This window comes from Alligator mississippiensis, chromosome 6, assembly GCF_030867095.1.
Source record: "Alligator mississippiensis isolate rAllMis1 chromosome 6, rAllMis1, whole genome shotgun sequence".
Taxonomy (NCBI): Eukaryota; Metazoa; Chordata; order Crocodylia; family Alligatoridae; genus Alligator; species Alligator mississippiensis.
In genome coordinates, this window is record NC_081829.1 from 19,285,444 (window position 1) to 19,419,174 (window position 133,731).

A 133,731-nucleotide genomic window follows, 5' to 3' on the forward strand; every position below is an offset into this window, starting at 1 on the left:
GTAGAGCACATGCCCCAGCAGATAAAGCCAAAAGATCAGTTTTAAGGGCTCAATCCCCAGTGCTAAAATCACTGGTATCTATACAGTTGGTTTCTTTGAAAGCATGTTGAGACCCTCAATGCAACTAATACTGAGGGAGGAATATAGAATCTTGAATTCAACTCTGGATAGGAAAGAGAAGGAAAAAACAGATTTTTCCAAAGCTTTGTTCTATAAAGTCATTCATTTTTCATTCTGATTTCATCCATACACTGTTCTCCCCACTTGGAAATTCACTCAGCAGCAGAGGGACATGGAGGACAGCTGTGTGCTCCCAAATGAATATGGCTCCACTGCACAGTAGGTCCTGGGAAGCTGTGGAGGAGGACCCTGACCTCTTTTTCCTTGTAGAGCTGGCTCCACATAAAACACACGGCAGGAGGCTGATTGTATGGCCACACACAGCCAAAGCCCCAAGTTCCAGGTAATGGAAGCTTATGGGAAATATTCCCTCTATTTTAATTGGAAAGGGGAGTCCCTGTAACAAAAGAGCTGCAAAAATTCCCCAAGTCCTGGCTGTAAACTGTCTGGTGGATTCCTTTCACCTCAATCCCAGAGTAGTCCCCAGCAGAAAGACCACTCCTGCCCTGCACGGTGGTGTGTGTGAATTTCACACCTGGTGGCAACCAGTCCACATAGCTCGTATGTCTCTGTCTGCCCTGGTATGATATCCATCACCTGCATGTCTCCATGCTACCGTGTCTTGTCTGTATCTCGTCAAATACGCAATCATGTATACAGCACATGTGACAAATATCCCCAAGCGTCCTGTTCCTTAGACTAGGCTGGATCAAACCCACTGCACATTTCCTATGTCTGTTCCCAGCGACGATGTGTGTTTAATGTGTAGACTGTATCTACAGGCTGGCTGAAATATACATGAACTGAATTGCAAAACATTTCTGCTGTGTTCTCAATTGTCAAATCTTTTTAGATTCCTGTGGAGGGATGGTACTGCCCTTGTGATACAAGCATCATGGGAAGAGGGCTTTATTTTCTAGCAGAGGATGTTTTACAAAGCAGTATTCCACCTGGTGGCATTTAGCTTGTAGTACGTGATTTTTCAGTGATGGCCATCCATCAAGCCAGTTAATCCCCAGTTGGGTGGTTCAAAACAAGACTGCTCTAATGAGATGCCATCACCACTGTTGTTTTTGTTACAGGAGAACTCATCAAGATCAGGTGCACTATGAACATCTATAATCCCTGCCCCAAAGACCAGGGTGGTAGAAAAAGTATTATTCTCACCTCACAAATGGGGCATAGAGATTAGGCACAGACACAGAGATTAGTTTCATAGTGAGGGTGACACAAGAAGTCTGTAGCACAGCTGGGAACCAAACAGATCTCTGAAACCCAGGCCAGTGTCTCAGCCAAAAGAACATCCTTTTGCTCGGTAGCTGATCTCTGCATAGAAGGCCCTGTTTCGGTATCCTTCTTTCAGAGGCAGAAAGCTGTATCTGTCAGACTCACTCCATCTGGGAATCTCACTTCAGCTCCTGGACGAAAAGCCACTGGCATCTGCACTTGTGAGTCCCTCTTTATCCTATCAAAGCAGTTCTTGAACTAACCACAAGATGTCACCAGTACATTCACAAATAATAGTAGGGAGGCCAGAGGAGCAGTTATATCAGAAGGCTTTGAAAGGCTTTCTAGAGGAAGTCGGTATCATCATCCCCATTTTACCAGTGGGTAAACTGAAGCACAGAGCAGCAAAGAAGTCAGTGGCAAACCAAGTCACTGGCAGAGACAGGAATCCTGGGCTCCAGGATTCAACATGAAAACTATATCCGTTAAGCCAGTGGTACACAATTTTTTGGCTCCGTAGGCTGGATGCATGGCACAGGGCTGGTCCACAGACTGGATCCTGTATGACTGGACCAGGCCCTCCGTGCCTCAGCCTGGCTCCACATGCCCAGATCAGGCCTTGCATATCCAGATCAGGCCCTGTGCAGTCTCAGCCTGGCCCCATGTACTGGGACGTGCTCCCAGCCCCACACACCCAACATAGTTTACAGGGCCTTGCTGTCTACCCCATGGGCTCCCCACAGGCCCGGACATTTAGCAGCAGGGAAGCGGCAGCTAACGCTGGTGCCACCCGCCATGCCACCAAATTTTTGGACCCATGAGGAGCCCAGCAGGCTGGATGACTAGACTTTGAGGAGTGGAAGTTGAGCACCCCTGGTCTAGGCAACACTAAAACTCAGGCACTATAGCTATTAATATTATTGGTTCTTTTTAATGATCCTACTGCTATAGAGGCCAGCACCACTTTAATGAAGGTTAGGATGTGGAGGAAGGGGTGGGGGGCCACAAGCACAGCCTGGCCCAGCCCCATGCTGGGAAGAGCCCGACACATCCCCAGGCCCAGCCCGCAGCGGCAGCCCATCCCGCCCTGCACTCAGATCCAGGGGCACCCCCCCCCCCCCCCCCCCGTGTACTCTGAGGGTGTGTGCATCAGCAGGAGCTGCCCCCCACCCCAGATAAGCCGCTCGCAGCTCCATCCCATGCTCCACCCCAGCTCACTCCCTCCCTCTTCACAGGGGCCTCAATCTGCCCCTCTGACCCCCACCCCTTTTCCCACACCAGACTTACCAGCCTGATGCTGGTCTCCAAGCTGCCCAGCTACATATCAGAATTGGATCGGTATCAGTCCATATGGTTCCTTAAAAATAGGCCATTGGTATTGGCTAAAAAATTCTCTATCAGTGCCCCCCTAGCCAACTGGAAGCAACAGACAGAAGTACATGGGCATCTAGGGTGGGGATAATGTGCAGTTGGTCTGTGGTTCATCTGTACTGGGCAGAGGCTTCCCTCCCCTTCAGTCCATCTCACAACAGACACCATAGCACCCCCCCCCACCCATCCCCACCCCACACATAGCCAGTCTGGGCACAGAGATGGCTTCTTCTTCCTGCTGCCCTCAAGGCTCTCTGGGATTTGCAGTCCAGCAGCAGGGCCCTGCAGGGTTGCTCATCACTTCCTCTTCTTGCTTCCAGGTGCCTCTGGGATTTGTAAGTCCACGGTCATAGTCAGCAGGACTCCACAAGGTTGCTCCCCTTCTGTCGCACACTCGTATTGCATTTTCAGTGCACACAATGAATTACATTACACATGCGTACATTCCACCCGTAACGACTATACAATCACTTAAAATGAAAAAAAAAAAAAAGCTTTGGGGATAAGCTCAATACATTTATGGCCTGTTTAAATACTATTAGTAGCTGACAAGGAGAAGTCAGCATCATGTGACCAGTCAGCTGCCATGAGCAGGTGCTGCAGAGACCTTCCTTCAGGCAACTCATACAAAGACTACAAGTCAGGGAGGAAATTAAGCATGTCCTTCACATTATGGACTCACCCCTCCTCATTGAAAGAAGGTTGCAGTGAGAAGGAGAAAGGTAGGTATCAGCAGACAGGTATTTTGCTGGATATAATTCTTCCTGTCTCAGTCCTAAGGTCTTATGTGAGGATAATTAAATAAATGTGTAAGCTTTAGCCAGACTGAGCCAGAGCTTCTGCTGTTGTAAATTGATGCAGCTGCATTCAAAGTCAATGCCAAATCACAAGCCCTAAAGATCTGTCCCCTGTTCTTTGTGGTAGTAGGTCAAATGCCCAGGTACTATTAATAGGCAACCAGCAGTGCCTCTTCAATTGGCAGATATCACATCCCATTGTAGGTGACATCTGAACCCTGTAAGTATAAAGGGTGTGGCAAGCCAATGGTGAGCTGCTATGGTAGAAAAAGAAAGGTATTTAATTACACTGATACAATAATACAGTCGCAGTAGGCTTAAGGTCAACAAGCAAAGCCATCGATCATTTTGGCACGCCATAACTGCACAGCAACACGTGACATCTATCCACAAGCTGGCTTCTGCTCCCAGGGCTGTAGAGATCTACAGAGCAGGCCACAGGGGATAGGATAACCTTTAGTGGTCCTAGTTTTTTGGTGGAAGATCCTTAATGAAGAACAATTAAAATATTCATGCACAATACCCAAGCCCCAAAGACTCCATGAAGACAACAGTCATCTCTCAGCCTATATGCCCAGATCTTGCTCTAGGAGCCAAAAGACAGTAGCCTAACCAGCATCGTGTCAGGGCAATGTGCCAGGCTGGAAAGCTTCTGAAGTCAAACATGCTTGCTCCACTCTCTAAGAGATGATGACACATCTTCTAGAATAGATGATGAATGTGGTTGTATGTGAGGGGAAGATGATGAATGTGGTTGTATGTGAGGGGAAGTACCCTGAGTTCTATATTTTTTACCATAAGAGTTCTACTGAAGACTAACTGTGACTTAGCAAAAAGAGCTCCTCTCTGTCCTGTAAGAAAAAGCGTCAAAAAGCTGACAATGGCACATTCACCAGCTCTGATCTTTTCGTCTTCAGACTTGTGCAGAGGGAAGGCATGAGAACAATTTAACACATGGGAGAGAGACAAAACCTGCATCAGAATAACACAACACAAACCAGAACAAGCAAAAGGATCGATATCCTAAATATGACCATCCTCATTCTTGCAGTGACCCCAAACAGCTGATGTATGAGCTAGTAATTAGAGATAAACTGTATTCCCTTGTGTTCAGCACTTCTAGATTGGCTGACACTTCACTAGCTTCTCCCTCAGTGCTGTTGTGCCTTTTAGAAGTCAGTCTAGTGCTGGAAGAATTTGCCAGATTCACAGCTCTGAAGGGTGAAGACTTCTAGTCACAGAAGGAAGAGGTTTGGAAGGGACATATCTGAAAGCAGAAGGGAGTCTGTCTGGTCTCCCTGCCTCTCCCGTTGTTGACCTGCTGAGATGGCTGAAAAATGCCATTTGTGGAAATGGGTTTTGCAATGTTGGACATTTGAGCTACAAAAACTTGCAGGTGGACCCAGTCCAGGCCTGAAATTCCAGGTGTTTGTTCAAAGCGGTGTTTTCATGTCCCTCCTGGGGTTTGTCTATGTACCAGGTGAGTGCTCCGAGTTCACTGGTGCCTCTGGCTAAAGGAGTTGGGGGTAAACATTTTCAAAGGCACCCAAGCCCTGTTCATTTGCAGTGGGACTTGGGCTTTGAAGTCACTTCTGAAGATGCAAATTGGTCTCCCAAGTGACATAGGTAGATAAGTGATGTCATACACCCTTTATTTCGAGTAGGAGAGGCTCACACTTTACATTTAGACCCGACATTCAAGCCCCGTTAATGAACTCTCCAAAGGGCTGCTAATTTAAGACCCAAGATTTTGGTTCTCAGTCCACTTTACAAAAACAAATCAGAGACCATTACTTTCTAACACACATGCTACCATCTGGCCATCAGACAAGAGGAACTCTCCACAGCTACTCACCTGGGCTGAATTTGAATGAGTAACATTGACCTGGCAGGTTACTAGCGTCCAACACATTCAGTAAGTCCATTTATAACATCTTTTGTTATTCTATTTACCACTCAACCCCTAGGAGACCTTCTAACACTGTCCATGTCCTGAGCACAAGAAGCAAGTTTGCGTTTCTTGTAGCTTTATCACAGGATATGTCACTGAGACAGCCTGAGGTGATGTGACAAGTACAGCATGCAAGTGGAAAGAAGCAAAGGACCCTGCTCTTGATTTCAGGTCGTCTTTCCATGGCAGTTGAAACTAGTGCAGTCCACAGATAGAAGAGGAAATATATTGTCCCCATTAGAAGACACCTGTCAATTATATCCAAAACGGTGATCCAACAGCTTGGAAAAGCACTCAGGGGTCTTTCCATGCTGTAAACTTAGTATGTGCCTGTCATAGGAAAGATGTGGAATTTTCCTCCAAAATCATCCCACCAGGGGTCCTAATTTCCCTATCTGACATGAAGTACCATCCATCATGGCATGGACTTATTAGTCAGAATCTTATGGATCTAGGAGTACCAGCTAAGAGGAGTTATGCAATTTCCCCCCATTCAGAGCCTTGCAGAATGCAGCAATGGGTGGACAAATGAGTTAATGTAACTAGGGTTGTTGTGGAAGGTCTAGGGCCATTACAAGCATAGGTCCTGCTCCACGTGTCTGGTGGTGGAGCAAATCTACTGGCATGAGGCAAACCCTCTAAAGCTTCACCCGAGAAAACCCTTGGGAAAGGACACAGTGGTTTAACCAAGGTGTGACGCAGGGCAGGGAAGAGCTGAGCTGTTCTCATTCCCACTCTGAATTATAATGCTGCTTTCCCTGTCCCAGCTTACTGCCTCCCTTAGCCTAATAAAATGTCTCACTTATTAGAGAGGGGCTCTGCAATTCTACACTAGTGCCGTATAACAGCTGTGGGCCAGCTGTGCAAGCTGGTGGGTGCAAAAGACATGACAAGACTGAGGGCTGCAGACCAGAGATCCCCCTAACTCTTCCCCACCCCCTATAATTGATCTTACATGCTGTTTGCTGCTATCACATTGTTTTTTCTGCTAATGCTTTACACCCCTTCCCCCACCCTGTGCTCTGTGTCAGTTTTCAGTTTTTGGATCAGGAAGCATCTATCTGTTGCTCTGGGTTTGTACAGGTCCAAGTACAATAAGTCTGTAATAAGCATGACTAATAATAACCATTTCAGCTTTACCCCAGTGTTCAGGATTTGGCCTTCCAAGTGGATCAAAGTAAAAGAGCTTTTTCTGAAAGCCTGCAGCTGGGGCTTTGATCCTGGATTTGGACACCTTGTGCCAGGGTTAATCTGGACTTCGTTCCTAAAAGTGAAGGTTGTATGAGCAATAACCCTGCGTGGTTTATCAACATACACACCCAGGGCAAGAGATGAACTCAGGGACTGATATCTGTAGAGAGAAAACAAGGGACTATATTGACTGTTGAAATTCTAAACCCGTCTAAAATCAGAATTTTTTCCTCGATCCATCATGTCCTCACAGTAGAGATATAACAGCCAGGCTCCATGTTCAAGGTGTCATGGTGGTAGCATGGGCCAGGGCAGCTGTGGCAGCTGCGCCAGCAGCAGCGGCTGCCATTCATACCCCTCCTCTTAGCAGGTAGTTGGGGCAGTTGTCTTCTGCTCCACATCCTATTGCTTTGTATGAACCAAGGTGCCTAGAAGAAAGAGTAACAAACATGCCAACTATAGGACAATTGTGGGTAACCAAAGAGATACAGCAATAGCTTCAGCCTCAGCAGCAGCAGCAGCTGGGAAGGCAGTTGTACCCTTCCCTGCTCGCTCTCCTGGGACAGACAGTAGGAAGCCACAAGTAAGCGGGGACAGGAGGAAGCGGGGAGTGAGCAGGGAACTGGGATGCTAAAGTGGGGACAGGGCAGTGGACCTGATCCAGGCCAGCAGGGGAGTGGTGCAGGTCTGCTGTTTACACTAACTAAAGCATCGCCTAGACTAGCTGCACCTTAGTATAACATGACCTGGGTAATGGATCAGAAATAATCCTGCCCTGGACTGGAGTAACTTTGAGCTGCCTAACAAGTTCTTAAAACCAGTTTCAGGTGTTAATGTGCAGACAATCCAGGTGTTAATAGCTCCAGGAGCTGCCCAAAATGACCATGTAACAAGGCCCTAAGGCCAGTGGCAGGGGGCAATGGAAGCAGCAGCCCCATAAAGAGAGAAAATGGGAGTGGAAGGAGAATATATTTATTTATGTGCCATTGGAAGCAGTGGAAGCCCCAGCATAAAGTAAATTATGCAAATAGTAAATGGATGGTCCTGGAAGACTGGAAAAGAGCCAACATGGTACCTATCTTCAAGAAAGGGAGGAGGGATGACCCGGGGAATTATGGACCAATCAGTCTGACATCCGTCCCTGGAAAAACCCTGGAGAAAAAATTGTCAAGGGATCCATCAACACCAGACTAGCAGAAGGTAATCTTCTGAAGACCAGGCAACATGGCTTTGTGACTGGCAGGTCTTGCCTGACCAACCTCATCTTCTTCTATGACCAGGTGACACAAACCCTGGACAAGGGAGATGGCGTGGATGTCATATATATGGATTTCAAGAAAGCCTTTGACCTAGTTCCCCAGAATGCCCTCATATCCAAGCTGGGGAACTGTGGCCTCGATCATCTTATGGTCCAAGGGCTAGGTAACTGACTACAGGGTCGGACCCAAAGAGTACTAGTTGACAGGAGCAAATCAACATGGCGCACGGTGACCAGTGGAGTCCTTCTGGGCTTGGTACTTGGGCCAGTACTCTTCATAATCTTCATTAATGATCTGGAGTTGGGAGTCAAATGCGAACTGACAAAGTTCATAGATTACACCAAATTTTGGCGGAGGGTGGTAACACCACAGGACAGGCTGGGGATACAGGTTGACTTAGACACACTCTCAAGGTGGGCTGGCCAAAACCTAATGGCCTTTAGTGTAGAGAAGTATAAGGTGCTGCACCTTGGTAGGAAGAACCCTCAACATACTTACAAGCTTGGCAATGCTACACTCGCTAGCAACACGAATGAAAGTGTCCAGGGTCTGGAACAAACTCCCCCCCAGAGGTGGTGCAAGCACCTATTCTGGACTCTTTCAAAAAAAATCTGGATATTTTTCTTGCTGGGATCACTTGATCCCAGATGACTTCCTGCCTATGGTGGGGTCTGGACTCAATGATCTCACAAAGTCCCTTCCAGTCCCCAGTATCTATGAATCTGCAGGGGAGGGGGAACAGGGGGCTTTGGTACACAAGATTCCCCAAGAGCCTTGGCCATGAGCAGAGATGCTCCTGCACTAGCTCTGTGGATATACCTCTTAGAGCAGGGGTGCTTAGTCCCTACATGCAGGCCAGATCTGACATCTGGAGCCATGTCAGCCATTCCCTAGAGCTCCCACAGGTCTTGTGGGGAGCCTTATGGGATGTGACCCAGTGTGCTAAATCTAGCATGGGAGTGGGGTCCTGATCCCAGCTCATGAGCCTAGACAGAGGTGGTGTAGAGCCCAGATCCCAGCATGTGAGATGGGATAGAGGCAGCTTGTGGATCCTGTGTGGATATGTTTAAGACTGTTATGTATAAGTTGTTACACTTGCCTGAGAAAGATAAGATAGAACCCATGGAACCTGGTTGGGGTCTGAAGAAAAAAAAAAAAACCTGAGCATCTCTGAAATCCAGATGAGTTAAAGCTGTGCAGCAATGCAACAAAAAACCAGAAGAAATTTAAGCAGAGCTTCACTGTATATACAGCCAGTGGAGCTACAGAAAAGGAAGATCTACTCAAGGTAACTATTTTTTTTTTTAATATAGCAGGCCCAGAAGCTCTTTTTCTTTATAATAGCCTACAAACAGCTATCTGAAGCAGAACAGAAAAGCTGTGTCACAGTGATAGAAAAGTTTCAAGAATATTGTATATCTAAGCAAAATGAAACCTATGAACAGTAAAATTTCCACATGATCCAGAAGAAAGAATGTGAAAAGAAAGAATTTGAGATGATAGAGGAGTTTGTCAAAGATGTCAGACTGCTGAGCCAGACATACAACTTTCGAAAACTAATATAGTCCATGAACAGAGACCAAATAATATTAGGTATAAGGGATACAAGCCTCAGGAAAAGACTGCTAGAGGATCCTGAGCTTAACTTGGAAAAGGCAGTTAGAATGTGCCAAGAGACTGAAATAACAAATGCCAGGCACAGAAGGTGGAGGAAAAAAACAAAACAAGCTGAACTAGACAGGATTACAAGACTGCAAAATCCTGAGGGCATTTATACATATACCTTTTTGTCCCATGATGTGCCGGAGGTCTGCCAGTTCAGAGCAGACTCAATCAAATCTGCTCTGCACGCAAGCTGATGCAAACTGTGCTGCACTGGGTGCAGTTGTATAAGTGGTGAAATGCGTGTCAGCATGCAGAAAATGGCAGCGGTGCACTTTTGAACTAAAACACCATCTATGTGTTTTAGTTCAAAAGTACGCCACCACCATTTTGTCAGCATTGACACGCATTTCACCACTTATACAACTGCAAGCAATGCAGTGCTGGGTGCTTTTCAAAGTGCCCAGCACTGCAGCGCTTGAATATGTAAAAATGCTTTAAGGCAACTGTAACAGGTCGCCCTCCCCAGTGCCATCATCCCTGTTATCTATGCCTTACATGGAGCACCCTTGGAGTCTCCTTTAAGGTTCTTGTGTCCCACTCTCTACTCACCTGCCACGTCTTGATGGAAATTATTATACTGATGGTCTTGTAAGCGGGAGACTACCTATTATATTTTGTATGTTGGGGTCTTCCACCTCCACGGACCTTGACCCCAGTCTTTCTCTAGCTAGGCCTCCCCGTCTAAACCCACCAAACAGGGTCCGACTCCTAGGCCTAGCCTTTTCTTTTCTTGTCTTGAGGCTCATGACCCTCCATTCTGCTCTAATCTGGAGTCTAGCCTCCCTGGCCGAGAGGCCTGGTTACCAGCCCCCCAGCTAGGAGATTGCAAGTTCAAGGCTGGGAAATGGTCCTAGACCCACACTGCCCCAGTCCAAAGAAAAACAGAAGCTGCATCTCTGGTGCACCAGACCACCCTGGACTTTTAGGATCATGCCCTCTAGTGCTGGGGTCTGTATACCCTAAAATCATGCACCCACACTGTAGTGGGGTCCCAATGAGGCCTCCTTCCCCAATAGCCTCACCCAAACCACTGCTGTTATGCAATAACAATAAGATAGGGGGCAGGGGGGTGGCGGGAGCTCAATAGACTTCTCGTTTGACCAGAGACGCTTCTCCCAAATCTCCCGGGGAGCAAGGAAGCATGTGCAAGCAGCAGGACCTGGAGGAGCAGCGAGGGGGGAAGAAATGCCAAGGTAAATGCTCTGGAAAACCATGGCGGTTTGTAGGGGGTGGGGTGGGGGGTCACTTGGCAATAACCACCACCAAGAGAAATGTGATTAAAGAAGGCAGCATGCCGGCTTACATTTACGCAGGGTTTGTGCTTCAGCTCCCCACCATCAGCTACAGTCCTTTCTCTGGGGTTGCTGCCATCTCTCCAGGGTCCTCCATAGTTCACCAAGCCTCTCCATAGAGCTCTGGGACACATTCTTTCCCCCTTGGCTGCTGGTCCCTACTGCTGCTCAGCCCAGGGTTTTTATAATCCTGGCCTGCCCTTTCTGGTCAGCTGACTAGCTGGCCAGGCTCAGCCCCCAGGCTCAACCCCCACCTTACTGGCACTCTGTGCCCAGAAAGTTCTGGCCTTAAAAGGGCCGACCTGTCTTCTGGTGATAGGGCTAGGGTTCCTTGTTACAGCAACACACAAACAATATATAGAAAGGAGCACCTCACTATGATGTAGGCAAGCAGAGGCCAAATAGAATTGCTTGAAGAAACAATGGTCAGCTGCAAATGGATGTGGGGGTTACCACAAACCCATGAAATGCCCTGCAACTGGTAAGCACTGCAACAAATTCAAAAGATTCAAACACTTTGCAAGGGTTTGCAGAAAGGCGCAGGATGCACTACACAAGAAACAGCAGGTGCATGTTCTACCAGGGGTTGTCAACCAGGGGTACACGTACCACTGGGGGTACTTGGGAACACCCTAGGGGGTACATGTGGGTGGGAGGGGATGGAGAGCCTCCATCCACCACCCCATGCTGCCACTTCCCAGGAGCAGGGCCGGGGTGGGGGGAGGGTAGCAGTGACCCTCTGTGGGCCACATAGGCACCACCTTGCTGCCCGGACACAGAGGGTGGGAAGCTCGCATGTGGCAGTTACTGCTGCCACCCACTACCGCATGCTGCTGCTCTGTGTCCAGCTGCATGCCACCACACCCACTCCATGTCTGGTTGTTGGGGGATACACTTATTTTAAAAGGTTGAAACCCCCTTTTCTATACAATGAAGAAAGAGGAATAATTCACCATTAGCACAATGCAAGAAGAAGTTCAATCTTCTGAGGACTGGACAATCATCCTGCACACCAGTGGACTAATGGTAACTTTCAAATTACATATAGGGGCACAGGTCAAGGTAGTACCAGAATACATGTGTCACAGAGCACTGAGGTGCCCTGCTCCCAAAGAGGGGAAAACTGCTAGGGAGGAAGCCCTAGCAGGAAATAAGGAGCCCAGCTGTGGGTTGCTGGGGCAACCAGGGAAGGTCAGCTGACCAGAAGGGGCAGGGCCTGGCTCCCTTATAAACCCTAGGGGCTGGGGCTAGAGTCAGTTCCCTGACAGCTGTCAAAGAGGAAGGAGCTCTCTGCCCTGGGAGAGAGGGGAAGCCTGATACAGGAGCTGCATCCAACATTGCTGAGAGTTAAAGGGTCACTGGTAGGACCGAATGTTGTTTGGGCTGGTTGGCTTCTGTTTATGGTATAGCCAAAGAGCTTGCGTTTATGTTGTTTGTGACCGGTGGTTTGGGAGAGGCTATTAGGAGTTGGAGGAGGCCTCATAGGGAACTCACAGAGGAGTGTGAGGACCCCAGTGCCAGTGAGGGCGCAGCATTTAGGGTGCATAGACCCCAGCCCTAAAGAAGGGCAGTTGAGAATCCCCAGAGAGGGAGCATTACTGAGAGGCCCCAGTGAGGGCCTGGTAAGCCCCAGAGAGGGGGCGGCCTTATTGAGAAGCCTAGTGCGGGCATGTTAAGCCGAGAGAGGGTGGCCTGACAGAGAAGGCCCCGAGAGAGGGCAGCAGTATTGAGGAGTGCCCTGAGAGGGGGCAAAAGCCCTAGGGAAGGGGGCAGTTACTGAGAAGCCCCAGTGCAGGTGTGGTGAGCCCCGGAGGGGGGGTGGCACTACCAGGGAGCCCCAGAGAGGGGGCAGTTGCCGAGAAGCTCCAGAGAAGGGGGCATTATTGGGGAGCCCCAGAGAGGGGGTGGTATAACTGAGGAGGCTCAGAGGACAAAAAGGGCATAATTAGAAACATCTATTCCATTGGCGAGGTGTGGACTGCGGTGTAGGGGAGGAAACGGAGCTGCAGATAGCGCCCCCTGGCAGCGGGGCAGTACAAGGACAGCCTCCTGCTAATTAACACCAATTAATTAATTAACAACAAGGCATGGCAGGTGAGTAGGCGGGCGGTTGCCCCAGGAACAGGTGTGTGGGCCACATTAAGGTCGGCCCAGAGCGGATACCTGTCACAACATGATTGCAATCAAAGCCGTTTGGCACTAGCTTTCCTGGGACTATTACAAACTGAACTTTTACTATATTTCTCTTGTGTCTAACATGCAGTGCATAATTGGGTTGCAAACATGTAAAACTCTATATTTGATTAAGAGAATGGATACCATTGAGGCATGGACAACTGGTGCCTCTTGACTCTGGGGGACACCAGCGGCCAATCACCGGCCAGGGGGGAGGGTCCCTCAGCAGCCTATCACTGACCTTGGAAGTGCCAGTGGCAAAATTGGAAGTGTCACTGGTGCTTTTCAGGGGAGGGGGCACTGACTGGCCCTCCCCATTCCCCAGTTGGGCCAATCTCAGGAGGGGCACATTTCTTCCTCCCCCCCCCCCCCCCCAATGCCTCACCTATGCATGGAGGGACTAGAAGGCAAGAACATGAAAGAAGACATTTAGGATGTGTTCCAAGGCATAGGGAAACTGTCAACTGAGAACAAAATAGAATTAAAAGAACCAAATACTTTCACTATACATGCTCCAAGAAATGTTCCCCTTGTTCTAAGGGAGAAACTATAAAAGGAATTCAATAGATTAGTTAATATGGACATAATAGAAAAAGTAGAGCAACTAACTGTAAAGTAATAAGGAAAAACCTCTCCGAGTTTGCAGAAAGGAGAAACCCGCCAGCACAGCTGGAGCCAAGAACAGTGAGCAACCAGGGGCCAGTGCAGTTCACCAGCAGCTGCCCAATCAAGCTTGGCACCACCTGGGGCAGCGTGGCTATGTCTGGCCCATTGCCAGGGCTGGAGGGAGCAAAAGACCAACACCAGGTGGAGGAGGAGAGCTGGGAACATGAGGACGCTAGCGAAGCAGCTCCGGACTGCAGAGAGCCAGTGGAGTTAAGTCCCAGGGTCCCAGAGGGGCTGCAATAGCTTGAAAAGCTGCCAAGAAAGCTGGGGTGGAAGGAAAGGCAGGGAACACCAGCAGGGAGATGCACCGGAAGAAACAGACATCGGAGGAGCCAGCAGCACCCCATGCGGTCTAGTTTTGGTTTCAGGTTTTTTTTTCTTTTATTTATTTAAAACCCTGGAGGCTGTGTGAAAGACCAGGAATAGGGAAGCTAAAGGCTCACCACTGGCAATGGTTAGCCAATAAGGGGGTCAGGCTTCAGGCTTGCTAGGAACATACTTGAGGATGGCGGGCGGATGGCCCCAATGCACTGGGGATGATGGCAGGTGCCATTAAGTACTCAGTGAGTAGACACAGAAGTGCTCAAGTTGCAGGTGACAGGGTCCCGGGGGGCCTGCCTGTTTTCTTTTTGTCTCTTATTTTCTTCACGAGGGTTGGGAAATGGAGTAAGGCCTCCAGCCCCAGGACTGAGCTGTCTCTTGGCTGGTAGGCTCCATTTGCAGAACCAAGGACTCTACCTGCTGAGACTTATGTGAGTTCTGTTTCACCACTTAAGTTGCACACCATTTTCTTCTCTGTGGATTGGACTGTGACTGACCACTTGGAGGACCAGCTCAAGTATGGTCCTCATAAGCCAGGCCTGAGGTGACGGTGGTCCCATAGGAACCTTGGACAAAAAACAATAACCCATTGAGAATGAGGTTGCAACAGATGTGATACCAACAGGGTGGTACTAGGATTGGGTGTAGGGGAGGTTGGAGCCCCAAATAAAATCTGGACCCAACTTACCTATAACTACACACAGCAGGAGTAGCTCATCTCCCAGTGAAAACAAGTACAACACCAGGACATGGCAGGCGAGAATCAGGTAATCATGGCTGAGTGTAAAGAGTGGGTGAGCTTGTGTCCCCACAGCACAGTCTCACTGGGTGCAGGGCCAGTAGGCCCTGCAACCCTATCTTATACTTCGCCAACACCAACTACTTGGGTTCATTCACTTTTCATAATAGAGAAAAAAAAAAAAAAAAAAGATGGATCCTTAAGATTGTGTCTGGATCCTAAGCAAGTGAACAGGTACATTAAAAGGGAGTATTATCCCATTCCCACCAAGGAAGAGGTTTTTGGCAACATGAAACAAGCTAAATATTTCTCCACTTTGGATGTCTCTTCTGGATTTTGGCAAGTTCCCCATGAAAAAGAATAGCACTGGATTATATACCTTCAATGAACCCTTTGGAAGTGTAACAGCGTGGGGTCCTTGGGGTTGCCGTGATCTCTCCTAACCCCCCCCCCCCCCAACCATGCCAAATTGACCTAAAGGGCATCCTCGATTCTCGCCCGCCACATCTTTGATGGAAAATATATAATAGGGAGGCTGCCTTTCCGTCATCTTGAACACGGTTTCTTGCTGTACACTGGCCCCAGGCTCCTGAATCTCTTGTGGGCCCCGTTCTGTATTGGGTGTTTCAGGGCACCCCAGCCTTATGGGCTATGCGTGGCTCCAACCACCCCTTTACCACACCCCAAGCCTCGCAGATGGAACTGACGTTGTTCGGTCTGGGCCTTGTTATAATTTGGCCCCCTTGTCCTCCCTGGGCTCTCCGTGGCCCTGTCTCGCTCTGCACCCTTTGGCGCTCGGGTTCTCTGTGGCCCTATCTCGCTCTGCACCCTCTCTGGCGCTCGGGTTCTCTGCAGCCCTGTCTTGCTCTGCGCCTTCCTGGCACTCAGGGTTCAGTGCGCCCCAAATGCTGCGCCCTCTCTGGCGCCGGGGTTGGTGCACCTGAAATGCTGCACCCCCTCTGGCGCTGGGGTCCCCACACTGCCGTGGGTCCCCTATGAGGCCTCTTCCTTCCCCTAATAGCCTCACCCAAGCCACCGGTTAACAGCAAACAAAACACAAGCCCCTGGGCTATAACATAAATTCTAGCTACCTGGCTATAACATTATTCCATCCACACCAGGGGTACTCCATCCTTCACCGGTCTCAGGGGCTGTACTTACACTCATGCCTCTCCCCTTTGCTTACTCAGGGAGTGCTCCTTCCTCCTTGGCTGCTGGCAGCCCCCTTCCTTGGTCCCAGCTATGGGGTTTATATAGGCCTAGGGCCCTGCCTCCTCCAGCCAGATGACCAGGTACAAGTGCAGCCAATTCCCTCATTAACTAGTTGTCCCGGCAACCTGCACCTGGGTTCTTATCTCTACTCCTAGAATAGCAGGCACCTTAGTGCCCTGCTACAGGAAGGTATTGCTTTTGCAGGCTTCTTTTTGGACTGTGTTCTACATCTGAAGTATTTGACCGAAAAGTGCAACAAATTTTTGAAGGTCTTGATGGAACTATGGTTTATACTGATGATGTATTAGTTTGGGGAAATACTATGGAATAGCATGACTTGAGGCTAAGAAAGACATAGAAAGAGCTCACAGAGCAGGTTTGAAACTGAAAGAACATGCAAGATCAGGGTCAAAGAAATAACATAGCTGGGAAAACGCTCTCTGAGAAAGGGGTGCAAATTGATCCTGCAAGGGTTAAAACCTTTACAAACATGCCACCCCCTACAGATAAGAAAGGAGTACAAAGATTACTGGGAATTATCAATTTTGTAGGGAAGTATCTACCTAACTTAGCAGAGCAGACCGAACACCTTAGATCACTCCTACAAAAGAATGCTCAGTGGATATGGGAATATGAACATGAAGCTGAATTTAAAAACATGAAGGAAAAAATAATGAAAGCTCTGGTACTAAAATACTATGACCCTAAAAGACACATTCATTTGTCAACGGGTGCTCCTATAGAAGGCATTGAAGCAGCTTTGCTTCAAAAACTTGGGGATAGCTGGAGATATGCATCTAGGGCATTCTCCAAGTCAGAGTGTCTGTATGCACAAATTGAGAAAGAAAGTTTAGCTCTGGTATATGGCTGTAAGGAATTTCATGTATTCATCTATGGGAAGCCTGTGATAGCTAAAACTGATCATAAACCTTTGGTAATTATAGCAAAGAAAGGGTTATCAGACATGCTGCCCAGATTACAGAGACTTTTCTTTCAACTGCAGATGTATGATCTAGACATACAGCATGCACCAAGAAAATATCTACTATATTTCACAGTGGATAAGTCAAGGCTTGAAGCCAAAATATTTACCTTTAAATTTCTATCTCGACTCATACACCATATCAATACTTTTGATTATCACCCCAGGGATGCCCCAACCTGCCCCTGGCCCCAGCCCCAGTCAAACCCCAGCTCGGCCCCAACCTGACCCAACCTTCTTCACCTACCACAAGATGGCATCTCTGCCACTGGAGGCCATGGGGCCTTGGCCTGGCCCAAACACAGCCGGCAGGCCTTGCTGTCACCTTGGAGATGCCGCTCTGTTATCAAATTTCCCCATCATTTTGGGGTGCACTCATTTATTAGAGGTACATTTCTGGGGTCTCTGTAATTCTATCATTGTGCTGCTTTTGTTACTTGTGTTTCTATATGGAACTGTATTTCTCCCTCCTGCAAGTCCTCGCCCCCAATGAAGCTATCTTGTGGAACTCAGTTTCAATGGGGCTGGGTTCCTCAAGCCACCAAATCAGTCAAATACACACACACACACACACACACACACACAGATTAATGTGACATGACTGATCCAGCTGAGTTGATCAGCATGGACAGCCTGACATTCTCATATGCCAGGAATCAGTTCATTAGGGCAACAATAAAATGCAGTCAGACAAGCTCACAGGTGAACAGAATACCTCTGAATCAGGCTGGGTGTCCAGCTGACACCCTCATGGGCCAGCATTCAGTTCATTAGGGCACGTCTGAGCCAAACTGTGTCAATCAGCCTATACAAGCTGATCCCCCTGCGTCTCAAACTCAGCATGTCCCAACCTTTGCCCTAACTGTTCTAGTAGTGGATGAGCAAACCCCACAGTATTTTTGGGCATTAAAGGGAACTTTGGCTTAGGTAAAAGAAGCACTGCTACAGAGCAGGTTGGGAAAGGGAAATAGAGAAGGAAAAATACACCTGGTTACCACCAGTTTGACTATAAAAGTTATTTATTGCCAACTATATAAAACTTATGATGGTACTAGTAGTAATAGCCATTCAAGGAAAAACAAACAAAAACAATTACAATATTACCCTGGTTCAGTTGAGTATTTGGGGAAACCTAGCTCAAGCTTAACTAATAAAATTCAGGTTCAAAAAGCTATGCATAGAGAGAAAAAGAGAAAGAGAGAGGAAGAAAGAGCTGGGATCTCACCATTCCAAGGCACTCGGGTGTTTTGTTGACAGGCAAAGTTCCTAGCAGGATTGTTGAAAGTTAAACAGGCAATAAAAAGAGACAATCTGTTTATCCCAACTTCTCAAGAACAACAGTGGATGGTGTCAGAGAGATTTCTCCCTCTTGAAGCACACTGTTTGCTGCTTTACAGCTTTCTTATACCCTTAGTCCAACCTCTTCAAAGCATTCTTTTAATTGTGTAAATCGAGAGGGGTCCCAAGCTATAGCTGACAGGGAAAATCCTGTTATATAAACAGTTTCAGTTTAAATGAATTACCTTTTCAGTGACAAGGGGCTATCTGGTTTGGAACATCTGAAGAAACTGATTAACAACCAGGAAAAACATAAAGTTTTAAGGAGTAACCAGACACCTAGGAGCCGTCTTGAAATTATTATGAATAAAGATATACCGGAAGAGATACCACATTATTTCTTCTCAGATGGCCTAGCTATGCTTGTACTGTGAAGTTAGCTTGTTCCATGTTGTCCAGTGTTTTGTATTTAATAAGCCTCAGCATAGCGTGACTTTCAGATCTTACTGTAGTCTTTTACTGGTGCCTTGATTTGGTCTGTTTTCTAAAACAGGAAATCCCAAGGGCACATGGAACAGACTTCAGGGGATTACTTGGAGTGCTCATAAACTTTGTGGGGAGGACTTCCACTGGTCATCCTGGGAAAAGTATGACAGCATTTGTGGTCATGGTTCCAACAGGCTAGACATTGTGATGAACCCTTAACCATTGTTCAAATGTTGCCCATACCCCCTCTGATTTGGTCTCTTGCCTCAGCAATCCTTAACCTGGCAACCAAGTTTTAGTCAATCAAGTTTAAATAGGCCTCCCATACTGAGACCTACTCTTAGTTCAAGGAAGAGCTGTCAGTACTGGATGGCATTTTGTTCAAAGGCTCATGGCTTGTTTCAGTAGTGCTAAAGAAAGGCGTGTTAAACAGAATACATGAGGGGCATCTAGGCATTGAAAAATACAAAAAGAGAGCAAGGGGTGCTCTATATCGGTCCAACATAAATAATGACATAGAAGATTCTGTAAAGGCCTGTACAATGTGCCTAAAGTACAGATCAGTGCAAAGAAAAGATAGTCATGGGGGATCCCATAGCTCCGTGGTATCAAATGGGCATTGGCATAGTCATGCATTCAAGAAAAAATTATGTATTAGTGCTGGATTATTATTTTCACTAACCTGAAATTGCATTGCTCGAAAGCACAACAGCAACCCATGTCATAACTCAGATCAAATCAATTTTTGCTAGACATGGGATTCCACAAATTGTGAGAACAGACAACAGTCCTCAGTTCAACTGTATTGATTTTAAAGAGTTTGCAAACAAATATGGATTCCATCACAACACTTCAAGTCCTAAATACCCACAATCCAATGGTCTGATGGAAAATGGAGTACAAATAATGAAGAAATTCATAGAATCAAAGGACCAGAAGGGACCTGCAAGATCATCAAGTCTGGTCCCCTGCCATGGGCAGGAGGTTATTGCGTTTAAATGAGCTGAATAAGGTGCTTATCCAGCCTCCTCTTGAACACCTCCAAGGATAGTGACTGCACCACCTCTGCTGGTAGTGTGTTCCAGATTCTGGTTACCCTTACGGAAAAAAAGTTTTCCTTACGTTGAACCTAAATTTTCCCTCAATTGGCTTGTGCCCATTGGTCCTTGTCCTCTGAAGGTGTGCCTTCCTGAAGAGTTGTTCCCCTAGATCTTGATGCTCATCCCGGCATACTTGTAGGCAGCTATCAAGTCACCTCTCAGACTTCTCTTACTCAGACTGAACAGGCCCAGTTCCTGGAGGCTCTCCTCATAGGACCTATCCTCCAGGTCCCTAATCATATGGGTGGCCCTTCTCTGTACCCTCTTGAGCTTATCCACATTCTTCCTGAAGTGCAGTGCCTAGAACTGGACATAGTACTCCAGGTGTGGCCTCACCAATGCTGAATAGAGAGAGAGAATCACTTCCCTGGATCTATTGGCAACACATTGGCTGATGCACGCCAGAGTTCTGTTCGCCCTTCTGGTGACTTTATCGCACTGTTGGCTTGTGTTCATCTTCCAGTTGATTGTGGCCCCCAGGTCTTTTTCAGACATTGTGCCAGTGGACCACCACCCATCATGTATTTATGGTGAAGGTTCTTCCTACCCAGATGAAGAACCTGGCACTTCCCTGTTGAACCTCATCTGATTCTGTTCAGCTCACAGAACCTGTCAAGGTCAACCTGTGTCCTTAACCTATCCTCTGATGTGCCCGCATTTCCACACAGCTTGGTGTCATCCACAAACGTAATCATTGAGCTTTCCACCCCCTCATCCAAGTCATTGATAAATATGGTAAATAGCACGGGTCTAAGCACCAACCCCCGGGGGACACCCCTGGAGACAAGGCCATCCCATTGATTACAACTCTCTGGGATCAGCCTCTTGTTGTGAAGAGCTAGATTCACATATTGATGTTTACCTATCACTCTTAAATTACAGGGTAACACCCATGAAACATGGATTGTTCCCAGCAGAAATGCTATTTAACGGAACTTAAAACCAAGCTGCCAAATCTTGTGGATGATGCTTATCAGAATGAAAAGCAAAATGTGAAAACATAAAAAAAATTCCACAAACTCAAACAAAAAATGGTACTATGACAGGAGTTCCAGGGAGTTACCACAAATGCATAACAAAGATGTGGTGCTTGTGTCAGATGGAAAACTGTGAAAACAAAAAGCACTAGTTTCCCATCAAGTAGCTCCTAGATCCTATAAAGTAGTCACACCAGAAGGACAAGTGTTAAGAAGGAACAAAGACACTTTCAGCTCATAAAAGGAAGAACAGAAGCAGCATCACGAGATTCCCCAAAGAAAACAGAGCTAACAACACAGCTAACAACAATGCAAGGAAGAAAAGACAGAGGAGCTCAAAAATGGCATAGAAGTAGAGACATTTGAACAAGGAGACCAAACAAGAATGAACCAATAAGAATTGAGAATACAGAAAAACTGAAAAGGTCACTTAAAAAGCCAACACAAAGACTAATAGAGACCTGTTAAAATGTGCTTTAACGATGTTTGAGCTAAACTTCCCATGTTAGTGTTACATGGGGCCATGTAAAGGGGGAAGATGTGTGTATTAGGTCTGTGAAAGGCTTCGGACAGAGCTTTGGATCCAGAGAAGCTTTGGACACTTCGGGGTCCAAAGCAGCACATCCGGGTTGAAGCGCTGGCCTCATTCGGCTTCCCGAAGCGGGTCGGAGCTTCCCAATGAGCTTCGGAGTTCCTCGGATATCTGGCCGTAGGGTATAATGGGGAAACAATAAAATATCTATAACTTTGTTGTTTTTTGTCCGATTTGGATGAACTTTTCCAGGGTGGTAGACTCTGTAGAGAGCATAAAGCCTTCCAAGTTTCAAGAAGATAGGTGGAGGAGTTTGGGGGGACTGCACCTCAAATTCTTGAAAGCAAAACTCACGTCACATCTAGACATTACAACATAGCGGGGTGAAAACTGCAGGGGTGGTAGCTCTTACTGAGGCCACAAACCTGCCAAGTTTCAAGAAGATCGGTGCAGGGGTTTGGGGGGAACTGCCCCTCAAGCTGTGGACAAGCAAAACTGGTGCCATGGGTGCTTGTGGGACTGACTGTGTCTGTCTTGGGGCAGGGAGGGGAGACACTGCTGCAGGGCTGGCTGCTAAGCTGCTGTGTTACCAATCAATCAATAAATCATGATTCACTCAGGGACCAGGGACTCAGGGACTAGCTCAATACACAGGACCTAGCTACTACATAACGACTTAACGAGCATCAATTAGCACCTACAAAACCAGGCTAAGGAGAGGAAAGAATTAATACAGACAATCAACTGCCCCAAGCTAGACACAGTCTTGGCACAAGTTTTGCCTGTCAGCAGCTAGGGGTGCAGGGCCCCAGACCCCCCCCCCTGCACCGATCTCCTCCACAGCTGGCAGGTGTCACAGCAGGGGCCACCATCCCTGCAGCTGTCACCCTGCTGCGCCTTAACACACGCGGTGTCACCCATGTCATGAGTTTTGCTTGTCCGCAGCTTGAGGTGTAGTTCGCCCCAAACCCCTGCACCCATCTCCTTGAAACTTGGCAGGCTTTGTGGCCTCGGTAAGAGCTACCAGCTCTGCAGTTTTGACCCCCCTGTGTTGTAACATACAGCTGTGACATGAGTTTGGCTTTCAAGAATTTGGAGTACAGTTCCCCCCAAACCCCTGTACTGATCTTCTTGAAACTTAGCAGGTTTCATGCTCTCAGCAGAGGCTACCATCTCTGCAAGTTTCATCCAAATCAGACAAAAAAGACAACAAAGTTATAGATATTTCATTGATTCCCCATTATACCCTATGGCCAGATCTCTGAGGTGGCTCCAAAGCTTCGGAGCCGCGCCGGCCAGATCGAGGCAGAAACCCAGTCTGGAGCTCCAGATCCGATCACGGTCATTCGAAGCGACTAGATCCAAAGCCAGATCAGATCGCTGCCAACTCGCACAGGCCTACAGTGTATGTATACTTTTAAGAGTGGTAGGTATAAGTTGTTACATTCGCCCAGGAGAGACAGGAGGGAATCCTTGGAACAGCAGATGAGCAGGCTAAGAGGGCTCTCTGATTAAACAAGCTTTATTGTTCTATAAGTTTAATTCCTTGTTCTTCTGAGAACACAGACCCAGAGCCAGATCCCAGCACATGGGATGGGGTGGGGGTGGGGGCGGTAGGGCCTGATATCAGCACATAAGAGTGCCCCAGAGCCTGATCCTCATGCACAGGGTCTGATACTGCCTGCACACTGGCCCTGAACTATTCTTCTGGGCCCTGTGGCCAAAAGGTTGAGCATCACTTTCTTAGAGCATTGAGGTGGTCACTGAAAAACTGGTGCTTTGAGGCCACCCACAATCAGTATGAGGCTGTGCCCACATCCCTCTTTGCCCCTGCACAGCCTCTGAGGGAGGGGCCAGATGCTGGGAGTCAGGATGCTCCTCAATGGACCAGGAGGAGCAGCTCCTGGAAGAGCAGTGGGTTGGGGGCAAAGATCTGTTGGGACTTGGTACAATGTCTCCCTGGCTGTAGCTTGCATCCTGGCATAGGCCCTAAATCAAAGTATAGTTATTCAAATAATTTGTTCAGGCCTTCAGGGTCACCTTCCTATCAAACTGAAAAAAGTATATGGGATCACGCTTCTGAGGCAGAAAAGGGACCTTTCTGTTTAGTGGAAATTGATCTCTTTTGTATATGAGGAAGCACAACAACAAATTGTTGCTCATATAATCACTGTTAGTTCTAATTCTCAAAGTATTATATACCCCTTGGTGATGGTGGGTCTTGAAGTTAGTGAGAGAGTTGTCATGTACCCATGATACCACCACCAGTGGGCATATAAAGAGTGGGTGCATGGGAAACAATTAACATGAAAGGGTGCCTGACTCATGAAGATGTGGGATTATGTAACAGAGCACAAGTTGTGCTCTGTTACTCAAAGGGGATGAGCAAGCAGCAGCGCAACCTGCAGGTGGTTGCATTCCCAGTCAGGCAATTGTGCCTGATTGGGAACAGGCCCCAGCTGTTTATTATAAAAACAGGGCTCTGAGCAGTGAAGCCAGCAGTTTGCTGCTAGCAGCCAGAGAGAGAGCATCATCGAGCTGGAGTTGCTGATCAGAACATCTTGGAGGTACAGGGAAGGAGCTATGGGGAAGGTGGACATTCCTGGTCCTGGGGCATGATCTAAAATTACACCCTGCTGGGACTGGATGGTGAGGTGGGACTGCTGGTGGTGGGCCAGTCTCCAGGAAATACCACACCTGTGCCTCCCCAGTGAAGGGCAAGTATGGGGCACCAGAAAGCCTCAGTCTCCACTGCCTTGCGGGTGACCCTGTGGAGGGGAAAGGCTAGGGGAGCCCACCCCAAAGACAAAGCAAGGTCCCAGGCTCACAGTGAGGCCTGAGGCAGGGCCCTAGTTGTGTGAAGGGACCTGAGGCAGAGCCCAGGTGCACAGCAAGTCCTGAAGTGTATGAAGGAGTCAGGTGTGAGGCTCCAGAAAGGTGGGACCCTGAGTACATGAAGAAGCTGGATGTGAAGCTCCTGGGGCAAGGTGATTAAGGCCCAGTGTCGGGCAAGGAGATTAAAACCCAATGTCAGACAGGGGATGAGGCCCCAGTGTGAGGCCGTGATGGGACCAAAAGGATCCCAAGCTGGGCAGTTCGTGTGCTGCCTTGGCCTGAGCACTGGTGACGGATGTACTGCTGTGTCTTGTGGCCCCTAAGGTAGGTCTATAGCATCTCTTTGGCCGCCCCCAAACTCATCTGCCATGACTTTGAATGTACTACCAGTGGGGGGGGGTGAACCCCCTCTACACCCCAACCTCATGCCAACCTCCGGTGGGACACCAGATCTTGTGGCGGCCGTTCCTCCGGTGCAGGTGTGTTCTGAACTCCGATGCCTGTCTTGGGCTCCATGCGCCATGCGTTCTATGTCTGCAGGGGCCCACAGACCTACTAGTTATGCTGTCCGGGCCTCAGCACCCTCTGGGACCCCCAAGATAGGGGGAAACAAAAGACAAAATGCGAACAAAGCAAAAGAAAGAAAAAAAGGAAGGAAGCCACCACACCTGTGTTCCTCTGCCGCATTCACCTCTCCCTGCCGGGGGCCCCTTATAAGGCTAGGGGACTCAATTCATGCAGCCTGCGGTCCCATCACTACACTCCCTCCAACAGAGAGAAAAGAAAAAAAAAATGGACCGAAACAAAATAAGGATATGGGTGGCCTATGGGGCTGTTCCACCGGTCCTACCCCCCAGAGTCGATGGGGTCCCTTTGTCGCCCCACCTTGGGAGTTTCTTCAGCTCTGCTGTTACCGACCTGCCTTCCACACCTGGTACCTGTGCGTGTTTGGGGAAATAACCCGTTGTCTCCCCCGGGTCTGCTACAGCCCCTACTTCTGGGCAGTCACTTCCTTCCTGCCCCCGAGTGCGGCTTGCAGTGGCACTCTCCCTCGGCATTGCCGGCAGTATCTTGCTCCTGTCACCCCTCGGTCCTTGCGGTTTGAGTCCTCCTCTGCCCATGCCAGGAGCCCCTGCTGCCTCTATCACTGTTCCCTGTCTGGACTTTCCTATGCTGTGCAAGCACCGGCCGGTGTCGAGAGCCTCTGCCAGCTCTCCTGCCTCCCCCGCTCTTCCCACAGCAATCCTTTTTATTTCTGCCAGCTGGTGATTGCTCATGATATCACCAGCCAGTCTCAGATGAATAAAAGCGGGCTTGAAACCTGCATGGGTTCCCCTCTCTGTTCCAATGGCACCATGCGTCCTATTGCAGGTAAGCAAGTTTCTTGTTTCTGTGTTTTTACATCTGGCCCTTGGCCCCAGAGCCCCCAGGGCATGTCTCAGGGGTCTTTTGTTCAAACGCCCCTGAGACAGGGTGACTTTGGGTTGGTTCCCCAGCAGCTTCACCTGCCACATCTTTGATGATGGTTATGTTTGGATCGGGAGGACGAAGTTCAGTTCTGCTTTCCCTGGCGCCTTCCCTTGGTTGTTCCCATTTGTTCCTTCTTTGTGGGGCTCTGCCTCCCCTACACCCTGCCTAATGCCAACCATGATGTTGTCACCTGTGTCATTGAGGTTGATGTTCTGAACCTTCTTGGCACTTGGTCTCTCAGGATCTTCGGCCGCAGGCTAATGGTGATACTTCTATGCCGAGGGTCTCCTACGACCCCCCACTTCTCTCAGCTTACATGGCATCTGGTCTCGGCACTGTTCTGTCCCATTGCACATCTACTCTTCACTGGGTTCAGTACCTTTCTCCATCTGTTACATCTGAATCCTGGCCCCGCTGGGTCCTGCTGTACTCCAGTTGCTGCTGTCGACTTACTTGGTCCATGACAACCCTATGAATAGATCCTTGGGCCCTCTCTGTCTCTGCACTCTCACTGTGACCCCTTTCTGGAATATCCACCAGGTCCCCTCACTGGGACTGCTCAAGAGCTCTGGCCCCTCCGGGCTGGTTGGGGACTCCACTTCTGGTCCCCCAGGCTTGTCTTCCGCTGGGTCTTTTATCCCAGTGTCTGGCTGACCAACTGGCCCCCATGTGGACGCGAGAGCCGTTCCCAGCTCCTCTTGGCTAAGATGCCTTTTTTTTTTTTTTTTCTTTTGATCACTTCCCGCGGCAACTCTGGCCACCATGGTTTCACTTTTACTGCCATTGGCTTCCAGCATGGTATCCCGCCACCTCCCCGTCTCTCCCGGTAAGTCTTTTTCATACTGGGGTTGTATCCTGTTGCCAAGAATGACCACCCCAGACCAGTATCCTCCTGCCGGTGGGGACCAGACACTGGTAGAGAACTGGACCCTATTGGAATAATGGGTCCAAGAAAAGGAGCAGCAGGAAAAAGCCTTCCCTGCTAAACATTTCATAGTTTCATAGATAGTTTCATAGACGTTAGGGTCGGAAGGGACCTATTAGATCATCGAGTCCAACCCCCTGCCCTGGACAGAAAAGAGTGCTAGGGTCAGATGACCCCAGCCAGGTGTCTGTCCAATCTCCTTTTAAATACCTCCGAGGAAGGGGATGGCACCACCTCCCTTGGAAGCGTATTCCATATTTTGGCAACCCTCACTGTAAAGAATTTTTTCCTGATGTTCAATCTGAATTTTTCTCTCTTCCAGTTTGTGGCCATTATTTATAGTTACACCAACGGGCGCCCTGGTAAACATTGTATCCCCTATTTCTTGCTGACACCCCTGATGAGTTTTTGTAGGAAGCCACAAGATCACCTCAGCCTCCTCTTGTGGAGGCTGAAGAGGTTTAGGTCTCCCAATTGGTCCACATAGGGTTTTTTCTGTAGGCCTTTAACCAGACACGTGACCCTCCTCTGCTTGCTTTCCAGGCCATCCACATCCCTCCTGAAGTGCAGTGCCCAAAACTGGTTGCCGTACTCCAGCTGCAGCCTGACCAATGCGATACAGAGGGGAAGTATCACTTCCCTAGAACTGTTTGTGATGCACCTACTTATGCAAGAAAGGGTGCAATTAGCTTTACTTATTATGACATCACACTGGTGACTCATGTTCATTTTGGAGTCAACTACTACTCCAAGATCCCTTTCTGCAGCTGTGCTACTTAGAATGGTACTTCCTAGGCTATAGGAGTGTTGATGATTCTTGCTCCCCAGGTGCAACACATGACACTTATCTTTGTTAAACTGCATCCTATTCTGTTCTGCCCACTTCCCCAGCCTGTCCAAATCAGCCTGGATTAGCTCCCTGCTGTCTAGTTTGTGTACCTCCTCCCATAGTTTCGTGTCATCAGCAAACTGGGATAGGGTGCTTTCTATCCCTCATCCAAGTCACTAATGAAGATATTGAATAGAACCAGTCCCAGGACAGAGCCCTGGGGGATTCTGCTACCTATATTTCTCCAGGTAGAAACCAACCCCTCCACCACCACTCTCTGGGTGCATCCCCTAAGCCAATTTTCTACCCACTGGACTGTGCATTGCAACTACATTGCAACTGTTTATTTATAAGAATTGGGTGTGACACTGTGTCAAAGGCCTCTTTAAAATCTAAGTAAATAACATCTGCCTCTATTGTTTCATCCAACCATTTTGTGACCCAGTTGTAAAATGAAACCAAGTTAGTTAGGCAGAATCTGCCTGCTATGAATCCATGCTGATTGTTCCTTAACATTATTTTACCCGCTGGTCCCCCACAAATGTGATCCTTAATAATTTTCTCAAAGGTCTTGCCAAGGATAGAGGTGAGACTAACCAGCCTATGGTTACCCGGTTCCCCCTTCCTCCTCTTCTTGAAAATAGGGACCACATTGGCCCTTTTCCAATACTCCGGGACCTGTCCTGAGCACCACAAGTGCTCAAACAGTTGTGTCAGTGGCTCCATTATGGAGGGGGAAGGTGGGTGTCAGAGCACCTTAAGTGCTCTGCAACTTTATGACCTAGATCAGGCAGTAAGCAGGTGTGGCCCAGCCCTGATGAGCAGCCATTTTAAGTCCTAGGCCAGCAGGACTAGAAGCAGCAGTTGCTGCCTGATGCCATGGAATCAACATCTCTGGGCAGAGCTGCTGCTTCAGGGACAATCTGGAGGTAAGGGAAGGAGCTACTGGGGTGGCCAGGAGACTTCTGGCCCTGGGTATGACTTGAAGCTGCACCCTGCCAGGGACGGGTGGCTCCTAATGGTGTGGGAGCCCTCAAGAAATGCCAGGCCAGTTACCGCCCCAGTGAAAGGCAAGGAGGGGCACCTTAACCCCAGTCCCCGCCTTCAGGTGGGGCACTTTACATTGGAGGGAGAGATAAGGTGACACATGGTTATGACCACCTGAGCCCAGGGGGTGCAAGACCCTGGAGAGTGGGTAGTGGGGCCAAGCACGCCCATGATTGGCACCTGAGCCCAGTGGGGTGTAAGACCCAGGGGAAAGAGAGAGAGTGGTGGGTCAGGCATGCCAATGAGTGGCACAGCTGGCTTCTTCCCCCCTGCTCTGTCCCCTCTGTCCCCACCATCATGGCAATGAGTTGCCTTCTGTCAGAACGCTTCTTCGTGCTCTGATTGACTGTTTGTCAGCCAATCAGAGCATGAATAAAGCATCACAGGCAGACTGACAGACAGACTTAGGCTTTTATAATATTAGAATGGGATTACTGGAAAGAGTTGCAGGGTGGACTGTTATGGGAGGTCCAATGCTTGTTGTGTCCCCCACAGAGCACCCCATCCCAAACCTGACAAGACAAGAAAAAGCGGCAATACTGGGCCAAGCAAAGGAGAGCCTTCCTTAACATTTGAAAGAGGGCAATTAGCAACTCTTCTGTCTATTATGAGCCTAATGCTTGGCTTTTGTTTTTTGCATCACCTCATCCACACCCTCCCTTCCCTCCACGTGTGGTTCCCCCATCCCTCACCTGGCCCAGTGGGGCAGCTATGTGCATGCATGCTGCTGGGCAATGTAGTGGTTCCCAACTGGGGGGTGGAGTAGGGGGCTCAGGGTCCCCATCAGGTGGGATGCAGCTCTGCTGGGAAGGGGGATCCCCCATACCCAAGAAATATTAATTCACCGCTACGCCACAATGGCGCTACCCACCCACCCGAGGCTGCTGCTCTGCTGATTTCACAGAAGATAGGAGGCAAATGATTAATTCTCTTTTACATAACAATCCTTTAATGTTTTTATTTACATTTACATTTGTATGAATCCAAGCATTCGGTGAGAACCCACCCACCCCTGCAGGGCAGAGACAAAAAATAGTGAGGATTTTTTGAGCAGGCAACCCCGACCCAACCCACTTTGTTCTACATTCACATTTACGTAACTTAATAGGTAACATGGACTACTTAGAATATTTCAACTACAGCATCAGAGATTATTTTTCTTAGTTTCTTTGGTTTTGTTTTCATTTTTGTTTTCTTTTTTGTTTAGTTCATTTGATTCACTGGAAGCATTTCTCCTTGAATCACTCCTTGAGTAAGGTAGGGAGTGTAATAGTGTATAGTGCATAGGTGATGTGTATGTGGGGCTCAGGGGGGCATGTGCCCCCCTGAGATTGGCCACCACCAGTTTCAGTAGGCAGTCATCCCCCCTCCCACTGCCAACGTGGCCACAGACGGCTCCAGGCTGTCCCCGCTCACTGCTGCCAACAGCACGGATGGCAGCTGTGAGTGGTCCCTGCTCACTGTCCGCTGCCCGCTGCTTACCACCCCCTTCCCCCTCACCACCAACACTGCCGCAGCCGCCTGCCGGTGGTCCCTGCTCAGGTTGCCCTCATCGCAGACTTCACCATAGCTGTCTGTGGGCAGTCTCTACTTGCCACTGCCATGCCTCTGCCACGGCCACTGCCGCCACTGCCTGCGGGTGGTTGCCAGGCCCCCAGCCTCAGGAGGCATGAGTCGTTCATGGTATAGTGTATTATATAGTGTAGACCAGAGCCACCAGGCACTTGGGAAGGGAGGGAGAAAGGGGATTAGAATAAGTCAATAAAATTTTCATAAAAATGAGCCAGTAGCAGCTGAATACTTTTAGAAGTGTAGCAAAAAAAGCTGAAATTCTCTAGTTACTTCCAATGTTCCCTCTAAAATGTAGTGCTGCTTCGGTCTGTAAGTATGCCGCTTCAGTCTGAGCGTGCCTCTTTGGTCCATTCCCAAATTGGTCCCACCTCCACCTTTTGGTGCTCACTGCTTCAGTCCACCCCACAGTATAACAACAAAAGATGATACTATACCTTTTTATTTACCAGAGTAACTCCCGTTTACTTTTTTCTGTTTTCCAAACAGAATATACAGTGTCCATGTTAACAGTCATTCCTGAGGCTAAATGAAGTTTAATTCCATCAGCTTGTCCAGAATATTAACTTCTAAACAATTTCTAGACTTTGTTTTCATTGCGTTCATGAGGCTAAACCCTCTCTCACAATCTGCACTAGATGCCTGAAAAGTGGCACAGATGTCAACAAGTAATGACAGTTCACTAAATTGTTCCTGTTGTAGTATGTAGGTGACCATATCTTCAAAGGTCTTTATTGCCCCAGTTTTAATTTTCTCCCTAACATATTGTTTGCATAGGTCCTTCTTAAAAGTTTCTACAGATTTGTTTAGCAAGGTGCTATATCTTGTTGCCAATGTTTTCAGCTCCTCATGCCCAAACGAAAAATCATTCCTGTTTGATAAAAAGGAAAAAGAATCCTTATTGAAAATTGACCATTCTTTCAACTCGCCTTCTGGAAATGTGTTGTCCATATGGTCACATGTATGCTCAATGAACTGAATAACTGATGTAACATCAACAGGTGATTCAAATGATGACAGCAAGGTTTGAACAGTTTTAGAAAAAATGTACAGTCTCACCAATATACTGTGAACGAAGTTTGGCAATTCTAGCTTTGGCAAACTGAAATGCTTCTACTGTTGTTAGTGAACTTTGTTGAAGCATTCTGCACAACTCAGCCAGTTCACCTAAGACATCACTTAGTAGGGCCAGTGCAACAGGATACTCTGGTTTCCACAGTTTGTCCAAGCGATATTTGTGAATTGGGGCATTGTCTTCAGCCACTTGTTTTGCGTAGTAGTCCATTGACACAGTATAATTCTTCATTACAGCACTAACAGCAAAATGTCTAGAGAGCCACCTGACCTCATTCAGTGGCCTCAATGACACACTCAGCAGCCTTAGATAGTTCTTCAAACTTAGATTTTTTTCACTGAAGACCTACTAAAAAGTGTGTATATGGTCCATAGTAGAGTTTCAATGCACCTTATCAAAGGTATGTCTTTCCAAGCATCAATCCCCAAGTCTTCCCGGAGTGCCACGCAGTGCTTCTCGAGCAGATGCGGAATAGACTGGTAAAGTACTGCAGCCACACCATTGCACTTTCCAAGCATTACTGAGGCACCATCGGAGATGAATATTACAATCTTTTGAATATCGAAGTTGCTGTAAACATAAAATTGTCTAATTGCTGCTACAATGGCAGAGCTATCACAAGCTATCAGCTTTAAAATTACAGCAAACCTGGTCCAATGAGTGGAATCATCCATAGTTCAGAACTTTACATACAGAATTAACATTTTGCCAACAGAAATATCTGTGCTCTTGTCAACTATCAAAGTGTGGAATGGCGATGTATGCATTTCATTCAATACTTCCTGATGAATTACAGAATATATAAATTCAATAAATTCAAATGCATAATTCTTACTTCTCCAGCTTTCAGGAATTTTAACACAGTTGCCAACTTGACTGTGGATTTCCTGTACTGATACCATTGAGTTTATTTTACTATAAAAACATTATCAATTAAGATTTTGACTTTGTCAGCATTTGATCGCTTCCTTTCAGACAGTTCTATCCTATTTTCCCGTGTCTCGTGTGTTTCAGAAAATGAACTTTTCAGGATTCCTCTGCTTTGGTTGCGAGTTTCATCCCAGAATCTATGTGAATCTTGTGGGTCAAATGGCATTTCAAATAGTCTAATTTCCCGTAGTAACCCCATTTTTTTTTTCCAGTTGTCCATTTGCTATTGGCACCTGCATGCATGCAAATGGTACACAGGACATCCCCACTTTCACAATACTAGAAAATATCTCCAAGCCTTATACACTGCTGACTGGACACATGTCGGTTTTGAACATCTCCTGCAACCAGTCTTCTTTGAATCTTGAGCAGCTTTCTTCTTAGCTGGCCCACTGCATTCACTGTCTTCACACTTAGACTTTGAGATTGTAAAAGGAAGCAAGGCACACACACAGAGCATAGATTTTTCTTACTCTGAGCAGAGACAAAAACATTCTAATCATTGATAAATACTAGCATGTTAATATTAAAATGAAATAATGATTTTAAAAATTAATATTTCACATGCATGTTTAGTTGCTGCTATATTCACAGAATAAGGTCCCTCTTTGTCTATATTTAGAAACTGTATGTCGTGGAGGAGAGAGGATTAATTTTTATACACTGTCTACTAGTATTATCAGGACTAATCATCATGCTCATTTCTCACTCAATTCTTTTTGAGAATTAAGAATCTAAGGATAATACCAATAGTGATAGGCACCTGGCAGTGAGACATTGCTAGCATTGCAACTTGTGACAATGCAGAAGGAAGTGGCATCAGGCATCCTTCTCAGGTTTCATAAGTGGGTTGTTCTCTTCTGCCTGTTGTCACCAGCAGGAGCAGCATGCAGCGTAGCAATCAGAGCTAAAAACAGGAGGAAGGGAGCATAGAAAGAGCATAGGAATTTTTATTGGAAAACCATCATGCAAAGCCTCCTGCCCTGACCTCCTATACACCTCATGTACCTTCCTTCACAACAACAAAAAATCCAACAACCCAATTTACATGAAAGTTGAAGTAAACAATGCACTCCCCCTCAGGGCACAGCCAAGTGTCAGGTGTCACTTACCAATGTGTAAAGGTGCCAGTTGTGGAGCACATTGCAATGTCCTCTTTCAAGTTCCGCGTCGCAAAGCGGCTCTCATCCTGCACTCGTAAGCTAGCTGCACTCCACCCCACGGCAGCAGCCTGCACTCTTCTCAAATGCTGCATCTGCATTCCTGTGCCCCCCAGGGGCAACTTTCCCCACTGGGCTGAGTCCTTCTGCCTCTGGTGTGCTGCTGCTGTCTCTCATCTCCCTCAAACTTCTTTCTTGTCCATACAGTGTACACACACTCCGACCACTGCTCCCCCAATTTATAGGCCCTGAGCGGGACAGGAACCCTGCCCCCTGTCCTTGTTTTGGTGTAAAAAAAACTCCAGACAGTCTGTCACCTGAATGAAAAACAGCACGAAAACCCTGTCAAGAAAGAGTGCCAAAACACTGCAAAAAAAGGCAAGAAAAGATTTGGCAGGGAGCAGCCCCTTTGGGTGCCTTTGCAATGTGGTGCCTTGGCGAAATGCTTGTGGTGCCTTTGCAAACTGCTTGTGTGCATGCCAGATCTGTGAGGGGGGATGCAGCCAGTCCCCGTGTGTACCTTTGCATGAGAGATTCCCAGGCAGAACTATGGGAAAAGACTTGTCAGGGGGCTGGCTTTGCAAAGTATCCCTGCCAACCGCCACCCCAACACCACCATTGGTGATGGTCTCAGTGAATGCTTGGGGTTTGATTTTTGCAGCCTGAACCAACCAACCAACTACCCATCCACTTAACCAACCAACCCTCCCCACAAGCCAGCACTATGAGCAGGGATTTTTCTGGCCCTTCAAAGATATGGAGCCAGATGCAGAAAGACAGGATAACATGAGGTTTTATTGTAAGGAACACAATATTGTAAACTCAGTTACTTGGGCTTCTTTGCCCATACCCCACCATCACCCTGAACCAGCCCTGGCTCCCTAAACCACAGTGGTGGCCAACTGGCTCTTCTGACAGTCATACGCCCCTCCCCTGGCTCCACTGCTTTTGGGGGAACAGGCTCAGTTGTAATGCTTCTGGCTATCTCCTGGACAGAGGCAAACCATGCGGAGCTACTTTGCCCTTTCTGGGGCGGTACCCACTTTTTAAAGTCTGGCTTATGACAACTCCACCAAAGCTTCCATCATGCTTTCTCAGGACTGTTGCTGCCTGCAGTGCATATCCCTTGAATGCTCTGCTGTAGTGTGAGCTGCAGTCCAAGGTTCAGGGGCACACGCCCGGCTGGCATTGGGTGCTGTGTCCGGGCTGGGGGTGAATAATGAATACTCTCTCTCAGGGACTCTCCTGCCACGCCTTAAGATGTTGGGAGAATAAGAGAGTTAATTATCCCTGAGAAACAGTGTAGTTAATCACATAAGTCATGAGATAAATGAAATTTAATTTTGTTGTGCTTCCTGCTTGAGTGTTAACAATTATCATGATCCGTGTCACTCCTACACTTTATACTTCCCTTTTCTTATCTCTTGCCTCGCTTAGTAGATGTTCTTCCCCCTGACCTGACTTCCCCTCTGCTTCTGCCTGCATCTTTCAGCTGTGTCAAGCGTCTGTCCATTCGCTGTTATCCCATGCTCTTCGGACTGTGTCAGGCATCTGTCCACTCACCGTGATCCCGCGCTTTTCAGACTCTGCAGGTAAGTAACTTTTCTCCTTTGGTGATCCTTTGGAGGAAAAGGTGATCAGGAGAACACCTTTTCCTCTCCTGATCCCTTGCTGCAGGCTTCCTCACCTGAGTGATTGGTTGCTGGAGTGAGGCTTCCAGCTGCCAAGCATCTTCAATCTCCAAGTGCCCCAAAGGGAAAAATCACCTTCACATGCTGCCGCTTTTATCCTTCGCCTTGCACCTTGCCAGTTAACTCTTCCCTAGTGTGCAGATCCCCGCAGCAGTGACCAATGTTTTAATTATCCTTGCCCTTATCCTAACCTCACTCTCTGCCCCCTCCCTGGTGCTACCCCCTCTAGTACAGGGTTGCCTTTTGCCCTGTTACAGGCATGATAACTGGTAAACAAATATGTCGCAGGGCACCTCGGTACCCCCTGCTCCTAGAGAGGAGAAACTGCCAGGGAGAGAGTGAGCGAGCCCTGGCCTGACATAACGAGCCCAGCTGAGGGTTGCCAGGGTAACAAGCACAGCTGCCGGTTGCCGCAGCAACTAAGGGGAGCCAGCTGCCTGTAGGGGGCAGGGCCTGGCCCTTATAAAGCCCAGGGCTGAGGCCAGGCTGGCAGTTCTTTGCCAGCAGCCTGGGAGGCAGGAGCTCTGGGAGTGAGGATGTGGAAAAGAGCCTAGTAGCAAGTACCATTGTCATATGGAGCAATGTTGTTATGGCCATAGGGCTTCGGGTTTGAGTTACAGCCAGGAGGCTTGTGTTGTGTTTGGTTAATGTTTGTATTACACCCGGAGGCTTGGGTGAGGCTGTAAGGGTTGGAGGAGGCCTCATAGGGACCCCAGAGAGTGTGGGGTGCCCCAGCACCAGTGAGGGCACGGTCTAGCGCCAGGAGGGCGCATCATTCTCACAGCGCCAGTGAAGGCGCAGCTTATGCGCCAGTGCAGGCGCAACTGGCGGTGAGGAGCACAACCAGTGGGTTGCGGGTGCAACCAGTGGGTTGCGGGCGGGGAACAAAGACCCCGGGTTGTGTGCGGGGTACGTAGACCCCAGCCCCAGAGAGAGGGGCGATTTTATCAGGAAGCCCGAGGTGGGCACAGCGAGCCCCGAAGAGGGGGAGCGCCATATTTGGGAGCCCAGGACGGGCGCAGGAGACGCCAGCAAGGGCATCACTTGTGGGGTGCATAGACCCCAGCCCCAGGGAGGGGCCATACTGAGGAGCCCGAGAGGGGCCATACTGAGGAGCCCTAGAGCGGGGCAATATTGAGGAGCCCGGTAACAGGCTAGCACTGTGGAAAACCCAGGACAAGGGAAGGGTGCTGCGGTGAACCCAGACAGAAAGGGTTAGCAGTACAGCATCCCAGAGAAGGGCAAGGTGCTGCGGTTGCCCCCGAGAGGACGGGGAGTAGCAGCGCAGTGAGCCCGTATCAGAAAGGGTGGTAGTGCGGTGGGCCTAAAAGACCGGTGGATCGAGAGGACGTCCCAGAGGGGACTAGCCTATTGTAGAGAAGGCCCAAGAGCGGGCTAGATTATAGAAGAAGGGCCCGGGAAGCAGGCGTGCGGACACACCAACGTCTTTCACATCAGCGAGGCTTGGGGCGTGGTATCAGGGGAGGTAGGAGCCATGCGCAGCCCATAAGGCTAGGGTGCCTGGGGAGCACCCATTACACCGGGAGACTCCTAGGGGGGGTCCAGGAACACACGGGGACAGAGGTCCCGAGTAGCCGTGCCCAGGGAGTCATAGGCAGCCTCCCAACTATATATACAAACATCAAAGACGTGGCGGACGAGAATAAGAGGGTGCCTTGGGCCGGCCTTGACACGGAGCGAGGGACCTCGAGGAGATTACGGCCGTCCTAGAGGACTCCGCCGTGACAAAATAAAAAAAAGTCTTCCTGGTTTGGTGACATTTCCTACCCCCAAGAAGAGGAAACTCCACCCCCCAACCCCCACAGTGAATAAAATGCCTGCAGACATGGAAAAAACAAGAGTGGGGTGCCATTCACAGTGCCCAAAACCTACAAGTCTTTGATTCAGAGCCACATCCCTGGATGCCATTGCCCGTGCCAGCTGCAAACAATTAAAGCAAAACAATTAGTTCTGTGTCTGTTACATTACCAGTTATCCAACCCCAAATGGAATAGTGTATACCCTTCATCCACCACTAAAAGAGCATGGCAAGCCACCTCCAGTGATACCTGCATTTTACCCCGCTGTCACATAAACCCAACCCGCACAAACCCGAGCAGTGCCTGCCAGCGTCAAGAGGCACATTCCAAGATACAAGTCACTGGTCATGCATCTTCTTGGGTCTCAGAACAGAAAGAGATGTTGGAGTGTGGGGAAGAGAAAATGCATCGGAAAAGGTTTCTTCCTGTTTGTCCTCCTCCACCTCATCATCTGTGCTAGTCTGCGGAATCGGAGTGGGGGGAAAGGCACACTGTGGTCAAGTTCAAGGTTTACTGCTCTCCTTGACAGTCCCCATCAGCCAAGAACACGGAGCAATCTCCCCACTGCTGCAACATGCTCATGGTTTCTGGCTCAGGAGGAGCTGCCTCTGTCAGTGTGCTCTTCTCTACCACGATGCCAGTCCCAAAAGACTGCATACAGGGAGCCTCAGCCACATCCTTGGAGAGAATGATGGATAGCTGGTCGTAGAAAGAAGCAATTGTGCGCCCTGCCCCAGGATGAGAATTTGCATCCTTGGCACAGTGAAATGCACATCTCAGGACCTTGATTTTGCACCAGCACGGGGTGCAGTCCCAGTTGTGCCCTCGTGCCTGCATTGCTTTTGCAGTGGCTGCATACACAGGCTTATTCCTCCCACTTTCCAGCTTGTCTATGAACTTTAGCTCCAACCAAATGTCCATTAAGTCCTGCAGTTCTTCCCAGGTCCAGTTGGGTCCACACGTGTTGGAGGTATCAGCCTCCTGCTCCATCACCTACAGTTTTCTGAGACGTTGGGAAGCAGTTCGTGTCCAGTTCATGCCCAACAGCAACTAGATTCACGAAAGGTCCCTGGTGAAATTTGTGGGTCGGCTTTATACACATGCCTTGCATAAGCACTTTGGAAAATTCCACATACTATTGTGAAGGTATCACCTGTGTCTCACAGCACCCAAAGGTGATGAAGCACCATGTTTAGCAACAAAGACATGGTGATGGGCTTGAGCATGGACTAAACAAAGCCATTGTCCATTCAGATGACTGGTTAATGTCCTGTAAAGTTGCAAAAATTGACCACGCACACCTGCTTGTGTTTTTGCCTGTCTCTCTCTAGTCCCACAGAATCAAGGCCAATTTTTATTGCTGCAACAACACAAGAGCACTATGGCAAAATTTTATCTGTCTCATTGCATGGGCCAAATAAAGTCTTATTTCAAAGAATTAAATCTTTGAAAGCTTGATGACAGTTGTCTTGAACAAAAACCTGATGCATCAGAACATTTTCATTATAACTTTTTTCTTATATCAGGGTAGAACACCAACAACACCCCTCACCAAACAAAGGCTGTGCAAATGCCCAGTGCCCTGGGGTTCCTCATTGAAATGCAGATAAGAGTTAAAATGCAGTGGTCATTATACTGAATGCAGCAAGACAGAGCCCCAGACCACAATTCCACCCCCTCCCAGCTTGGTGGTGGTGGTGATCTGAGAAACGTCTGATCTGAGAAGTAGCTGATGATGGAGGAGGACCAAATGAAGATTCAAGATGAAATGCATGAGGAATGGGAAGTGGAGAATGGAGAAGAACAGAGTGAAGACTCTTCCAACATAGAGAATCTGGAAGACATGGGTGAGCAGGAGGAGGAGGAGGTGATAGTGCTGCTGATTGAATTAACGCTGGCCTTAAAATTAATACAAGACATGCAGGACTGGATAATGATGATAGCATATGCATCGTTAGTGTTTCTTGAAGCTTTTGATGAGGAGATGGCTGCATGTACAGGCTCCTCACAAAAAAGGGGATGGACATATGCGGCAGAGTGAGACAACGGAGAGGCATGTGAAGAAATGGAAGCTGACTGGGAACTGTGGAGAAACCTCAGGAGCAGCAACTTCAGGGTCTGGACCTACAAGAACAGCTCGGACTGGTGGAATCAAATCATGCTGACCACTTGGAATGATCAGCAGTGGCTGGAGATGTTCCGAATGACCAGACAGATGTTTTATTAGATCATCTCGATGCTGGGCCACAAATTGCAAGGCAAGACACTAACATGAGTCAGGCCATGCCACCGGACAAGAGGGTGGCCATGGCCATCATGAAACTGACCACCCCATCCAGCCTCCACTAAATCACAAACCAGTTCAGCATGGCTCCCTGCACGGCTGGGCTGGCGACTCATGAGGTATGCCAGCTGCTGCAGGACATTGCAGCAAACAACTTAATTTGCCTGGGAAGTCCTCAGGAAGTAATTAATGACTTCAGTGGCATCGGGTTCCCTAACTGGATGGGGACTTTAGACTGCGCTCACATCCCAGTACAGTTCTCTTTGGGGAGGGGGATGTCTTTCACAAACAGGAAAGGATTTGCCTCTGTGATCCTGCAAACTGTGGTGGACCACCGAGGCTGGTTCATGAACATTTTTACCAGGTGGGCTGGCAGCACAGATGACATGCACATGTTCAGAAACTCTCCACTGCCTGGCCTTGTGGAGAAAGGACACTATGCAGCTGGAGTCCCCAAAACAGTGATCCGTGGTGTTGCTGTTCCCCTGCTTAAAATAGCAGATGCTGCCTACCTGCTAAAGTCCTGGTTCATGAAGCGTTATGGAGGGCACGTTACAAACCCACAGAAGCTGGTTTTCAACTTGCATCTGAGCAGACGCAGGATGGCCACTGAATGTGCTTTTGGGTGACTGAAAGCACGATGGAGGGTGTTTAATTACCAGCTTGAGCTGGAGCCAGAAAATACCAGGACCTTTGTAGTGGCAGCTTACAGAGCGGTTTTCAGAGAGTTGTGGGCTGAAGAAGGGGGCCGGACAGAGATGTAGCCAGGCAGCAGCACAGGGACTGAGGACATATCCACAAGGAGAAGATGGTTGGGTGGCCCTTGTGCTGGATTGCCTGGCAGCTCATCTTATGGACGCTGCCAACAGTGGTTGTTCTTGCTTAAAATAAATTACTTTACTATTTACAACATAAACATCCGTCTGTCTGCAGGGGTGCATGGGATAAGGTAGTGGACAGGGGGTGGTGGATGAGCAGGGCACAAGGGGAAGGTGGACTGGGGTAGGGGGTTCTTGTTTGGAGGCTAGCATTGGTCTGGGGGAGGTGGGGGGGCTCACTACACACTACCACCTAGCCAGCCTGAATCATGTCCTGTGAAAGGGTTAATTACACCTCTGCTTGGTCAGCTGGGGGGACAGTGGATGGGGAGCAAGTGGTACGAGCAGCCTGTAGGAGTCCGGCTTATGAGTGTGTGCAGGCAGGGAGGTGGGGGTGAAATATTCCACTCCAAGCCTATCAACAACCCACCATTTCCACAACATTTCACAACACCCCTCCAAAAGCTGTATGCCGCACTAAACAAACAGACAAGCCGACAGGTATTTACTGTGTCACGTGGGCAGGGAAGGGGAGCAGAGGAAGGAGCCCCTTTAAGGCTTCCCCATGGAAACTGTTCCAAGCCCGGACATCTTGGGAATGCTGGAAAAAGTAGTCATAAAAGCCAGAAAACTAACAGCTGTCAGATTTGGCACCACCCACCCTTCTGCTCCTACACACACTGTACTATTAATACACCGTTAATTTTTTAATAAGCATTCATGGCATTCATGTGCTTTGGCGACACAACACGAAACACCCACACACCAGATGGTCCACCTTGCCACCACCATCAGTCACAATTGCCAACCACCCATGGTGATACCCCCACATATTTCTGATATGATATATACAGTTAAAAAAAATCATATACACATTTTCATTACTTTGTAACATGGGGGGGAGGGAAAAGGAGGGGAGGGTATGATTCACATGGCTTGTCATCCAGATCACCATGGGGTCACTTACTGGGAGACTGGACTGAGCCTAGCCAGGTGCAAGTGGCAGGGTTTTGGGGTGACCACAGCCTGGAGTGAGGGGCAGCTTAGCGTGAGATTCCCGGCAGGAGGCAGGGGGGCAGGAGGCAGAGACTGTGGAGGCCAGTTAACCAGCAAATATACACCTCCTGCTGTAATTCATTAGGAAAGACATTACTGGGGCTAGATTTGTACCTGGCTCCCCCTGCTGGAATCTGCAAGGAATTACACATGGAATTTAATTAGTTCGAAAGACGGTGGTGTGAAAACACAAATGTGACACACCAAAATAACCCAGGTTAAATTTTTTAAAGCTTGTTAAATTAACAAGGATTCACAGATTCATAGATTCATAGATGCTAGGCTCGGAAGGGACCTCAATAGATCATCGAGTCCGATGCCCTGAATAGGCAGGAAAGAGTGCTGGGTTTAGATGATCCCAGCTAGATGCCTATCTAACCTCCTCTTGAAGACCCCCAGGGTAGCGGAGAGCACCACCTCCCTTGGGAGCCCATTCCAGACCTTGGCCACTCGAACTGTGAAGAAGCTCTTCCTAATGTCTAGTCTAAATCTGCTGTCTGCTAGCTTGTGGCCATTATTTCTTGTAACCCCCGGGGGCGCCTTGGTGAATAAAAACTCACCAATTCCTTTCTGTGCCCCCGTGATGAACTTATAGGCAGCCACAAGGTCGCCTCTCAGCCTTCTCTTGTGGAGGCTGAAGAGGTCCAGGTGCCCCAGTCTCTCCTCATAGGGCTTGGCCTGCAAGCCCTTAACCTTACGAGTGGCCCTTCTCTGGACCCTCTCCAGGTTATCCACATCTCTCTTGAAGTGTGGCACCCAAAATTGAACGCAGTATTCCAACTGTGGTCTGACCAGAGCCTGATAGAGAGGAAGTATCACCTTCTTGGATCTGTTCGTCATGCATCTGCTGAAGCACGGATGAAACACCATGGTGTATATAAGCACCCATTGAGACCAAAACTCCAAACCCAAGGAAATATTTTTTTCTTAAAGAAAGAGAAAAAAAATAATTTACTTGTAATTCCTCAGGGGCACCAGTGTGCAGCTTTTAAAACAAATCAAGTCTTGAAGTTGCCTCAGAACTGAACAATGGATATTAAAAAAAAATAGCCAGCCAGGGCCTGAAGGTGTAGGTTAAAAATAAGCTGAAATCAAATGCGGGAACAGTTGCCTGATCAATACTAAACTGCAGTTATAGTTTATGTAGATGATGTTTTAATTCATGGACCCATGCAAGAATTTATAAAGTTACCTGTGCAATATTATAAATTATTCAAGATACAGGATTTAAAGTTAACAGACAAAAAGCTCAACTAGTACAGCAGGAGTTAAAATATTTGGGAATCATTTTAGGCCAGCACAGTCAAACTCCAGATACCCAGTGGGTAGAAGTGATTGAAAAATTACCAGCTCCCACCAATGCTCATTCATTAACGGCCATTGGTACCCTAACTATAAGCTATCCATCCTATAATTTTATAACAAACATAAAATTATTGAAGACCTAGCTTTAATTGAAAGAATCAATAACTTCCCCATCAAAGGGGGGAGCTCTTTGTTTTATATTTCTTTATAGGAAGGCTGATGAACTGTGAGGCCTCAGAACCACCAATAGGATAAGCAGCATCTTCCTTACTTAAGCTATGTTTTTTTCTACAACAACGAAGATTGTCTTGTCTGTTTTGTGTTGCTCATCTTGTTGTTTAATTTATTTTAACTGCTAAGAGTTAGATGCATATGAATATCATGTAGATGAAATAAAAATTATTGTGGATACACAATCTGTTTGCCTCCAGCCAAAAGCCCATAGCAGCAGATTTGACACTTTCCTGTCTCCAGTAAAAGGGAACTTGAACTTTCCTCCCAGTGTCCCTGCTATATGAGGCATGTAGCCAGCTACCGCGTTTACAAATGCACATGGGGAAGGTACTCAATTTCCCAAATGTTTATTGTTCCCATTATGCACTGCAGCCAATGAAACTCAATGTAGCATCAGCAATAATACACCAGCTTGCAAGATGGGACCCATACAATGTATTTAAAGGAGCAATTTGTGAAATAAAAATGATGGCCAAGACAATTAACAGGGTGTAACCCTGCTTATCTTCATGAATAGTTCTCTGTCACGAACAGCTTGATACAGCTGCTGATTTCTGTTTTAGTTTATAATCAGTTTCCCCTCTTCATCAGCACAATGCAAAATGGTTGTAGATTCAGCATATGGGAAGAGATTCTAACTCCCACAGTTGAGCTTTCTTACACCTTAGTCTTGTGAAAGTCATGCAAAAGGACACAGGACAAAAGGGGCTCAATATTGCTTAGGTTTGAAACTTCCTCAGAAAACGTGACACACATCCAGCCAAAACACTAGGACAACAAATTTCAGTGAGGGCAGATTTTAACTGAATGAGGAAGTTAAATCCTAAACAAAGCAAAGTGGAAAGTTAAAGTCCAATTTTTCTGTGTGAAGTGACAGCAAAAATGACACCATTACTGAGCAAATTTGCTCCATGAGTTCACTAGTGCAGTATCAGAGCTGCTGACTTCAATGCCAAATTTTTAAAGACAGTTAGGCATGTAAATACTTTTAATCATCTGGTTTCTGTGACTAAAGTGAGTCTGGCTTCCTTTGGTATCTGTTAGCCATGCAGAGTTAATACCAGTGGAAGTAAAGAATTGCAAGTCTTTCTTTTATTTTTTTTTCTTACACAGCAGCAAAATGGTTTATCTCATCAGATCCACTCCTGCATGAGCACTGAAAGCTGGCATGTAAGTGTGGTACAGGTGTCACTGGGCATTTCATTTAGCTTCAAGGCTCTAAATTAAGGTGTAAGTAAAAGCACCCCAGCTTGCCTCTCAGAATTCAGGCTGATTTTCAGTTATAGCTGGTGATTAGGATGCTGGTGATTAGTTTGAAAAAATGGTCTTTGTGCTTAAAAAATAGGAACACCTGCTCTAGAATTGCTGTGGAACAATAAACCCCAAGTTATTTAATATAGTAGTCTGGTAAAAATGTGCACTTACAAGTCATAAAGGACTTTTCTTACAATCAAGACACCAAACAGACTAAGGAAAGAATTATGTGCAAAGGCCCTTCTGGGGCTTAAACCAAGGTAATCCTGAATTTGCCTAATGATGAAAAGGAAGTGAAATTGACTGTTAACTCAGTGAAACTGACTAGCTTGCTTTTGTTGATTCTCTGTACCAGAAGAAACCAGTAAAGACAGGGATGAAGAATAAAAGGTAAATAGGGGGTTTAAAAAAGCTTGGGCTACATTCAACCTAGCTGTCAGTTTCCAGCTGGACAAACTCACACATAGCTCCTTTGGTACTAATCCCTAGTGGAAACAGGGCTGCCATGACACAATTATCTTCCGCCCTAAGGGAACTTGTAGGTTAGCAACCTTCCCAAAAAGTGGGTGTGGTTGGCCAGAGGGAGGGAAGGGCCAGGACAACTTGCTCTTAAAAAAGCTTCTTTCTGAAAGGAGGATGACAATCATTCCTGGTAAGAAAGAAGGAAGGGCTAGGCTCCACTGATGGAGAAATCTGGAATAATCCATTTTCTTAAACTGCTGTGTGTCTGTCTAAAACACAAGGATTACTTCTACTACTGAAATGCAGCCACCTCTGCAGTATAACATGGTCACTATTTAACAGTGCACAGCAGCCCTCCTCAGTGACTTTGAGGTAAGGAGGGAAGAATAGCATAGCCACTGAAATATGGATCCAAAATGTGATTAGCCATTGAAGTGTAGCAAAGGGACAGGGGCCTGGGTCAATACCTCCAGCCTTACAAAGGGTGACAAGGAATTTTGAGGGATTACAGATGCATGCTCAGTGTTGGTTCTCAAGAGAAAGATGGTGACTCCTAATACTGCTCTTCTCTAATCCCACCTGAGGGCATTGACTGATTTGGAGCAAAGAGCACTGTCTACTCCAGTAAGCCTGCAGCACAGCCTCCTTTATGTTGGTGCATCTTCTACTACAGTGGTAGCCAACTGTTTTGGCAGGCATGCCACAAATTAGGCCACACCCTCCCAGAATGCCACTCTGATCCCCTTCCTCTGCCAGACCTGTAGCTCTGCTTTCTGCTCCCTCTCTGCTCCTTGTCTGATCTCCTGCTCTGCTTTCTGCATCCTTCCCTATCTGCTGTGCTGCCCATCCCCTTTCTGATCTGCAGTGTGCCACCCACAAAAGACTGCTTGTGCCACTGTTTGGCCACCCCAAACACTGAATCCCCCCAAACACTTCTGCCTTGGAGCCATTGGTTTTTTTGCACAGCTGGCATCTGTAGCAGGCAGTCCAACTCTGCTTAAGTGGCCAGATGTGATGATTATACAGTGCCCTGAGGCACTATACCTTTTGGGGAATGAAGTGTATCAATCCTGCCCCTTCCTGGTCATTTCACATGCTGATGGATTCCCTTCAGTACCCGATTATCTCCTTAATGGGACATGTGAAGCCTGCACCAGCCATGTTTGCTCCGCCTTTCCGCTCCAGTAGCTTGCAACTAGGCCTGCTTTATGGATTGGATGCAATCACTGACACCAGTCACTTTGGGAAGTCTGAATATAGAACTGGTAGTGACTACACAGATTTGTGGGAGAGCATGTGCTAAATTCAGAGCTTGCTGGCAACGTTCCAGCGGGTCCTAAAGTCAAGGGAAAAAAACTACGAAAAGGGGCTGGGATGATTCAGCACTGAGATTTTGCTGGAGAGTCTTGTGGTGTTTGTGTTCCTGGTGAGAATCCTATTCTGGTGTCAGTCTGGAGTGACTCCACTGACTTCAGAGGAAAGCAGCACATTCTGATCTTTGTGGTTTCTAAAGGAGAAGGCATCTTCCAGTGGGCTGCACTAATTCTTTGCAGCTGACTTCTCCTCTAGTGACCTGGAGTAAATTGCACTGAGAATTGCAGTAATTTGACACTCCCAGCTGCTGGCCTGACAGCAGAAAGACTTTTATGTAACTATTTAACTTGAGCTAAACATCAGATGTGCCAGACTCGCAGCTGGCAGAGCCCTGGATACAGCTGCTGAGCTGGAGCAAAACAGAGACAGCAAAGAGGTAGTGATTCCGGGGAGGGGGTTGCTTCTAGGCAATGGGAGAACTGTGTTAGCTTGCGCAGGGCTTCCAAAGCTTTGCTGTTTTGTGTGGCTTGGCTTTGGCTGGAGCATGGATGCTGTGCAACTCATTTATTTCACTGCTTAAGAATGTAAAATGCTTGAACCACTTCCTAGAACTATCTGGGCCTGTCTTATTTAACTCATTCCCTGCCATTGCAGGGGTTTGGGGTGTTGGTCTCTCTCTCCTCCTGTGATACTTGGTGGGTTTTGGGAAGTGTATAAGGGGAAGAGGGGGGCTTTATGGTGTGTTGAAGAGGCCAGAATGAATGTTTCTATGGTCCTATTCAAACTAAATGTCTGTTACATCTTGAGGAAACTGGACTCTGCTTCCTTCCAGCCCCATGCTTCTAAATGCAGGGGAAAATGATGCTCGGAACATTTCTGGCTAAACGTGGGCACTTCAGAAACTCATGTGCTGAATTCAGCTGTATCATCTTCCTCTCCATTCATGCAAAAAGCTGTTAATTCTTCTCTCTCAGTCTTTTCAATGGGAGTAGAAGGGGCTTCTAAATATTATTTACGGAAGGCAGAACAGCATTTTGTTGAATAGGTGTTTTACTTAAAGCAAATGGGAAGTAAGTTCTTCCCCAGCTTGTGGTTAGCACTGAAACCTACGTTTCAATGAGTTTTTGGAGCAGGACAGAATCCATTTAGTGTCTTATTCCAAAGCAATTTCTGAAGACAGAGAGTGGGCCATTCTTATTTCCCTTCCCTTAATAAATTTGACTCAGATTTTGCTATGGTGTAGATCCATGGAGCCCCAATAATTTAAATCATGCGATAGGGGTTTATTATAGGAAAGTATTATAGTTTATAAAAAATATATATATTTATATTTTTGTGGATGTTCCAAAGTGTGCTGGACACGGGGCTAAAGAACATGAATGGTCCTGTCTGTTTCTTTCCCCAAAGAAAAACTGACCTCTTTATTCATCGCAGAAACCTCATTCCCTGCTCCCAGCCTCTTTTCTTTTTAATAGATGGAATAAGAGAATTCCTGAATGGACCAAAGAATCGACCTGAAAAAATAATATCCTGGATAAACTGCTTTGGGCTTGTCTATATACACCCAAATATACTGATTTAACTTAAATTAACTGCATTATGCCAATGCAAACTCCTGTGTGGACCCATGTATATCAGTTGAAAACTGATTCTATTGGTTTAGCTTAACTTTGAGTTTAAATAAAGCATTTTTTTACTTTGCATTTTAAATTAATTGATTTAAAAATAACTTAAAATTTAACTTTCAGTGAAACCGTGCGTGCAGGCTGCCTGTATGTTCTGTTGAAGTAGGGTTAAGTTGAAAGCCTTTATCAGTGCTTTGAAGATAAGCCTTATCAGAGCATTGTTATAAAACTCTGAAAGGATGTTAAGAGTAAAGGTAACATTTACAAGGAACACCTACATTTGAAAGTCTGTGAGTCCACTTGATTCTGCTAAATTAATTTAATTGATTACCAGAGTATTAAGCCAGGTTTTGGACAGATGAGCTCAGTGTAATCACTGCCCTCCAGGTGAGACCTGACTTGGCATTTGAGAAGATGCAGATCTAAAAAAGCAAAGCAAGCAACAGAATTTTTTATTTAACTTAAAAAACACAATCTCTACCTCAGCCTTACAGGTGCCCGCTGTCTATCGTGAACAGCACATGGCTATTTTTGAGAGTTCACTTGTACATGGAAAATTGAATGTTTGGTGCAAGTAATTTTAGCTCATAATATTAAGAAGTTTTGAGATCTAAGACCTGGTCTCCACTGATGTAAGTATGTTAGCTAAGGGAGTGATTTTTCTAACAAAATAACTCTACTGATATATTCCTCAGCATGGATGCAGGGTTAACATGGCAGCTGCTGCTGCTGGTAAGTCCTGTCCTGAGTGCGTGATGTGAAATGCTGGATTCCACAGTGAGAAAAGCATATCTGGGGACCCAAGAGGATCTCTAACCTGATGATGTTAACTCCCTGGCTGCTGGCCATACCCAGAGCAGTGGTGTATTCCATGGGGAGAAGCTGATGAAGGAACTCCCATCCCCACTCCACTGCTGGAGCCACAAGTTCTGCTACCTCCATTTTGGCAACCCCCCTGCCGACCTGTTCCAGCATCCCCTCCCCTTTAGTCAGTATCCAGGGCTCATACTCTGCTTGCCTGCTCCTAAATACACTACTGTGTCCCAGCTATGTCAAGTACATATTGTTCTAACTGGAAAAGAAATCTGAGGTCCACAGCTCTGGACCTCAGAGCTTCCATTTCCCCACCCGTCACCCCTATGGAAGAAGATTCAAATTCTTTTTTATTTTTGAATAAAAAAGAAAAATTGATGTTCTGCTTGCTGAAGTTGTTTAAATTCTCATTTCTTTGATGTTTCCCAGCCAGTCAATTACAACAGATGGAAACTGTTAAGAACAGCAATGACCTCAATAGCATCCCTGCAGTGGAGTTCATTGATAAAGACACGATACCGGCCACATCCTCCCACAGCGTTGTTACCATGGGGCCTGAGGAAGAAGAAGCAGGAGACTTCCTGCGTTCTTTCCCCACCCGAGAGTCCCTCAGGTCCCCCCGGGGCTCTGTTGTGACCTTCCATGACATCCAGTACTCCATCAAGCAATCGAGCGGGTTCTTGTGCAGACGGAAAACAATGGAAAAGAAGATCCTTCACAATGTGAAGTAAGCTCCTGCAGCATGAAAACTTTTGTGGAGGAAAGACAGAATTAAATCCCAGTGCAAATCAGGTAGAGCTGAGAGGCACTTGACTGTCCCCATCAGAAGATTCTGTTTGGACTTCTTAGAGACTAGGGATAAGGAAGGAAAAGAGTTTACTGATTTCAAGGTTTGGGTAGAAAAATATTTTCCTTTATTTCCTAAACTGCAGCATTTGTCTGTGTCTAAAGTGAGACCCAAGCTGCGTGCTAAGCTCCTCATAACTCTGTTAGAGGTAACCTTATTTTTCTTCTTCCAGCGGTATTATGAAGCCAGGCCTCAATGCTATCTTGGGACCAACAGGGAGCGGTAAATCCTCGTGAGTATTCCCTCTGTACACACCACTTCAAATGGAGAATGAATAATTCTAGGTGGAAACTAGAATCCCCAAGGCATGGAAAGGCACTTCTGATTGTGTGGGCTAAGGCAGAGTGGGATTTAATGCCTTTCTATAGTGGGACCACTCTGGGGCCTTCCCAAAGGTGGGGCATGTGACACCCTAAGTTCTGCAGAGGCTGAGGTCCTGTGATCTATAGGTCTACATTATGAGTTATACAAAAAACTAGAACTCTTGATTCCAAAATGATACCTTTTTATTAGACCAGCTGATAAAAGGTATCATTTTGGAACCAAGAGTTCTAGTTTTTTGTATGTCTTTTTGTCTCAGACCAACACGGCTACCAAGTACACCCCTGATACATTATGGGTTTGCACTAATGGCTAAAATTACAGTGCAGACAAAGCCAAATCTTGGGCAGCAGACATCATGCAGCATGCAACGTGCTTGGAGCCAATCAGAAGACAGGCCCTAATAATTGCTGCTGGTGGGGTGGGTTATCCAGTCAAAAGAAAGAGCAAGTGTTGTGGTAGAATCAGTTCTGACCACAGAAGTCTTTAGATTTGGGCCAACCTTTTAAGGGCCTCCTTTCTTACCTTATGCTCAGATACCTCCATGCTGCTACTGAATTTAGGATTGCGGTTGTTTGCATTTAGATTTCTGTATCTGAGACAAGTGGCCTATCATGTTTTAATGTATTTAAAAAAAATAAAATAAAAAAAAAGTAATTTTTATGTAAAAGCTGCTTCTGTCCCATTCAAAAAACTAGGCCACTACAGGCATCCCATAATAATGCCTAGTTCCAGAAAAACATTCCTGGTTATTTTTCCCCCTTCCTCTAGCTGTGGGCAGCACAGGGCAGAATCTAAACATTGTTTCTTGTCTGAAGTCTCCTAGATGTGCTGGCAGCAAGAAAGGACCCCGCTGGCCTCTCTGGGAAAGTATTGATAGACGGTGTCTTGCAGCCTCCGAATTTCAAGTGCATCTCAGGATACGTGGTACAAGTGAGTATCCATTTCTGGTCTCTCTGCCTCCAGGAATGATGGGCGTGAGAAGTAATAGTTCCTGGAGAGGAGACAGGGATGTTCAAGAGCTGTTGAAATTTTTTTAAAGCATCTGCTGGAGAATAGAAAGGAGGAATCCACATACATATGTGGTAATATGGGACATTAACCTGGTTAACAAATCCCAGACAGGGAGGTCTCAATGACAACCCTGTCAGTACAGGTAGGGGGTAGTTCAGGGCTCTATGGGTACAGGCAACATTATCAGCAATAGAGCTAGCCAAGAAAACGTTGTGTATTTGTCTTTTTTTTTTCATTCTCTCCTTTCCTTTTGGACTTGAATAATTCAGCATGATTCAATAACTCAGTATCATATCATATCATACTAAATATGATACTATTCAGTATGATATGTTCCAGCACAGGGAACTGACCCTTGGTTCAGAAAAATGCTGACCTCATTTCATGGTTGACCCTTCTAAGTTGAATAGGTCGCTCTTCTCATGTTTTGTCACTCTTCTCATGTCCATAAATTTCATCCTGAACCTGAAAAAGTTTTAAGTCAGAAAATTCAGTTTCCAAGGGGGAGATCAAGACAGTTATCTGACAATAAGTCAGAGGATCATCTCTCCTCCTAAAGCTTTTCATCAGCCTCTAGCAGGAATGGTCTCAGACTTGTTTTTAAGGAACAGCACTTTGTAGACAAGAAGGCACAACTGAATCCTGGAAAGAGATCTGCATGGTGGACTTCAGTGAAGACCTTAGAATTCAGCTGGGAGACTGCTGGCAGTGGGAAAGAGAGCCATTCTGGATGACATGGCAACCAGAGACAGCTGAGTCTGAAAGCCATCCAAGTATGCTATTTAAACCAGAGGCTGACTACTAGGGCTGTGCGAAGCTTCAGGTGGTGATTCAGTTTGGAAGAGATTCAGCCCAATTTGGTGGCTGAATCTCTAAATCGAATCAGGGGACCAACTTAAAGATCTGAATCGATTCAAAGCTCTCTGAATCTTCAGCAAAGATTTGGAGAACTTTGATTCAGGCAGTCCCCAATGGCTGCAGCAGGGAGCTGCAGTCACTCTGAGCTCATAAGTACTAGGGGAGGGGGCAGGGGACTGTGGGGGGGACCCCTGCCAGCCCCCCCATGGCTGCCCCGCCTGCCCCAGTTCCAGGTGCTTTAAAAAAAAAAAGCCCTGGTGCTCAGTGGGTGCTGCTGGGCAGGGGGAGCTCTGCATGAGTCCCATCAACTTCCCCTGGCCCCCCCACAGCTGGCCCGCCTGCCGGAGCTCTGGCCCTTTAAGGAAAAAGAAAAGCAGAGAAGAGCCCTGAGACTCACTGCTCCTGGTGCAGCCTTGGGGCTTCAGGGGCTCCTGCAGAGCCCCCCACGTGGCACGGGGATCACCCCTGTCCTAAGCAGCAGTGAGTCCTGGGGTTTCTTCAGGTTTTTTTTTTCTTAAAGGGCTGGAGCTGGCCTGGGCGGGGCACCCGTGCGGTGACTGGGGGAGTGGGGAGAGGTTCAGGGGCTCTGCACGCAATGGGGGGCCGCAGGGATTGCCCCCCGCCCAGCACCACCTGCTGAGCCAGGGCTTTTTTCCCCCCCCAAGTCCTGGGAGCTGGGCTGGGCGGGGCAGCCATTGGGAGGGGGCAGTGGATGGGTTTGGCCTGGCTGATTTGGAGATTTGGCTGCTGCCGAATCTCCGAATCATATTCAGCTGAATCAAATCAGGATAGTGATTCAAATCATCGAATCGAATCACTGTCATCCGAATCCGAAGCAAATACTAGCTGCTTTGCACAGGCCTACTGACTATACAGTCTATGAAAGTCCTCAGCCAGAGGCTTGATTGTAGGTTATATATGATCAAATCTGTGTTGAATCTCAGTCTACTGGGCCAGTGGTCCTGAAATTCCCCAAAGGCTCCCGTAAACTGTGGTTTTCCTGTAAGAGTTCCCAGTTTGGGAATCCTTGCTCTCAAGTTTCTAAAAATAAAGCAGTCAAGAGTAACTTCTGAATGACTTACCGGTGGGCAAAAAATTGAGGTATGCCCCCCCCCTTTTTTTTTTTTTTTGGTTATAAAGGGATAAAGATGGTCTTACAGGTGACCATGTTTTAGACCTCTTTTCCTGCCTTAGAAACATTAGATATTTGTATGTGTATATTTTATATACGCACGCATAGGGACACTCAAAAGGGTCAGATGATTAACTGGTATAAATCCATAGATCTCTGCAGAGTTGCAGAAACTTATGATCTAGTTTACAGTCTTTTGAAATAATGATATCCATCCCAAAAAGCTGCACAGAGATTAGCAAATGTGACGGGTTTCCATCCAACTAATTTTGCAGCATTGTATTGGAGCTTTGCCCTTTGAGAGCCCATGGCATGATGTTTTCAGACCATGTGTTACAAAATCTGGTTGGATAAAAACTTAAGGACAATCCTGCCCCTATTGCTTTGGTTCTCTGTGGGATGGGTACTAGCTGTGAGTTGGAGGGGACTCTTGGCTCTCTGCTCTGCTCTACAGAAATCAGTGGGAGTTAAACGTATGCAGCAGGAGCCAGCTTGCAATGGGGGATTCAGCTAATATAAGCTAATGACTTTTTAATGGCTCCTCTTCAAGAGATGGATGCCGAGAACTTGCAGCTCTCCTTAACTTGTTGAACTGCTGGGCTCTCAGCCCCTCCAGTGACTTGACAATGCAAAGCTGTATCGCCTGCATTGCAAGTAGTAGTCTTGAAACAGCTGAAGGACTTGGTTGGGTCTATTCAAGTCTAATGCAAGGGTGCTCAAAGCCCCTGGCTTGTGGAGCCATGGCATCTGGCCTGCAGGGCTCCACATGGATTGGGAAATTTGGTGGCAGGGGAGTAATAGCAGTTAATACTGCCACCTCTCTCCTGCTGCCAGATTCCCAAGCCCCACGTAGCTGGGTCAGGGCCGGGCCTTGCCCCCTTCCTCTCATGTCATGGATGGAGCTAGGATGCTCCACTGCCCCCCTCCACATAGCTGAATTCGGTCCCGCCACACCCACCCTGCACACTAGATCCAGCCCACTGGCCAGATTCAGCACACAGGTGAACTGGGCACCACCCATCTAGCCTGCAAGGCAAAAAGGTTGAGCACCACTAGTTTAATGGGTAAAGCCTGGAATGGGAGCCCAGAGACATGGGTTCTAGTTACTGACCTGCTGTGCAACCTTGGCAGGTTAATTCCCTGCCTCAGTGTAATCCTTTGTGTGCCTTGTTTATTTAGCCTGCAAGGTCTTTGAGCCAGGGACTAGTCCTCATGACGGGTGCCCAACCTTGATCCCAGCTTGAAGTCACTGGGTGCTATGGACATTCAAATAAGAAAAATAAGACCCATCTTCAAGCTCTTCAGTTGCAAATTCCTATCATTTTCAGGATGATGTTGTTATGGGCACAATGACAGTGAGGGAGAATCTGCTCTTCTCTGCAGCTCTGCGACTTCCCAGCACTATAAGCTTTCAAGAAAAGGAAGAGCGAGTTACACAGATTATCAGTGAGCTGGGGCTGAACAAAGTAGCTGATGTGAAGGTGAGTGCTTGAGAGGCCTGAGCTCCAGACCAAGCTGGAGAATGCAGAACCCAGACTCCTTGCCCGTGTATGGTTGATTGGCCCTATACCATAGTAGGAATGCAGGGTTTCTCTGCTGAGCCTTTCTGAGTTCAGCAGCTAGAACCTTGCTCTGAGGTGCAGAGTTAATTGTGTTGATCTGCTTGGAAGCTGGTTCAGCTGTGTCCTATTGGCACAAGCCCTGGAGTGTACAAGTTAGAGAACAGCTCTGGGGTTGAGGGAAGTGAAGAACGTATTGGGGGCTGAGGGAAACAGTTAAGTGATGGAGGTAGCAAAAGCTGAGGTTTATGTTTTGATCATAGGAAGGAGGAGTGCATGGACCATGTCTAGTGTGCATGTGCTGTGTAGAATAGGATGAGACTAACAGTGCACCAACTTGTAGGGCTTTTCCATTTGACCAGTTGCTTCCTGGCTTTGTGCTACAGTTGAGCAAATTTGGGTCAAAGCCTGTGAGAGGGCAGAAAGGTCTAGGGATGGAAACCCCAGATGTGGGGCAATTGTCCCTCCTGTTCTATGCAAGTCTCTTATACCTTGCTATTTCTATGAATATCCCTGCCCTCTCAGAGGCAAAGCCATGGGACTTGCCTCCAAACCTGGCAGAGCCAGGAAGATCCTTGGAAGGTGAGAGGCTTCTGGGCAGTCTCTGTGCTTCCAAGCTGGCTCTGGTACCTAGCAGCTCCATCCTTCATTCAGTATGAGGTGCTGGTGCTCAGCAGTCCTGAAAACCAGGTGTCCTTTGATCAGGAGAATCACTGTGGGCATTAAGATTTGAAAATCTGGTCCTTGTCTCCACCTGACCCCTGTGTCCACTGTGTCCATTGAGGGTGCTCTCCACCACACCCTGGTGGACAGAGTGTACCTGACATGGTCAGGTCCCTTGAAGTTAATGGGGGGGGCGGGACTGCAGATGTCTGCCAGGCTTAATGCACACAACGTAGCCAACTCAAGACTCTCTGTTGTAGGTAGGAACTGAACTAATCCGAGGTGTGTCGGGTGGGGAGCGGAAGAGAACCAACATCGGGATGGAACTCATTACGGAGCCACCAGTCCTTTTTCTGGATGAACCAACCACTGGCCTGGACTCCAGCACGGCCAACGCTGTACTCGTCCTCTTAAAGAAGTAAGGGTTGGCTACACAGGAGTTGGCTGTGATTTTTGTTTCAGTTAATTCATGATAAAAGACAACGCTCCTATGCACAACAAAAAACACCATTTATGTGGATTTAATGCTGGTAAAAGAGGCCGGCCTGACAGACCGGAGACTGACATCTTCTCTTTCCCTAGGACTTGATCCAGAAACTTTTGAAGTCAGTGGGCTTTTTCATGGATGACTCTAAGCTCTGGTTCAAAGCCTTAAAGAATGGGGCAGCATGGACAACCACCGCAATAGCTTCTTGCTGCTACCAATGCCTCCCTGCTCTGCCTTGCAGAAGTCAGCTTGGTGGGTGGGTGTTGGATTTGGGAGTCCAGTTCTCAGGGGCTGATTATTTCTTGGTCATTCAGCTAAGCCTGTCATTAAGGACCTCCCTACTAGGGTTGCGCGAAGCTTTGGTCCCTGATTCGATTTGGCCTGATTCCATGGCCATATCTCCAAATCCAAATCGAATCAGAGGACCCTTTAATCTCTCTAACTCAAACTGGAACCCTCCAAACCGATTCGGACATAGAGACAGCTTTAAATGTTTTTTTCTACGTACCTCTAGGCAGCAGGGGCTCGTGAACACTGTGATATTGGGGCTCATGAAGCATCCCACAGAAGCATGGGAGCTCCCCAGTGCACTCAGCAGCAGACCCAGAAATGAACCAGAAGTATTTCCGGGTCTGCTGGGGAGCGTGCCGGGGGGCTCCCCCGTGACACCCCAGCTCAGTGACTGGTGCCTCCTGGGTCCGGGGGAGGCACCTGGGGTCCCCCTACAGCTGATTGCCAAGCCATGAGGGTACTGGGGAGGGAGGGAGGGAGCAGCGGAAAGCACGCTCCCTGGCAGACCCAGAAGTGGACTGGGAGTACTTCTGGTCCGCTTCCAGGTTCACCACCAAGCACATGGACAGCCCTCCAAGCACTCCTGTGGGAGACTTCATGTGCCCCAGCATCACAGTGATCTCGAGCCACGCTGGTACCTCGAGGTATGTAGAAAAAATTTTTAAAGCTGTGTCTATGTCCGAATCGCCGATTCTCTGAATCGGCATTGAATCTTCAGATTCGGATTTGGCCAAATCAAATTGGGGACAGCGATCCGAATCAACGAATGAAATCACTGTCCCTGATTCAGGCTGAATCCAAATTGAATATGGCCCATTTCACACATCCATACTCCCTATATTAGGTACATGAACCATGGCTGAGAGAGGATTTCATCCATAGGTTTTCCTCTTGTGGCTGAGGCTGCAGATAAACTGATTGGCTCTGACTATCCCATCCAGCTGTTTCCAGTAACCATTCCTGAGGCATTTCTCTTACTATTTGAGGTGGCTCTCTCCCTCCCTCTAATGTTTGCAGCCTACTGGCTAAGTTTTATAGGGGAAGCTTTATTCTGTTGTTCCCATTCTATCACTATTTGGTGGGAGAAAAGTCTTCACTGTACAGGGCCACCAGTGGGCATCAACACTAAAGTCATTAGCAGAAAAATATAATGAAACAGCAGCCAGGAAACATAAAGGAAAGTAAGGTGATACTGGTTGGTTTGACCTCTGTAAAGAACAGAACTCAGTACAAGAACTAAGAAAAATCCACCTGAATGGCCAGATCCTCAGTTAACATAAGCCTATGTAATGCTGTTGATTCTAGTAGAACTACTCCGATTAGACTAGCTGAAGTCTTGATACCTTGTCTACTGGGGAATTTATTTACTCCAGAATTTTCTTTCTTAGCTCCTGTCAAGTTACAGCAGATTAGATTATTTGGTTGTTTGGCATGGGACCACCACAGCTCTTTGAGATTACTGAACTCTTCTTAAACATGACATTTGAGGCCTGGAATATTTCCTTGCATTGCAGACTTTCAAGAAGAGGTCGAACCATCATTTTCTCTATCCACCAACCTCGTTATTCCATATTCAAGCTTTTTGACAGTCTGACGCTGCTAGCATTAGGAAAGGTGCTGTATCATGGGCCAGCTCAGCAAGCACTGGAGTATTTTCGTTCTGTGGGTAAGTCTAACATGCAGGTAAATCAGTGATCATCACTGTTGTATTTTAATTGTTTTGGCTCAGAATAGGGAAGAGATCAGTTAATAAGCTCATTTAAATTAATTCCTCTTCATGATACTTGCTGGTGATGGACTAACTCTAGCCCTGTTCAATTGAATTCTGTACTTTTCAGATACTAAGAGCAGCCATGTGCAGCTAGTCTAACTTATGTTAGATAACAGAAAACAAGAAGGTAAAAAATTAATGTCTTGTATGACAGCACAGTGCATCTACAGGGATTGCCACATCCACTCTGCCTGACACAGTGATGGCAGACAGCACGATCTGAGACATTTAGATGTGCAGTCCACAGAAAGCAAGCTTCTAGCAGTTATGTAGCTGTGCACATCTCACATAGTATAATCTTGGTGTAGAGTGATTTGCAGACCACCTGAGATCTGTAGAGATGAATCCAGTGCTTCCCAGATCTGAAGTTAGCTGAAAAAGATGGAGACAGAGAGGGCAGATCATATATGTATTTTTTTTAGATTAGAGATTGTGAGAAATACTGCAATTGCCTGTGCGCCATTTGGCAGGTAATGACAACAGGGTTTGCATGGTTTCTCTTGATTTAGGGGGGAAGTATGGAACAGACTCCTGGATTCTGTTTTCAGTGTTACCGCTGACCTGCTAGATGGTATCTTTGTACTCTGCTTTGCCACTTTTGCTGTCCTGTGCGCCCCTTGCAGTGGGTGGGGGAGGCGGGGGGGAGGGGGAATCATTGATTCATAGATTGTAAGGAGTTGGAAGGGACTTTGCAAGATCATTGGGTCCAGCCCCACTGCACTAGGCAGGAAAGATAACAGGGACCAGGTGACCCCAACAATGGGGACATCCAGTTTCCTCTTGAAGATGTCCAGGGTAGGTGACTGCACCACCTCTGGGGGGAACTTATTCCACAGTCTGGACACTGGGGATGGGAAGTCAGCTGGGCTGACTTCCCATCCCCAGTGCTAGATTGCACTGGGGGTGGGAGGAAGCCCAGCTGGGCTGCTATGCCATGCCGCACACTACATCACACCAGGGGTGGGAGGCACGATGTAGTGCAGGGGATGGGGCAGCAACCCAGCTGGGCTGGCCTCATCACCCCCTGCTGGATCTTGTGCTGGGAATGGGAAGTCAGCCCAGCTGTACTGACTTCCCATCCCCAGCCTGTTGTCAAAAACTTTCGGCTTTCAAAATGTTTCAACCAGCCTGGTTTTGTTTCAAGGCTATTTCAACGGCCTTTGTTTAATTCCAATTTTGCTGTTTCAACCTTGAAATTGGTTGAAACTGTCAAAACGAAACTGCCAGCAAAATTTTGCACAGCCCTATTATCTAGTATGATTTTCCTTTTAGTCAAGTGAAATACTGAAGCAAAGTAATCATTCAGGAGTTCAGTTTTCTCCTGAGTGTTGGCAACCAGCTGTCCTGAGTTGTGAAGCAATGGTGCCATGCTTCCATTTGTTTTCCTTCTGTTCCCTATATACCTAAAGAAGGACTACTTATTGTCATTAATTTCTATTGCTAGTTTAAATTCAGTCACCACCTTAGCCTTTCTAATCTGCTCCCTACGAGTACAGACAGTTGTTGTATAGTCCTCTTTGGCGATTGTTCTGAAGTTCCATTGTTTGTATGCAACTTTCTTATTTTTTCAAGAGGACCATGATATCCCTATTATGCAAAGAGGGGCTTTCCAGCCCTTCTGCTACCTTTCCTCCTCATAGGGAATGGACTTCCTATTAGGCCTGTGCAAAATATTGCTAACTGTTTCACTTTGATGCTGTTTCAACTTCTTTTGCGCTCAAAACAGCAAAACTGAAATGAAACTAAGAGCTTCGAAACAGCCTCAAAACAAAATGAGGGCAGTTGAAATGTTTCAAGTTTCAAAGCTGAAGCTGAGCTTGCCTGCAGGGAAACAAAGTAAGAAGAGGGAGGGGGAAGAGTGGGGAAGGCCTGCTCTCATATTGACTGCGTAACTGGCCAGTGACTGATCCTTCCCTGAGGACCATTCCAATCCCAGTGCTCTTGGGGAGGGATGGAAAAACAGCATAAAAAGCAGCATTGTCTGAACTGGGCCACTTTCTGCCTTGGGCCAGTTACTGAGCTGTCTTTCAGCAGCATCAGACAACAAAGGCTACCATTCATTTCCTACTTGCTAGCCTAGCAAGTGGGATTTGCTTTCTATACCCTTTTATTTTATTATATTTGATTCCTTTCAATTTATTCCTCCCCCCAAAATCCTTTTTGTTTTTATTAGTCTATTTTGATTCTTTTCAAATCTGTGCTTTCTCTCACAGTGTGCATTCCATTCACTGTGCAGGGAAGCACAGCACAATTATATTGAATATTATAATTTAGAATTTACATAGGAACTCATATATATGTTTATATATTTTTATTATATTTATTACATACATACACGTGCATACAATTATCAGATAACATTACAGAAGAAGACAGATTTTCCAGCACACCAAGGCAAAGAAACATATCATGAAGTGTGCTGGAAAGGCAGCTGGCAAGCTTTCAGGAAGGGATGGAAGAGGGGGTAGAGGGAGAGCTGTAAGTTTTCCCCCCCCCCCCAAACTGAGATGCAGGCTCTTTGCTACAACAAGCAGGCATGAGGCTTCCACTAGTTGTACAGGAAGTAAGGAGAGAGGAGCAGTGCCAGTACCGCTGCCTGTGCCTGAGTCTGCATCCCCTCCAACAACACCAGCCATAACCCCCCACCACCACCATGACAACAAGCAGCAGCACCAGCGTAACAGTCTTCTCCACCCCCACTTCACTTCCTATGTTGAGCCTTCCAGTGCCAGAGGAAGAGCTGGAGCTGGATGAGTGCCATAGCAAGGGAAATTCTGGGGAAGAAGGGAGAATCATCTGAGTTTGTGCTCCATACCTCTTAAGCTTCCCCTAGAACTAGGTCTCCTTCCCCAGAAGGCACTTCAGAGGAGGTTGAGATAGAGGGTGCGAAGGCAAGTGGCTCAGCTGAGTCCGCTTCTCCTGTTACTGTGCTTCTGCCTCCTAAAGAGGGAGAAATTGCAGCATGCACACATGCACCCACACCCCAGAAGCGAGCAGGTAGTCTGGTCTGAGATCATTTTGAGCTGATAGATGATCCCACAGATGCTATCTGCCTGCACTGCTGAGCCAAAATCAGCCAGGGCAAGGGAACAGAACATATGAGAACCATGGGGATGCTGACGCATCTCTGCAGGCACCACCCCCTTGCTCTTGCTCCTCCTAAGCCTGGCACCAGTGGGAGGATTCCCAAAAAGAAGTCCCCCTCTCACTCCAAAGCCCCCATCCCCCTGAAGCAGAGGCAGACCACCCTGGAACAGTGGGGGGGAAGGTGGACAGAAAGGGGGGCGCGTTGCAAAGGCAACTGAGATCCCCCAGAGTACTGGGGAGATTCTTGCTGTGGATGGCCAGCCCTTCTCCTAAGTTGAGTGTCCAGGGTTCAGACCGTTCATGGTGCTTGTGGCCCCATCCTACCAAGTGCCCACATGTACCACCTTCAGCAGGACTATGGTGCCCTCCCTGTATGAGGCACGCAGGGAGTACTTTAGGGAGGAGCTGTACAAGGCAGATCCGCAGGTGGCCTTGCACTTCACCTCTGACATCTGGAGCAGCTGGGGTGGAGATCATGCCTACCTCTCCCTCACAGGGCACTGGTGCGACCAGTCAGGCCATCAGTGGACTCTCCTTCAAGCTGAGGTGATGGATGAGTCCCACACAGCAATGGAGATCATGGGGGCCATGAACTGCTTAGTGCAGGGGTGGCCCATTGGGCAGGGCAAGCTTACCCGTGGGTTCACCCGGTTCATGATGTCAACTTGGTTGGCATCTACTGTGTGGCACACAAGTTCCACCTCATTGTCAGGGACACCTTGGAGGGGGAGAGGGCTTCTGGTGATGGTGCCAGCACCACCAGCAAGCTCATTTCAAAATGCTGGAAGGTGGCAGGCTACTTCCAGCGGGGCAAGATGCTACGGGACAAACAGGCAGAGCTGAGCATCCAGCAGCACAAAATCATGCAGGATGTGGAGACTCGGTGGAACTCCACATACCTGATGTTCAAAAGGCTGGTGGAGCAACAGAAGGCCATCCATGAGATGGCCTTACTCGGGGAGATTGGGGTCAGTGTCCCTCTTAACAGAGCTGAGTGGGATACCATCTCTCACATCTTGGACTTCCTCATGCCCTTCCTTGAGGCTGCCGAGACCCACAGCACTGCCGATGCCCTCCTTAGCCAGATGATCCCTGTAGTGAGGGAACTTCAGAGCCAAATGGAGAACTTCCAGGAGATCAGAGTTCCTGACTGGGGCAAGCCACTGTCACCAGATGTGCAGACACTGATGAGGCGGCTGAAGGAAGGCATCAGGAAACTCAGCTATAGTCAATGAGAGCTAGGAGTGCTGAGCATTTCTGAAAGTAAATGCCCAGGGCTAAGCACCCAAATCAGGATAGACTTTTTTCGAAATGTTGGATTTGAACTAAAGCGTGTGCCTAAGTTTTCCCACCTGAACAATAATAACTTAACTTTCCTTCCCAGAAGCATTGCTGTTGCTGGTTAAAGTGTGTAAAGTGACCAAAGGTCCATGTAAAAAAAGCATCCTGGAAAAGCAATGTATTTTTCCAGTAATTCTCAACCAAGGTGTCACAGATCCTTTTAAGGGTGCAAAGTGCCATGTAATGTTAGCACTGTTAGGTGTGCAAACACCTACATGTGATTCACAAGGTAAACAGATTTCAAATAGAAATCCATAGTATCATGACCATTCTGACCTATTGTGATCTTTCTGGGTCCTTTGCATCAGTAGAATTAAAGATTACTCTGTTGTTTTTTTGATTAAGGAAAAAACAAATGAAAGCTAAGAGCTGGCGTTTTCCAAGGGGGCCTTAAGTATGAGATCAGGAGCCACTGTATTATTCTAACCACTCCTCCCTAAGAAACTCTCTCTCTAAAATGCAAATGTGTTCTTCTTGCTATTGTAAAAGGGTATGAATGCGAACCCTTCAACAATCCAGCTGACTTCTTCCTTGACGTGATTAATGGTGACTCCACTGCTGTGGCAGCAAGCAAAAGTGACTGCAGAATCACAGAGTATGGTGAGACCCAAACAGGTAAGACTGGAAACAAGAAATAAATCGTTGGCTGAACTATAGGGGAAGTTCTAAGAAATGACAATAAATTTTGATTTTTGTTTGTCTCTAGTGGGTTATGGAATAGAGAAGATCCCACACAATTTACTGATTCGTTTGATGCACTGGTTGGGGAAATTTTTAGCTACTTGCACGATTTCACAATGATTGCACACTTAATTCATACAACACAATTTTATTTTTAAATTCTTTGCTACACATATAACACTGCTTAGCTTTAAGAAATACCACAAACATTAAGAACACAATAACTACATATATCAGAAACGATGCTCCAAATGCACTTCCTTCCCAAACAATGTTATAAGAATTAGTATTACAAAAACAACTACAATTACAACTAAAAGTTAAATTTGAATCAATACTATTATTTTTCATATTATACTTACAATCCTAGAATTCCGAGAATCCAAACACCTAGATATGGTTTCATTCCTCAGTAGTACAATTTAATGGGTTGGCCTCAGTAGTACGGTTCAATGGGCTGGCCTCAGCAGTTCAATGGGCTTGCCTCAATACTGATAGGACTAAGTCCCCTTCCTTCAGTCCCTTTCGGGTGCTCCGTGGCTTCAGTGTGAACTAAGAGATTTGTGTTCATGGAGAGGGTGGTTCAGGTGATCAGTCTGATCCAGCCTACACTTGCGATTCTTTCTCCGTTGTTCTGCAAGTGAGGTTACCTCCAAATTGGGACAGTAGGTTACAGTTTTTATTGAGTGAGTTGCTGTCTTGGGCCCCTCCTACCCAAACCTGTCACTACTCCCAAATTTGGGCTCAGATCTTACTCAACAGATTCTTTTGCTTGGTAATCAGTTTATTTTCTTGACCATTTTAATTACTTTGGGGAATTTCCATATCACTGAATTTACTTTTATTTCTAATCTTTTAAAAGGCTCCTAGGGTTTGATTTCTCGGAATGTGGGATGTTTGCTTAAGGGTCATTTTTAGGTTAACTTTGTTAAAGGCCTCTAAAGATAAAATTCAAGAGTTAAGACTTTGAGCAAAGTCAGGACCTTCCGCACATAGGCCAAAACAATGGCCTAGATAAGAAGATAAATCTTGTCTTCTTCCTAAACTGGCTAATGGGGAACTATTACAAACATTCAAATATTACATTCAATATGACATTGTTGTTTTTTTCCCAGTAAGTGACTGCATAGTTGGGGGGGGGGGGGAGGAGGGTTAATTGCAGCACCTTCTCACAGAATCTTAAAATGCTCTTAAAAAGTGACTAGATATTCATAGATTGTTAGGGGCTGGAAGGGACCTTGCAGATCATCAGGTCCAGCCCCCCCGCTCTAGGCAAGAAGACAACTGGGGTCAAGTGACGCTAGCGATGTGACTGTCCAGTCTCCTCTTGAAAACCTCCAGGGTAGGTGACTGCACCACCTCTGGAGGGCGTTTATTCCATAGTCTGGACACCCTGACTGTGAAGGAGTTTTTCCTGGTAATAAGCCTGAAGCAGCCTTCTAGGAGTTTGTATCCATTGGTCCTGGTCTTCCCCAGGGGTGCCCTAGTGAACAGTTGTTCACCAAGCTCCTGATGCATTCCTCTGATATAACGGCACACTGCTATCAAGTCCCCTCGCAACCTTCTCTTCTTTAGGCTAAAGAGGTGTTGACAGCCTGACCTGCACCATGGCTGAAAGGGACCTAGGGGTAATGACTGACCATCACATGAATATATTATTAACCTTGTTTTACAGAAGGAGAAACTGAGGCTCATACAGAGGTGAAGGGATTTGTTAAAGGTCACACAAGATGTCACTGGCAGAGGCAAGACACCCTCTCCCAGGGCAGCATTTTAATCCCCAAAATGCCAGAGTCCATTAGAGACTTTGCTATTTGTTACTCATTTACACAGAGAGAACTGAGCTTCTATGGAGGTAAATCAGAATATGGAGCCCCCAAACAAACACTCGTAAACAGGACCCATGACTGCTGACTCCCAGTCCTGTGCTCTGTGCATTACAAAATACTGGCCTGAACCCTATGCCTCCAGGGATCTGCCTAAATGTAAATAAAACACTATTCAATTTGCTTAAGCCACACAATCTTTAATGTACTCCTGCTAGCTAGTGTGAGCAGTCACTTTGCAGGACCAGCCAACCTTCCTGTGACTGTATTCTAGACACATGGGCTAGGGACAGGCATTCAAAAAGCCTGAGCCTGAATTGATTCAGTGTTCGCAGGTTAGTCTAACCTGGCTAGGTTAAATCAGTTTTGTAACCAGACAGACATCCCAGAAATGCAGGTACATGCCTGCAGTGGCTCAGACTAGAAGCTGGGGGGTGCTAGAGCAGCCCTTCCTTCCCTTCCACAGTGCTGAGCTGAGAGGGGCCTGGGCAGGATGCTGTGATTAGGGAGGGGCCCCCTCAGCTCTGTTACCAGCATTTAGCACCCCATCAGAAAACAAAGCCTCACTCATTACAAGCTCTTCATAAACAGCATTTTTTCCAAAGGAAGGAATGCAGGGACATTACCATCTGAGCTGTTGATTACCTCCAAAAAGCCCTAAGTGGATACTGTCCTATCTGCCTTACACAGCATTAGCTAGCATACTGGCTACAGTCTGTGCTGTGGGAGAGAGGAGGAAAGGATCTCTGTGTAAGCACTGAGTGGTGAGGAGGGGAGGGGGGCATGGGAAAGCCAGCAGACCCTGCTGTGCTTGCAAGTCTCTCCTGGAGCTCTGCCCAGGGAGCGGAGGGGAGAGGTCAGCCCTGCTGTGGAGCAGAGAGCCCCACCCAGCCCGGAGAGCGTGCCAAGACGCTGGGGGAGTCTGATTTATCTTAAACCAGCAAAGACTCTGGGACAGACATTGCATAAACTGGTTTGACCAAAATCAGTTAAGTCTGAATGTATCTCAAGCTGGTTTCAGCCATTTTCAAACTGGTTTATGTGCACTGAACATCTCTTCAGTTACAGGTTTAAACCAGTTTCTGATCACTTAAACCGGTTTATGTGTAGTGTTTGTCCCTAGCCATGGAACCTGGAGCAAAATCTATTGATCCCAAAGCCAGTTCAGCTAAACATGTCAAGAGGTTTTTGTGGCCTGGAATTACATTGGTGAGATTTCACTGCCACAGTCAGTCTGTACTACAAAAAGGGGGACACAGGGAGTTCTTAACTTAGGTTAACTAACCTATGTTAGAATTGCAAGGAAGACAGTGTAACCTGAGTTTTAACTTAGGCTGCCTGCTTGAGCTCAATCTAAGGGTCCTCTTTAGGCTTGAACCTGGGCTGCTAACTTCAGTTAAACAGCCAAGTTACCTTGTCTTCATGGCTATACGGGGGGTGGATAGACACACACCTACCCTGCGATGGATGTACATAGCCAAAACCTGAGGCAGTGCAGCTTTCTCCAGTCGAGCTGAGTCTGTCAAGAGTAATTTTTCACTGGATGAGGTAAAATTACTTTAATTTAGTGATTTGTATAGTCTTCCTGTTAGCTTTTACACTGATAGAAGACATGGTAGAGATACACAAGGTTATGCTGATGTAATGCTTATACCCAGGTGTAAAGGTTTCATCTGTCCATGCCCTCAGGTTTAAGGTTGCAGTATGGACAAATCCAGTGTGACCGCTGAGGGCACTGACAGAAGTAGGGGGAAAAAATGCACTTTACCAGAAGTAGCAACACATTGCTTTGGCCCAGCTCCACAGCGTTTGGATAGATCAGGCATTTCAGCAGGGCTTTTTGGCACTTTTAACTAAAGCTGATTCAATCAGCTATTGGATAAAGGTGCCAAAAAGCTTCACTAAAGCACCCGGTCTCTACAGGCATTAAGAAAGCAGAAGCTGGGTGCAACTAACACACTGCCTCTTCTGGGCATGCACAGGAGTGTGCTGAGGTTAAAATAAAGCCCTGTTTTATTTTTTTCTACATCTGCCTATGTGGTTGTGTTGTTTGTTTGGATATTATATGTTGAAAGTGTTTCTTTAGGTGGGTTTTGATCTGGCAGGGAAAGGTTAATGGTTGGATTGCAGAGGGGCTGGGTATAGCCTGACTAGTTGCGCTCTGCCCTCCAGATGGCTCTAGGAAAAACTCCTTTCCTAAGAATGCCAACTCTTTCTAAAAGCTGAGGAGTGGGGGTATATAAACTAGGGAGCTGGAATACACGTGTACCTGTGAGTGCCTGCAAGTGTGTATGTTAAGTGCCTATCAGCCTGCTTAAGTCCACAAAAGCCTACAGGTAAAGTAAAAACAAAAAGAGTCTCTCACATGGGGACTGCAACGGAAAAGCCTGAAACAGAGAGAACCTGCAGAGGGTAACAGTGAAGCCAAAACCTCTGAAAACAATGAATTAATTGCAGAGATAATTAAAATTCCTGTGTACCACTGGAACCAGCTGTAGGCTGTAAAGTAAGCTCTAACCAAGGGTGAAATTAAAGTGTTAAGAGACAAGGGCTAGGGACAGAAATTACACACAAACTGGTATAAGCGATTGGAAACTGGTTCAAATCTGTAATGCAACAGAAGTTCAGTGCACATAAACTGCTTTCAAAATGGCCAAAACCAGTTTAAGGTAAACCTGGATGGATGTAGTATCAGACTTAACTGATTTGGGTTAAATCGGTTTATTGAACTTCTGTCCCAAATTCCCTCCGGCTCCAAGTTAATTCTCAGTCATCCCAGGATGTTTTGCACCTCCCCTGCAAACCCCCTTTGCATGTGGCTGCATTTCCAGAATCAAAAGTGAATGTCTGTTCACTTCCTTATTGGTTCAACCTACACAGTTTAAACTAACTCTACGAAGATTGAATCAATTCAGCCTTGGGCTTTTTGACTGTCTGTACTTAGCCAAGATGTTTTAAACCTGCCTGTTATGTTCTTTCTTCTTTAGTTCCATTATAATGTTTTTTCCTAATTATTAAAGTTAGGCATTTTGATCCCCAAATTTAACTATCCTGTAATTATCTGACCTCACATAGTTTGTACCCTCATGGCCTTGGCCAACTCAGGGTCTGGTAACATCCGGTGATGCCTTGTTTATTAAGGGAAATTGGACAGGCCATAACAAGCCCTGTCTTGGATGCATTCCTTCAGGGATAAATGGTGAAAATGGAGAAGCAGAAGAAAATGTGGACAGGACTGTGGTGGACACACTGCACCAGGAGTATCTGAACTCCAGCCTGTACTGCAACATGAGGGATATGCTGGAGAAAGTGGAGCTTAGCCTGGGGAATAAGAAGAGGAAGTTGAGGCAAGTGAACCAGATCACGTATGCAAATGGATTCTTCACCCAGCTGTGTTGGGTCTCCAAGCGTTCCCTGAAGAATCTCATCAGGAATCCTCAGGCATCTGTTGCACAGGTAAGAAACTGGAATTAAAAGCATAGGGCTTCTTACTGTGGGATCTCCAGATCGCTGGTTTGATCCTGCTGAGGTCCAGAAATCATTGCTACTTTATTTGGTGACTGATATGAAACCACAGGTCTAGCTGGACTGTCTGGTGGACTGAGTGGTTGGTAACCAACAAAAACTCTCCACCCAAGTAAGGGGAATGCAGATGCTCACTGGGGTGCCTCTGAAGTAGAATTGCTTCAGCTGGGGTAAAACACATTAAACAGTGCCCCTTGTTCAGGGCTGTGACAGAAGGCAGGATTTAACCTTCAACAAATGAGCAATATGTGGATTCCCATCCAGCAGAGACAAGACAGGAGACTCTTCTTTCAAAAATACCTCTGGGATCTCCAAGGAGTTCTGAGGCCATGATCCTAGGCAGTGGAATTCCTTATGGCTCACTAGGCAGCCTTCTAAAAGGACACCTTCAGTCTGTTCAGTGCTACAGAACTGAAAGACTGCATATGCCCTCCTATTTACTGATATTTATCACATCCCAGTCAACACAGGCCTGGCATTTTCCAGAGGCCAAAAGGAGTTGAGAATTAAAATTCAATGGATGCCTAACTGCTGCAGAGCCTTTGAAAATCCCAACCTCAGTTCCATGGAATGGCTATTAATGGTACAGGGAAGAATGTCTGGGACAACTGGCTAAGCCTGTATTCCACTCTGGGTGTAGTGCAATGGATTCGGGATATGCAAGGATTTTTGCTGCCCTAGGCATAAGCCTGGGCTCAACTGAGCATGCCCACTGCCTGTTCACCCAGAGCACTGCTTTTGTCTGCCTTCTACAATTTGTCACCCTAGCTGGCCACCTGTGCTGGTTGTCAGTCCTGCTGTCTATTAGTTCTCTCTGCTCTGTTCAAGAAGAGCTAGTATTTGGGGGCACATTCTTGCTTTGTCTCTCCTGGTCTTTGGAGCAACATGTGGCAGTGCCTTTGAGGGTTGCAAAAGGGTCAGCAGATAGAGAATTTGGCCTAGGGTTCTGTTTGTATTTAGATACCATCTCAAAACATCCAAGTCAGTAGTGAACTTCGGACCCCATTCTCAGCATTAAAGACACATGATGCACGTGCTTTCTTTGGCTCTGTACCTTGTGCTCTTTGTGCTGTCTTTGGCTACCTGTCCCTGCTCATCCATATAAATGATCCCTTTTTTCTCTTTCCTCTCCCAGATCGCAGTGACCCTTATACTAGCCTTGATAGTGGGTGCCATCTTTTTCGGAGTAAAGCTGAATCGAAGTGGCATTCAGAATCGGTAACCTTGGAAACCAGGTCTTGTTTATTTCCTGGTCAGTTGCTGCTGTGTTTCAGCAGCGGGGAGGATTCGGGGCTACATTCTGCTCCATGAAGGGTGCACGGGACTTGGAATTCCATATTGCAGCCAGCAGTTGTATGCGCTGCTGGAGTTCCTGAATGCGCAGCTGTCCTTCAGGCCAGACACTTTTACAATCAGAATATGAAAGATCCCATAAAAGGCAGACATTGCTTTACCCAGTTAAGACCCAGCAGGTAAATATGTGATGCATCTTGTGTCAAGGAAATGTCCCCTGTCCTAACAGGAGGATGCTTATCAAATAGGCCCATGACAACTCTGGCTGCTGCATGAGTTTTCTGGTGCAGGGGATTTTAGACTTTAGTCTGTGCCTTATTTTTTACTCTTAATTTGCATTTCAGGGTTGGATCCTTGTTTTTTGTAACCACAAACCAGTGCTTTTCCAGCGTTTCAGCAATTGAGCTGTTCATCAGAGACAAGAAATTGTTTGTGTAAGTCAAAAGCCTTTCTGCAAGAGTGTCTTCACCAGGTGTGCGGGAGGCAGCATGAGGAATGCTGGCTAGGCTTTTGCCCAGGCTGTAGGTGTTCGAGCAGTAGGGGACACAACTTTGTCTTCAGGGCTGCCGTGCCAGTGCTTCATAGAAACAGTACAGTCACTTTCCAAGATTTCATCCCCAGTTGTTGTCCCCTTTAGTGATTGCATTAAAGTAAATTTGCATTGCTGCTCTGGTACAAAGGAGACTTAGTCAGAGTCTATCTTAACTGACCACAGGAGAGAGAAGAGCTTGTTTAAGATTATGTTGTACCCGTTTTCAATGACTGTCAGCATGTGCTGTAGTTACGGTTAGTGGTGACCCAGGCATCCCACTACTGAAACTAATCCACTTTACAAAGTGGAGTGAGGAGGCAAAGGTCTGCAATGATTCAGTTGCTACCTGGGTTGTATCTGAGTGGGCAACCTAGTGGCAGTCACACAGCCCATTGAAAACAGATTTTATGAGGTAGTTGAGGAAGCTGCTGACTCCAGTAAGAATGTGTCTTTAGCCTTTCCTCTGCATAGTCTTCAAGACTAATCACTTCACTTGGTGAAAGCATTCCATTACTACTGGTGCTTTTCCAGACTGCTAATACTTTACACCTCCATAGTCTTTCCTTTATGGATCTCAAAGCATGTTATAAGCTTTAATAAAAGCCCTATTAGGGTCACCATCCTTACCCCAGTTCTACAGTTTGGGGAAACCAAGTCACAGAGGGAATAAGAAACTTGCCTAGTGTTCGATAGCCAGTCACAGAGCTGGGAATAAACTCTAATTACCCTGATTTTATACATACAATTAGAAAAGAAAAAAATGACACTTTGCTGAACTTAATTCCTATGGTTAACAATGAACCACAGTCAATGACCAGTGTTCCTGTCATCACAGCCATCAGTACACCAGTGGGTATTACCGTGTATCTGCATACTTCCTTGCCTTGATGATTGGGGATCTTGTGCCCATGAGAACTGCACCAGCCATCATATTTTCCTGTATCAGCTACTGGATGATTGGTAAAAATCAACATGGCCATTTAACCTGTCATTGTTTTTGAGCATTGTCCTGTCTAAGACCAATTGATGTTTTAGATCTGAGTCACCCATGGTTAATTTGTGTATCTACATGAAACACATGGTAGAAAGAAATGTCCCACCTATTAGGCAAACTCATGGACTTGGGCATCTATATGTCTCTACTCAAGTCCCTGAAACATAATTACAACAAAATATGGATACATCCTCCTGCTTTTTGTGACTTAGTCTGAGGGTGAAGATGATGCTGTTACAAAAGTAAGGGTGTTCACAGTTTTCCAGTGACTTGAACAGGGTGGAACAAGATCATACTTTGTCATCTAATGTATGGCAGAAGATCTGAATCTTAGTGTCTCAGGCCTCCAAGCATAGAATGAAATGTTAAATTAAGTCAGATAATTAGGAAAGATTTGTGGGGTGAAATCTAGCTGGTGGCATGCTAGGGAAATGGCAGCACCAGCAGGAAGACAAGGGGAAGTTAGCATTACACTGCTCACTCGCTTCTTATCTTCTGAACTTGTGGCTGTCCCGCTTTTCCTTAGGAACACAGGCCTAGAAAGGATCTCCTGGGTCAGAGAGTCCAGTCCCCTAGTATTATGGGTCAGCACATTGTCATCTCATTCATAAACTGATAAGGTTTCACTTTTGAAGCAGTTAGGAAGCTTTTGTTCAGCTCCTACTACTCCATTACAACCAGTGCTGGACCCTGTCTCTCACTGACACATGGCCTGTGCAGGGACCTGAGATCATTTCTGTGGGTTCTGTGACGTAAGCATCCTCTGAACCTCCCTCTGTCTTGCTGTTTTGACAGGCTATCAGGCAGTGGCAGGACGGTTCTTTTTCTTCATGCTGACACTGGTGCTGGTATCATACACAGCCACAGCCATGTCTCTGGCTATCAGTGCTGGGATGGATGTGGTTGCCATTGCCAATCTGCTTATCACAGTTTGCTTTGTCTTGATGCTTGTAAGTATTGTGCATGCTGCTTTGTTGGTACTGGAAGAGGACCCATTTAAAGGAGGAGTTTGGATGGATTTGCAAGGAGAAGTCAAGGATTAAGACTGGGCCAGAGCAAATCCTAGGGTAGGCAGGCTTTCTGCAGTGCCTGTTCCCTTAGTGCTGACAACACCGCTCATTGTTGGGTATGCAGATGGCTCTGCCCATACACCTCAGCCCTCTTCTGAAACCAGTGACACTTTCACACATCTCCAGAGTCCAGGGCTAAGTGCTGTTGTCCCCTCTTTTCTCCTGTTACTAAGTGTGTGGTTGGGGGGGGAGGGGGGGTGAATAGTAGTAGTGTGCTGGGCTCCAGAGCTGCTTGAAAGCAGGAGCTCTGTGCAGACTCCACATTGACCAGCCGGTGAGCTCAGAGCTCACAGCACCTGCAAGCTCTGGCAGGAGTATTGCTGACGTGGGTGAGCTCGGAGAGCTCTCTGTGCATAAGGCACTCAGCCAAAGGGGGCTGTGACCATACTACTGTACCCCCCTCCCCCATCTACCCCTGTTTTTACCCAGTAGTGAAGTGTCCGTGTGTCCATACTCGTATACAAAGAAGTGGTTTGCTTTAAAACTGTTACTCCAGTACAATACCTATTATGGATGCAGTTATCCTCGTCTAAAGGTGCCTTATATCAGCATAGCTTATTTCTGCATTGGAATAAAGTGCATAGGCAGTATAAAGTGTGTTTATACCTGCATAACTGCATCTGTGCTTTGGGAGGGAAGGGGATATGTGCCGTTTTAGTTAAACTGGTATAGCATCATTCTTGTGTGCAGGTGATGTGTGTCATTCCATTACAGTCCATTTCTTTCTGTTTCAGATCTTTTCTGGCCTTTTAGTGAACCTCCCATCTGTGATGGGATGGCTGAACTGGCTCAAATACTTCAGCATCCCCCGATATGGCCTGACAGTGAGTAGAAAATAATGTTATTCTTTAAGGGATAAGATGCCCAATGGAGTCACTTCTGGAAGAAGACATATACAATTCTTTTGAAAGTTACTAATTAGGATTCTGTTTTAAACAAATTAATTCTAAAAGAGTTTAAAAAATAGTTCCTTCCATTCCCAGAGAATGAACTGCTCCACTGGACCACAAAATAAATATGTTGGTACCAGCAAGGGAAGGAGTTATCCTATACTGTGGACTATCAATAGGCCACACCCCTATCCAGGTCCTAAATAAACCTTCACTGTGGGTAAGAGGGCAATTCAGTACCTTATGTGGCAGAGCATGGGTCTCCAGAATCTCATTCCAGCTGCTGGCCATGTTTCTGACCACTAGACTGAGACACCAAACTCTTTCTTGAAGACTATCGAGTAACTTCTCAGAAAGCCATGACAAAGAGCTTCAAAGCAATCGGAGATTTGGAGTTTCTTAACTTTCAAGAACTCAGCTTGGGACCACTGAAAGGAGCTTGATATTTACAGTGATGATGCTTAACATTTTCTAATACGAAGATCTCTTCAAGGTGTTTGCACATCTGCCATGCAAAATCATTACCCCTTCTTGAAAATCTAGGTCCATATCTTTTGGACACTACTTATAGTGGATTTAAACCAGTGAACATAGCTGAGAAATAAATGGTACATCTTTGTCTGATAGAGTGAGCCAAAGTAAAGAGAAAGCAAATATAAAGATCATAGTTTTTTGCCAAAATGTTCACGTTTAGTCCCAGTGTCTCAGACCAGTGTTGCATTGTTTTACTACATTTTGGTGTCTGACTTTCTCCTCAGGCCCTGCAAGTAAATGAGTTTAGAGACCTGTACTTCTGCAGTGGGAATAGCTCAAATATTACGACATCCATAGGAGATACCCCTGCTTGTTCTCCAGATACCTCGGAGTTTGGAGAAATGTAAGTCTTACCTTATCATTGGCTTCCTGTTTAAACAATAATGAACTGTCTGGGGGGAAGTTCCCATGACCATTACTTTGGAGCCACTGCGTTGATAGCCGCCTACAAGTACATCAGGGGTGAACACCAAGATTTAGGTGAGCAACTCTTCAGGATGGCACCTCATGGGAGGACAAGGACCAATGGACATAAGCTTATAAAGGGTAAATAAGATATAAGGAAGAATTTCTTTTCTGTAAGGGTCACCAGAATCTGGAACACACTCCCAGCAGAGGTGACCATCCTTGGAGGTATTCAAGAGGAGGCTGGAGCCTTGTTGAGCTTGTCTGAGCCCAGTAACTTCCTGCCCATGGCAGGGGACTGGACTTAATGATCTTACAAGTTCAAGTTCTACAGTTCTATGATTTCTCACAGTAAGCCAGTATTTTTATGAAAATGGCATAAACTACCATCCTGGATTTTAGAAGTTTATTCTGAGATATCACAGCTCCCCAATATAGCACAGCAGGAAAAAAATAACTACTTCTCTTCTCTGAAATCAGTTTTGGGTATCTTGGACCAGGCTTGTCTTTGTAAAGGACAGTTTAACATACTGTTGAGATCCAGTCCCTCATTATAAAGTATCAGCAGCCAGAGAAACATTTGGAGGTTTTATACTCATGCTTATCTAAGAAGTGGAAAGGTGCCCAGCCCTCAGAGATGGTTTAGGAATATTGGCCATGTGTAGATGAAACAAGGGGGTTGTGTGCATGACACTTCAGAGCAGGCTAAATGCTTTTGCATTTTATACATACCATTTGAAAAGAAAAAAATTACACTTTGAACTTAATTCCTATGGTTAACAATGAACCACGTTCAATGACCAGTGTTATGATTGGAGATCTTGTGCCCATGAGAACTGCTCCAGCCATCATATTTTCTTGTATCAGCTACTGGATTGGTAGCGGTAATGGTGTCGGTATTTGCACATCAAAGGCGTATTGTGCATTCATTACAGCCATTGTAGGAAATTTGGTGGCATAATCCAAGGAGTTTTTTAATTTGCTGCCCCTATAGCCACGGAGTGAAGCACTGAACTCCGTGTGGCCCAAGGGCTCTGCAGGAAGCCCTGCAGGCAGCCTAGCAGCAGCCTGGGAAGACAGGCTCTGCCCAAGAGAAGTGGTGAGCCAGATATTTTTTTTTTCTTCCCCACCCTGGAGTCTGCCTGCCTGCCTGAGCTACGCAGGGCCCCAGTGCTTCCCCCGGGACAGCCTGAGCCAGGTGCCTGCGGGCAGGTGCCACCTAGGCAGGGCTGTTGCTGCTGCGGAGGGAAACACCAAGCCACTTCCCCACAGCCCAGGGACTGCTCCACCCGCTGGCAGCTTGCCCTCCCCTCCCTGCTGCTGGAGAGGCAGGTAAATTTGGGTGTGTGCATGACACGAGGGCTTAAGGGGTCCTAAATTGAAGTGGTGTTTTTAAAAACCCACAGTCAATTTAGGGCCCCCATTTTGTCTACACATGCACAAAGACGTTATCTTGGCATGACATATAGGAATGGGTTCTAAATCAGAGTTGAAATAATATGTTGCATGCCTGAATCTCTTTGACCTTCGATGTGTTGGTGGAAGTGGCACTGGGATGACACCTGATGAAACCCTGATAAGGGCAATCTAGAGGCTAGAGAAAATGGGAAGTGGAAGGTCCAGTGATAATCACTCCACTCTGTTGAACTGCTGTTTGGAGAAGCTGTCTAACCTCTGTGCAACATTGGTTTCCTTTTGTCAAGCACCTGAAGAGCTACGGCAGAACATATCAGCTATTACTGTTAAATGTTAACTTCTGTCCCATGTCCCCTGGCAGGTGTTATGGTGAAACATACCTGTGTAGCCAAGGAATTGCACCCACTAACTGGGCTATGTGGGGAAACATTGTGGCTCTGGTCTGCATGACTTCCATCTTCCTCCTGATAGCCTATGCAAAACTCCGGTTTATGAAGAAGTTTACCTAGCTTCACCTATTACCTTGATCTACCACTTACCTCAGGACTTTGACTTGCAAAGCATGTCAGTTTAAGGGATCTGAACCTGTAGTCACTGATACTCATTAAGATTTCAATGGGCCTAGATGGGCATCAGATCAGAAGATTCCCAGTGACTTCAGCAAGCATCAGATCAGGCCTTAAGTGCTAAACAAGGCCACTGTTTTTCTTGAGACTGGTCCCCATGATGCAACTGTATGTGTTAATATTCTGTTTTATTACTGTCTGTAGTTGAATTGTTGGCTCTGTTGTTTTTTTTAAGGAGCATTTAGAATACTGTGTTCTCTTGCATATGTATAACTTTGTATACTGCATATTGTGTACCTCATTATCAGGAATCCTGGTTTTCTCTGTTTAAAAATCACAAATTCTTTGATTAAAAACAAAACCCCAAAAATCCTCTGATTAAAAAAACCCCAAATCCATGTTTTTCCACAGTTTAAAATGAAATGCCACTATCTATATATAGGGATTTGCTGAACATAATGTTTTATTGATATATTTACCATTTTAAAGCAATTTGGAAGCCTACCACTGCCTCAATCATTATAATAAAATTAATTCTAAATTTATTTATTTTTTTAATCATGGAAAATCAAAGCTCCTCCTGCTCCCTTCACTCACCAGGATGTGGGTCCAGCTGCAGCTGTCCCTACCACTGCTTTGTGGCACTGAGCAGGACTGATATGCCAATGTCCTGCCCCTGCCTATGCCCGTGCCCCTCACTCCTGACCTGTAGCCCCCGTCTGCCCCTGACTTGCTCCTCTCTGCACCAGGACATGAGTCTAACTGCAGCTGTCCTTCCTGCTGCTTTGTGGCTCTGAGCAGAGTCAACCCTGCTGTTCTGCTCCCTGTGCCTGTGCCCAGACCCCAATGTTACTTGTCCCCATGTCCTTTCTGGGAAGACCTTGACTGGGGCTCAGGAAGCGGGCTAGACCTGTTTCTAGCTGGGCAAGCCCCTTCCCTTCCGGGCAAGCCCCTTCCCTTCCAGGCCAGCCTCCCCTTGCACAGGCTACTCTAGGCGGGTAAAGGGAACTCAAGACCCAGCTCTGGTGGCTGGTTCTACACAGAGTATCCCCGACCCCCGCAGCTACCCCAATCCCCCTCTTGTCCATCTCTGCATCCCCTGCTGCCACCTCCACCCCTCCCATTCTGGTCCATCATACTCCCCATGGAGTGGTTTCTGGGACGAGGAGCCTCCCCCTAGGCTGGGGCCACGTATCCTGGGGCTGATGTGGGCGCAGGGCCAGATTGCAGTGCAGTGGCTGCCTGTGTGGCTGTGGCTCCCACCAGCAGGTCCCATCCCATCTGGCAGCTGGGAATACAGGGGCTGCAGTCTGGAGAGGCTGGCAGGAGCCAGGCTGAGCAGGGTGGCATGTGGGCTGGCTGCACCACTTCTTCCCTCCCTGCGCCCTGCTGTGCAGCGTGCCCACAGCCGCCACTTCCAGCGCTAGCCCTGGCAGAGCCGCCAGCAGCTTGCTGCTGCAGGCCGGTGGGTGTGGCATGGCAGCATGGTGGGCAGCTGTTGCAGGAGCAAGGAATAGCTAACGCTTGCCCTGGGCAGCGCCCCCAGCCCTGCCCCAAGGGCAAACCCTCCCTCCCACATGAGCCACCACCACCACCCCAGCTGGGCAGTGCCCTCATCCTCAGCCCAAGCTGAGTGGGGACAAGCCACAGTGGGACGGGCCATGGTCAGGGACAAGGCAGCCCGCACCTGTCCTGGCCTTGGCCCTCAGTGCAGGCCAGTGTGATCACCGCCCATGCACCTCTGTCCTGCCAGCTCTCCCAGCAGGCCCCAGGCCCCCCCCCCCCAGTAGCATGATCCTCCCCAACCCACAGGACCTTCCCCAGCCCTGTTGGAGGGGACCCACAGCTACCTCCCTGCCCCCAGGTCCCAGCCCCCAAAGCTCTACTTACCCTAAAGACCTCAGGAGGGACACTGAGTCCGAGCCAGCCCAGGCTGACTCATATTCTCAGGCTCCACCCCTGCCTCCATCTGGACAGGGCTTAGGGTTTCCTGCCCTTTTGCTAGTAGCTCTTGTAGGCCAGACCCATCCATCCTGCAGAGAGCTGTTTGCAAAACGGGCCTGCTTCAAACGGGCCTGCTTTTCTCCTTTCAAAGGGAAAATCCATGTTTTTCCTGTGGGAAACGGAAAACTTGGACCCTGTTCATTATTCTGTGGTCAGTATCTGAACTCTCTCATGAAAATGAATTAAGCTGATGAATCAATGTGAAACAAGTTTCATTTTGTAAACTGCTGCATTGCATGTGACAGGCAAATAATCCTTATAGGGCATGTCCCCACAAGCAGGAACATACATTCCCCGGGGACAAATGCGTATTTGTGCTGCTACTGATTGTCCCTGGGGAACGCCCTTGCATGCACGCTCAGGCAAGCGGGAAGTTGGGGCAAGCGCTTGGCCTGGTCCCAGCAGCTTTACCTGGGGTTGTGGGGGCATCCCTGAGGTCCAGCAGTGGTGATCAGGGCATGTGGAGCCTGGCCGGCAGCTAGAGCATGGCTATGACCAGCCAGGTCCAGTTTTACATAGTGCTTGCTGCTGCCACATGCACCACCCTGCTTTTTTCTGGTGTGGGTTTTTTGACACCAGGATCAGTGCAGCAAATGGGTCTGTGGCACTGCAAACCACACATGAGCACTCATCTAGATGTGCCCACTAAAGGCCATCACTCCTAAGTAACAGCTGTTTTCTGTGCTGGCATCATGGGTTTTGAATTATGCCTACTGAATCAGTGTGAAGCCAGGACACATTCTTGTTTTGTGAGAGACTTCAGGACTTGAGGTTTAAAAACACATTTGGAATTTTCTCACTTTGCAAATCTGGCACAGCACAGATTGCACTTCTAGTGGCATCACAACATCAGAGCCTTTACCCAGAGCAAAATCAGTTCTCACTATCACAAAGTAAAGAACATCTGCATAGGACTCACCAGCCCCCGATATAGAAGATCAGTTAGGTGCTGATGACCAATTACAGACTAATAGTCCATTACTGCAGTGCTTCTCACAAGGTAGGCTTGCAGTCCTAAGGGGAGTATTTTGTAGAGCTTAAAATATAAGAATGGGAAATTTTTTCATTGTTTAACAATAAATGGATGTAATTCTGTGCTTGTGTAAGTTGATATTATCCAATAGTTCCTCTACAGCAATACATAGATGTGGTGTTCTGAGAGTGTGGAGTGTTTTCTTGGGTGGTATCTTGTTGCTGTCACTTTTGATATATAAACTGCTGGGATCAATGTGTTCTGAAAGGCCAATGCTAGTAAGGAATCTTCCAGAGGCAACAGAGAAAAAAATACCTCAAATCTAGTGGCAAAAGCTCAGATTGTCCTCAGATATTATACCAGTTGTTCTGATTAATGATCAGCCCAACTAAGTGAATCTTGCCCTTGACAGGTAGAGACCATAAACAGTGAGGGAAAATATTATTTGGGTGGGGACTGAGCCCTGCCTGACCCCCGCTCTTCCCTCCCACAGGGCTGTGGCAGGGCCAGCACGCACTGGTGCTGTTTGTGGCAGTGGAGGTGTGGCTGCATGCTGAGTGGCACTGGACACTGTGCGGCGGCAGCACTGTGGTGCTGCTGCTGTTGCAGGCCATTGTGAAAAGTTTGGGGGGCTAAGCCCCGCTAGCCCCGGCCTTCCACCACCTTTGGTAGCGACACAGTATGCTATTTATTCTCCCAAAAGTCACAATGAGAGACAGGTCTCGCAGGCCCTGTATTTATGCTTCAGTACCCCCTTCCCACCCCATCTCATACTAATTCCTATTGCTATCTCTGTCAATGTTCATCTCTTATGTTTCTTTTATGTAGCATACACATTTAAACTTTAGTTTTAATTATTGTGGCAGGGCATGTGGGGTGCCTTCCGTAGCTTCCTTGTGAAAATGGTCTCAAAAGCCTTGCTAAAGTCAAGGTATGCCACTTCCACTGCTCTCCCTGCATCCACAGAGCCAGTCACCTCATCATCTTTATCTCACGATTGCTGCTGCCTTAGTTGCCATGCATTACTACATTCCCCACCAGTTCTTCCCTGTTTGTGAGCAGCAGGTCAAGAAGAGCACAGCCTCTAGTTGGCCTCCCCAACACTTGCACCTGGATGTTGTCCCCATCTCTCTCTCCAAAAATTTCCTGGGCTGCCTGTCCACTGCTGTATTGCCTTGCCAGGTGACAGGGCGATTTTGAAGTCCCCCACCTGACAACCAGGGCCTATGATTGGGAAACTTCTGCCAACTATTTGAAGAAAACCTCATCCACCTCATCCTCCCCGTCTGATGGTCTATAGCAGACCCCCACCATGACATCACCCTTGTTGCTCTCCCTAATGACCCAAACCTAGAGACTTTCAACAGGCCTATCTCCAGTTTCATACTGGTGTAAAAGTGAAGTGGACGCTGGACATACCGCCTTACCCATGCAAGTGACTCATTATAATGGGGTGTGAATGATACTGATGTACTGGTCACATACCCACTCCCACAGACCATTTCATCTTGGTGGAGCACTTCAATGCAATCTGGCTTCCCTGCCACCTGGTGGCCACGTGCTGTACTAGTGCTTACTGCAGGCAGCCGCTTGAGAGCTGGCCATGTACCTACCTATCCTCCCACTTCGGTTTAAAGATGTCCCAAGCCTGAACTGGTATCTCTGACTGCGATGCTTCATAGCCCCGGGGGAGCTGTCTGCCACGACACGGTCCACTTCCTTCTTTGAACCAAGTTCCATTCCTGGCCTCCTACCGTGGTGAGTTTCCCGGGGGGCCGGCCCCGCCCCCTCCCCGGATTGGTCCCCGGGGGCCCGGCCCCGCCCCCTCCCCGGATTGGTCCCCGGACCCCTGACAGCGAACTGAGCCGCGCGCCCCCAACGGGCTCCCCGCGCCTCTGGCCCACTCTGCAGCAGCTGGGCGGGGCTCCACTCGCCCCGCCCCTCGGCTCAAGTACCAGGGGCCGCGCATGCGCGGTGGGGGCAGGTCGGGGCGCGCCGCTGGGGCGGGCGGAAGCGGCGGGGATCGGGGGCCGCTGGCATGGCAGCCGCAGCCGAGGGGCCGCCCGAGCTCCGCGCCTCCGCTGGCAAACGTAAGCGGGGCGGCCCTGTCTCGGGCCGAGCGCGAGGGCCAGGACCGCTCCCAGGCGGACCAGGGCCTCGGGGGGCGTGTCGCGTCGCGTCCGGCAGCCGCATTCGCACCGCCCCGCGCGCACCGCGGCCCGGCCCGGCCCGGCCTCCTAGCACAGCCCCGCCCCGCCCCGCCGGGCCCGGCCGCGTCCTGCTCCTGGGACCGCGGGACCCCGAGCCCGGACCAGGCTGCCCAGGGGGTGTCGCTCCTGCCTTGCATAAAAGCGGAGCCCGGAGACGTAGCGGGAAGGTGGGCGGGGAGTTTCCTCCCTGCCCCAGACAGCAAAGCCCGGGAGGGTGGGAGAGCGCCCACAGCATAACACCGGCGTCGGGCGCCCCAGCTAGACGTGCTGCGGCCTCGCCCTTGCTTTCTGTAGAAAGCAGCCTCCCCGCGAGCGCGGTGCCTGTCGCCCTTGCCCGCTGGTTCTCTTGTCGCTCCCTTTTCTCTTGTCGCTCTCCCGCTGCGCAAGTTACTCTGTGCTCTTGCTGTGAGCCGCCCCAGCTGATGTATGAATCACATGTCAGGGGAAATACCAAGACCACCAGGGTGCTTTTCCTAGTGGCAGGGGAAAACCCACTTGCAGGGTACCCACAAGAGTACAGGGTCGTAAGGCATAGCTGGCCTCCCGCTTTCACTTCCAGTGGGAAGATCTCGGCTCTACGCCGACTTTGTGGGAATGGGAGACTTCTCTGTAGCTTGCTCCTCCGGCTGAGGGTAAGCGAAACACGGGGGCATCCAAACCCCAGGCATGTAGGATGCTCGCCAAAGGATTTGGAAGCATCTGAAGCCCCAGGCGGAGGTGGGGGATGCTGGCTGGTAGCAAAGCCACATGTGGTTCTTGAATGACTCGCAGATTTGTAATTGATTTGGCTGATTTGACTCAGGATATGGACATTTTTCCTTGAAAGAATAAATTAACTAATTAATTAATTAAATTTAATTAATTAATTAAAGTTCAGGCATTTCCAGGGGTCAAGCCATGCAAAGGAAAAAGCAAGCAAAGGTGAGGCTCCACTAAAGGAAAGGATGGAGAGATTATTGGGTGAAAACCCCAGGTAAAAACCACTTTTAGCAGGAGAAGCTTGTTAAGGGGTTTAAGGGAGGGGAGAGGAAATTCAGCAAACAAGCACTGGAGGATTAGCAGTGCCTTCAGGGGAGGAGGAAGGGAAGATGAGTTCTCAATCATCTGTGACTAAGGATAAAAAAGATAGCACAGAGCTTGATTATAACCAGTAGGAAAAATCACATTGAAAGATCCCTTTCTCCATGTTGCTGTTGGGTCCTCTTTATGCTGGAAGTAGAGTTACTTTTCTCTTTGTAAGCTGAAGGGTAACTGAAAAGCCCAATCTATTTAACTTCACCTTCAGACAGTTTTACAGATAAGGGTATGGGATTAATGCTCTTTTAGTCTGCAACGTACACCATATGCTAAAGGCAAACACTGCAAAAAAGATCTGTATTGTCTTTGCCTTGTATGTGTTCCGCTATTTACTTTCCACTACCTCTGCCCTCTCTGTATCTTGATTAGAGGATCCTGCCATTGAGACGGCAGAAGAGGCTAAGGAACCAGCAGAAGCAGATATCAATGAGCTTTGTAAGGATATGTTCAGCAAAATGGCCACGTATTTAACAGGTGAACTGACAGGTAAGGCCAACTGTGAAGCTGACAGACATTTTACTAGCTTTGAGCAAAACTGTTTAAAAAACAATATCTGCTGTTTAGTTTGCCAAAGTGGTACCCACGTAGGTTGAGATAATGGAACATCTGATTTTAGCAAAGCTAATGAGGGCTCCAAACAGTTGTGCCAATCTTTCAAATGGTTCTTCAGTACAGAACTAGCAACCCAATGCAGCTTAGTTTTTTGATCTCTTAAAACCTTTGTTGTCTTTATGTTAACATTGCCAAATTGCAAACAGCCACTGTGGTATGTTGTTGGCAGCTATGTCCAAGGTGGGCAAGTTTTGAAAATGCCTCTGTCCTAACTTACTGTATATAGCCCTGAATCAGCAAAGCCTTAACCATGTTTGTATGACTCTTGGATACTTCTAATGTTCCCATTACTGTCATATCTGAGCACTCACAAGCTAATGTATTTGTCCTCCTCATATCAGTCGGAGGTAGAGACATTCAGTTATTCTCACTTTGCAGGTAGGAGCAAACACGCAGAGAAACTTAATAATTAGGTACCTAATTCATGTTGAAATACCTTTGAAGACCTGGGCCTAAGTGATTTGCTCAGGGTCACAGATCTTTTTGTAAAGTGATTTGCTCAGGATTGTGGGTCACAGGCAACCCACATTGCTCAGGGTTCATCCAGGATGAACATGAGCTGCCAATGCGAGGAAGCGGTCAGTAAGGCTAACTGCACCTTGTCGTGCATCTACAGATGCATCACAAACAGGTCCAGGGAGGTGATCCTTCCCCTCTCTGAGGCATTAGTCAGCCCACAGTTAAAGTACTGCGTCCAGTTCTGGGTGCTGCACTTCAGGAGGGATGTGGACAACATTGAGAGGGTCCAGAGGAGGGCCACTCACATGGTCAAGGGGCAGCAGGGCAGGCCCTACGAAGAGAGGCTAAAGGGCCTGAACCTATTCAGCCTCCACAAGAGAAGGCTGAGAGGGGATCTGGTGGCTGTTTACAAACTCACCAGGGGGGACCAGCAGGAATTAGGGGAGGCTCTGTTCCCTCGGGCACCACCCAGGGTTACTAGGAATAACAGCCACAAATTGTTAGGGAGAAGGTTCAGGCTGAACATCAGGAGGCATTACTTTACAGTTAGGGCTGCCAGGCTGTGGAATGGGCTCCCACGTGAGGTGGTACTCTCTCCTACTTCGGGGGCCTTCAAGAGGAGGGTGGACAGATATTTGGCTGGGGTGATATGACCCCAGCACCCGTTCCTGCCTGGGGCAGGGGATCCGACCTGGTGATCTGTTTAGGTTCCTTCCGACCCTAAGTACTATGATACATAGGAAGTCCCTGATAAAACAGGCATTTGAACTTGCATATCCCTAGTACCAGAATTAATTTTCTCTCTCTCTCTCATTTTTTAATGATACTTTGAGGAATTGAAGCATCTGTGCGATGTGAAAGATATAAAAGTTAATAAAGAAGTTCTGACTCTAGGATTTGTTTTTGGTTTTTTTTCCCTTCCAAAACACAGCGCAATGAGTAGTCTGATGTCTTAAGCCTTAACTTTACAAGCTATTGCATGGACGCACATATCACCACCGCTTTCATTTAAACATCTATAGTTAGACCAGAGTGCTCATTCATGCAGATCAGCTTTCATGTTCAAGGCCTCTGAAGCAGCTATCTCTAGAACAATAGATACTGTTGAAATGAGTGTAACTAGAAGGTCTGTATTTCTTGCTGAATGTGCCATGTTTATTTTTCAATCTGTTTGGAAATTCCAGTTCTCAAAATACTTTTTCCAGAGTGCATTCTGCGAGGGGTGTTATTAATGGCTAAGCTGTTCTTAGTTTTGTACTGCTCTCATCTTGAAATCTAAATAAGTTGCCCATTGTATCCACACTGCTTGGGCTTTGAATAAAGCTGTAAATATTTTCTTTTCTTAAAGCCACAAGTGAAGACTACAAACTCCTGGAAAACATGAACAAATTGACCAGTTTGAAATACCTGGAAATGAAAGATATTGCTATAAACATTAGTCGGAACTTGAAAGACTTAAACCAAAAATGTAAGTTAAACAAATTGGAAAGGAGTATAGTAAAAGTTGTGTTATGTAGTAAACGACACTTCTAAGGAGAGGAGATCTGTAGAGTTTTACAGGCCTCCAGAATGGATTTGCAATCCATAATGTGTTATATTTTGTGTTGCTAAAGAAAGGAGCACTCTGAATAGAATTGATATTCATCCCTTTGCTTTTCTATGGGAGAGGAAGGATGGCTTTATGGTAAGCAAAACAGGAGTTAGGAAACTTGGATTATATTTTCACCTTTGCTTTAGGATCCTTCTCTGGTCTTGGGCAAACTGGATAATGAGTTAATTCATGCCCTTAAGCTTGGTCCCCGAGCATCGTCATTTGCATGTGGGGTACAATAATATATTTCTGTGTCATCAATGAGGTGGAGGTTAATGACATTTCAATGAACTGTTAATTGATAAGAAGAGGGCATGATTTTTGTATTTATTCCCATTGTCTTTCCATTGGTGGTGAGTTTATGAGCATTTTTTTATTATAGTCTTATTTTTTAACTTCGTACTTGTTTCTTTGATTTTTTTTGGTTGCCTTTTTAAAATATTCTGTCCAAAGAATATCCTGAAAAACTCTTGTCAGGTTTGAGATAATTTTTGTTGGTGAACTAATAAGAGTTGATGGATATGGCTTTCTTCCTTTTTCTAAGATGCTGCTCTTCAGCCATATCTGGAACAGATCAACCTCATTGAGGAACAAGTGGCAGCTCTTGAGCAGGCAGCCTATAAGTTGGATGCATATTCAAAAAGACTTGGTAACTATTTTCCTGTGCTGTGACTATTGAGCAGGGTGGCCTAATATACAGTGTGCTTGTCACAAGCTAAGAGTAATTTCCTTCAAGGGGATGAGTAGCCTACATTGAAAATGTAATACAGGGTTATTCTGCTTTAAGGAATTTGGATTGTAGCACTTTTTTAAGACTAGCAAGAAGCGTGTTATAACTTGGATAAGTTAGAAGTTACTAGGGGTGCACCAATAAAGATTTTTTTTTGGCCAATACTGATGGCTGATTGATAACTAGCCATATCAGCCAGTACCAGTCTGATAACTGATATGCAGCCCAGCAGCTTGAAGAGCAGCATCTAGCTGGTAAGTGACGGGGGTGAGAGGGGAAAGGGAAAGGGCATGGGGGGTGGTAGATCAGGGCCCCACAGAAAGGGAGGGAGTGGGCCAGGAGCAGGTGCTGCCCAACCAGGACAGCATGTGGGATGGAGCTGTGGGCAGCTCATCGGGGTGGGGGGCGGCTCTCCGCTGCTGCGTGCGCCCCAAGGGGGCTACAGGGTGGTTACGGTGAATTTTGGAGTGGCTGTAGCCCCCCTTGCAACGCCACTGCTGCCTGCCTCACCCCCACCCACCTCGAGCACATCCCTGGCCCAGCCCCCCTGCCGGGGAGAGGTTGGCACAACCAGCCTGCACATTGAAGCCCACTGTGCCTGCAGCAGGCAGCCCACCCTTGCCCTGCACACAAATCCAGGGGGCACATGCCCCCCCATGCCTCCCTTGGGGGTGCATATAGCAATGGAGAGCTAACCTGTCCCCATCCTGGGGGCCTCAATCTACACCCCTTCCCTCCCCCATACCTCTCCCCCCCTCAACAGACTTTCAGGTCAGACATTGCTCTCCAACCTGCCAGGCCGCAATCCTGTCTGAGTGCATGCACACAGCATTTATTGGTGACATTGGCTTCACTGACCAAAAAAAGCCAATTGCTGATAATGTCAATTTTCTTTTTATCAGTGCCGATCTGATATGAACTGATATATCAGCGCACCTCTAGAAGTTACTTTATGTAGAAGTTGACAGTAGTGTGGACACTATTTTAATGCAACTTATTACAATCATGGAAGGCACTTAGGACTAGATTTTCAAAGATAATGGGTGCTTTTAAAATTCCACTGGTTACCTAAGTTTCATTGAAGCAAATAGGATTTAGGTAATCCAGGTAAATGTGGGGACTTTTAAACATATTATCAGCAACTAGAAGTGCCTAAAATGCCTTTTGAAAAACTGCCCTGAGTCCCTCCTGTTACTTTGAAATCAAAGCGGGGTTAGGATTGGGGGGGGTTTTTTGTCTCAGTGGTAACTGATATTCTGATTTTCTTCTGCAGAAGCAAAGTACAAAAAATTGGAGAAACGATGAAACCTACAAAAAAAAAAAAGACTTCCTAAATACAAGATTTTTTTTTGAGAAGCAGGTTTGTGGGCCAGAGTGACCTGTCATATTCCTGAGGTTTAAGCTGTACAAGGCACAGAAGCACTTACTTCTGGAAGAACAGTGTACTTGGGGATTGTCTTACCTGAGGAGTTGATTACTAGTCCAGATATCTACTGAAATTTTGCTTTGTTAATCCCTTCTAAAACTAGAAAACTTTCCCTTCTCTCACAAATGTGCTTTTACTGCCTGTGTTACTGAGCTGTAATAGAAAGCTGAAATCAGCACTGAGCTCTTGCGTGCTGATGTACTATTGCATTTGACTTCCTGAGCATCATATGGCATACTGCCTTGTACAAAAAAAATCTCTGTAACCCATGAAGACTTCTCTACAGCTGCAGGACCTGACCTTTCTCTAAAGTGTGTTGCTTCCTCCTCACCTTGAGGCAAATGTCTTGGAAATATTGTGTCTGTAATTATCTAAAGTCCTTGGTTTTCAGAGTTGTGAGTGCAGTTTTGGAAACTCTTAAGTTTGTTCTTTATCCAGATCACCTTTTGCTGTGGAGAGAATGTTTACAGTGGCTTTACAATAAAACTTAGATATGTTGTACTTTTTTCCTCAGTAAATGTCTATAGCATGTTTCCTCATCTGTTTTGTTAAACTTTCATGCTTTTTAAAACAATAGAGAATACACAATTATCTGGTAAAAGTTACTGCATACCTAAGGATCACTGGACAAGATAAGTATACTTTGACATTTGGTCTTGATAATCAAGAGGTTTTAGATGCATGTGCATTTGTCTCAAAGGACTTTAATTTGGACAACTCCCAGTTAGGGATGCAAAGTAACTCAATTGCCCTCCCACCTGGCTGATCAGCTGTTTTAGTTGGTTTCTTTCTCTATCTGCCCATCTCCACCCTACAGTGTAATTTCAGTGCAACAGCTTGTTGCAGTAATTCTTGCACTTCCTGCAAGGAGTTCCCTCGAGAGGAGTACCACTGATCACGGTTGCTGGTAGTCTAGATTGTTCCACTATGTGTATAAATCGGCCAGAGAGGAAAAAGTAACTGTGCAAACAATAGGAGATGGGAGGAAGTTAAAGAATAGGACTTTCTTGTAACCAGATCTCTTTCCTTTACACGTGAGCTCCTAAACTGGATTCCAGTAGTGAACGTAATGGTCATTGGTTAAGATCAGCTTCTCAGCCTGTCTTGGACAAAGGTCACAGTGACCTGAGGGTCGAACCCACCCAGGGCAAGGTCTTTAACATCACCTCGAAGTGAGACTCCAGCAACCACTTCGTGCCCGCTTCATGAACTGGCGTTTCCTCCACCGCGCCTGCCTCAACTGTCTGCCTCTGAATGGGGCTGTCTGCTTCGGCCGCTGGGACGAGGTGCTGCTGATTTAGCTACGCGATAGAGACCCTTCCCCATGTGCTGTGCAGCTCCAGGCCTCATGCCAGAGCCTGGCAGCTCCACCACAACACTGTCCAGAACTGCCTGGTGAAGGCCATCCTGGCCGCAGTGGGGGAGATCTCCCTGAACTGCAGCATCTCAGGCTGAGAGAGCCAGATGCACCCCGATATCCTCATCACCTATGAGGAGGCCAAGAAAATCCTGATTATGAAGTTCACTATCCCCTTCAAGTGTCAAGCTTTCAATGAGGCCCAGGATCACAAGCAGGAGAAGTACACCCCACTGGCCAACATCCTGAGGGGTTGCGGCTATGACGGGATGGTCAATAGGCCCGTGCGAAGTAGCTAGTATTCGCTTTGGATTAGAATTTGACCAATTCGGGGGACAGTGATTTGATTTGGTGATTTGAATCACTGTCCCAAATCAATTCGGTCAAATCTGATTTGGAGGTTCAGCGGCTGCCAAATCTCTGAATCAGCCAGGCCCATCCCCCCGCAGTCCGGCAATGGCTGCCCTGCCTGTCCCAGCTTCCCGGTTTTTGGAAAAAAAAAAGTTCTGACTCACTGGGTGCTGCGAGGTGGTGGGGGGGGTGGGCGATCCCCACTGCCCCATGCTGCGTGGGTGGCTCTGCACGAGCCACATGACCTCTCCCCCAGCTCCCCCATGGGTGCTCTGCCTGGGTCAGCTCCAGCCCTTTAAGGAAAAAAAAAATGGGAAAAGCCCCAGACTCACCACTCCTGCTGGTGGGGGCAATCTCCGCTGCCCCCCCCCACACACCACATTGGGGGTTCTGCACGAGCCCCCCCAAAGCCCCGAGGCCATTGCAGGAACAGTAAGTGCAGGGCTTTTCTCTGTTTTTTTTTTCTTAAAGGGCTGGAGCTGTCCTGGGTGGGCCACCCGTGGGGGAACTGGAGGAATGAGGTGGGGTTGGGGGGCTTGCAGCAGAGCCCCCCCATGCAGCATGGAGCAGTGTGAGGCAACGGGGATCACCCCCCCCCCCCCCCCCCCGCCACACACACCCAGCAGCACCAGGTGAGCACTGGGGCTTTTCTTTTAAGAGCCAGGAGCTGGGGCTGGCGGGGCAGCAATAGGGGCCAGGGGAGCTCAGGGAGCAGGCAGGGGATGTGGTCTCTCAGGGGTCCCCCTATGGTCCCATCTCCCCCTAGTACTTACCAGCTCAGAGTCAGCTGCAGCTCCCTGCTGCAGCCACCGGGGACTGCCCAAATCATCAAAGCTTTCTGAATCCTCCGAAGATTCGAAGATTCGGAGACCTTTAAATTGATTCAGATCTTTTAATTGGTTCCCTGATTCGATTTGGAGATTTGGCTACCGAATTGAGCCGAATCTCCTCCAAATCACCACCCAAAGCTTTGCATAGCCTTAATGGTCAACGTGTTCATTGTGGGAACACTCAGAGCCTGGGACCCCAGCAATAACAGTGTCCTGCATGCCTGCCATTTCTCCTGCCACTATGTGAAGCTGATGCATTGCTTCGTGGTGTCCAACACCATCTGTTCGTCCCACGGCATCTACATCGAGCACATCACGGGACATCACCAGTACATCAACCCTAGCAAACCAACTGCCACTGGACTGGACCCAGAGGGGCCCGCCTGAATCCGACTCTGCACCTAATGGACTCTGAGAGGAATCTTCAACGATAGACCACTCCACCCGAAGAGGACCCCCACGGTGGGACTCTATAGACTGAACAGCTTCTTCAACCTATCCCCTCCACCACTGCACACCATTGTACAGGTTTCTGTGCATCTATCTTCTTTCTCTCTCAGCATTGCGACCCCCCTCCCTCCCCTTCCCCCACTTCAGTTGGCTAACATTGTATTTTCTGTAACCTAGTTGTGCTCCCCTCCTCAACCCCATCCCTCTTATGTTAGTCCCTTGCTCAGGCACTCAGTATTTCCCTTATGGCTTTGGTTTTGGGTTGGGTTTGGTTTTTTTTTGGTTCATGAATCTTAACATCTAAACATTTTTACTAATAAAATTCAAACTGTTTGACACATCTCACTCTTGTCCAGAATCCTCTGGCTGGGAGACTTACAAAACTGAAGACTCTACATTTCTTCTCCTCTACCCTGAAAAGGAGTAATTAGAATGCTACTTAGAAGACAGATTTACTTGCCTCCTGTCAGTGCTAATGGGCAAGTGAAAAAGGCTAAGTCTAAATATGTTATTAAGGCAAGCAGCATTAGTTTCCTAAGTGTGCACCACAGCTTACTGACTTGCTTTAGAACAGGAGAGCACTTTAGATCAGAATCAAATGTTCTGTTAAAAAGGGGAACAAAAGCTGATAACTTGCTTTTGAAATTAAACTGAACTCTTCCTAATATCACAATGTAAACCATGAGTAGGCATATATACCCAGGCTAAAGCAATACACTGGAATTCAAAGTGGTTTAGCAGTAAACTGCAGTCAAACTATTTTTTTTTCCTCTAGGGAGCATTTAGCTTGGATTTTCTTTTTTAAGGTTGAATACCAGGCACTTGCACTGAGTTTCAGTCTAAGCACTGGATTAGAACAGCCAACTGCTTGTTTAGATTAGTTTTCACTGCATGCTTTTGGTACCTGAATGATCCCTTCTACCCTGCTGTGCTCACTCCTGGTAGCAGATTGAGTTAACATTTTAGGTGGTGTAGGTGCAGGTGCAAGACCCGACAGACTGCATGTTCCACTTCCTCTTCCCAGGATTCCTAGAGGCATTTAATAGGATGAAGATTGCTTTTCTGCCTGGGCCCTATAACCTAGGTTTGCCACACAAATTCAGGTTCTAGACTGGCATTAAAGCTTATTGTCAACTTGGACAGTAGGGGGACACTGATGTAGGATAGTGATATTAGGCAACAGGATGCCTGGTCTCATGCCCAGCTGTTGCCAAGACCATGCCATATTGCTTATACATTGGCTAGAGCTGTAAATGAAACCACTAAAGTGGCCTCAAGCTCCCACTCTGAAAAGATCCTAACAGCTGGGAATTGGCTGGAGATAAGAAGACTCTCCTCAGCATTGCTCTTGTCTGTCCCATCTCTTTATGAAGTGTTGCTCAATCATGCAGGGGCCGAGATCATTTTGCTCAATGAGCTTCCAACTTCTCCCCAGGCCTTTTGATTAGTTGAGACCTCCACGCTTTACATCTGTCCCTCGGCACTTTTACTTCTGTAGCTCCATAATATTCTCCCCCTCTTCGTCCCCCCCTCTGCCCCAACACCAGCTCAAAGGGGAGGCAGGTAACACTAATATTTATTCACCTCCCTCTTACATTTACAGGGTTGGAGAGGAGTCAGTCCTTCCCCCAGAAGGTAATTGAGCTTTGTGCTGTCTGCCTTTTATGTGGAAGTAGTAGTTGCTCTTCTCTTTCCTGAAAGTTGGTTTGTTTTGTTTTTTTGGAGGGAGGGGAGCAAATCTTCTCCTGTTTCAAGGACGTAATAAAGTAGGGAAAGACAGAATGAGTTTCCTGTGGGCAGACCTGGGACTTGTCAGTTTGAGAACAACTCTAGCATTTGCTGTTAAGATGGATCTTTGTGTATAGGCAAGACCTGCATTTCCTGAAGCGCTGCAGCTTTGCATTTTGACCTGTCTTCACTGGGCAGCCAGGTCAGAGATCCACCATGAGCTTGGCTGAAATTGGAATACCACCTAGCTCTGGCAGAGCAGAAGATGGCACCAGCATTGAGGACCAGCACAAGTATATTGTGGGGTGGGTACTGTGTTCATGAAGTTGGAACTAGAGTAACAGTAGGTTGTGTAGCACTTGGCACAGTGAAAAGCTGGTCTTATATTGGCTGCTGTAATGAATGCATCGTGCACAGTTTAACTGCAGAGTAGTTACAGTGTAACTTATTATGTAGTCAGTCAAATAACACACAAGTATGAATAAATTCTGGGTTGAAGTTGAAACTCTGAATCAATGTTTGGTGGGTTTGAAATTGGGCAGTCCTGTGTGTGGCTCCTCTTCCCTTATTCCTTTCCTTTTCTTCTTTCTTTTTTGCAGAGAATTGGCCCAGATGACCCTTGAGGTCCCTTTCATTCCTGTAATTTTATGATTCAGCAATGGGAAGTCCAAGATGAATTTCTGTGGACTTCCTCATCCAGGAAGTCCTTATCAGTTCAGTAGGAAGCTCATCTGGCAGGCTCAGAAATGTACTCTGTGAGGATGAGGTTCATCCTTAGTAGAAAAGCAGAGCTTAAGAGCTGAATTGGTCTGTTTCCTGGGCGGAGCCAGGTCTTTTACAGATTTCTTTTGTCAATGCTTTTCAGAGCCAACTTGCTAGTTTCTATGGTTTTTAAGGCTCAGTTCTGTAGAATCTTAAATCTACTTCACTTATCCCTTGTTCTTGCAGAGAGCTAGCTCAAACTGCAATTTGTTTGCTGTCTTAGTTGTACTCCAAACCTGCCCCTGTTCATTTCCTGGTCCCACCCCTATTCATTTGGTAACTGCTGGCCTTGAAGAGCCACTCATATCAATCATGCCACCCCGCAGACCAGCACAGGATTCTGAAAGCAATGCAAGTGAAAAGGAACATCAGTCTGTCGGTGAAGTGTCCTTGCTGTTCTCATCACATCAGTGTTTGATACCTGAGGATACAGACTCTATTTATTGTATACAGTATCTCTGGCCAGCTCCTGAGATTACCTTTGATAAAATGAACTTTTCTACATTTACCTGAATTCTCTGATACACATTTAGTAATACATTAATCAGGACTCAACAAAGTATCAACAAGGCACCTGGCCCTGCTGGCATACCAGGCCAGGTCTTTAAAGTTGATAGGGAAACTATTACCAACAAGTTCCACGCACTGTTTCTTAAAATTTGGAACACTGAGGAAATTCCCACTGATCTAAGGAATGCCGATATTGTCACCATTTTTAGAAAGTGAGAGAAGTTTGACTGTGGAAACTTTTGAGGTATTGCCTTCCTCTCCATCACTGAGAAGATCCTTACTCAAATTCTGCCGAACCAACTGCTGCTTCTTGCCAAGAAAATCCTTCCCAAGTCTCATTGTGGCTTCAGGCCATCAAGAGGCACCATGGACATGATTTTTGCAATACAGCAGATCCAGGAAAAATGTTGAGAACACCAGGAACTGTATATGACCTTTATCAATTTGTCCAAAGCCTTCACCTTTGTTCCTGGTGAGACTCTATAGAAGATCTTATCAAATTTTGGCTGAGCAGGGAAATTTATCACCATCTTAAGACTCCTTCATGACCAGATGACATCCTTCATCTTAAGCAGTGGCTCTGCCATGGAGCCCTTTGCCATTTGAACTGGCATCAAGCTGGGCTGCATGATCACACCAATTCTGTTTTCAATCTTTCATGCCATCATGAAGATACTCATCCGTGACTGTCTGCCACATGACATCGGCATCAAGTACAGAACGGACGGGAACCTTTTCAACCTCTCTCACCTACATGCCGAAGTGTAAGTTACATTGACTTCGATCGTTGAACTTCAGTATGCTGATGATTGTGCTGTCATTGCACATACTGAGGAGGACCTACCAATGAGCCTTGATTGTTTCTCTCAAGCATACTTTTGACTGGGACTGACCCTTAACAGTGGAAAAACAAAGGTGCTTCACCAGCCTGCTCCAGGCCAATCAACTCCCCTGACAAAGATCCACACTGATGCACAGGAGCTGGAGAAGGCTGAAGACTTTGCATACCTCTGCAGCCATCTTTCAAAGAAGGTCAACATCGATGAGGAAATCCAGTATAGGATTCAATGTGCCAGCTCTGCCTTCAGAAGACTGAATCATCCTGTGTTCAGTGAGACATCAGGACTTGAACAAAGCTCCTACTATATAAAGCTGTGGTAATCCCACTCTTTTTATGGCTGTGAAGCTTGGGTGGCTACAGGGACCAGCTGAAAAGTCTGGAATGCCATCAAGAATGCTACCTCTGGAAGATCCTTGTCATTAAGTGCAAATATCTTCAGACAAATGCCAGTGTCCTTACCAATTCTACCACCATCAGTATGAAAGTGTCAATTATTCAACATCAGCTGCAGTGGACAGGACATTGTGTGTGTATGCCTGATACATGTTTACCAAAACAGCTGCTATACTCCCATACTTGCCATGCTGGGTGGGTGAAGTGGGTGGAAGGTAGTCAGGAGCTTGAGCCCCACGTGCTCGGGCAGGAGCCACTTGGCTGTAGCTTTCTGTCCATGTAGTTGGGTATGTGGTGCCCAGCACATGTCCCCACAGCTGCTGCCACTTCCCCATGCTACATGCTGCCCAAAGTGGCACAGCAGAAGGAAGGAAGAGGAGGAGCCACTGGAGGTAAGGGGGAACCAAGCAGTACCTGGGCCACTGCAGCAGCAGCACTGGCTGGGATCAGGGTGGTGCTGTCAGCAGGCACAGGGCAGGTGCAGGCAGAAGCACAGGACAGGCTGCCCCAGGTGGGAACAGGTGGGGCTAAGCCTCATGCAGAGCACCATGGGGGTACCTGTAGGCCAGATTGGGGGGGGGGGAGGAACCACACCTGTACCAGCCAGGTGAGCTCTACTGGCACACGTTCCCTGCTCCCCCAACCCTCCTCTCTCCCCCCACTTCTGGCTGGCTTCTGGGACCTAGCATGTGGGTGGCCCCCAAAATACACATGGAAATCATACACACACACAAACTGCCACACTCCCACCATCCCACCACTTCCCACGCTTCACCCATCTCCCTCCACATCCCGCATATACAATATACAAGAGTTAAGCTTTATTTTGAGCTATTACGCAATCACCTCTATTTACACTCCTCAAAAAACATAAATCAGGACAAAAATTATTTTTGAAATAAAATTAAAATACGTTATAGTAGATGTTTGATTTTAGTATACGATTTTTAAAAATTATAATATGTTAAAATTATATCTTCTGAAAGATTTTGTGTGTGTGGCCCTCAACAGCTCACTAAAACTTGTTAAGTGACCTGGAAGCTGAAATAATTGCCTACCCCTGACTAGGATTGTATGAGGAAGCAGTTGAAATGTCTTCTGGACAGAGAGTTAGCTATGGGCTGGGAAAGGAGGCACAGGTTTTCAGGTGCTTAAGGATAGGACTTCAGAGAAACTGAGCCAGAGGCAGTGCGAATGATTGTATGTGGCGGGCTGATGTTCCTGGAAGCTGGGTAGCTGGTAAGGAAGGAGAAGTAGAGGGAAGAGCCACTGGAAAGATAAGATAAAGCATTTGTGGATGTCCCAGCTGCCTGTGGATGGTTCGGGATTGAGAGTGTGGTCGGGGGTAAGAAAGGTTTATTAGCTTAACAAAAACACGTAGTATAATAAGACAGACAATAATAATTTGCATCGATAACTTAATGGCAGTCCCCTCTGATGCCTGATGTACGACAAGTTCTTTTTCTACAAAGCTTAGCGAAGTCAGGCATCTTTGATTAGCGCTGACTGAGGGGTACCGGGAAGGACCCTGGTATTTAGTTCTTGGGCTCCTTGAGATCCACTGGCCTACTGATTTTGGTTAGCAGCTAATTAGTAGTTTCTTAGCTGCATCTTTTTTTTTAAATGATTTCCGGATGTGCTAGCCAATTTAAAACTTCTGAGCTATGCTCATAACTTACAGCCATCTAGATTCTTCTATTATAATTATTTTTAGGACTGACCAATAGCAGTACAAGTCTTGCATTCTTCTGATAAGGTTAATTTTATTATGCCACAGGGCCTACTACTTTTACAAGGCTTTGTTAAATTTACTAGGCCTTACTACATACAAGGCCTTACTACGTCTTTGACTTTAATTAGGCACTTAACAACAACATATAGCTTAATATTTGAACAAATGACAGAAAAGCACTTAGTCTAATTTTCACAGAGCTTTTAGCAAGCACTTTTATCACACAGACATAATTTTAGCTGTCACAGTGGATTTTTCAAGAAATTTGGAAAATTCATAATCATAAGTGTGGTGATTAGACTCCAAGTTGATGAAATCAGACAAGTGGATTCAGCAACTAAGCCAAAAAATGTGTTTAAAAATATTTTTCAACCAAATGAAAAAATTCTGTTCAAGTGAATCTGAAAAGTTTCATTTGTCAGGTTTATTTTGAAGGCCATGTTTAATTTTCAGGTTACTTAACCCTTTGGTTTCCCCTTCCTTTTCCTTTTAATTTAGATCCATTTTAGACAAAAAAAACCTATTTCAAAATGAATAGTCAACATTGTGTTTTTAAAATGACAAAAAACCCAAAACAAAACAGTTTGCCATTTCCTACATGAAATCTTTGCTTTGAAAACATCAAAGCTATATATTTCAGGGGTGTACATGGTAGCCATGTTAGTCTGAGACAAGATGACATTAAAAAAACTAGAACTCTTGGTTCCAAAATGATACCTTTTATTAGACCAACTGGGAAATTGCAAGAAAATTGTCCAAAGCTATATGTTTGGCACTTTAAAAATCCCATTCCCCTGCTCTTTTGGCCAAAACTATTTTGTAAAATTTGTCTTGGATTAATTAATATTTCTGTCACTTCCCTGACACTCCTCTTTTTGGCAAATGCACATTTTAGTTGAAAAAAATGCCCCCAACTTCAAAAAAGAGGTCACATACACGAGCTAATTGTTGTAGTTCTTTAGGCAGGAATGAATGGGCCACAAGAGGGTGATACAAACTCAGAAAAAGAAACAAAGTTCTCTTGTAATCCAGAGCAGTACAGGGATAGCCAGGACTCACCCTTGTTCTCTTGAGACTTGAAGTGAACAGGGTCTTCCTAACAACTAAATTTAACAGTGGTCTTTTATGTTACAGGAACTGATAAGGGGGTTGGTAACTATAACTATGGTAAACTATCTATAGATCTGTTCTGCTGTCCATCACTGCAGTGTAAGAACACCAAAAGAGACTGACGATTGTGAAACTTCATGAGACTAGAGGACTACATTGGAAGCTTACCTATTATTATGGTGGAAAACCAAGCTTGTGGAATGGATGTTGAATAGATATTCTACTACTAGAAAGATGAAACCACTCTAGATGCTGGAAAGGATAGATGGTCATGTACTCAGGACACCATGCCTGGGTTCAAGAAATGGGGGTTCTGTTCTTATTTCTGTCACTAATTTGTCATTTCCTTCATCACTGGATGAAATCCCCAACAAACATATGGTCCACTTTCTACAAGGACTCATCTTCAACCATTACTTCACACATCCAACAGGCGCCCTCTGAAGAATGGCATGCCTCAGGAATCTGTCCTAGCACCCTTCCTCTTGAACATCCACACCTCAGCATGGGCGACTGGTGCCTCCTGAGTCAGGGGGGGCTCCTGCCCCCCTAGCAGCCAGTCAGCAACTGGGGAGGTGTCCCCCTGCAGCCGATTGTGCTGACCAAGGGGAGTCCCTTCCCCCATGGCCAATCACAGCACAGCACTTCCGGCTCAGTGCAATCAGCCATGGGGGGACTGTAGGGATCGTTTCTCCTGGCACCCCCACTCCCCAGCTGGTGCTCTCAGGGGGGGCACCAGCACTCTCACCTACCCATGCCCATCACCTAAGTGGGGAATGCTGGCTGTCAGGGGGTGCACCAGTGCTCTCAGGGGGTGCACGTGCACCCCCATGCACCCCCTATACATTGCCACTGCACCTTGGACTTGCCCCCCACAACAACCAAAAAACATATATACGCAGATGACATCACCCTAATGATCACAGGAAAAAACTTGAATCTAGAGCAAGGTATGACAAAGGACCTCACTACAATAAGCACTTACTTTCAGAACTGGAGACTCAAACTAAACATCACAAAGACCATCAGTAGCACCTTCCACTGCTGCATATGAAAACTGTGAAAACTTGGACAGTGTCTCTAGCACAAAAATGCAAGACAATGGCTGGGGCAAGACTGGGTTGTGGTAACAAGATTGCCACAAGAAAATCAAACTCCGCTAATGGTTTGCAACCCAGTAGGCCTCAAGACAGTGGAGCTTGAGGTACCCAATACCAGACCCTTGGGATAAAATAATAAGAGTGATGGCTAAAATTGTTGCCAGAGACCTGACATTTGTCACATGTAAATCTCCAATCTAAGAAAGCCAGAGGAAGAGGCTGAGCCAGTGTAACTAGAGAAGGCAAGGAAACTACATATACATTCCAACTAAACTAGCAACTGAGGAAGACAAAAGACTAAATATACATTTCAAGCAAAACCTGTAAAAGGTGTATTGAGTACAGGAAAAAACATCCTGTACGTGACTTCTTCACATTCCTCAAAGCAGGCATCCAATGTCTAAGGTGTTACAAATATCTCAATCTTTCAATGTATGTCTAGAGTTTTGTAAATAGATCATCACCAGGACAAGCTATTGCAAATTTGCTTCATTGATAAACAAATACCCAAAGACAGGTCCAGTAACCAATGCCTCTAAGCATCCTGTTTGACCACTCACAACACCAGCACAAGTAATTGACCTATAATTGCAGTGTCTGTGAGGAACACAAGTCTTCACACCTAGACAAACACAAAAGCAGGAGCCAGGCGACTTTACAATTGTAATGTGATGGTCACCCTTTTCCTCCCTGCTTTGTTTGGACTTTAATTGGCCAACCATCAAGGACAAATGCTGTGAAGCTATACAATTAAACAGAACTGCCAGCTAGGTGTGTGCGGTCCAGGGAAGACCAAGAAGCCATCCTGCTACCCAGCCAATAAGTGAAGGATCCACACTGTGCCTGCATTGGGTAAAGATCTCTTTGCAGCTAAGATAATATAGTGACTAATAGCTTATTTTATATTGGAAAGGAGTCTTTTTCTGTCATTTCATTTTGTAACTTGATGGTAGTTATTAAAGGGAGCCTTTCTGCCATTGATCAACTGGGTGTTGTGTCAATTCTTGGAGTACTAGGATTAAAAACCCATTTTTAAGTGCAACAGCATCTCACTAACAAACTTGCCAAAACAACACTGAATGTCAAGTGTGGAACAAACTCCATCCCTTTCAAAAGCTACCCAAGGTACCTTGGAGTCATCCTGGACCGCACCCTCATCTACAAGATGCACCATATCCAAGTGGCAGCCAAAGTACAAGCTTGCAACAACCTGCTTCATCAACTAGCTGGCCTCAGATGGGGAGTTAACCCCACCATACTTTGGTCATCCACCCTGGCACTGGCATACTCAACAGCTGAATACTGTGCCCCAGTGTGGTGCAGAAATGCCCACACTCACAAAGTCAACAAGGTGCTTAACAATAACATGCAACTCATATCTGGCTGCATCTGCTCAACCCCTACATCACAGCTCCCACTCATCAGTAGTATTGTTCCCCTTGACATCCACCATGAACAGTAATGCCTCTACCTCCTTCGCCATGCTGAACTAGACCATAATCACTACCTACATCAGCATATTTGCTCATACCCTTCAGTTGGGCAGCACCTCCAAACTAGGAAACCTCCCCTTGCCCACCTGTACCACCTGCGCTGTTTCCAAAAGTTCTTCTCCAGGTGACTGGGCTGCACAACTATGGGAAGAACAATGGGCCTCTGAGAACTGCAGACTCAAAACATCCATCTCAAACCCCTCTATGAGACCTCCCAGCTTCAATGTGGACAGACTCTCCTGGGTCCACCTCAACAGACTCCTAACCAGCCATGGACACTTCTGCCATAACATGCATCAAATGGGCCTGACATCAAGGGCTGCTTGTGAATGCAGCACCCCCTCACAGATCACAAGCCACGTAGTAACAGAATGCCCTATCTTCCATTGCCCTGGAAACTAGGCCTGTGTGAGTCAGCAGCGATCCGATCTGGCTTCGGATCTGGCCATTTCACATGGCTGTGATCCAATCTGGAGCTCCGAACCAGGTTTCCGCCTCGATTCGGCCGAAGCAGCTCTGAGGATTTGGCCATAGGGTATATTGGGGAATCAATGAAATATCTATAACTTTGTTGTTTTTTGTATATGATTTGGATGAAACTTGTAGGGATGGTAGCCTCTGGTGAGAGCATGAAACCTGCCAAGTTTCAAGAAGATCGGTGCAGGGGTTGGGGAGGAACTGTACCCCAAATTCTTGAAAGCCAAACTTAAGTCATGTGTATGTGGTGAGCCACAGGGGGGTGAAAACTGTAGGGCTAGTAGCTCTTACTGAGGCCACAAAGCCTGCCATGTTTCAAGGAGATAGGTGCAGGGGTTTGGGGGAACTGCACTTCAAGCTGTGGACAAGCAAAACTCGTGCCATGGGTGACACTGCGGGACAAGGCGCAGCGGGGGTGACAGCTGCAGGGATGGTGGCCCCTGCTGTGACACCTGCCAGCTGTGGAGGAGATTGGTGCGGGGGGGGGGGGGGTCTGGGGCCCTGCACCCCTAGCTGCTGACAGGCAAAACTCGTGCCAAGACTGTGTGTGTCTTGGGGCAGTTGATTGTCTGTATTAATTCTTTCCTCTCCTTAGCCTGGTTTTGTAGGTGCTAATTGATGCTCGTTAAGTCATTATGTAGTAGCTAGGTCCTGTGTATTGAGCTAGTCCCTGAGTCCCTGGTCCCTGAGTGAATCATGATTGATTGATTGGTAACTGGGAACACAGCAGCTTAGCAGCCAGGCCTGCAGTAGTGTCTCCCCTCCCTGCCCCAAGACAGACACAGTCAGTCCCACAAACACCCATGGCACAAATTTTGCTTGTCCACAGCTTGAGGGGCAGTTCCCCCAAACCCCTACACCGATCTTCTTGAAACATGGCAGGATTTATGGCCTCAGTAAGAGCTATCACCCCTGCAGTTTTCACCCTGCTATGTTATAATGCCTAGACATGACATGAGTTTTGCTTTCAAGCATTTAAGGTGCTCTTCCCCCCAAACTCCTGCACTGATCATCTTGAAACTTGGCAGGCTTTATGCTCTCCACAGAGTCTACTACTACTGAAAATTTCATCCAAATCAGACAAAAAATAACCACGTTACAGATAGCTTATTGTTTCCCCATTATACCCTATGGCCGGATCTCTGAGGCAGCTCCGAAGCTCTTCAGAAGCTCCGAACAACGCCAGAGCTTCGACCCAGATGTGCTGCTTTGGACCCCAAAGTGTCCGAAGCTTCTCCAGATTCGAAGCTCTGTCTGAAGCCTTGCACAGCCCTGCTGGAAACCTCAGTGCCCTCGACAACACATCTCAATCCTGGCTCAGCTCTGTCCAATGTGAAATATGAGTCTGGTGCATCATACCAAAAAAACCCTGGATGATAGTACTCTCTATATGAGCAGGGAGGAAAGAATAGATGGGAGATGTATCCCAAGTTGCATTACACTGAAAAAGATCTTGAGGTATGAGGATGATTGCAATAGAGAAGCAGAAGTGAGCTCTAAGCCAGTACAAGTCTGAACACGCTGTATAGACCCATGAGATAGCAAGATAATAGAAACAGTTTCTTTAGATGTTTCTGTGAAACCACATCTGGATCACTGCCAACAACTGGTAGGTTGAAGAGGTTAACAACACAGAGAGAGAGAGAGAGAGAGAGAGAGAATGCAATCAGCAATCACATCCTGTAACTATGGACAAATTAAGTCATATATCATTATCTTTTGTCTTTGGTTTGTGAATTCAGGAGGGGCAAATACAGTTGATCTATAAACTAAAGTTGAAATGAGTTTCTAGTTTGGCAATGGCTAATAACCTTGGGTAATCCAGAGTTAAATTTGTTACTCCAGAAGGACAGAGTGCTGCTATTGGCTAAATGCTGGCACCAGGTTTTGCCCTGCATAGTATATAAATGTGACTTCTGAAGTGCAAATTGATTCCCTGCTAGAATGTGAAGTGGCTGCTGCTACACTTTAAGATGGAAGCTTTGGGAATAACAACCATTTTCCTGATGGTTTGTCTGTCTTGCTTTCTCTTCTTTTCAGCACAGAGAAAAATATCTGGAAATGGGAAGCTGCCACCTGGACCCATTGTTTTCCGTATCATAGGGAACATGTTACAGCTGAACACTAAGAACTTACCCCAGTTTCTGTACAAGGTAAGGGTGCTTTCTCCTGATTAGTTGTTTGATTGTAAGTGAGCATTAAACCTGAAGAAGAAGAATCCTGAAATTTCAGTGGTTTGCACAGTGGCTCACTTCCTCATACTATTTTTCTACACAAAACAATGTGGAATACTAGGTATAACTTATTCAAAGCAGCCTAGGGTAGCTTTACTAATAGGTAATGCAGAATAAACCTTCTCTATGTCACTGCAATCTGTATACATTACCACATGGTGAAGAGTGGTGTCCAGGGGATTAAGTATGAAAATGCACAAAAAACGTCTTGAGTTCTCTGTCCAGCTCTGCAGCTAATGTACTGTGTACACGTAGCACATGACTTAAGAAGCCTATTCCTGTTCATGTATATTATTTGATGACTATTTCGTGCAATATGCATAGATAGCAATAGGGGCAGGAGACTGAGCCCAAGGCATCTTTTCTTGTAGGTCAATACCTAGCTCTGGTCTGGTCTCCTTTTGGCTTCACATATCTTTCTGTCTTTGCTACTCAGTGGGCCAGCTTCAAAAGGGACAGTTGAGGGCGCTCTTGGCCCTGCCTTGCCTCTGACCTGTTTATTGTCTTTTTTTCCTGAGACGTCAGAGATTTCATAGGTTTCATAGACATTAGGGCTGGAAGGGACCTCGGAAGATCATCGAGTCCAGCCCCCTGCCCAAAGGGCAGGAAGTCAGCTGGGGTCATAGGATCCCAGCAAGATAAGCATACAGTTTGCTCTTGAAGGTGTTCTGTAGGCGCTTGAACCACCTCCGGTGGCAGGCTGTTTCAGACCTTGGGGGCTCGGACAGTAAAGAAATTCTTCCTTATGTCTAGCCTGAAACGGTCTTGTAGTAGTTTATGACTGTTCAACCTAGTCGTCATCCCTTGGGGCGCTCTGGTGAACAAACGTTCCCCCAGATACTGGTGGTCACCCCTGATAAACTTGTAGGTGGCCATCAGATCACCCCTGAGCCTGCATTTTCCAGGCTAAAGAGCCCCATGGCTCTCAGCCTGTCATCGTAGGGTCTGCTTCCCTGACCTCTGATCATGCGCGTGGCTCTTCTCTGGATTCTCTCAAGCTTCTCCACATCCTTTTTGAATTGTGGAGCCCAAAACTGGATGCAGTACTCCAGCTGCGGCCTTACCAAGGCCAAGTACAAGGGGAGAATGACGTCCCGGGATTTGCTTGAGAAGCATCTATGGATGCAAGCCAGCGTTTTGGTTGCTTTACTAGCCACAGCATCACGTTACAGGCTCATGTTCATCTTGTGGTCAATGATGACCCCTAAGTCTCTTTCTTCCATAGTGCTAGCCGGCGTAGCACTGCCGAGCCTATAAGGATGCTTCGGGTTTTTCTTCCCAAGGTGGAGAACCTTGCATTTATTGGCATTGAACACTATCAGATTCTCGTCCGCCCACTTGCTGAGCCTGTCCAGGTCAGCCTGGATCACCCGCCTGTCTTCTGGTGTGGATGCTTTGCCCCAAAATTTGGTGTCATCTGCGAACTTGGCCAGTCCGCTTCTGACTCCAGTGTCCACATCATTAATGAAGATGTTGAACAGTATGGGTCCAAGGACAGAGCCTTGGGGGACCCCACTGGTCACAGGACACCATGATGAGTGACTTCCATCAATTACTACCCTCTGGGTCAGACCACGGAGCCAGTTTTCCAGCCAGTGGATCGTGGAGGACCCAAGGCGACAATTGGCCAGTTTCTCCAAGAGGTGATCATGGGACACCAGATCGAAGGCTTTTTTGAAGTCAAGATACATGACATCAATCTCTTCTCCCTTGTTCAGGTGATAGGTCACCTGATGTGGGTTCAAAACCCCTTCTGTCTGGGCTGAGGGTGGAGGGGGCATAAAACCTGGTTCTCCCACTCCTTGTTTAACTACCCTAACCAATAGGCTAATCAGCTAAAAGGTGAAAGAAGCTATTGCCTTCTCCTCTGTCAAACAGTTGTGTCATTTGGGGGACTTACATGAGGACTAAGTGACTTCCTGGCTGGAATTAGATCACAACAGAGCACAAGTGGCCAGAGTGGCCACTGCATGGTCAGGACAAGTTAAGTTGTACTGGCTAAGGAAAGGGGGAGCCAAAAAACATACACATAAGTAGCCCAAAATGTCAGATAAGTGGCTAATGTTAGCTGTGTAAGTGCTGCTTACCCACCCAAAGGAAAAGTTAGATTTGAGCTTTTTTTGTTTCACTTTCTGACCTGTAAGTTCACTGTTACTTACTTCCTTCCCAGAACCAAGCTAAACTAAATTTAGTTGTGCTGTGCTGTGAAAAGTTTCCTTTGTGGGTTTGCATGGTGGATTTATTGTCTGTCATGAATTTGCATATCAAATATCATAATTTTACTAAACAATGAATTATTTTTTTCTCATTTAAAACACTGCAAATTTACCTTTGGGCCTAACAGCCACATGGGTTTCTTTTTTTCCTCATAAATCATTCTAATTTGTATAAATTGTAGAGGAAAAAAAACCTGGTCTCATAGATTCATAGATTCTTGGGTTGGAAGGGACCTCAGCAGGCCATCTAGTCTGACCCCCTGCCCCTGGCAGGCAAGAAAAGGGTCACCAAAACTGGTGTCATGTGATCCCAGCCAGATGCCTGCCCAGTCTCCTCCTGAAAACCCCCAAAGATGGGGCATCTCACCTACCTGCAAGAAATTAGGTGTTTTCAAATTTTGTCATTGAGTCCAGATGTGTGACCTGCATTGGAGGTTTTTTCCCCTCGGTGAGTTTACACAAATGTAACTGAGTGAAATTTAGGAGAAAAGCTAATTGATGCAAAAATAATTCACTTCACTCTTTGGCTCTGCAAGGCTAACAAAGTGAGAGAGAGAAAAAACTGTCTTTGGTTATTTTACAGTCAACTTGTGGTTCAAATAAAAGGAGCAGTTCTGTAGAAGTGTCACTTTTACATAAATGCTTTTCAGAGCAGAGTTGTTGTTCAAATAAAACCAAATGAGGAGAGCGCAGATGAAAGGATCCATAATAATGAATATTGCTCTTAACAAGGAGATAATTATATCATTGTCAAAATTCTGACTAGTATAAATTTAGTGGCTCGTGGAAAATTTAGTCAATTTATAATGAACTGTATTCTCATTCTGATTATTTAAACCCAGTTAATTAAAACTTGTTGGTCTTTTGTGATAAACTTTTATAGTTCAGTAAAAAGTATGGTCCAGTGTTCACAATATACTTGGGCTGAGAATGGGCTGTAGTCCTGCATGGACATGAAGCTATGAAGGAAGCTCTGATGGATCAAGGGGATGAATTCAGTGGATGAGGCAGACCGCCAATAACTGAAAGGTTCAGCAAAGGAAGGGGTACATTTCAGAAATTTCAGTGTACTTGAGTGATGTTCTCTATTTGCGAAGAATATAGTTAAGAAGAGAAATGGGGAAACAGTTGACATTTCATTTAGTATAGCAATGAACAATAGAGATTGCCTTGCTAATGACCCATTTTCCTCTTATGCCATTGTCTGACTGATAAAGGCTTCCAAGTACCTTACTGTAGGTTAATTAGAGACAGTAACTAATACATCCTAAATTGTGACTAGAGGTGCTGCGTTGGAAAGAAGCAAAGCAGATCTGTAAAATCACCACAGATTCCTAGCCACTCCGAGTCACTGTACCAGGTATAGCCTGTGATCAAGGAAGAGCTCGAGATCTACCATACTGAGTCACACCAAAGATCCATCTAGCCTACTATCCTGCTTCTGTGAATAGCAGATGCTTTGGAGGAAGAGTATAAGTAAGATAGAGAGATCCATCCCCTATCCATACTGTCCCAATGACCATGTACACATTACATCCCTGACTGTTGTGTTTAACAGCCCCTGATAAAGCTATTCTCTTTATCATGCCCCGTACCCTGCCTTAGTTGCCATTTTTCCAAGATGAAGCATTCCAGCCTTCTGGACTCTCCCAGTATGAAAGCCATTCCATTGCTCTAATCATCTTTGTTGCCCTTTTCTAGCTCTGCCTTTTAAGATAGGGTGACCACTCAAGATGTGAACATACCTATGGAAGATTTATTTACCTATCAGTTTTTGAGGTTTTAGCAGTGCTTGACAGTCACGTGCTGATCAGTTCTTATTTATAAATAATTTTTTTAAAAATTAAACCATGTACTAATCCTTAGAATGACCTAGAATCCAGTTAAAATACAACAAGTCAGGACAGGAAATATGCTGACAACTGGTTCTTCCCCATATTGGCAGCAGGTCAGTGATATCAGTAGGTTCACACAAGAATGACCCAAGCTAGCTCTGTACAACACGGCTGAGTTTTTATTCATCCATAGGTAGAAAGTTGAGAGATAAGACACTTACTCTCAGTGATTGATTAATTCAGTATGCTTTTATCTGATCTAGTTCATTTTCCAGAACTTGCAAAGTTTGTAAAAGTGATGGGTAAACTGTGTAGCACAGGGGTGGCCAGCTTGGAGCCACAAATGGCAAGAGCAGGCTCTACATGTGGCATGGGGCCGACTGGGAAAAGGACAGGCAGCACAGAGTAAATAGGACAGGAAGCATAAAGCAGAGCAACGGATCCAGGGTGGGGGTGCAGGGCAGCAGATAGGGTAGGGAAAGGGGATCAGTGGCACTCAAGGTGCAGGGTTTAATTTGTGATATGCCTGCCAAAAAGGTTGGACATTACTGATCAGGGGTTGCATTAAATACAGTGATGTATTTGTTGCATATTTCTTGCATATGCATATCAGAAAACACTGCGGGCACTGTAGCTATATTAACTATCATGAATCCTATGAAGAATATCTTCAATATATTTATTTATAGTGCTCAATATTGGTACTTATTACAGAGTCTTGTCAGGTGAAAGATGCTAATTTTACCCAGCTGTTTGTGTCCCAGTTTATTATCTAATTTTGACACCCTACAGGATATGTGCTTTGGTCAAATTACTGTGACTAGCAGAATTCTCTATTCTATGACAGTTTACAGTGTGTTAGAAAATAAAATGCAAGTACTACTGATGGTAGCCAATATAATTATTCTTCTGTCTTATAAGTGCAATTAAAATGCAATGAAGTTAATATGTATTTCCCATGAGATCCTGAACATATTGGACAATTTAACTACCAAGTAATTATGGTAGAGCTTTAATATAATCTCCCAAGTAGAACATAAACCCAATGATGTTCCAGTTTAAATTGAATCTTTAAATCAAGAATGTTTGGGTGGATTTGAAATTAGGAACTTGAATCTGGGCTTCTCATTTTCCATTTTTTTTCCTTTTCTTCTCTCAGGGGTTATTTTCAGCAATGGGGAGCCATGGAAGCAGCTCCGGTGATTTGTCCTGACCACGCTGAGGAATTTTGGGATGGGGAAGAAAAGCATTGAGAAGAAGATCCAGAAGGAAGCTCATTTTTTAGTGGAAAGTCTCAGGAACACACATGGTGAGGACCACTTTCATACGGAGCTAACAACGATCTGTTTCGGGGTGGATTATTTTAGTAGTGACTCTTGGTCCCAGCTGAACCTGGGGTTCCATTGTATCAGTGCCACTATCTGTTAGTCTAGAGAGAGAGATGGAGGGAAGAGCTGATAGGTTTTTCAGATACAAAGAGTAGTCATTATAAAGAAGATGGCAGTCTATCTCCTGTGAACACCAAGAACAACTGGACAAGGAGTAATAGGCTCATATTGCAGCAAGGGAGAAGGTGGTTAGATATTAGATGTGGTTAAGCACTGGAACAGATCACTTACAGAAGCTGTGGAATGCCTGTAACTAAAAGTTTGTAAGAGCAATTTATACAAATGTTTGGATGAGATAGTTTAGATGGGGATGATTATGCTGCTTGCAACTCGATAACCTGAAATCTCTCCCAGCCCTACTTTTCTATGATTCTACAGCCACCCAAAGCAGTGACTCTGGCAGAACGTCTGAGAAGGATCCTCTTTTAAATGGGATCCTTTTGGCCAGTGCTGGTAAATAAGCCCTACATCAACAGGCATCTGTTACTCTCTGAAGAACCGATTGACCCTAATCAGATCAAAAAATGTCAGGCAGAATCCAGCAGAGGCACTAAAGTAAAAAATGATTCTAAGCAAAGCATGGGTAAGTGTTTTTAAAAGGTGAGTGATGAGATTAGGGGAGCTCAATGTCCCTGAAGAATGTTAGAACTAGTCTTAGCCTGGGGTCAGAGATCCAGAACCCTCACTAGCACCAGTGAACGTGATGCTGAGGGCAAACTCGTCAAGTTAAAGCTGAACTCTTTGTGCTTGTTTTGTTCCAGAGTGGCCCTTTGACCCCACCTTTTTCCTCACCCATGCTGTCTCCAACATCATCTGCTCTACTGTCTTTGGGAACTGGTTTGACTATGAAGATAAGAAGTTTCTAACTTTAATCAGACTGATAGAGGAAAATGAAAATCTCTTCCGCTCTCCAGTGGGAAAGGTAAATTTGGGGGGGGGGGATTTCTACTCTTCGCCCTTTTACTGGGGGAAAGGGCAAACTTCTTTCTTTTGCTGTTAAGATTTTGTAATGAATTATTATTCAAAGTTCTCAAAATATTCCCCTTCTCTTCGTGAGGCTGTAGCTGCTCCCAAACCCAAACTCAGTCTTACTTTTCAGGATTCCCGTACTTCATTGTTTCAGAATGAAGTTTGATCAAGGACAAAAGGAATTACAAAGAATCACCTATTTGCTCTTAAAGCATTAGCATTAAGAGTCATTTGACATGCAGGCAACTTAGTATCAAATGTGGCCATGCTATCTATTTGAAAAATTAACTCCTTTCTGCTTTCAGCACAGTCATATATCCTATACACATCACATTCTCCAAATCAGACTCAAATGAACAATGAAAGGCCAAATTCTATGCAGTTGAAATGAAATGCAAACTCAGTTGAAATGAATGTGGTTACACCGGTAGAAAAAAATGGTCCCTTAACTCAGGAAGACTTAGGGTTTTTGTTTGTTTGTTTGTTTGCTTGCTTTTTGAACATCTATAATGTATTTTCAATTTGTAAAGAAATCTGTGCTCAAGGTTAAATTTGTGCATTTGAATGTGACTTTTCCAGGGGCAGGATATTTGTTTGCTGAATGGGTTTACATGGGAAATAATGGGTCATATCATAGCTGATATGATATGGGAGCTGACAGGTGGGAGTTTTTAGACAGGAAGTTCTTCTTTAGCAGCTTGCTGCGCACAATGGTGATAACATCACATCACCTTCTAGCTTGTAACACAACTCAGCATGAGAAATATCACTACCCTAACATAGGCAGACAAGGTTTTTTGGGTAAACCCAATATCTTTTACTACACCAACTCAAATACTTGGAAAAAAAATTCTTAGCAAGCTTTCAGGCACAAACACCCTTTGTCAGGCTGAGGAAGCATCTGCAGATGATCTGTGTTCTTCCAGGATAGAGTAGTAAAGCAGCCAGAGACCAGTACGTGTGCAAGAAAACCAGTCAGTTAAAATGTAAATTGAGGTGGTCAGTAGGTGAGAGATGGGTGGGGGAGGGGGTAAGGGAGAATGAATGTAGCTGTAGTCAAAGGAATGAGAACAGTTGGTAAAAAGTGGAGAGTTTACCTGAGGAGTCAGATGTTAGGCAGGTTATAATATGTCATAAATCCGTTGTCTATATTTAGTCCATGATATTTTATATCCAGATTTTTTGTATCCATTGCCCTAACATTTCATTATTTGCAGAAGATATTTACAGCAGACATTCTGTGTTTGTAACATTCCTAGTGTGCATCCGCTGAGACTGGGTTTTTGGTTGTAGCCGTGTTGGTCTAAGGACACAGGCAGTAGGGCTGTGCAAAGCTTTGGGCACTGATTTGATTCAGAGGAGATTTGGTCCGATTCAGTGGCCAAATCTCCAAATCCGAATTGAATCAGGGGACCATTAAAAAGGTCTGAATCAATTTGAAGCTCTCTGAATCTTTGGAAAAGATTCAGAGAGCTTCAATGATTCGGGCAGTCCCCACTTGCTGCAGCAAGGAGCTAGAGCTGGACTTGTAGCTGGTAAGCAGGGGCAGGGCAGGGGGGGCTGGAGGATGTGGGAGAGGAGCATGGGGGAACCCCTGCCAAGCCATCCTCTGCCTGCTCCCCAAGCCCCCCTCTCCATCCTCCACCCGCTCCCCCAACCCCCCTCCCCCCCAATTGCTGCCCTGCCCGCCCCAGTTCCTGGTGCTTTAAAAAAAAAGCCCCACTCTCTTGGTCCTGCCAGGTGAGGAGTGATCCCTGCTGCCCCACACTGCATGGGGGGCTCTGCATGAGCTCCCACCATGGCTGCCCCACCTGCCACAGCTCCAGGCTTTTAAGAAAAAAAAAAACCTGGACTCACCAGCTTCTGCAGTGGCCGCAGGGCTTCAGGGGGCTCATGGAAGAGTCCCCCACATGGTGTGGGGCAGCAGGGAGCAGCGGGAATACCCCCTGCCAGGCAGGAACTGGTGAGTTGGGGGTTTTTTTTGGGGGGGGGGGTTTCTTAAAGGGTCGGAGCTGAGGTGGGCGGGGAAGCCATGGGAGTGCTGGAGGGGTGGGGGACTTGTGCACAGCCCCTCATGCAGCGTGGGGCAGTGGGGATCGCCCCCCACCCGGCAGCACCTGGTAAGTCGGTGCTTTTTTTTCAAGGTCCCAGGAGTTGGGGCGGGCTGGGCAGCCATTGCCGGGCTGGGAGAGCAGGCAGGGGATGGGCCTGCATGATTCAGAGACGTGGCAGCAGCTGAATCTGCCAAATCTGAATCCAAAGCGAATACTAGGCACTTAGCACAGGCCTAATAAGCAGGCAAGGTTTTTGAGTAGATGTGATATCTTTCATTAGACCAACTGAGAAGTTGGAAAAAAGTTCTTAGCAAGCTTTTGGGTGCAATTACCCTTCTTCAGGCATAGGGAGTGTCTGCTGTTCTGAGACTCCAAGGACTTCCCTATGCCTGAGGAAGGGTGCTTGCACCCAAAAGCTTGCTAAGAACTTCTTTCCAACTCCTCAGTTGGTCTAATAAAAGATATCACATCTGCTGAGACTTACAGTTTTCAGATGCTGAAGAAGGATTTAGGGAAAATTTTTGGGAGGCCTTCTCTTTGGCATCAGTTGACCTCGTTCATTTTATGACAGAGGAAATTCACAAAGAGATTGACCATGTGATTGGCCAAACCCAATGACCTTGCATGGCTGATCAAGGCCAGACGCCATATACGGATGCAGTGGTACATGAGATCCAGAGATCCTTCAGCCTTGCCCCAATAGGTCTGCCATGTGCTGTGACCCAGGACACTCATTTCAGACAATATGTTATCCCCAAGGTAAATTCTCAATGTTTGTGAAATGTCAGATTCTTCTGCTTTCTCCCTCTCAAATTATTCATGACATGAATGTTTTCACCAGTGTTAGTGGGGTAGATAATTTTGACAATTTCTAATGCTTTACAAATTATTATTGGCATGAAACAGAAGAGATTGGTATGATCTTTCAGGTGAACATTTCTCATGCTAGCATAAGTCATTTTCTTCTGTGCCAAAATAAGTTGTCTGGAGTTTAAAAAAAAAAATTCATTCCCCTCCCCACCCCTACCCCCAGTGAAAAATAATGCAAAATGAAGGATGAAGGAATAATTTCATATATCACTGGTTTTTTTTGTATCTTCTTCTATTTCAAAAATTAAAAACAAATAATTAATGCAAACCACAATGAAAGCCATGATTCAGGGTTGTGGTTTTGATTGAGACTTCTCTATGCCATTTAATGATCAATACACACAAATTTATGACTAATAATAATTAGATCCTGCATCCCAAATCACTTCATAAATGCTGTGCGAACATCACTGGCTACAAATCGGACAATCAGAGCTCTGAGGGCAGCACTGACTCACTGAAAGGCACTTGATTTGTTGGTAACTGTCAGGACAGATTTCCGCAGTCCAAGTCCAAGGTCTGATAAGGTCTCATTGGGTATGTATTTGTATTTTTTGCAACTCTTATTTGCAGGGATGTGAAAAACCAAGAAAATGCAAGAGAAAATATTAAAATAAGAAAGGTAGGAACTTACTGTCTAGAGACAAGCAACCCAAAAGTGATGGAGTTCAGGTCCATCAGTGTTGTATGGGCTCCATACAACATTGGCAGCATGACCCCCAAATGTAAGATAGTAGATCAAGGGTACGGGGAGGGGTAGGCAGGATGTGGGGGATAGCAGAAGAGCTTGGAGGAATCAGAGGGGGGAGTTAGTGGAGCCCACCAGGGGGTTGGGGGTGGGGATCAGAGAGGCTCTAAAATCCTGGCAAACCCTTCGGACCCTGCCAGCCTCCCCCATGCCACTGAGCCACCCCTGATCCTGCAAACCACTCCTGGGGCTGTTTTTACCAGTGTTCACCAGTTCTGGGAGCCTGACTGAGGGAGCCAATCGTCTTGGTGTGCGGTGACCAGTAAGGTCCCTTAAGGCTCTGTCCTAGGGCCTATACTATTTAACATCTTCATCAATGATGTGGACATTGGTGTCAGAAGCGGACTGGCCAAGTTTGCCAATGTCACCAAACTCTGGGGTAAAGCATCCACACCTGAGGACAGGAGGGTGATCCAGGCAGATCTTGACAGGCTCATGAAATGGGCGAATGAGAACCTGATGGTGTTCAGCACTGAAAATTACAAGGTTCTCCACCTTGGGAGGAAAAACCTGCAGCATCCTTACAGGCTCGGCAGTGCTATGATGGCTAGCACCACAGATGAAAGGGACTTGGGGGTCATGATTGACCACAAGATGAACGTGAGCCTTTAGTGTGATGCTGCCATTAGCAAAGTGAGCAAAATGCTGGCTTGCATCCATAGATGCCTCTCAAGCAAATCCCAGGACATCATTCTCCCGCTGTACTCGGCATTGGTGAGGCTACAGCTGTAGTACTGCATCCAGTTTTGGGCTCCACAATTCAAAAATGATGTGGAGAAGCTTGAGAGGGTGCAGAGGAGGGCCACACACATGATCAGAGGCCAGGAAAACAGACCTTATGAAGAGAGGCTGAGAGCCATGGGACTCTTCAGCCTGGAAAAGCTCAGGCTCAGGGGTGATCTGGTGGCCACCTATAAGTTTATCAGGGGTGTTTATCAGGATCTGGGGGAATGTCTGTTCACCAGAGCGCCCCAAGTGATGACAAGATCAAACGGTCACAAACTCCACCATAACCGATTCAGGCTGGATATAAGAAATAACTTCTTCACTGTCTGAGGCCCCAAGGTTTGGAATAGACTGCCACAGGAGGCGGTTCAATCACCCACTTTGAACATCTTCAAGACACATTTGGATGCTTATCTTGCTGGGATCTTATGATCCCTGCTGACTTCCTGCCCCTGGGGCACTTGATGATCCTCCAGGGTCCCTTCTAGCCCAAATGTCTATGAAAACTATGAAATCTATTAAATTAAGTCTGGTAACAAATGGATCAAGCATAGGGCAAATTATGTTATTGTTATTTGAGGATTATTTGATGGTAAGATTCAGTGTAACTTTTACAAAACCTAGAAGAGGTTCTTCAAGGCATCAGCACATCTTCCATTTAAAGCATAATGGTAGACTTCAACACTTGCCAGGAAGGGAAGTGCGTGTTTGTGTGGATGGCTGGTGCATGAGGGTGTTAGTGTTGAAAAGTAGATGTTTGCTGAATGTTCATATTGCCCTGCTTGAGGCCCTGAAAATCCATTAATCTACTTTTGTAATTTTCTAGTATATCACCCGGGTCAACTGTGCTAGTGCCACCTTCCTCAAGCTGCGGCAATGTGTCTTCAAAAATAAGGCCCTTCAGAAGTAGACAAAGGTCCTGGTTTACACGACTGTCATGCTGACTACCCTCCTCTACTGCAGTGAAATCTGGACCATCTACCAATGCCACATTAAGACCCTCAAGAGCTTTCACCAGTGGTGCTTGCGTTGTATCCTGGGGACCAAATGGGAGGACCGCCAGATCAGCATGAGCATCCTCCATGAAGTTGCGTCCACCAACATCAAAGCCTTGCTTTTGAGAAATCAACTCCAATGGATAGGCCACTGCATCCAGATATCCAAGAACCACCTTCCTCACCAGATTCTCTTCTTCCAGCTCTCTGTTGGCCAACGCTCAAAGGGTGGCCAAAGGAAACAGTACAAAGACATGCTCAAGGTCGCCCTCAAGCACGGAGGCATTGACATCAACATCTGGGAGGAGCAAGCTGCTGACCATTCAGCATGGCACCACCTGGTCCACCAAGGCATGCGCCATTTCAAGACCCAATGACTTGATACCGAGGCAGAATAGCGACGGTGGAGGAAGGAGGGGACCAACCCAGGGCTGTGAATCCCACTCCCTCTTGCAACAACATGCCCCCATTGCCAAAGAATGTGTGCATCCAGAATTGGGCTCCTCAGTCACCTGAGGACCCATCAAGCCTGTCGGACATCATCCTTGAACCTCGAAGGATCACCACCAGTGACCCTTACAAATAAATCACAAAGAAGGTTGTAAGGAGAAGGACTCATCATCTTTTTTAATTAACAATTTGTCAGAGACTTAAGCGATGTGGAGTAGGATCACATTTACATGGACTTAAACCCACTTTTCTCCAGGTAAAAAGAAATTAGAAGCTTTACTAATAAGCTAGCGGCCTAAAGCTATATTATTCAGTTTAAGATTGGAGTGAAAACAAATACGATTTTATTGGAATGTACATTAATTTGCTATATCATACATGATGTATTAAAAAACCACAACAAACTAGGCACAAATTATAAAAATATGCTGTTTCTTTAGTCCTGTAATCATTAGAAGAAAATGTAGTACATCTCTTTCAGATTCATAAAACAAAATTAAGCCTTCTGGAGCATTTTATCTGTGCATCCAATGCTTCAATGAAAGTGATTTCCACACCTGAGTTAATATTTTTCACTCAAGTTAAAAAGTCTGCAGGGTTGTGAAATAGAGCTATATTACTAGGAGCAGTTAGCAGACAGCAGAATTGCAGAAGAAAGAATAGCTTGATTAGTGGAACATTTTCAACCATTAAAAAAGGAGGGAGGGTTATTAACACCCGTGGAATGAAGTATTTAGAAGGAATTCTAGTAGATTACAATGTGCCGTGAGTTCAAGTGACTCCCTCACAGCTGCCTGAATAGAAATGCTTCTGCCACTGCCAAGCAGTTTGTTTTATACTTTGGTGGACCAGGAATCAAAGGGGGTGCAATGGAACCATGGCATCCTCCCACCCCCAATCCACCCCTCTGCTAATTTTGCATTTCCAGACTTAGAAAGGAATGGTTTGCTTCAAATCTCCACTTTCACTGGCCCTCCATATCAAGTTTCAGTAAATACTTAGCTAAATCCAAAGAGCTAAATACAAATTCACACTGAAAGAAGTAGGAATAACTTTTATATTATGTCAGGCCATGTCTCTCAGACTAATTCAAGCTTCATATCTGGGAGGAAAAATAACTATACCTTTTGAAACCTTCCTTGGAGTCTCAGAACAGTAGAGAAGGGTGACTGCACCCGAAAGCTTGCCAAGAACTTTTTTTCCAACTACCCAGTTGATTTAATAAAAGATATCACATCTACTCAAAGTACCTTGCCTGCCTTTTGAAAACTTCCACATTTCACACCCCACACTCCCAAATATAGAAGATTTTTCAAGATTCATGGCTGAATGTGTGACACAGAGTACATCCTGGAAACAGTCTTGAGGAAGGCTGGTACCCCAGGAGATAGTCTGGATAAGGCAGCAGGAACTTCCTGATGTAGCAGGGCAACAACAAGGCTAGGCACCCAGGCCCTTGCAAGGGCAGTAGCAAGATTGTCACCTCTACTTACTATTGTAAAGAGTTCTTTATAAAAGTTCTTTATATAATAATGTGTTGTTTCCATACCACAGACCTCATCAAGATACTACAGGCAGCGTGTAGCCACTCCTTTGCCCTGAACTGACTCAATTGCTGTGTCAGGCACAAGCTACAGAGTTCAGTCAATAGCAGCTGTGAGAGGGTTAACATTGGACCCTGCCCCTGCCACTTGCGGAGCCAAAAAGAAGTGGCAGCTATTTTGGCAGCCATTAGAGCAGTATCGCTCTGTTTCTATTCCAGCAAAGGAAAATCCGCTTCCCAACCTTAAGACAGGCACTCCAAGTTTGGGTGGTTGGTTTTGAGGGAAAGAACATTATGATATGCAAATAAATATGGTAGATACACATTAGAATTCAATTAAAAATTATTGAACATTATTCTTGGTGCTTATCTTGTATTTGTGCCAATAACACATCCATTGTCTAAATTCTGCAGAGCAGCATGAAAGGCCGTCATCTCTCCATGTTTGTGCTGTTCCAGAAGTTGCCAAACCCCTAAGCAATATTTAACAACTCTGGTGGGTATAGACAGAGAAGCTATACCCACCAGAGTTTAGAAGGATTCATTTATGATTAATTTTTGTCCTTAGTTTGAGAGTTCAGGAGGGAGCAAATATTTAAAGGGAAAACATGGTTGATATACAAACTAAAGTTGAAAGGAGTTCATGCTTAGCTGGGCAATGTCCAGTAACCAATAACCTGGGTTTAATGAGTCTACAGTTAAACTCATTAATCCAGATGAATAGAGCAATGCTATTAGTTAAATACTGGCACTGGTTTTTGCCCTGTATGGTAAGAAGTACAACTTCTGAAATGCAGGTTGATTCAAAGCTACAATCTGAGAAAACTGCTACAGTCTGGGATGGAACCTCTGGGGACAACAACCACTTTCCTCTTGGCTCATCTCTCTTGCCTTCTTTTCTTTTCAGCATGGAGAAGGATGTTTGGAAATGGGAAGCTGCCACCTGAAGTCATTGCTCTCCCCATCACAGGGAATACTCTGCAGCTGAGCACTAAGAACTTGCCTCAGTCTCTATGGGTGCGCCTATCTGAGCATGGTTTACTGTAAAGTAAGCATGTGTGTGTATAAGTGTATAGCAAAACCCCCCGTTGTTCTTTTTTTTTATTTAGAAATATGACATCCCCTTTTCCCCCATCCTGTCTGCCTTTTTATTTCCCCTCCTCTATTCCCTATGGGTATATATATATAAGTGGTTATAAGTTAAGTTGAAAACCCTGTGTATATAAGTCCCCTTTTATAGTAACCATGAGCTATTGCAATAGTGCTTTGCTGTGTGTGTTGGATTACTGTAATGTATTACACCATATGGTTATTGTGTCTTAAGTGTCTCTATGTTAACATTGTATGATTTAGGCCTGCAGTGTGGGTTGGCATGAGTGATGTCAAGTATCCATTTTGTGCGTCAGGTTCCCATCTTGTTCCCATCTTGTCCCCATGCCTTGTTGTGTAAGTATGTTGTAATTATGAAGTCTGTAACCTCTCTCATGTAAACTGGTTTTCCTTGAATGCCTGAAACAAAAGGGTGAATGCATGAGTGAAAGACGATGATAGGCAGGACCCCCTATTAAATCACCCCACCATCAAAACCAATACCTGGACCAAGGACCCAGCCATTGGAACCAGCCTCAGCATTCAGGAAACAAAAGACAAGGCAACCCACCATTGTGCCAAGCTGCACCTGCTCAGTATGAACATCTGGAACCCTCTGGAACAGGGCTGACCTTGCCCGGACATGCCTCCCCACAGGAGACCACAGGTAGTCTGACCCATAAAAGGGGTAGTAAAGACTGACTCCTTGAGACATCATCTTCACCTGAACCAGACCTGCTCCACATCATGTTGCCTATCAGCCCAGAGGCCCTGCTGGCAACCCCCTCTGGACAACACCTGCTGGAGAAAGACCCTGACTGGCCATCGAGGACCCCCTCCCAGCCTGGATAGGTAGCTGTCACCCCCACTCTCTCTTCAACCAAGGACTTGGGCTCTGTATCTCTTCCTTACCTGGACTCCAACCCTTCCACTGAGTCTCTTTCTCCTGCTACCACTGTGTGAGTGTGTGGGAGTGCTTGTGTGAGTGTGTGTGGGAGCCAAGCTGTACAGTACAGTGTTCATTTAATAAAACTCTTATTTGGACCCTGAGTTGAATTTTGCTTTACTATGGTTCAGCCCTACTCCAATCTCTGCTCCTCACCCATCTAACTTCTGTCTCATTTCTCCTTCTCCTGCTTCTGGCTCACCACCACCTCCAACACCTGTCCCATGCTCCTGTGGCTCCAGCTTTCCTGAGCTCCTGTCTGCCTGCAAACCTGTTTCTTTGCTATTGCCTTATCCCCACTGCCTTTTCCCCAATCTCTGCCACTGCTATTGCCTCATCCCCACTGCCTTTTCCCTGATATCTGTCGCTTGCTCTTTAGTTACCAAGCACCCCAAACATAGGTACCACAGGCACCAACACACACACACTGACACCTGAGTCAGTGTTTAACCTGTGTGTATATGTGTATGTATGTGTGTATTGTGTATGATTTCATGTTATTATCATTAGGGTGTGTATGTGCTTGAATTGGTGATATGTGTACACCACACCCTCCTGTCTAACAGCACGATTTGAGATCCTGAGCATTGGCCTGGCCTGGCAAGGAAACAAGTGCACATGCTTACTGTGCAGTAAACTTCCCTAATCATGAGTACATTTGTTACCTGCAAATGCAAATAGCAAATGTACTTTTCATTAGTAATGGTGCAGTAGCGCTCATGTAAATGCCTGACCAGAAGCAAATCTGCTCCCGGTCAGCCATGTACCAGGGGATGGGAGATTGCTCCCTGCCCCAGGGAACTGCCTGCTGCCAGAGCAGGCTCCATCACAGGAGCCCAAGCCCCCTGCTCCAAGATCACAATCAGGGAGCAGGGCCTGGGAGAGTTTTATCTCTCAGCCCCTCACTTTCTTCCAGCGCCAGTTCTGTGACTGTGGGGCTGGCACTGGGAGACCCTTATCTCCCAGCACCAGCTCCACAACCATGGGGAGATAAGGATCTCCCAGCACCAACCCTGCATTCATGGAGCTGGGCAGGGAACAAGCTCCCCAGCCTGTTCCCCCTCCCAGTTCCATGCTCACGGAGCTGAGTGGAGAACAAGCTCCCCAGCCACCACCTGGCATTCAAGGTGGGGGCTGGAAACTGTCCTGGTCAGGGAAAGGTCCCAGCCCCATGCTCTGATCAGGTGATTGAGGCACCATACTTGGAAAGAGCTGCAGGGGTGGGGTAGGTCTGAGCCCCCTGCCTCGATCTGCTGGTGGGGCAGCTAGCAGCAAGGTAGCTGCTAGATGCCCCAGTGATGGATTGGGGGTAGGGGACTTGGACCTGCCCCTCCCCTGGAGCTCTTTCCAAGTGCCTTGCCCCTGATCAGGGATCCAGGGCCAGGAGTTTCCTGCTGCCAGGGCAGGGGGACATTGTCCCCACCTCAACAGCAGGCAGCCCCCAGGGCAGGGTGTAATGTCCCAGCCCCAGCCAGGAGACAGCTGTATCCTAGCCCAGCGCTCCCTGCCAGCCCCTGGGCTAGCACCCAGGGGGAGCCTGGAGCTGCCTCCAGTGGCAGCAGGGCCCTATTGCAGGGACCCAGGAAGCAGGAGCAGCTTGCTGCTCCTGCTAGCAAATTTACTCCAGCCTCCCTGCACATGTAGACACCTGCCCAGGATCATTTACCTATGGGTAGTTTACTCGCAAGTAAACTGATCCCGGATCAAATGCATGTGTAGATGTGCCCTTTGTGTGGTAAAGGTGCTTTCTCCTAATTGTTGTTTGATATCAAGTAGGCACTGTTTCCTGGAGAAGTACCATGACATTCATGTAGATTGCACAGCTGCCATGTCACTCAATTCCTTAACATTTTTTTCCTATTAAATATTATCTCTTGAATGCTAGCTATACATAGTTAGTGCTAACTTAGCATTTTTATTACAGAGTGATTTCACAAGGAACACAGAATACCCGCTCTCAGTTTCAGTACAGTCTCCATCTAGTACATGTAATGGGAGAAGAGTTCTAGCCACCAAGCAGAGAAATGGCACTTAGGAGTCTTGGCTTCTGTTCCTACCCCTGCCATAGATTGGATTTGTGTACTTAAACAAGTCTCTCGCATCCTATTTACCTCCATTTTCCCCAGGTGTAATGTTCCACTAATGATATTCCCCTAGTTCTGAAGATAATGACAAAAGCATAACTGCAATTGAGCTTAGAAAATTGCACTGTAGCGTACCATGCTATTCTCTCTCTCTCTAATTTTCTTATCAAATAAGAATATTTCCCTTGTAAATGACTGTTTTGTTCTTAGACGCTCTGTAATCAGAATTGAGATCTGACAGCCAAGTTGGATTCCTGCCTTCCAATGCATCCTCAGTTTAATGAAGGCTTTACAGGAAATAAAAAACTCTGCCCCGTAATTATGTTTGTTTAACCTCATTCTCTTCTTTGATGTATAATCTCTTTGGTGAGTTAGTCTACTGTGGACTACTCATTAGGGAAGTAAAGGCTAATTCTGTGGGTGCTATAAAAGCAGAAATGATCCTCATTCATACTTTCCTTGGCTTTGGAAAACTAATGAGAGTAAAAAGAAAAAAATGTATGAATTTCATCATTAGAAACTCAGCTAATGTGACTATGGCTAAACGTAGAAAGTGGGAGCCATTTGTCAAAGCAGAACTGTATTTTTAATTGAATAATGAAAAAGAGCACAAAGGTCCATATTCACACCTCCTATTACTATGAGATAATAAGCTTTGAACACAGAGTTGCAGACATACACATGCATCTAAAGGAAAAAAACACTACATTAAAAGACCGTTAAAATAACAAATTCAGGCACTTAGACAACAAGATGCTGACTAGTAGAGGACATGAATACTTTAATTAACTTTTAATTAGACCTACTTCCATTCTCAGATTTGAGTAAATGGATTTCAGTTCAAACTGGCTGGTCTTTTGTCTTCATCTTTTTCAGTTCAGCAAAAAATATGTTCCGGTGTACACGATCTACCTAGGCTCAGTACGGACGGGGACACTATGGATATAAGACTGCTTGAAGCTCTGCTCAATCATGGAGGAAGTATGTCAATTTTTGAGAAGACCTCCACAGAAACAGGTAGATTTCTAGTAATTTCACCATGTAGCGATAATGTTCTCTGAAAAGAGGACAAAACTGAGGGGGCAAAAGAGGAGGTGATTGGAGATTCATTTACTGCAGCAATAAAGATTAGGTAAATAGACAGAGGTAAATCCCACTACAGAAAGGAGAGTCCAGCAAAGAAAATGGTTAGGGGGCAGGGGCACATGACTTACGAAGAGAGGTTGAGGGACCTGGGCTTGCAGAAGAAAAGACTAGAGGGCATTGTGGGGTGGGGTGGTTGGTATTTAATAGCAGCCTTCAATTACCTGAATGACCATGAATGACTGGTACCTCCTGTGACTGGGGGGGCACCATGGCGGTGAGCAGCAAGCAGGTATCGCCCACAGCCGCCACCAGCAGTGTCAGCGGCAGTGAGCAGCAAGCGTGGCATGCCCACAGCCAGCAGCGAAGGTGTCGGTGGTGGGGGGTGGTGAGCGGGGACTGCCCACAGCTGCCGCCAGCCGTGTTGGCAACAAGGCGGGGGGGGGGGGGGGGTGGCATGCAGGCGGTGACTGCCCACAGAAGGCGACAGCAGCTTTGGCAGTGGCCAGTCTCAGTGGGGGCATGTGTCTCCCCCCATCCTCCTCCCCGTACCCTCCTATGCATCACCTCTGTGAACAACAGATCCAAGGAGGTTTGGAGCTAAACTGTTCTCAGTGGTGGCAGATGACAGAACAAGGAGCAATGGTCTCAAGTTGCAGCAAGGAAAATTTAGGTTAGATGCCAGGAAAAACTTTCTCACTAGGAGGGTAGTAAACTGGAACAGGTTACCCAGACAGCTTGTAAAATCTTCATCCTTGGTGGTTTTTAAGACCTGGCTAGTTAAAGCTTTGACAAAAATTAATCATAAATGAATCCCTCTAAACCTGAAGTGATTAGCTTCTCTGTCTACACCCACCAGAGTTGTTAAATATTGCTTAAGGGTTTGGCAACTTCTGAAACAGCATAAACATGGAGAGATGATGGCTTTTCATGTTGTTCTGCAGGATTTAGACAGTGAATGGGTTATTGGCACAAATACAAGATAAGCACCAAGAATAATGTTCAATAACTTTTTAATTGAATTCTAATTTGTATTTACCACATTTTCTTGCGTATCATACATGGGGGTTTTTTTCCCTCAAAACCACCAACCCTAATTTTCTATGATTCTATGTTTACTGCATGCCACTGGCAGACTGGACCTGTTCTGTAACAGATACTTTCCTATCCCAGTGTTCTCAAGTTGGTATCTCCCTCTTAGGTAAAAAAAAAATAAATTCTGTATTTGGCTTTAAAAGTCTGGTAGGTGACTAGTTCATATAAGAAAATAGTCCCTCATCCATGGCTTGTGAGATCTTCCATTGTTGCATATGGCCACAGGAAACTGCCCATGGCCCCGGATACATGTTTCTTCACGTTGATAAAGAGATCTTTCTCAGTAGTCTCAGAGTTGGGGCAGCACCTGACTCGCAAGCAGCCTGCTGAGACAGCCCCAGGGGGCACTGCCTCCACAGAGGGAAGGACCAGGGCCTCCCACAGCTCAGGGGATGCTTGGCCCACTAAGGGCTCACCCCCTGGCCATGGGCCAGCTCCAGCTTTGACCCCCCCAAAAAAAGGATTGGGCCCCTCGCCTTAACTTGATGGAAAAATTGAAATGGTGGGTTTCAATTAAAAACCCACAATTTCAATTTAAGGGGCATAGAATAAAACCCTAAGTATTAAACCCCCATCACATGTACAAGCACCCTATTACTCATGGGGGATTGTCATTTTCTTCCCTGACTGACAAAGTATCAGATCCAGTTTCTGATTTGTTTTTTGCTGGGAAGTTTTTCCTACAAAGTTCATTAGCTACGTACCACGGAAGCTGATTTCCCTCTGCATGATAATATTTGCATCTGTGTCCATAGGTCCAGTTCTTCCCATAAGGACATGGCTACTTCTTGTGTTCTGGAACAATTGGTTTCTTCCTGAGAAGGCAGTCCAGATTTGGGCCATGACAGCAAAGAGGATCATCATCATGAAGTACACATGTTGTGTCTTCTTCTACAGCAAGCATACATTTAACTAGATTCAGTTTCTCACAAGCTACCAGACCCGAAATTAGTGTCACCTCCCTAGGTACCACAGTGAATGGGAGTTTGTATATTCTGTGTAGTAGCATTAAAAATGGACCCACCTAAAGGAATAGGAAAGGCTGCCCTATAGAGAGACAGAGTGTGAAGAGACAGAGTTTCTCCCAGTAGGAACACCCTTTTCCCTGAAGGCAAGTGAAGCTGATTTGGAGGTAGCCCTCTTGGGAGAAGTGATGTAACCCCAGCAGGGTTTGAATGAGATATGTTAGCAAAAACCTGGGAAGAGCCCTGGCCTGGGATTAGCTGAGAGGCTTGTTTAAAAGAGGGGAGCAGTTTTCCCTGGGAGGAGAACAAAGGAGAGAGAGAGGCAGGGTGAGAGACAGGCTGGAGACCACAGAAAGGATGTTCACAAAGCTGTCTCCCCCAAGAGCCCCTGGCAGAGCCCTGCAGAAGTAGCAGCAAGAGGCTGCACGGAGAGTGCTGCATTGTGTCTGTTCTCCCTCCCTTCCCCCCGGAGCCCTGTCGGGGCAGGACAAGAGAGGAGCTGCCTGTGAGGAGACTCCAAGCCTGGGAAGACTCTACTACAAGCCCCTGCATGGCTAGGTGAGCACAGCAGGGGAGGGAGACTCAGGGCCAGGGGGAGACTGCTAGAGACTGCACTATTTTTTCCCCCATGAGTGAGAAGGCCCTGGGGAGGGGCAGCCTCAGGGTGATGGAGAGAGCCCTGGGCTAGAGGGGCAGGGACTGCTCCAGCAATCAGAGGCCCCAGACCAGGCAGGGCCCAGGGAAGGGCTGCATTTCCTGGGTGCTATGAGGCTGTGCTGGGCAGGGGAAACTGTGACAACCTACAGCCCAGACACTGCTCCCCACTGAGCCAGGGAAGGGGTCTGGGCAGGAATCAGCTCTCTTGCAGGGACTGCAGGGGAGGAGCCACCACCTACTGCACTGAGACCCCTGGAGCTCGTGGGAGGGATGAGGGACCACCGCACAGATCCTGTGCCAGGGACACAGATGCAGCCATGCTCCCTGAGACATCCCACCAGGAGCTGTGCACACAGGGTCCTCAGTATGGCTATGCGAGCCTTCGGACCGTGCTTCAGATCTGGAGAAGCTTTGGACGCTTTGGCATCCAAAGTAGCATCTCCAGATCAAAGCGCTGGCTTCTTTAGGCTTTCCAAACCGCTTCGGAGAAGCTTTGGAGCCACCTCAGAGATTGGGCCATAGGATATCATGGGGAAATCAATGAAATATCTATAACTTTGTTGTTTTTTGTCTGATTTGGATGAAACTTGCAGGAGTGGTAGCCTCTGATGAGAGCATGAAATCTGCCAAGCTTGGAAACTGAACCCCGCATTCTTGAACGCAAAACTCATGTCACGTGTATATATTACACCACCCTGGGGGGGGTGAAAACTACAGGGGTGGTAGCCTCTGGTGAGGGCATGAAGCCTGCCAAGTTTCAAGGTGATAGGTGCAGGTGTTTGGGGGGAACTGCACCTCAAGTTGCTGATAAGCAAAATTTGTGACATAGATGACCCTGTGTGTGTTAAGGTGCAGTGGGCTGAAAACTGCAGGGGTGGTGGCCCCTGCTCAGGCCACAAAGCCTGCCAAGTTTCAAGGAGATAAGTGTAGGGGCTTGGGGGGAACTGTACCTCAAGCTGTGGACAAGCTAAACTTGTTACGCGGGTGACCCTGTGTTTGTTAAGGCGCAGCAGGTTGAAAGCTGCAGGGATGCGGGCCCCCGCTGTGGCCATGAAGCCTGCCAGATGTCAAGGAGATTGGTGCAGGGGGGTTCTGGGGCTCTGCACCTCTAGCTGCTGACAGGCAAAACTCATGACATGGGTGCTTGTGCAACTGACTGTCCCTGTCTGTATTGATTAGTCTGTGGTTTTGTAGGTGTTAATGAGCAATGACTAACACCTACAAAACCACAAACTGAGGAGAGGAAATAATCAATACAGACAATCAACTGCCCCAAGACAGACAGTTACACAAACACCCATGTCATGAGTTTTGCCTATCAGAAGCTAGAGGTGCAGGGCCCCAGAACCCAGAACCCCTGCACTGATCTCCTCAACAGCTGGCAGGCTTTGTGGCTACAGCAGGGGCCACCATCCCTGCAGCTTTAACCCTCCAGTCCCTTAACACACACAGGGTCACCCATGTCACAAGTTTTGCTTGTCTGCAGCTTGAGGTGCAGTTTCCCCCAAACCCCCTGCACCTATCACCTTGAAACTTGGCAGACTTCATGGACTCAGCAGAGGCCATAACCCTGACAGCTTTCACCCCCCTGTGGTGTAACACATATACATGACATGAGTTTTGCTTTCAAGACTTTGGGGTGCAGTTCCTCCTGAACCCCTTCACTGATCTTCTTGAAACTTGGCAAAATTCATAGCCTCAGAAGAATCTATCACTCCTGGAAGTTTCATCCAAATCAGAAAAAACCCAACAAAGTTATAGATATTTCATTGATTCCCCATTATACCCTATGGCCAAATGACCAAATCTTTTCTAAATCGATTCAGAAGCTCCAAATCAATTCAGAAAGCCTAAAGCTTCCTGTGATTCGATTAAGATTAATAGATTATGCCTCCAAATCATCTGAATCATCTCCGAATCTGAATCATTATACGAAGCTTTGCACAGCAAAACTACACATACAGCAGAAAATATATGAAGCACCCAGCTCTATCTGCAGCTTTCCCCTACCACTCCAGGGTGGTCTGACCCTGCATTTTGGGGACAGGAGCTTTGGAGCGAGTGCGGGACTTTTCTTTGGGCACGCTCGCACTGGTGCCAGGCTGAGCAGGAAGAAGGGCAAGGGGGTGCTGCCTCCTGAGGTGCAGCAGCATCGCCATGGTGGTGAACCTCCTTGCTCTGGCTGATCTGCCTTTGGCAGTGCTGGCAGATAGCAAATCTGGGATCATCTGCCACCTCAGAATGATCCCACACTACACTACTCGCCCACTTCTGGGTTGAGGGTGGGGATCCTGCCTTATCCCCACTCCTCAGCAGGCTGAGGCACAACAGCAGGAGGAGCTGACTCAACTGAACCACTTGCCAGAGCCTCCACAACATCAACCTCAACCTCCTCCAAGGTGCTTTCCAGAGAAGGAGACCTGGGTCTAGTGGAACTTTGAGGGGTGTGGAGCACAAACTCAGATTCCTCCTTTGTCCCCAGAATTGTTTTAGCCAGGGTGCTCAGGTCCCCTGGTTCCAGCTCCAGCTCCTCTTCTGGTAGTGGGAGGTTCACATTGGGAGATGAAATTGGGGTGGAGAATATGGTCAGTCTACTGCTGGTGCCTATTCCTGGAGTTAGGGGAGGTGATGCAATTGCAGGGACGTCACGTACTGCTCCCGCTTCCTTGCTTGCACTGGCAGCAGAAGCCTCATGGCTGCTAGGGAAGAGGATGCATCTATGTTTGGGGTTGGGAAGGGGAGGACTTGCAGCTCTAGCTCTTCCCTTACCACCTCTAGCTCCTCTCCCTCCCCTGCTAGAAGACCTGGCACTTGCCTTTCCAGCACGCTTCATATTAATCTTTCCTGTGTTGAAAAAGGTGTGCGTGTCTGACTTATTCTGTGTTGTGTTTTCTTTACTCTGTGTTGTGTGTGTACTCTGCTATGATGATTTTTGATTATTAATAACTATATATGGTGTCTTCTTCTGTAATGTGATATATGAATTACAAATGTGAATGTGCAACTACTTCTTCTATGTTGTATGTTTTCTTTACTCTGTGTTGTGTGTAGTGTGATTCAGGTAATGCACTGCACTGGTATGATGACTGTTTATTTAATAACTATATATGGTGTCTTCTTCCGTGATGTGATATGAATTAGGAATGTGAATGTGTGACTACTTCTTCTTCTTCTTCTTCTTCTTCTTCTTCTGTGTTGTGTACCTAAAATAATAGTATATCATCTTCTTCTTCTTCTAAGACTCTGAGTTCTGTGTTGTGTGTGTGAACCTCAATCTGAATCTCTATCTGACTTCTTCTGTGTTGTCTTTAGTCTATATGTAAACTAACTATAACTAATAATATTAATAACTACTAACTATATACAATCTCATCTTCTTCTATGAATATCTGACTTCTTCTATGATGTGTGTGACTATGTGTAATGTGTGCTTTCCTGCAGTGATGGATCATATTGCCAGGGAAGACACTGAACTTTCTTTTTAAAATGTATTGGGGGGAAAAAATAGAACAAATATAAATTGAAAGAAATGAATTGGATAAGTAAAGTATAGGGATTCTAAGCTAAACTAAGCTATATCCTATCCAATCCTTTCTAAGAGCAAAAAGGAGCAGGTGACTGACTAGGAAGCCAAACCAGGCCAGTATCTTTCAGACGCTGTTGCTCACTCAGGTGAAACAGCTCACAAAAGGAACAGAAAACCTGCAGACAGAGGTTTTTATGTTGTTTCTATGTCCCTCTTCCAGACACTGTGATTGGAAGGGGACTCATGGAGAAATCACACTCACTGGCCAGCTAGAGATGTCAGTCTTTCCCCACCTGCTCCTCCCTGCCCCACCCCACTCCCCCTCCCTCTTGTAAGTTTCCGTTTCCCCTGAAACACCACCTCTGAATCTCTTAATCTTTTCTGAATCAATCCGGAGGCTCTGAATTGAATCAGAAAGTTTTAAGCTTCAAGCCATTGAGTTCGGATTTGGAGATTTGCCTGAAAAGTGATTTGTACATTCAAACAAGCACCTAACCTCATCACCAAAACTGAAGCCAACTTCCTACAGCTCAAAACACAAAACCTGCCAACTATCTCCAGTACCCCCACAAACTGCACACCAGAATTTATCAAAGACAACAAAACCCAACTACCTGTGGGGGCACATGCCTCACCAAAAAAACACTCTGCTTCCAGTCTCTCAGGCCTGATCACGAGAGGGAACAAATTACAATGCAAACCACTTTTCAGAGCTGGGCCTATGAACTGCATTTCATCAGCCTCCTAGATAGTAGGTACAGAAACTCATGGATTCAATATACACAGTGGAATTCTGGAACACTGTGACCTGCCAGACATCTGACTCCCCAAGCACTTCTGCACTTTTACCTCACTGCTACATCCCCCTTTCTCCCCTACACCCCCACCAACCTGTCCCTCCCCCCCCCCCATTTCCATTTTCACTGACTGGCTTTCTTGCCTGCATTGCGGGCCAGGCCAGCCTCTAGCTTCTTTACTATTCCTTCCATCCAGGACCAACTGCAGGTACTTCCTCAGCCTGACAAAGGGGTTTTCAACCCTAAAGCTGGCATCCTGGGCAGCTAAGCTGAACTCACTGAGAGCCTCATAATTGTACTGCAACCAGCAAGTGTCAGGCCTGTCAAAGACGTGACAGGTCTGGTCATTCCCCAGCCAGGACTTTGTGCATGTATGCGTTAGCTGGAGGTTATGGCACCTCCTACCTGCCTTTCACCAGGGGATCATTGGTCCTGGCATTTACGGGGCTGCCGCGCCACCAGCAGTCCCACCAGGCCTACCTACTCTGGCAGAGTGCAGTTTTAGTGGTCATGCCCAGGACCTGGGACCTTCTTCTTCTGCATAGCCCCAATCCCATATCTCCAAGTTCATCCTGGCAGGGGAATGAACTCAGCAGGGACACATTCTTCCCCTGATGGCTGGTGATGCAGTTAGTGCCCCCTCCAGTTGAGAGCAGGGCATTACTTGGCTTTTCAAAACTGTCACAACCCAAGGGTGTGATTTTGTTTGTGTGCGCGCGCTTTGGCACTGCTGAATTATTTCCCGCCACGAGGAGCTTTCTTTGCAGGGTGCATTTCTCAGTTGCAAAGAGAAAACCTCGGTGCAAAGGAGTTCCCGCCACCCGCATGCAAATTTGTGTCCCACTATTGGCCAGTTCTAAATTATTCCCACATGGCGGCTAGCGATTGGCTTGCTAGCCGTATAAGAGGCTTGAGTGGTTTCCGCCCAAGTTGGAGGACTCCACAACCATCTCGTGGAGGAGGAGGACTTCACATTTCGTGAAGAACTCTAAGCACTGCGGAGCCTATCGGACCCAGCGTGCGCCTTAAGAAGGCTATAGGGGTCTGATCAACCTCTGGCCTCTCCCCGTCGCCGAGCGCGATCCCTTGACAAACCCCTTCCCTGCGCGCAAGTTCCACGGAGCCTAGCAAACTCCGTGTGTGTGTGTATCCAGAGCTCTTCTCCGAGTTGTTTTCTCCGGTTGATTTGATGGGCTCGCGGTTTTAGAGCCTTCAGCCAGATTGGGCTAGAGTTCTCGAGGTTAGAACTCTTGTCCACTCTTCTTTTCTGTCTGTAACTGCAACTCAAGCAAGTTTTCCTGCCTGCACCGCGACCATCTACGGTGTAAGTAAAATAATCTTTGATCAACCGCTACACGTCCATGCCTAATTCTAGTCCGCCGGCCTGCATTCCCCGACCTGCGTGCCAGGGCTGCTGGCCACAGCCTGCCGTGTGCCCCCGAGGGCCTTGGACCGCTCCCGGCCTGCACAAAAACCTCAAAAAAGGAAATTGGTGCAGACGGAGTGAGGAAGGTGGACCCAGTCCATCTGCAGGTGGAGCTTGGGGAATCCCAGCAGTGGGAGGTTCACCTTTAGGAACACCAGCTGCTACACCAACATAGGATCCAAGCAGGTGCAGTGGGGTGTGACAACATCCCCAGCAATGCTGAATACCCTCTTGCTTGGAACACTGGTTGATGGACAGGACAGTTGTTGCTGGGCAACTGTGGCCAGATCCTTCCATATCTCTCTGTGGCTTGCACAGTAGGCCAAGGAGTCACAGTCCAGTGGCTCCACATCCTCAGTGAGATAGGTAGCCACCAAAGCCTCAGCGTTACCTGCCCAAGGCTGGGGTCTGGTGCATTTGGATCCCAGCATTGTAGCCATGCCCACAGCCCACATTGGCAGTGGCTGGTGTGGAGGAGACTGGCTGGTGCTTGTGCTGGCGCTGGGAGTACTGGTACGGGAAACTGGATCCCCCTCTTCCACATCCCCTCGCCTCTGCACTTCAGCCTCCCTGATTTTGTTCACCAGCACCTGCGTCCAGTGATCAAGGGTTTTGGGGCTGCAAGTCCACATGCTACCCTTCACCCTCAGGTCGCACATGCCCGCCATCATGTGGACCATACTGGATCACAAGGGATCCAGCCATCTCCTGATGCCCTCCTTCTGCTGCCTTACCAATGCCTGCACGTCTGGTGACAGTGGCCTGCCCTGGCCAGGAACATAGATCCCCTGGAACTTCTCCATTTGGTTCTCCAGTTCCCTCACTAGAGGATCACCTGGATGAGGAGGGCATCACCAGTGCTAAGGGTCTCGGTGGCCTTGAGGAAGGGCTTGAGGACTCTCAAGATCTGGGAGATGGTACCCCACTCAGCTCTGTTCAGGCGGGCGCTGATCCCAAGCTCCCCAAGCAAGGCTATCTCATGGATGGCCTTCTGTTGCTCCACCAGCCTCTTGAGCATCAGGTATGTGGAGTTCCACTGAGCTGCCACATGCTGTATGATTCTGTGCTGTGGGATGCTCAGCTCTGCCTGTTTCTCCCGCAGCATCTTGTTCCCCTTGATGCTGTGGTGGAAGTAGCCTGCCACCTTCCTGCATTTTTAAATCAGCTGGCTTGTAGCAGTACTGGTGGCGGCACTGTCACTGGCAGCCCTGTCCCCGTACAAGGCATCCCTCACTATTAGGTATAGCCTGTGTGCCGCACAGTGGATGCCAACAAAGTTGGCATCATGGACAGCCTTCACCATATTGGCCCCATTGTCGGTGAACTTGAACCCAAGGGTGAGCTCGGCCTGCCCAATGAGCCACCCCTGCACCATGCGGTTCATGGCCCCCATGATCTCCCTTGCCGTGTGGGACTCATCCAGCACCTCAACTTGCAGTAGAGTCCACCGATGGCCTGACTGATTGCACCAGTGCCCTGTGAGGGAGAGGTAGGCACAATCACCACCCTGGCTGCTCCAGATATTGGAGGTGAAGTGCAAGGCTACCTGCAGCCCTGCCTTGAGCAGCTCCTCCCTCAAGTACTCCCTGCATGCCTGATACAGGGAGGGCACCACCCCCCTGATAAAGGTGGTGTAAAATGGGGCCAAAAGTGTTATGAACTGCCTGTACCCTGGTTGCTCAACTAGGGAAAAGGGCTGGCTATCCAGAGCAAGCATCTCCCCAATGCTCTGGGTGATCTTGCGTGCCTTGGGAACACACCCCCCTTTCTGTCCACCTTTCCCCCACTGGTCCAGGGTGGCCTGCCTCTGCTTTGGGGGCAAGGGGGTTTTGGAGTGAGCAGGGGATTTCCCTTTCAGCACACTTGCACTGGTGCCAGGCTGAGCAGCAGGAAGAAGGGCAAGGAGGTGGTGCCTCCTCAGATGTAGCAGCATGGCCATGGTGGAGAAGTGTCTCATGTCCTTGCCACGGCTCATGTGCCTTTGGCAGTGCTGGCAGATGGCATGCCTGGGATCATCTGCCACCTCAAAATGATCCTACACTACACTACTCCCTTGCTTCTGGGTTGAGGGTGAAGATCCTGCCTTTTCCCCCTTCTCAGCAGGCTGAGGCTCAACAGCAGGAGGAGCTGCCTCAGCTAAGCCACTTGCCTCCACTACCTCAGTCTCCTCTGAGGTGCTGCTTTCCAGAGTAGACCTGGGTCTAGGGGAAACTTGAGGGGTGTGGAGCACAAACTCTGATTCCCCCTTAGTCCCCAGAATTGCTTGAGTCAGCGCGCTCAGGTCCCCTGGTTTCAGCTCCAGCTCCTCCTCTGGCAGTGGGAGGCTCACGCTGAGAGCTGAAATTGGGGTGGAAGAGGAAGTGATTCCACTGTTGGTGCCCACTTTTGGACTGAGTGGAGATGGTGCAGGTGCAGGGACATTAGGTGTAGACACTGATCCCACTGCCTGGCTTCCACTGGCAGCACTGATGTCATGGCTGCTTGGGAATAAAATGTGTCTGTGTTTGAGATGTGGGGGCTTGCCGTTCTAGCTCTCCCCATACCCCCTCTCCCTCCCCTGCCAGAAGACCTTGCACCTGCCTTTCCAGCACGCTTCATATTGATCTTTCCTGTGCTGCAAAAGGTCTCTTTGTGTGTGTGAATCCTTTTGTATATCTGTCTGTCTTGTTCTTCTGTGAATATCTGAGTCTGTCTTGTGCTGTGAATGAAATTATTTGTGTGTCTTCTTTGTTGTTCTCACAATATTGTCTCTTATGCTGTGAATGAAATTATTTGTGTGTCTTCCTGTGTCTCAATATATCATTTGTGTCTTGCTCTTCTGTAAATATCTGTCTTCTTCCACTGTGATTTTTTTTCTATATTCTGGGTCTCTGTGTATGTGTGTGCGCGCGTGCGTGTATGCAAGAAATCTGTGCCTCCCTGCACAGTAATAGATAACACTGGCTGGGAAAACACAATTTTCTTTTTGCAAAGTTTCCAAAACAAGTTTCCAAAAAGATAATTCAAAGAAATAAATTGAATTGTAATACTACTAATAATTGAATAGAATAGCTAAACTAAACTAAGCTAAGCTAAGCTAAATCCTAACCACTCCTTTATAATATGAAAAAGCAGCAGGCAGGTCTCAGTAGCAGCATTCCTCTCTCACACAGTCGCTGACAGGGAATGAGCTGCAAAAGGCAGAGAAGGGCTGGAACCAGGGGCTTTTATACTTTTTTTAGTCCCATCCCATAGACGCTGCCATTGGAAAGGTAGCCGGGGAGAAATCCTTCAGTCTCCCCCCTCCCATTCTCTGTCCCTCCCCCGCTCCCCCTCCCTCTTCTAATTGCCTCAAAATGGCCAAAGCTGGTCCGAAGCATCCAAAGCAGATCCAAAGCACTTTGGATGCCCCCAAACCACTCTGGACACCATTGCTGGGATCCTGCTTCGATCCGGAAGTCCCGCTTTGGATGCCAAAGCATCTGAAGCGGCTCCAGATCTGAAGCGGGATCTGAAGACTTGCACAGCCCTACCTCACACTACCAAGATATGCCAAGACCCCAAAAGGCGCCATAGAGGAACATGTCCTGTCCTCCTTTACTACCTGACCCTGGTCACACAATTGGGACTACGGGGACATGAATGACCTCATTGCTAGGGACCTACCGAATTCATGGTGGAAGTGGGGTGCGCCATGGATCCTTTAATCTTGCAGGTTCCCCCGTGCCCCCCACCCCTGTTTAGTGGAGGGCACCCACTTGCAGCTCACTCCTGATCAGTGGAGAGGGGGGAGGGGCGGTAAAAACTGTGGATTTAAATATGGCACCATTTTTGCCTCCTGCTGCTGATTTGCTGATGGCCGATGGCTCTGCTGTTTGCTGCTGAATGGCAGGGAGGTAAAAACAGGATGATAGGACAACCAGAGTCCCAGGAACAGGTTCCTGGGGGGCCACAGAGCACAAAGTCTGCTGATGGTAGCCCCTGAGGACTATGGCCTGTTCATGCTGGCCCCTGTATCATCCCAGGATCTGGAAGAAAAGTTGCAGCTGAAGCTGGACTTGAGCTTTTGGGCATTGTCAAGAGCATGGAGCACAGCACACAGGTGCAGGGGAAAAGTTCTGATGCCACAGAAGTTGAGACCTAGGACCTGGAGCCTCAGTCCATGCTCTCCATCTCATGGGAGCCCACCATGCAAGGTCCTTCACTTTGTGGACCATGGCTGAACTGTCCCCAGAACACAATTCCCTATCTCCTTCAGGAGTGGTGGAGGGGGTGTAAGGAGTGGTGTTGCGGGGTGTGTTGGGGGTATGGAGAGTGGTAGGGGGGGATGTGCAGTCTGTGGGTGGGTTTGTGGAGGGGCTTGAGTGGGGGCTGCCACACACCTGCCACCTATCTCCTTGAAACTTGGCAGGCTTTGTGGCCTCAGCAGGGGCTACCATTTCTTCAATTTTTACCCTGCTGTGGCTTAGCACATACACGTGACACAAGTTTTGCTTTTAAGATTCTGAGGTGCAGTTTCCCAGAAAGGCCTGCATCTATCTTCATGACACTTGGTAGACCATATGCCCATAGAAAGGGCTATCATTTCTGCAAGTTTCATCCAAATCAGCCAAAAAATGACAAAGTTATAGATATGTCATTGGTTCTCCATTATACTCTATGGCCGAATCTCTCTGAATTGGCGCCAAAATTGCCAAAGCCGATTCAGCCATACTGATTCAGAACAGCAATCCGAATCTCCAAATTGAATTGCTGGCCTTGAATTGGCTGAGTCCAAATCGACTAGTTCCCTACTTGCACAGGCCTAATGTTCTGCCCCTCCCCCCCAGCCCCTCCCACCCTAACCCTCCAGAGGCAAGCTACCTGCACCAGCTTCTGCT

At 46.9% G+C, this 133,731-nt stretch overlaps 2 protein-coding genes and 1 long non-coding RNA gene across 5 annotated transcripts; all 3 read left to right on the top strand.

The window, feature by feature from the left end:
- The first annotated feature begins 34,669 nt into the window (after nt 1-34,669).
- Nucleotides 34,670-78,125, top strand: LOC102562948 (broad substrate specificity ATP-binding cassette transporter ABCG2). Of its 3 annotated transcripts, none has more exons than XM_019499426.2 (16): nt 34,670-34,773; nt 48,287-48,584; nt 48,877-48,936; nt 49,844-49,958; nt 53,358-53,510; nt 54,512-54,669; nt 56,544-56,695; nt 61,718-61,843; nt 66,926-67,191; nt 68,396-68,478; nt 68,898-68,987; nt 69,921-70,045; nt 70,875-71,029; nt 71,884-71,973; nt 72,798-72,916; nt 74,756-78,125. In XM_019499426.2, the coding sequence occupies exons 2-16, from the start codon at nt 48,304-48,306 to the stop codon at nt 74,901-74,903; spliced, it is 2,121 nt and encodes a 706-aa protein (XP_019354971.1). In that variant the 5' UTR covers nt 34,670-34,773; nt 48,287-48,303; the 3' UTR covers nt 74,904-78,125. The 3 variants fall into 3 exon arrangements, with proteins under 3 accessions (XP_019354971.1, XP_014460529.1, XP_019354972.1); XM_014605043.3 differs by lacking the exon at nt 34,670-34,773 and adding an exon at nt 45,550-45,855; XM_019499427.2 differs by lacking the exons at nt 34,670-34,773; nt 48,287-48,584 and adding an exon at nt 45,665-45,855.
- Nucleotides 78,126-79,919: 1,794 nt separating this feature from the next.
- BLOC1S2 (biogenesis of lysosomal organelles complex 1 subunit 2) lies at nt 79,920-86,543 on the top strand. Its single transcript, XM_059729685.1, has 5 exons — nt 79,920-80,027; nt 81,594-81,710; nt 83,644-83,763; nt 84,431-84,535; nt 85,890-86,543. The coding sequence occupies exons 1-5, from the start codon at nt 79,976-79,978 to the stop codon at nt 85,919-85,921; spliced, it is 426 nt and encodes a 141-aa protein (XP_059585668.1). The 5' UTR covers nt 79,920-79,975; the 3' UTR covers nt 85,922-86,543.
- A 14,418-nt stretch (nt 86,544-100,961) lies between these two features.
- Nucleotides 100,962-117,343, top strand: LOC106737754 (uncharacterized). Its single transcript, XR_009462979.1, has 4 exons — nt 100,962-101,329; nt 106,621-107,771; nt 113,043-113,917; nt 116,112-117,343. It is a non-coding gene; the product is annotated as an uncharacterized LOC106737754 (long non-coding RNA).
- The last annotated feature ends 16,388 nt before the right edge of the window (nt 117,344-133,731 follow it).

Bases quoted from the DNA above. Each gene is read 5' to 3' on its own strand.
- LOC102562948 (XM_019499426.2), top strand. From the start codon at position 48,304: ATGGAAACTGTTAAGAACAGCAATGACCTCAATAGCATCCCTGCAGTG. The intron at 48,937-49,843 runs GTGAGTATTCCC...TCTTGTCTGAAG, and splicing joins ACAGGGAGCGGTAAATCCTC to TCTCCTAGATGTGCTGGCAG. The intron at 53,511-54,511 runs GTGAGTGCTTGA...TCTCTGTTGTAG, and splicing joins ACAAAGTAGCTGATGTGAAG to GTAGGAACTGAACTAATCCG.
- BLOC1S2 (XM_059729685.1), top strand. From the start codon at position 79,976: ATGGCAGCCGCAGCCGAGGGGCCGCCCGAGCTCCGCGCCTCCGCTGGC. The intron at 80,028-81,593 runs GTAAGCGGGGCG...TATCTTGATTAG, and splicing joins CCGCGCCTCCGCTGGCAAAC to AGGATCCTGCCATTGAGACG. The intron at 81,711-83,643 runs GTAAGGCCAACT...CTTTTCTTAAAG, and splicing joins TTTAACAGGTGAACTGACAG to CCACAAGTGAAGACTACAAA.